The sequence below is a fragment of the Seriola lalandi genome, unplaced genomic scaffold (assembly GCF_002814215.2).
Source record: "Seriola lalandi dorsalis isolate HSWRI2012SDOR001 ecotype SW California unplaced genomic scaffold, Sedor1 jcf7180002054942, whole genome shotgun sequence".
NCBI classification, from domain to species: domain Eukaryota; kingdom Metazoa; phylum Chordata; class Actinopteri; order Carangiformes; family Carangidae; genus Seriola; species Seriola lalandi.
Genome location: NW_019525493.1, coordinates 295,832 through 416,703, shown reverse-complemented (window position 1 = coordinate 416,703; position 120,872 = coordinate 295,832). Strand labels below are relative to the sequence as shown.

Sequence of the window (120,872 nt, the reverse complement as noted above, 5' to 3'; positions counted from 1 at the left end):
CCCTATGTTATATTGACACTGGTTTTAATCCCTCATTGTTAGGGGTCTCACAGATATTTTGTGTTTTTTTTTTATACTGTATTTATGCTTTTATACTTTCTACAAAAAATTATTCACAGACAAAGAAATGTGTCACATTCATAGTGACATTACCTATGAGCAGTATGGGGTCAATTAGAAACCAAAGAGGTGTAACTATCTTATGAATGAACTGTTATAAAGTATTTAACCAGAAAGTGAGACTAATATTTCACTTTCTGTTCTGGACTTCTGAAACATTTCATGAGTTCATTTTAATGAGCAATTCCCATAAAATTAGGATTTCTACGACCCTAAACAATAAGTTTGGGTAGAATTTTATAAATTAAATTTTCATTCAGATTTTTTTCTTTTTTCTTTTCTTTTTTATATATATTATTATTAGGATTATTTGTTATTGCTGATTTTGCATTTTTCTGACAGTTGGGATAGACAAGACAGAAGACGGGGAGATAAAGAGGTATGACATTCAACAAAGCATGTCGCGCTTACATGATGTGTTTCTTAAAGAGGTACTCAAAATTTAGTTATGCACTTCCATTAAAACTAGGGGAACATGTGATTGACAGTTTAATAAAGAACAGCCAAAATCGAAGCAGCTGTGGCCAAGATGTCCTGATTATTAGTTTCTTGTGTCATATCTTCTACGTCCATAATTAAACTCAAAGGCATCTTTCATTAGCCTCCTAAACGCTCAATGTTTTCAAACTCCACTCCTCCAGTTTGTAATGCAGCCTTATTGTATAATATTTAAAGTCTCAACTTTACATTTAGAATTGGTGGAGTGCCCCTTTAACCACAAGAGCGGCCAGTGCCCCTAATCAAAGAGAATGTATAACTCATATGTTGGTTGTGACTCTGTAACTTACAGCGCTGAGAACTGATAGCCTGTATATTTCATACTGTAGGCTACTGTAACAATACACTATGAGCGCATACAGTCAACCATCAACACTGCATGTACCGGCAATCAGCCATCACTTATTTCTTTTTTCAAGGCTCCAAATCTTCCTTTTTACTGCTAGAAGAAGAGGGATGATCGAACCATCAATCCTGGGCTCTGGGGTCATTTTCAATACATAATTTGTGTTTAACAGCCATTTATGTAGTGAGAAATAAACAGAAGCATCAGTGGCAAATACTGGCAAACACACACTCCAGGGAACACATAATGTAGACACCACAGGACTAACAAAGGAAGTGTAATAAAAAAAAAATGAAAACAAGCCAAAGAGAAATATTACTTTAAGTGCTACATGTGAATTTACATGAAACTTGCAGCAAGTAATAATGATAATACAGAAGCACACATTACCTCTGTTCACTTTTTTTGAAATATAAGACCACTTGTCTGGAGATAAGACTTTCTGTAGGTGAGTGAATCATGGCACCATTCCTGTGATACAGAGACTAGATGGCTCCGTATTACATCTGTGCTATTTCTCTGCCTCTCTGTGAGATAGCTCTACAATTCAGGGACTGTGAGATAAAAAAAAAAACAAATGTAGAAAAAGTGCCACAATAGTCTGAAAGCAGTGTCCATTTAGTTCTGCTCAGGGTGGACACAAAAGCTTGAGCCAGCAGTGAATATTGGAAAAGCTAAGAGCAGGGCTTGTATAATCATTGGGAACGGTCGGGGGGGCGAACAGAAGCATCAAGCTCCTGTAAAGCACTCCAGACAGACACACATCACACCAGGCCTTCTGAGATGGGAGTCCTGGGTAGGGCCTATTGCTTGATACCACAGGGGAAATAAACTGCCTAAAATAGGCATGAGGGCAGGAAATGGATTTTATTGGAGAACTAATCAAGGGGGCCGTTTTAGTGGGGCACAATTTAGATTTTGATTGGATTCCTACTGACATCGGGGTTATCAATGCGTCTCATACTGGGAGGTGTAATTTGATCTTTGATGTCCACACAGTGTTCTTGATGTATGTCCTGCTGCATGGGCAATGACTGCTGTGCATGTGTTTGTTGCAGCAGTATACATGTGTGTTTGTGTGTGTGTGTGTGTGTGTGTGTGTGTGTGTGTGTGTGTGGGTGTGTTTGTGTGTGTGTGTGTGTGTGTGTGTGTGTGGATGGGTGGATGCCAGTGTGTATGGAGTTTGTCTGTGGGTGGATTTCAAGCAGGGCGGTGCAGATTACTGTGGTTATTGTGACTCAGGCCACTGTCTGAAGTGCCCCTCAAGACCAGTGTGAGTAAATAGTAATAACATTTCTAATTATTATTAAAAGTATTGAAAGAGAACCCAGCGAGCATAAGGCTCCAAAAAATAAAAAAATAAAGTAGGTGAGTGTGTCAGGAAGCCACAAGCGAAGTGCAATTACTTCCTAAACTTTAAATGTAACTTTAAAATGTATCCAAAGTAGAGAGTTAACCATAATGTGACTGATACTGTAAAGTTACCTGGAGCAGGTACGAAAGATTACTGATTAGCCGGCTAACTTAACTCAGGCTTTCACAAAGCTTGTAAACTTTTACACTGTTTAATTACCACGGTGACCTATATGCAACTCAGCTACTCTGTTTTGGACTTCTGAATTAAACAACCATTGTCTATGGCATCTCTAGTGACACATAAGGTGATTTTCAATGCACCTGTGCACATTTTCAATTACACACACAGAAAGGAAAAATCTAAAAACAACCCTCTGGAAAAATTAATTTATGCCTCTACTGCATGATGTGGATAATGGTATAAGAAAAAGTCAAGTATTAGCAGACTCAGGATGACATGTTTACAGATCAGAAGAATCCCTTTGCTTTCCGTGACAATCATATCAGAAAAATCTGAAATATTTGCACCTATTTATCCACTTTATCTTTAAAACAGAACAAAAACACTCTGACTTTAAAACAGAACAAAAACAGCAGGAAGCTACTTGATCTAGGTATCAATAATGAATCACATTAATTGTTGCATACATACATAAACTATGTGTCGCGTACTAATTAGGATTTAATCATTTCAGTCTTCACTGGTTCACTGTAGCCTATTTGCACCATCTCTCGATGCTGATTGTAAATAAACAGCATGAGCATTTTAGCCTTTTATGAAAAAAAAAACACATTGAAAATGTTTTCCTAATAAATTATACAAGAGACATTTGAGTCAAGAAGTATTTCTTGAAGGCTTTTTTTTCATGCAGTTACAGTATCTGTCAATTTCTTCCTCGCTGTTCTGCATTTCTTTTATTTATTCATTATAACAGTTTGTTCCTCAACAGAAATACTGTATGTCAAGCATATCAACAAAAAAGTGACAATACAGTTACTAATAATGGCATTATCGCCTAGAAAATGGCAGCTATAGATGCAGGTATTTTACTGGACCATTTCAGAACTAAATGGAGAGTGAATATTAAACTTATATTTTTAGCTGCTTCAATGGGATGCTCATGTTGCTCTGTTTGGCCTGGATGTGCAGCTGGACAGTTGTTGTGTGCTCACACCTTAGTCCTCTTTCTCCCCGCTAGTGGTCATAAATTACCAAAGGCTGCTTTAAAAGAGTTGTTCTTGCTGCAGCAATAGTGCTGATCCATTCTCATAATGCATCAATATTTAGCAACAAGTCAATGAGCCATTGCTTCATCAAACTGTGTCCCTAAAACTTTGTTTTGGACTTTATATGCCCTCTAGTGGTCAAAAATCACCCAATGCAGCTTTAAAACTTCCTTTTTAGTCAACCATGTAGCTAGAATAATTCCTGCTACATCAGTAGTGCTGGTTCAGCCTTATCATGGATCAATAATACAGCCAAAAACGAGACCAGCTTGGCAGTTACAGACAATAATTAAGAACAGAATAAGCAATGAACTGGCAGTTAGCAAACAATGTAAATGCACATCTGTGAACAGTGTGTACTGAATTTACTTTTATTTGAATACTGGCTTCTACCATTCACTTGTCTGTTCTGCCCAAACCATCAGGTGTCATGAAAAGAGTTTTTATTGAATTCGACATCTGGCGTGCTGACTAGCAATATCTGAACCCAATTTAGCTTGTAATAATGTTGGCAAGCAAACAACATTCAGTTAAGGTTCGGCCCAGAGGTGCACTTGACTGCACTGTTAGTGGACTGGTCTGTTAAAACGGGTGTGCTAAAATCTAGTCTGCGGCATATCTCTATAATATCAATGGAGCGCAATCGCTAATGTCGAAGGAATCGCTGGAATACTTCTAAATGATAATACACTGCATATTTAGAGACCTCTCCCGTTTTGCAATTTCCTTTACTGTTGCTATTTTTCTTATAAGTTTTGACATTGAAAAGTACTTGTAATATCCTGTTATGCTGAGATGAAGAGCAGAGGCCTTTTTTAACATGCAACACTCTAATCCCATTTAAGTTGCAGCCAACACAGACCAGTGCCAAAATATCATCAAAACCAGACGGCTTTGATGCCCTGGCCAAGGCTTTAAAGACAGAGGAATGTGGTAGTGGGGGCTAGTGCCAGGTGTATACCAGAGTGTAATTAGGCCTGAATCGAATTATAAAGCAGCACATAAAATATAATGTCACTTATTAGCAACATATTTTAAGTGTGTTAGTTTTACAAAGATTGGAGGCTCTCAAGGAATGATACAGAGAAACCACATCAACTAACACAAATAAAGTACAAAGGGTCAAACGGCTCGTCTGAACATAAAAAGCACTTGAGCAATCCACATGAGCAACAAAACACGTGTTCCAAGAAAGGTGTCAACAATTCAGACCAAGCTCTACTGGATAATGACGAGGAGATTTCAAAAGGAGGAGACCGGCGAAACAGGCATCAAGTCTTCAAAAGCACAGACTGACCCAAACTGCTTTTCATGGCTTGACAAGCCCATTCAGTGTCCACACATTTCAATGCAACTTTTTTCATGTGTGGGGTATTTGTGAGATTAAAAGCACTTCAACGCAACATGCGATGTTTGCATGTGAATGGAAGCCATACAGGGAATGTCACATCACTTATCTTTTGTACGAAACTGTGGTGTTCTCCTTGTCAGCCGCAAATAAGCCCATTGTATCCTGCTGATAAAAGGCAATCAAACAAAGTATATAATCGTGAAGTCAAGCATTAATTGCCTGTATAAGTACCGCCTAATGTTGAAATAATTAAGAATGTCTCTTACTGGGAACTGGCAATGCAATTATCACCTTGATGACTGTGCCATACAAAGACATTCAGAGGAGGGAGACAGAAAACGAGAGAAGCAAATAACTAAAATGATGGGGATAATACAATTAGAACATGGCTGAGAGGGGAAGGAAACAAAGGGGAGACAGCCTCAAGGCTTTTTCCAACAGGGTTGCCATGTCTACACACTTCATTTGCATCCTTATAATGTCGCACAATTATACTAGATAAGCAAAGCTGTGCAGAGAGTTTGCGCAGCCCTTACATAACCATTCTAGTATTTACAGTGTCTTTACTATCTCCAAAGAAATCTGCTGCTTGACTCGTGTGTTCCGCTTCCTGTCTCCTGCCACCTCGCCAATTCAAAGTTAACTCCACTAAACATGCAGAGTGAGCAGGTGTCGAGCAATGCCTCACTTCATCACATCATTCTGATTCACTACATATCAATGGCAGCCAATGTGCCCTAAGCCGTTACGTCTTAGCCATTGCAGTAGGTGTCATTTTTAACTACACATACAGCTTATTACAGGTTGTAATGCAGTCTGTGATATATACAATAGTGGACAAAGCCATCATCTATAGGAAAAGGGGCGAATGTTCAATTCCTCATTTTGCATTATTAAAGGTGCAGATCAAATGAAATATTCAACAGATGATATGCTGCTTTAATATTCATAGAAATGAACTTTATATTAGAGAACACATTTTTATGGGAAGTAGACTGGAGGCCACTGATTAAATTTCATTGTTTGATCACTATGCAGGGACATTATGGGGTATTCCAAGGACCAGCCAGTGGCCCTCTTTAGCAAACATTTAGGGGCAGTCTCTAAGGCCGTGCCACTTTGGCAGGGCACATCACAAGTTTACAATACTTGGATGTTTCAGAAATGGAAAACGCCGGCTTTTTAATGGGGCGCCAGAAACGTTTTTGCATGAATAAAAAAGGGGAGGTGTGTGGGAAATACGTAAGTCATAGCATGTCTCAAAAAGCAGGCATACATATTCATGTATTTACTGGCACAGATATCACCTAAGGCAATCATGATTCAGTAAATATGAATAAATCAGATAGGTCCCTGTAGTGCAGTTTCTGTACTTTTATATGCTACGGTGGCTCTTGCGTTGTTTTGTTTTATTTTGTTTTGTTTACATAAGAGTATTAAAGAGTTAATTAAGTTTAAACTAAAAACAAACACAAGCTCCATTACAGAACTATCAGGAGAGACCCTTCAGATACTGATCTAATTTAGACTTGGATGAGATGTAGACTGGCTGCTATATGAGTAACGATCATTTATCCCTCTCCATCTCTTGCTTGAACAAACACACACACTCACACACTTACCCTCTGGTCAGAGAGATCAAGAGAGGGGGATCGGGGTCCCTGCTGCGACTCTTAACAAGATGGCATTCTCTAAGGTCACAGAGTTCGTGTCTACTTTTAAGGGACGTGAAACTCTACTCATGGTTTTCTAACAGTTATGTAATTGGATTAGGCCTCAAAGAGAGGCACCTTTTTCATCCTGAGCTTTTGTCCATTCGCCACAGCGCTGAATGGAGCTTAGAGGGCTCCAGACACTGAGGAGGACAGGCGATGGATTAGGTGAGGTATCCTGACCAATTAAGACGAGGCCAGGTGTCGCACTGATAGCGGGAAAATTGAGACCTCGACTGACATGTGTCTAATTCCCCACTCACTGCCCTGCAACTACTCATTTGCCTGTCCACCACACACTGCTTTCCTCTTTCCCCTCCCCTTATTTCTCTTCCTCTCCTCCTGTGCGAAGGTAACCCGAGCTGCCTTCCCTTGACCCTTCTCTTCCGTGGAGAGCTAATCAGACCCACCTGGAGCTCCCCAGCGCTCTGTTAGCTGCTGGCTCAGCTAGCAACAGCTGATCCGCGAGGGAATCCCTGGGGCAAGCGCTGCGGGCCTGGCACCCAACACACACTGACACAGGATCAGCCGGGGAGATTTTCCAACTGATGGTTCATTAAACCTCGAGCAGAATCACCACACAGCCACGATAGGGAGTGAGAGTGCGCAGGTGTGTACATATGCACCTGGAAAAATAATCTCTACTTAACTGGGTTCATTTTCCTCAGTTTCCCTCATATGATTTTAGGACACTGCTTTATGTTAAGCATGTTTTGGTACATATACTTTGTACATATACATTTAGGTTATTCATTTTTATGTACAAACATGTAAAATAAATTATATACTGAATAATATGAGAGGAAACAATTTAGCTGCTTTTGATACAACCCTAATTTTTCCCCACATTTTCTGTGTATTCTGTATTCAATATTTTTATATTAAGACAAAACCCACCATACTCTGCAGATCCCCTCAGCTTCATGTAGCATTTTTCGCTTCTTTCAGCTCACTGTTTGGGTTTGTCCGTCCAGAAACTTTTTCATTCACTTTCACATTCATTTTCATTCAGTCTCTCCTCTCTAGCAGCTGTCTCAGTAAAGATTTGATAAAGGAATTGTATGCTACCTGCCCACCAGCAAACAAGTCCATTTTTATTTATAAATCACAACAAAAGTTATCTCAAGGCACACACAAACAGCAAATATACAAAGTTAGCGAATAGCTAGTGAACTTACTGAAGCATTTAGCAGAACTGAACTTAATAGAGAGTGAATACTGGACTTTTATTGGACATACATTTGCCATGGTGACCAGTAATACAACTCCACATGAATGATAACATTTCTCCATAACTGGTGGATGTGCACATAGGCACCTGCTTGCTACCAAGTTTGCCATGTCAATTTAAAAAGTGATAACATGGTGTATTGTGTGTTCAGTATCCAGTGTTTACAGCTTGTTTCCAGAGCCGCCAAGTGACCACAAAAATCAGTTATTGCGGTTTTAAATCTTTCATACTGTATCTGTGCAATTTTTGATATAGAATAATAACATTCGGTGAAGCATGTGCCAGAATGTCCTGAATATGACATTAGCAAAAAACACAATCCTAGATATGGTCTCCATAGGACAAACAGTAAAAATCACTCACACCTTATTGTTTCATTATAAATATGATAAACTGTTCAGAGGTGTAAATAAATCAAATAGAATGATTCACATATAGTTTATATATGTGCTTCTGCTTTACACAGTTTTTGTTACTCCACTGCTTTTACAAAGGCAAAGGCACCGACTCACTAACATCATAGTCAAATGACTGTCACATGCAAACAACCTCATATTCCATAATACATGTAACACTGATTCCCTTAACTATTTATCAAAAAAGCAATAATAACACCAGCTTTTTTTCATATTATTTGGAGCATTAAATTATTCTAATATAGCCGAAGGCCAACTGAAATGGAAGCGTGAACATGCAGATCCAGTCCATTATGCATTGTTAAACATTGATCTATGGTTTAATATTTGCTTCCCAACAGCAATGACAATGTGTTATTACCTTGACAGAGGACCATAATGTGCATTGACATGCCGGTGATTATTTAAATAAGCTGTGACAATAAATACGGTTCCACATGATCTGGAATATGAGCCTCGCAGAGAAAATGTGCAGACAGAGGAGTAAAAATTTAAGTTTGGAGCTGAGGCTGTCAAGGGTCGAATATAACAAATATAAGTGAGGTGTAATCAGAAAACCAACGCATTGTTGCTCCAGAACAAAGCTTGAGTATAATATGACAGGAAGTGACTGATATGATGATTTAAGATCTTAACATGTTACAGCAAGCAAAAATTTGATTATCTTTGTTGTCAACATGGAAATAACTAGCCCTATATGCCTAAGGCCTAAGGAGTTGTTGAAACCAGTAAGACTGCTCATACATTGTTTAATCCCCACAGCTGTCCTGCAGTGCCTCTGTTTCTTTCTCTGTGTGCAGAAGTTTCTTGTAAATAGTTACAGAAAAATACTAAATCAACATCAGATTGTTGCTGGAAGTTTCAAAAGTGGCTTGTTTCACTGTAGTGTGTCTTGGAGCAGTTGGCATCCACATCCACAAGGGACGCGCACATTTCAGTTCAACTAAGGATGCAAAATTATTCTTTTGACAGAGACACAATAAGTAGCAAAGCGTCAGCTAAAATCAACATAAAAGCCTCTTGCCAAACACCAACTGTTATGAAAGGCAGCGGAGAGCGAGCATACTGGCATCCACAGCAATTAGAGGAGAAGGGTTAGCGAGGACTCCGCCTGTCCCAGACTCGCACGCCCGCTCCCACACCTGTTTCTGCTCCTGGTCCAAACCAAAGGCAGAGAGAGAGCGAGAGCGAGAGAGAGAGAGAGAGAGAGAGAGAAAAAGAGAGAGTGAGAACGGTTACTTTGTCGCGGTGCCATCTTAGCCCAGCATCGTCTAATGAGATTAGATGGTTCACTAATGAGCTCTACAGTGAGGAGAGTCAACTGTGAAGTGAAGGTCAGAAATTTCATCGCTCAAATGTGCTGTTGGACTTCAGGAGTCATTAACTAATAACAAACAAATGATTTAAAGGAACCAGCTACGGTATTTTTGTTGGTCCCTTGAGACTTTCTTTCTCCTCTCTCTGTTTTAATGAGCATTTTAAGTAAAAGAAAAAGTCTGAGTAGTTCCACTTCATGAATGGAATTGACTTGTGTCCGGTTTAATTTCACACATTTAGTGGTTTTCCATAGCTGCAGATGCACAAAACAATCCAGCTGAAGTTAAATGGTGTTTGAAAATTAACAATGCACAAGTAATTCATATAAGTTCTGCAAATTCAGATCAAATCATAAATGTAGGCACACTGTATTCATTATTTGAAAGAGTACTCAATCTGCTGAGAAAGACTGCAAACTCTTCCAATAACTTTTTTTTTTTTTCCATGTGCACTTTCTACCAGATGCCCCGGTGGTGAGGTAAGCATCAGGGCAGCAAAGGAGCATTTTCGCTGGCACCTTTAATAATGTGCTAACATAAAGTCATACATGTTTAACCAGGTAACAGAGGGCTGTAAAATAATGATCCATATTGGCTTTTAAGACAAGGTATTAATCTCCGGCATCCTTTTGCCCCTTTTCTCTGGCATTTCATTCAGCGAGGGTTAAAACAGATTGACCTCCCTTCAAATAAAATTAATTGTTTTTTAGTATTATATGCCACAGAGAAAAGCTGCAATGCTGGTGAAATGTTTACCCATATGTCAGCATTTCCTGTTATTGGCACACAACTGGATGTTTGCATTTTCTTATTCCGGAAGGATTTCTTATTACAAGTAATACCCTGTTAATCAGTGATAAAATGAATTTCATTTTAGCATTATCAGGAAGATGTAATCAACGTGCAATTTGCTTAAGTGCACAAAACTATCATTTTTGTTAGCACTGCATATTTGCTGAAGAAATATTGCATGCCAGAGTGTATTAACGCACGGAGGAGGCCATGCATCTTCGCATCAGACCTGAGAGATCCTTGTCACCACTATCTCCTGTAATCTGTTTAATACTGTTTATGTCCGTCCAAATTGAACATGTGGTATGGAATGACTAATGTCAGTCTCATAATTTAGTCATAACACTATAGGGGCCATCTATGGATGTTCAGTCCATGAGTGCACTGCATGAATAGTGATCCATTCACCCCTCACCTTTAAAAGCCCTGATGGAAAGCCCCATACAGATGCAACTGCTCCGTCAGGCCCAAACCATCCTTCAGATAAAACAATAAAGATCCTATGTGAACACCTACGTGTGTGTGTGTGTGTGTGTGTGTGTGTGTGTGTGTGTATGTGTGTATGTTCAGAGCCAGTCCCTGTGTGAAGATGATCTCACTGACCCACGTGCTGAAGGAGAAAGAAAAAGAGAGCGCTCGAGGTGATGACTTCTCCACTCACTTAGGGAACTTTGACTTATGAGGTGCACTGCATTTAGCCAAGCTAATGCAAGTGACGGCTGTGCCATTAACCTCGGAAAGAGAGGCAGGCCTAGGCAGTATGATGCATTCAGATTGGCAGAGGACAATATTTCACCATGACAGGCATTACCAATGAATAATTAAGTGTTTAATATAATGATCTTGAGAGAGAAAGTGAGATAGAGAGAGAGAGAAAAGAAAGAAAGAGAGAGACAGAGACAGAGAGAGGAGAAAATGGTAATTCCACAATTCATTGCCCTTAAAACCTATCTGGCATTATTACCCAGCAGCATTGCATGGGGGAGAGGGCTTTTGTTGAAACAAATAGGTTTTTGATGGCTCCGCCAGAGTAGTAACGGTTATTAGGTTTGAGAACTCTTTCATGATGGAAGTGGTATCCTGCCGAGCGGAGATCATGAAATTTTAAGTGGGGAATTTACAGCAGAAAGCCTGCGGGACAGTGAGGCCGTCTGGGCCATGCCTCGGGACACATGTGTTTTGGTGAAGCATAATGCTGGTCTAATGTCACTGCAAATAAATAGTTAACAAGCTAGAGATAGTTGTGCTTGTTAGACCTGCAGCCTGACTCACAAAACTATCTTCTTTCTGTGGAGTTGGGGTTTAGAAATGAAGTGACAAGTCAGTTGGGAAAGATGAAACATATCTACACTTTACACTAAGGCCAAATCTTACTCTAACAAAACCATGTCAAGTAGCAGAGCCTGCGGTAGAAGTTGTGCAATCAAATGCCAACAATAGAAAGCCAAAAAAAAAAACATGCTTATATGACTGGCAACATGTCAATACAGCGCAGATATTGTGCTCATTTGTACAAAAAGAAAAGCTATGAAAGTTATGTAGTTTTACTAAAAGTATGAGAGTATGAGATCAGAGACCATGAACCTTCAATCATGTTTTCATGAAGAATTACATAACTTCAAAGCTCAGCCTGAACAATACTGGATTTTTGAGTCCGTTATTGATATTATATATGGACTAATATTTGCTTTCTAACATAACAAAAAATCCCTCAAATTTGGCCATCAAAAGAAGCTATTTGTAAGTTTTGCTATTGCTACGTAGCCAATGTTAGCATTAACAGCCATTTACTTACCAGACTTTCCAAGAGCTGCAGCCATAAAGACAAGAGGGTATAAAATGCCCTCTGAGCAGTGCTACCTCTTCAGGGCAGACCGGATGCCACAGCGACTCGCTATCGGAAAGTGACAACACAGGCTGCTCCGACCAGAGCTAGCATGCAAACTTCCGTAGAAGAAAAGAAGTGATAGAAAAAGAAGCAAAAAAAAAGAGTTAACACTAGCGTTTCTATTCCTCGCTGGAGACAATGCTTGGCAAATAAAGGAATGAAATTTGATGCTGAACTCCAAATGTTTCCTCCAGACAGGAAAGTAAACAGCTGTTAATGCCGATGTTGGCTATGTAGCGTTAGCAAAACTTACAATTAGCTCCTCTAAAGAATTTTGACTGAGACATGGACTGAGCAGCACATTTAACAGCTTTACCCTATTCAGAAAACTGAATACTGTCTTCTCATGGATGCATATGCTGAAAACTGTGGCCACTATATCAAAACCGACTCACATCCCTGTCCTGTTGATGGTGGCTTGCTTTACAGTTGAAAAATAAATACCTGGCAGCACTCTCCAAGAGACAAGCTATGTAATAGTGACACTTCTGCTACATAACCTAAAAAATATTTTTATTTTTAAATTTGTAAACTGCAATTTCTTGTTATTTATTGGTCACTGTACACACCGATATTAATATCAGTGCCAAGCTAAAATCAGATATATAATACATACATTTTATGTTTTCATCACATGAACAACTGTTGGATAGTCCTATTACTTTCTACATACAGTATCCCCTTGGCTTTTAAAAAAAAAAAAAAACTTTACTTACAGTTGTAGCTGGGACACAAAAATATACATACACACTAATGAGCCATTGCATTTCTAGTACGGACTTGGTTTGCAACATGCACCCATTGACTTCACCATTTTTCCTCTGCCTCTAATGAAAACAGATAATACTGAGTGGCCAACTTCTCAATCAATGCTGTCCTCTAAAAGTGAGCCAATGACTGCATTCACACATTAGCATGATTCAAAATCCACCCACGCCTTCCAAACACAGTCTTACATGTCTCAAAATGCCCAACAGAGAGCTAATTTCACTCCTCACACTGGTGACCTTTGGCATCATATATATGTAGCGCTTGTTGCCTGTATGACAGATTCCCATGCATATTCATACCTACATATGGCCCGTCAGAATGAAGCCTGTCTACTTGCTGGAGACTCTGTAGAGCACATGAGGCAGTTCATTACTAGGTGTTCTCAACTGGGTCCATTCGAACCCCAAGGATTTGCCAGTGTGCGTGTGTGTGCGTGTGTGTGTGTGTGTGTGTGTGTTTGTGGGTGCGTGTGTGTGTGTAGGGCTGATGGTGATGGGATCATTTTTGGTTGTATTGCATGTGTGTGGGAGGGGGACGTATCCATGTGTGTTTTGTTGTGCAGGATGGTGTTGAAAAAGGGGGGATAAGTGTGTGTGTCTGTGGTGGAAGTGATGGCGGCAGTGGGAAGCATGCGTCTAAATGGTGGGGGTGGTACATGTCTGCGTTTGTGCATGTGCTCGTGTCTTTGAGTGGTGTGTGGGAGTGTGTTTGTGTGTGTTGTGGCACACGCTCACAGGCTTCTCTTGTTTGTGAGGTGAGAAGAGAGAAAAGTGGAGTCCCTCAGCATGCCTCCACCTCCTCTTGCTCCATCTGCCCATTTCACTCAGTTCTCCATAAATTAAAAACGCTCTACATCTGCTTTGGGGTACATTGTTAGTTGTGTGCATTCAGTGGTTCCTCTGTTTATGAAAAATTAAACACTTTTCTGCATTTGATTATTCCCCCACTCCCGAAAGCCCCTCTGCAGCAAACAAAACAGAGGCCCGTGCTTCACCCCAACATGCTGAGAAGAAGACCAGGGCTTCCACCTACGGGAGTAAGGAACATCTCAAGTAAAGTGAAAAAAAGAAGAAGTAATTAACATCTGTTCATGGTAATAGTAAGCACATGTGTGAAGCCTGGAATCTGCTTTCACAGCAGTAATATACCACAGCAAAAAACAGTTTCATAAACAGTGGCAACAAAATCAAGTGGGCTACATGTATTGATATCTTTTACTAAGCTGTAAGCAAAAGAATGTTCACAATAAGTCAATACAGAAAGAATAGAGGGGTCTGCAAACCAGCATCCACTATTAAAATGAAAGAACTTGCACCACTTTTTCACTTCAGCTGTCAATTACACAGTCCCCATGTGCTGCAAAATTCCCAAATGTGCACTTGTTTCCTCCCCTAAATGGATTCACTGACGAAAGGAATGGCCTGATAAAATATGCTTTCCAGTAAGTCAGAGCATCTGTATGCAGGAAGATGTGTAGCAGCAGATGAATAGACATTTTAAGGGACAGTGTAGCTAATTGGGACAAAAGGGCCCGCAGAATGCCCCCTTGGAGCAGCCAGCCTTGAGTGGAATAATGAGTGTAATCAGAGGTTGTGGTCACAATGTTGCCCTATACAGAACACCCAGGCCACTGGGGAGGACCTGTGTTTGTCTTTGACATTAACATGCAGGGCTCCAGGGCAGTCATATTTGGCCATGGTTTGGTAACTGTGAGCCTTGTAGCAGAACAGGTGTTGCAGGCCGACGAGGCCATCAATCTCTCACTGGCCTGTCTCTGTAGGATTCAGGGTTAATTATCGTCAAATAAGCCATTAAGGAGAAGGATGGAAGCACAGAGGATGAGGGGATGCTAACCTTGGCAAGAGGGGGACAGCTGGGTGGCGGAGGTAGGTTAAGTTGGCTTTGATTGTGTTGCTAAGGTACTGACTCTAACTTGGTCATGTTTGTGTAAAAATCAAATTTCTGGAAGGACTACCTTTTGTAAAATTGCCAAAAAACCAAGTACCATTTTTAAAGGAAAGAACAGAGGAATAATTTTCATCTCCCATGATACAGTATTATTGGACAGGGTGTATGCAGTGGCTGTCCCAGCTGTTAAGTGAGTTTACTCATAAACATTTATGTGTAAACTCCTTCTTAAGTTCTTAGCAACTACAAGGTAGTTTAAAGCTAGTTGTTTACTAAATTTAGCCAGTAGTCAAAAAAGTCAATCAGCTACATAAAGAGGTAGTCACTGTAGCATCACATCACACTTCCAAAAATGAGCTTTAGGAAGCCAAACTATATATCAAACTTCAAATCCTTTGTAAATGTATGTATGACTTTTAATTATGTATACATAGAGAAATATGTGTTTCAGAGATCATTCGGAGGTTCAGTGATTATGCTAATCTCACCAGACCATAACGCTAGTCATTAGCATAATATTTTGTAATGTAAGGCATAGGCTGTGTTATTTTTCTGAAATGTAATTTAAAATATGACCAGTTTATATCATTAAATCACAGCATTTCAATCAAATTTCAGGTCAGAAATGTCGAACATATTCCACATTACATCTTTAATATTAGCAAGCTAACATTAGTTTTGTCAGTTACTTCAGTTAGCTACAAAACTGTTACACGTGACAGTTACTGGGTCTAAGTTTACAGCTAATCTTTATGTAAGAAGTAGTTTGTGTGGTGCAACTGGTTTCAATCTAGTGATGCATAAATCTGCACTTAATAAACATATGAATTATGGCTAAGTTTGAACTTATAATGAGCTGGCGCAACTGGTTCCGGGCAGCCTGCAGTACAGATGCTTTTTTGTCCAAGAGTATAATGATAAACTGCAAAATAATTTGACCGCTATGCTCAGGTTATCAAGAGGGAACACATGTTCAGGTAAAAAGTAATGACTGGAAGCATCAAAGGTGAGAGTCTATGTTAGAATTATATAGATTCATACCTATGTAAAACACCCTCATAAAGTGCACCATTTTATTGCAGTACACCTTTAGTCTTAACGGTATCCATCTCATTGTGCATTACTTCATAATGCATAAATGGAAAATGCCATTAGGGTTTCTTTTCATGCTCTTAACATATTAATTGGCATTACAGCGAATGTCGGATCATACAGTAAATTGTATCCGGTGAAGTCAGTGACACCTGACCTATTGAAAATTTTACAGTGTGCTTATACCTTCATTTATCTACTCAATGTGCCCATGAATATTTAAGGCTGACAATTAAACCCCAGCTGACCTGCAAGATGGAGCCAGACCAGCGCTGTCAAAGTGAGGCAGCATAAATGCGCCCACGCAATCACACTCATCACAAACCCAAAAATGCAAAACCCCCCACGCACACATGTACACAGATCGCACATAGGCACACAAGCCCTGTCACAATGTCACACGGTCACAGTGACACGGCTTGTGTATGACAGGCACGTCACCTATGTGTCATGTTTATGGGGGCATCAACAGACGTGGTTTGTGTTTTGTGTATGTAAATGTTTGGGTAGGGTCAAAGTTAATGCATGTCAGTATCCTGCTTCACCTTGGTTTGGTGATGCAAAGCAGAGCGTGTATGGGGGTGGCAACACTAACACAGAATAGTGAACACTTTAATAGTATGTTGCATAAAAACATCACCATACTGTGTGTTACAGCTAAATTGGTTTGCAGTAATAAGCGAAACATTTGTACATTTGTTATGCTATGAAAAATAGGTATGCAAGTATAAATGCTTTAAAAAAATGCTATAATCAGTCACTTTAGGTTCCTTCAGCTCTGGAGAACAATTTAGCATCTTTTAGCTCATTGTTTGGGTTTTCCATCCAGCAGCTTTATTGTCTTGGTTCATTTTAACTGCTCTCCTCAGTGTTATTTTTGGCACAACAGCCAGTTGTTTTTAGTGAACTCTTAAGTGAACTAAAAACCAACTGTACACTACCTCCCAGCTCCTTACAGCAGACAAAAAATAGCTTCTAGCTGGTGACATACATAGACATACAACATAGTGGAGCATTTAGCAGCTAAAGAGCCAGATATTTCTAACAGGAGTTGGTGGAGACCAACAACAGAGCTAAAAGGAGAGGGAATATTCGCCAGATGGCCAGAAACACGACCTCATGTGAATAGTAATGCTCTATATCTGCTGGTAAGCAACTGTTTGAGTATTACATGTCCGCCATATCAACTTAAACAGTGATAATATACCATCATTGTGTTTGTGCTGCTCACAAGTTTCCAAAGAAAAATCGGTTATTGCAGGATTAAAAATTAAACATCAAATTGTGAAATCTTTGATGACATAATATTGACTCTCACAATCGACTGGAAAAACTGCTTGTAAAACATCCATCAACCACAAGAGCAGTGTAGCGAAAACTGAAACTGACACATCCCAACACTAATAATGTATGGGGTTCAACGAATGTCTTTCTGATGTCAAACTCTCTGACCTACAGTCTAGACTATATTTAATGTGATCCCACACTAACAGCATGCCGTATTCTGTGACAGATATCCATATATACAGCCTAAATGTAATAACCATCACATTATGCTAGACTGATCAGACTGATTTAAGATGTCTCTTTGCGAAGTACTCACGTGGCTGTCACCTTATTTTCATCTCCAACCTTGTATTAATGCATTTGTCCCCTGAATATGGGTTATACAGTGGTCCTGGTTTTTAATGATGTAAATAATGCAGTAATTCCATTGAAATTAAGCAGTCTTATACAGATGTAGGCTTCCTTACTTCCATATCCAGTATGAGCCACAGTGTCTATAGGTCAGATTACTTTTTCATATGGTATAAAATATAAATGAACCAAAGCTTTTTCTACCTCCCTAATCACTTTCTAATATTTTTATCACAGTGGCCATCAGGAAGGAGGGGGAATGACTTCCCATTATAATCATATTGTACATATACCCTCAGGTTAGACCTTCCATTCTGCATACCAGAAGAAAAAGGCATGGAAAGAGAGCCTTGATATACCGAAAGTGTTAAATATATATGTAAAACGCGTTCCATCTATTCATGCTTCAGCAGTGCATTATGTCAAATGGTAACCCATCAATCAAAAAACTCATTTACGACAAGCCAGATGAAACTTGCTCAAACTTTTTCTAGTCTGTCAACAAGACCCTTTTCAAACTTCCATGGATACACTGATTCTACCCAGACATGAAGTCCATTACCTTAAAGCATCCCCAGCATCCATGATGCGGCAATTTAGCAGAAAAACATTTTCTCTAAATTGTCGTGCGCGTCGCTATACCCATTCTTGATTCTTTTCAGGCCTAAATCCAAGTTTCCATTTATGAAAATGTCTGGTTAGGGATCTATCATTATGGCAATCACTCCCTCACTGTTGTATCATTTCTTCTCAAACGCGCATCTCTTCTGCAGGCCCATACACTGTCCCTGGACCAGTATTTCTACATACACTATTATTTTGCACAAACAGTGATCTCCGCAGGCAATCTGCATCTAGCTGTGGTGCGTGTTTGAAATCAGACACCTGTCGTGCGACTGGAGTTTTTTTTTTTTGTCATTTTTCTTTTCTACAAAAGCTACCAAGCAGCTGGGCATATCAAAGCAGCAAAGTGAAAGTATCTCCTTGTGGAGTAAGAGAAAGTTGTGTTGTAAAATAGGAAAGGTATTATGGTTGTCAGGCACTGGGGACTAATATAACACTCCTCCTTTTTGCCTCCATCATCACTGACATCTAGGATAGTAATCATACCTTAAAAGGAGTCACTGTGATGACAGCTTTTTGGATTTATTATTTTCACTAAATAATTAAAAAGGAATATGCATCTCTCAATGACAAAAAAAGCAGATTTACAGCTTTTCTGACGACCAAAGCTTCTTGAATAGACACGCATTGTTGTATACATACATACATATATCTATATATCTATCTATATATAGATATATAGATAGATATGTATTTCTATATATATTTTTTACATGTTTTTCGTGCAACCAAATGAAGTCACGGATTGTGGCAACTGATAATATCTCAGCATCTACCTAAAAATTTTTCTGTCTTTATCTTTCTCTTTTTAAAGGCAGCTAAAAGCAGCAGCGTGACAGTGGGGTTTGAGTTACCGGCAGTTTGGATTGGTCCGTTGTCTAAATATGTCCCCAGAGGATCGTTTCAAATGTGTGATTCCAGGTCCTGTGGGAAATAACAGCAGTTGTGAATACCATATTGACGATGTTCTTTGCTCTCGTGTTTTCACTGACAGATCGGGATCCGCCGTAAAGCACAACGAAGGAATGATGTCGTAGGGTCACAGAATTGAATCTATGGAAACTGCAAACATGGATCATGTGAAGACCATGTGAAGAAAAACTGCTTTATGCCTTAAACAGTAGGAAAAGACCAGAAAAGCCTTGTGTGACTCGACCGACTTCACCAAAGTGTAATGTGAATTTTTTGTTCATTTAGTGTATATTGCTGTAGACAGTCTACTGGTAGGACTTTTTTTCTGCTGCATTTACACTGACTATATTACATATATAGTACCATTCATTCTAGTTGAGTGTCTTATGCAAATTCAATACGCTCTCATCTCTACAACTTCATTAATCTGCAGGTGCATCCATCCTGGCCTACTTCTTGATCAGGCTCTAGCTCAATACTCTTCATTAACTGAACCTTTTTCCAGGGAATATTCAATCTTAACATGAGCCAGGTCAAGCAGGACCACACAGCCGGGAATTGTGATTCTAATCGTGTAGAGGAGGACAACATACACCCATACTTGTTTAATTGGCTCATATAGCCATGTTGAGCAGGTGCTGATAACATCCCACATGCGCTGTTTTTCATATGTGCGTGGCTCCTCCACCATCGCCCCCCTCGTGCCCAAGAGAAGCAACGAGGGCAAGTAAATGGAGAGTCTGTTTGAGATATCCTCTGAGTAATTTCACCCTTGTATGTTTGAGGCTTTTTAGGGGTTTCATTTGGAGAACCCTCACCCCCTCCCCTCCCCACTCCACGCATACACTATTATATAAAAAACATTATTAATATTCACCAGAAATTACTAAGGAGAGCAGGAGAGAGCATTGCCATATCCAGATGGATGCCCCTTAAATCTGTCTTCAATTAGTCTCCACTAACTTACATCTTCCAGTTGAATTCTGATTAGCTGATCTGGCAATTTACTCAGCCTGGCTGGAGAGCACTTGGTCCCCCTCCTGAGTGCAACCTAGCTGCTTTTGAGTATTGTGAACCTTTGATCAGTGCCCTCTTATTACCTATAAAAGCCAATACTATTAAATTTGCATTGCCTCATCTCCTTGTCCGCAGTACTTTCTCCCTCTTCTATATCAAAGATCATAGGCTCATGTAATGAAAAAAAAAAAATCCACTGATCTATAAAAGTAAAGCCAAGGACAATAACTTTTAGTTAATATATCTCACATCTCTCCAGTGTGACGATGAACCTGTGGCCTGTCTTCTTCCTCTGTAGCTAGCTACTTCCCTCTTGTGGACAACCAGGACACCGAGATCCCTGAGACACTTACTGAGGTCAACATGTTCACTTTCCTCCTTCTTGCACTTTTTTTTTTTTTTTAAAGCACGGGAAGGAGATTAGAAATGTGTATAACACAACAACAACTCTACTGACATTCATCGTCAGGGTCGGCTTCACGCTCCCCCACCTCTTCTCCCCTGTCTCTGTAGAAAGTGGATCACCAGGGGACCTAAACCCTGCCCATTAACATATAGAGTCTTTATTTAAATCCCATTCACTTTTCCATCCATTTAGAAGACTAATGCCAGCAGGTTACAGCGATGGCATTGCGTGAGGCCCTGATTGAGCTTCAATTTGATCATTTTATCTGACTGTGAGGTAAACAGTATCATGATGGATAAGATCTCATTACAATAGGAAAGTGAGAGTTTAATTTCCTGTACATGTTCCATCTTTATTAATGTCAGAGGCAGCAGGTCGTCAATTGCATTACAGGCCGTGGTACTCGGGCTAGGCATCCTGCTTGACACAAACGAGGCCAGCGAGCCAGCTGAAGGGATTACATTTGGCACAATCCTCGAGCCAATTTCGATCCGGTTTTGGCATTAATGCTGCATCTCACAGTGTAAAATTCTTTACAACTTCTACTATAAAAATAGACTCCAAAACATTAAGTGTTTTGCCGTTTAATTCATCTACATTGTTGTCATCTCAATAAGTCTCCTCCGGAAGTCTTGAAAGAGTGGCAAGAGCCCAGCTGGTGTAGAAACAGCAGACTTGTCTGTCAAGAAGGAAACTACAGAAGAAGACAGTGACTATCACACCCTGACACTATCCGTCCAGTGAAAGAAAGAATAGGGGAAAAAAAAAAAAAACAAACTTCAATAATAAACCTGTCAACACTCCAATCTGAATACCCAGGAGCCACGACTGTCTCAACTCTCCTCCCCCTGGCGATAGTCATCATCACAGACACTCTCCTGAGAGACAGCATCTCATCTATCAGTCAGTCACACACACACAGAGACGCACACAAACACACACACACACTCCTCATGACATCATCTCTATTTGTCCCATTATACCCTTAACACAGTCTAAAATACCTCCGCTGCTCCAGGAAGGGAAATGTGGAAGGTTGAGGGCTGTTGAGGTGTGTGTGTGTGTGTGTGTGGCGTCAGTGGCTTCATTACTAGCGCGAGCTATTGCCTATGCCTGTCGCTAAGACTCTGAGACAGCCTTGTTTGTTTGTTTCCCCGCTCTAATCCTCAGTTAAGGTTTGACGTGCGGAGCAGAGCCTTAGCTGTGTTACCCACAGGCCTCTGGGAGCTGGTGCGCCATGGCATGTACCAGGAAAAGAGAGAGAGAGAGGCACAGGAGACCTACACCCCCTGCACCTGATCATTACCATGCTAAATTTATATTGATTGCTGTAGCTTAAGAGCTAAATGTGAGTTATTCCCCTGACGCGGCCCCTGAGTATGATCTGTGGTGGTGGGCTGCTGGTAATCCAGAGAAACCACAACATGTGCGCTGTGTTTGGCCACAGATATGGCAGTGCACATTATACAGTACCAGGGAGCCTTTATGTATATAAACCTGATCGCCCCTTCCAGCAGTGATTTTTAATGATGAGTTGCACTGCTCTTGGATTTCACATGACATCCAACCTTTTCGTGCAGACACTTACACGGGGAAGGGGTGGCCGTATAGGAGCGGACAGTGGGTGGGTAGCTATGGTCCTTCAAGACATTCCCAGCTTTTTTCTGCCCTTGCTCTGCTGGAGAAAAGTTGTGTGTTTGTGGTGTCTCTTCCTCCTGCAGGCAGCTTTCATCACACATATGCATATGTGCTTGCCCTTGACATTATCATCAGCAGATTTGTCCTAGAGGCCCAGAGGTAAGGTTGAAATACTGCTGAGGCTTCTGAGAGAGCGGTCCGCTTTAGAGAGTGTCCGAGGGCTAAATACGCACCCAGAGACGGAGGCAGAGGAAGAGGAACGGCTCAGTAACTGAACCTAGCAGAGCACCCCTCAGGGGACAGCAGTAATTAAACAGTGATTAAATTAAGGGGCAATGCGGGCAAAACGCTCACTGATTGACACTCTGCTGGCTCCTCTCTCTCTCTCCCTTTCGCTCTCTGTCTCTCTATCTCGCTCGCTCGCTCTCTCTGCGGGTTCAGCTCTGTCGTGGAGCATTGCTTTCTATTGACCTCCAATTACTCACCCACTCTGAATTCTTCAAGGTCCAATTTTCAAAAACTATTTTCTTAACTGTGTTAAGAGCATGGATCACTGCACACTTGTTTCTGAGAAGGCTGAGCTGCAGGGCTGGAAGGCAGAAGTTGAGTAAAGGGGGCAAAAAAAACACTTAAATGCATAGTGTCTTTGTTCCTCCAATACTATCAATGTTTACTTCAGATAAACTCACAAACTACAATCGCTCTAGCGTTGCACCCAGAGTACTATCAGTCTTTACCACAGATAGACTCACAAAAGTACAATCTCAAGAAGCTGCCGGTGATTTAAAAAGCGTACTCGTGCGGAATCCAAAGTCTCCCCCTTTTTGAGCCTGTAGTCAGGCAGCTTTAGAAGTGCCTTATCAAATACTCTCCTGGGGTGGGGTGGGGTGGGGTGGAGGGATACTATAAATTACCTTTGGCGACTCCTTAAACCCAAAGCAAATAGACAGACAGAAGAGCTGAGCAACAGCAATAAAACCAGCTTTAACAAAACAATCTGAGAAACCGAGACACTGAAATTGCCTGCCACCGAATCTAAAATTCCCCACACGTTCCTGGCTTACCCTGCTTGCCACAATGCCCCAGGTCCTCAGCCCCCTCGTATAGATTTTTATAAACAAGGTCTTGTGCTTATGAAAATACATACTGAGGGTCCTTCAACAATCTGTTAAGTCTTCTGATAATGAAGAAAGTCCTCTTAGTGTGTAATACAAATTCAAATAGCTGTATAGAAATGGATTATGGGGCAGACAAAGAACAGGGGCCCACTTTAGAGGATGAGTTCAAGATGACAGGTATTGATTAAGTGTTCAATGAGAGCACGCCTATGAAAGGCCAGCCACCACACAGCTCATGAAAGAATCATATAGCTCATACACAAGGCACTCAGTAAACATGCAGGCGTGGAGTGTAGGCGTGAGCACATTCAAACTTGTCATATCTCTGAACAAATAGTTGACAACCTGCTTCGTTTTCTGTGGTTAAAAGTCATTAAAAAATAATATCAAACTTTTCTTATGTATTCTTAATGCCTGTTAGTACCTATACATCTGGTTAAGCATTGAAGGAAGCAGACATCAACAAGAGCAAGAGGATGAGAGTACCTTTGTGGATGTGGTTTTGCCCAGAAAGACTGAAATGATTCCTTATGCCGGGATCCATTATTCTTTGGTTTGAACAGCGCAGTTTGACACCACACATTCCTTTACTCTCGGGGACTGGTATTGGAGGGAAAAGAGGAAGGATGTTCTCAAAGATAACATGTGAATTTAATTTCTTGGTGAAACAGCGGAACTGGGAGACTTAGCCCTCTCGAGCATAAATTGTGCAGCCGATTTGCAGTTGTCAGAGTTTGTGATGATGCCGTGCGAAGACAGCCATAATCGCAACAGCACTGCCAGCCCTGACCCACCTCATCATCCTTGACATTTAGCACGGTGCTGTTTCTCTCTCTCTCTCTCTCTCTTCCCTTCCTCATGGTAAACAAATGTTTTAACCCCAATTTGTATCAGTGTAACCGGCAGACATGCAGCGACACGAAGTGTGGAAAACTTCTGAAAAAAGTTGGCGGAAGAGACGGAGATAATACAAGGAGGGAGGGGGAGAAAATAGCAAGTAAATCGAGAGAAAGGCATGAGGGGTATATGAAGAGAGATAAAGACAGGGGAAATAAAAACAGAGAATAAGAGGGAGAGAGCAGACCAGCGGGGAGGGCGATCTGGCCAGACTACCACCTAACAGGGGGTATCTGAGACTAATCTCTGAGGAAAGCTGTCAGGCCCCTGCAGACAATGTTCTGATGGAAAAGAGGCAATAAATGCTTCTTAAAGCTATCATAAATATGCAGCTTCTCGCGTAACAGTCGCTGCTCAGACCCGGGTCGGACCTCATTATCCTTCGTCTGTACTAGCAGGTTTGCATGCCAAGTTACAGGCAAGATCACTAAAAAAAAAAAAAAAACCCTTAACGTAAGCCTCAGTGGGATATGTGGCTTACTTCCGGGACTAGAAAACTGCTAATCAAACCAGAGGGTTTTTTCTTTTTTTTTCCTTTTTAAAAATCATACAGTGAGCGGTGCTGGAGCGGAAAAAAAAAAAATCTATACTTCACTTGTGAGGTTTGGTTAAATTTCAAATGCACTCAGACAGTAATTGTTAGAGTGGAAACCCAAACATTAAGTATGTATGGTTTCTATTTTTTCCATTATGTGTGGAACTATGTGTGGCTCAAAGGTGAATCATATGAATAATCAAACAGTATGGAAACATCTCCAGTTAAATCAAATATATCAGAAAGGAGGATTTTACAGACCCATCACCCAAATGTTTTCAATATACAATTTGAGATCCATGAATAGAACTGACAAAAGACACATTTGACTTGATTAGCTCTTGACATTTCCCTCCATGAATGAAGGCAGGAGTAGATAAGGCAATCACAGCACTGACATAGTGTAAATATATAAATATGCTCATTTATCCTGGTCTCCAGATAAAGACATAAGGGCACATAAACGCTTGAATGGACAACGTCTCTCAGCAGCCAGCAGGTCCATGCCTGCTTCCCTTGCCTGTCTGTCTGTAGAGGCTGACAGTACAGCAGCGTGCCCTTCATTATCACCGGGTAATGCTCATCACAACGGCCGTGGCTTTTCTCCATAAAAACCCCCAAGTCTCACTCACAATGAGAAATAGGGGAGATAAGGTGCAGGAGACCATTTCTCTTGAAATTCACGACGGCAAACTCATCAGTCATGCTGTCAAAGGCACTGGTCTTGGCTAGTTTGGGATTTATGAGAAATAATGATGGGTTGAAAATAGCCGGTAAGGGCTTTGCTTTTACCTTTGGTTTGGGAGTGTTGTGTATTGAGGCACGTTCTGCATAAAACCCAATTTCTTTTGTCAGTGACCCTTGCACTGATTTCACATCCAATCTCGCCATGTCTGGGTGGTTTGGTTGAGCCTTTTTGAGTTGGCGCTGACATTTCTGCCTCACGTGATAAAAGAGTGCGGCAGTAATAACTTTATTCAAAAGAGCGTACCATCACCATGAGCATTAAGAATGGGCGCCACTCCCTTTGATTCCCAGAGTATTATTCAATTGAGGGTCAAGGCTTCTGCGCTGTTAATCACACTTTAATTCATTTTAAGAATACTAAATCTGACTGAAGAACATTAACATGGACCTGTCCTCTCCCAAACCGTATCTGAAAATGGGACAACAAAACAGTAATAGCATGTGTCAAACACTCACATTTTCTCTTCAAACTAGTGACAGCCGGTGACAGATGCTCCCAGTGCAATTCTCTTTGTAAACATTCTGGGACGCACCATCATTCATGTAGGAGCACTTATTGTGATGTACCACAAGGTCTATAAACTTAATGTAAATTATTAATTCCAAAGTCATTTGAAAGTGGATTTCAATATTGTTGCAAGGGCATCATGGTTGAGTCATACCACCGCGCAACTATAGATTATAGTCAGGGGGACTTTTAATGGGATCCCTATGGGACCATACCGCGAGGATGTCCTCAAGCACCAAATTATTAGTCAATTTCAGATTATCAAGTTTATTAATTACTAGTCTTAATATATCTTATGAGAGTGCCAGGAGATATAGCCTAACTACCTAAAAGCTGCAAATGAAATGCTCGGCATACATTTATATTAAACATATTAATGAAATGCAAGATTGGCTGGGTGTGTAGCTCGCCTTTTACCTGAAAGTTCATGAACCAAAACGAAGGCACACCTGCTAAAATTGTTCAAAGTGCAACATTGCTTATAACCAAAGTGTTGAGTTTGGGGCAATTTCGATTCAAGTGTGTGAATGAGACCTCTTGAAGCTTGAGGGTACTTGGATCTGTGTGGAAATTAAGCCATGAGATTGTAGCTGAGGGGACGGCGGATTGACAGCGACATTAGCCCCTCAGCACCTCTGCTGTATCACAGTATGGCTCTGTAAAGTAGACGGACAGGAATAGCAAATTAAATCGTCTTAATAGTAGCAAGGGATGTACAGTCAGGTTGGTTTGAACTGCGGGACGGTACAAGTGCAGAATATCAAGGGTGGTGTTTTTAGTGGAATAAAATGAAGTGGCTTTAAAGTGTTTTGGTTAATGGGCCTACTCAAACCAACTTCATACAGAAGGCACTGTCATATTTATACCAATTTGAAATGAGCTCCTTCACAATGCCTCCTGCCCTATTCTTGAAACAAGTTTATAGGTCATGCTCAATTTTTTTCTGTTGATTTGGATAAATGTATTAAATTCATTACATTACGAACCTAAACAGACAGCGAAGAGTTACTCAGTGGCAACGGAGTGAGAAAACACTCGTAGCTCCTGCTTTGAGAGCCCTCTGAGCAGGTGGCTTTTGTTGTGGCTTTGTTGATGGTTTTTTCACTTGCTGTTTTTCCCCTTTCCAGGTTCAGTGACATCACATTGCTTTGCCACAAAGTCTAACCTTAATGTAGACAAAGCCAAGTCGGCAAGTCTTTGCACAAGCAACATGCATGCATGCACACACTTTTAACAGTAGGAGGTACACAGAGGGAGCAAGGCGTTTTTCAATGCATTTAGATGAGACCTTTAACAAAGGTCCCTAATGTAGATATCAATGAACCAAGGGACTGGGCTATCGGAGCGAAATTGGCTGACGGAGGGATGTCACCCCTGTGCATGAAAAATGATGGATCCCATTTGTAAACTTCTCTTCTACCGTCCTGCCCCTCCTCTCCTCCTCTACCCTCTGCTCACGGACACATGCACATACCACCCCCCCCTCATCACCTTCTCCGCCATTGGTTATTAAACAAGGAAGCAAACCTATGACTTTTCTGGCAAATAACAAGTGGTCTGGTAAAATTGGCACTTTACTGGTCATTTCATCTGACTGTCAGAGAGCCCACAGAGGACCTGTGAGATTTCCTGTGATGACAGGATAGATTAACATCATGGACTTCGTTTTTCATCTTCCTTTCATTTTCCATACTGCTCTCCAAGGACGTCAACAAAATGAAACCAATATCTATGAACCCACAAACAAACAACCAGAGCTTTCCAAATATTAGATCTTGTATGTTGGATTGGACAATCTACTGTTTCTTTCCACTCACTCCATGGTTGGGCTTGATTTGAAAGGCAAAGGCAACACCTAAATCTACCTAATTCACTGAAGATGAGGAGACTGCCAACATGTGCTTGTTGTACCCTGAAATAAAATAGATTGATATCTCAAATATAAAACTTCTCACTTTTCCAAAGTGTGTGGCTGAGATCTAAATGCATACATCAAACCAAACGATATACAACACAGGCCATGCATAATACAACAATTTACAGAGCTTGCAGAAATCATGCCAAGCATATAAAGCATGATAAGCAACATAATATGCATACTGAGCATTTCTAAGGAAACAATGATATATTGCTAATCATCCTAGAATGAATTACTGCATTTTTAAAAAGCGGTGTGTTGAGTCAAAGGTGTAGAGGTTAATATAGGCAAACAGGCATCTCCGCAGGAAAATGAATACTTCCCAGTGGAATGTGATGGCCAGCCTAAATGCTGACATTGTGGTTTCAGTGATGGAGTGACTTTGGGAAGGCTTGTGGTCTGCCAGTGTTCAAAGCTGTGCCTTGAGGGTAAGAGGTAAATTTGCTAAGTTAATCACATAATGAGGCCAATTAAACATGGGAGAACCCAGGTGAAATGGGAATTGCCACAGAGCCTCCAACAAATGAGACTCTGTAGCTCGGCTGATTCCCTCTCCGGACAAGAGCTGGACGACCGAGGTTCAGCTCCAGTAATCCTCTACTAAGTATTCACTTCCACATTTATATGGTGTATCTTATTAATGTATGTACAGTATACTGGATTAAGTGTCTATTGGGTGAATTAACTTTAGCGGGAATGTGTACATTAACATACAGAGTAGACTGGATCAAGGCTGCAAGAGACGATTATTTTCATTATCCATTAATGTGTGTGTGTGTGTGTGTGTGTGTGTGTGTGTGTGTGTGTGTGGATTTTTCAAGTAATGATCACTCGTTTAGTCTATAAAATGTCAAAACTGTGAATAATGACCACTGTGATTTCCAAGAGTCCAAGGTGATTTCTTCAAATTGCTCCTTGTCCAACCAACAGTCAAAAAAGACAAAAGATATTCCAATTATATTGTATAAAACAGAAATTCTCATTTCGAGAGGTAAAAAAAAAACAAGCGTTTTTGCATGATAAATGACTTAAAGCCTCTGGAAACCTTTGTTCGAATGTTCGAACACTTTTGCTTATATCACAGAAGAGATTTCTGTATTTGCATTTTTGTGTGTGCTCTTAAAAGTGGGCAGGACCTGGTTGGGAAAAAGTGATTTACATCCGTCCACCAATCAGCATCACTGTGTCTGAATCAAAACCAGACTCCTATTGTTTGCTTATGTTTCCAACTGGCAGTCAGTCTGATCAAACCACACCCACATACTCCTGATAAAGATAATGAGATGAGTTCTTGACTGTTGGATAACACATAAGGATGTTTCTCCAAAAGTTTAACTTTGATTGTTGCTTATTTAGTCATACATACTATTTGTAATGTCATTAAGGACAATTTAAGATTCTTAAGTTTTTTTTTTTTGTGTTTGTTTGTTTGTTTGTTAAATCATTTTTGTCATCCAATTAAATGACTAACTTTCAGAAATAGTCTGAATTCATGCTGACAATATTCAGAAGGAGTGTTGCTGGAACCTTGAATGACACCAGACCTGCTTCACCCAAATTACTGCTGAAATTTATCAAATATTCCCTGACATTTCACCTCTCCAATCACAAACAAGCATTTGGGTGCCTGAGCCCGCAGTGGGTCCCCCTTGATTATAACTGCTGGGGTGCGTTGTTGACCGGAGTACCTGAGTGTTTGAGTGCTCTTGGAGGATCTACAGGAGGATAAATCACTCCAGCAGCAATTAGACCTCCCTGAGTGCTTCCTACATACCTGTAATTCCACAGGCACAGCATGCCTGAGGTCTAATATTGTGAGGGTTATACACTGAACAAGATGAATGACAGTAAAACAGTACATTCATGTGCCAACCTCTTACACATAAGAGTGCTAAGAGCTCAATAATCTTGGAGTATCGTCCTCTTCTAAATCATTTCAAGTTCACGTACAGTTTTAAGGGTTGGAGTATTATGTCTCTTTGCTTCACAATACGGAAATTCCTTCATTGTAACTGTTCATCGACTGAGCGCTGAGGCCTGTGTGTGTGTGTGTGTGTGTGTGTGTGTGTGTGTGTGTGTGGGTTCAATGTGAATGCAGAAGAGAACTAGCCAATCCTGGTTGCAAGCTGCAGGGTTACCATAAATGAAAAGCTGCATCACTGTCACGGACACAACACAAAGCAATAAGGAACTGCAGAGAGAGCAGTGCATTAAAACATGAATACATGGGGAGATATATTGACTCTAATGAAAGAATATTTCATCACCATCAAGGGTTTATAAAAGGCCCCACCACTCTGCCCACCAGGATCCATTAATCTGGCTGTAGAGGATTTGCGTAGGGAAAAATGGACAAGGGAAATTAAGGCAGGCACATTTTTACCAGATCATGTTGCGATGATTTGTTAATAAAATGCAAAGCGAAGGGCTAGATGTGAGACAGCGACTAAAGCGCAGCCATGATTTAGACTTAATCCGTCATTATCCCGCCTTTGAAGTGACCTCACTGTGCATGTTCCCACTGTGACCCAGAAGCACACTCACAGCTTCTTCATTAGCCAGGATGAAACAGAGCCACAGCACATGTGACTTTGATGTCCTGTCCTGTCCACACAGACCCGCAGACATACAGATACATACACACACGCACACACATACACACACACACACACACACAAACATACAGGACACCTACATCCATACACACTCACACATCACAGATATCCTTATCAGACTAAACTGAGGCATGGAAAAACATTATGGTTTTTAATCAATTATGGCTCTCACCTTTGGGGCAGCACATTCATTACATATGATAGGAGCAGCTAGGGACAATATTCCAATTGCGTGCTGAGATTGAAATGAAAGAAATTGTATGGTTAGAGGGTAGACAAAGACTGCAATTTCACACAGCTGAACATCCCTGGCTGGATTTACATATGTGCCCACAAAAGGCCCATACTGCATGTGATTTCACTGATGTAATTTATGTGTACCCAATGATTTATCATCCTTAGATCACTGTGTAAAAATCAAGCACAGATCTCCTAAAGAGGCCTTCACATGCTGCCAGTAAATGATAGCTGTTATAAAAGTTTATCATGACAATGAAATGGAATGAATCAATCAAAAAGGCACAGGTTGCCATCATGCAAAACGGTGCCCAATCAGAGGTGGTTATTAGGTAGGAGGTCAAAAAGATTGAATACATGCAGCATTTGCATGCAGCAACAACGACAATACTCATACACTGAGTGAAAAAGGCAAGTGTTATTAAACCACAAGCTTCAGACAGTTAGTATCACTGTTCAAAGAAGCATCCCAGATGTGCTGATAATTAATTTTGATACACACATCAAAAGATGCCATCAATAGTAACAAAATGGTGCCCATACACAGCTGTCCAGTGAGCTAAACAGCAGACTAAACAAAAACAGAGACCAGCTGTTGAACTTACTTTAACATACTGAAATGTGAAACTATACATACAACTCAAAGAGAAACAGTTATGGAACTACTGTAGGTAGGCAGTAAGTAATACTAGTCTGTACATTCAGGGGCGGCACAGGTCAAAGTTTAAAAGATTCCTTCAACAGCTACCAAAGTGTGAAAACCAGGTGGGAACCCGGGGCAAGTTTCATGATAGCTGAATCTAGGAATTATGACTATACACTGCAAAACAAGAGGGAAAACTGACAGATAATGTACAAGGTCAACAGTAAATATAACCATTTAACTTCCATTTCCCTGTAACACCTTTTATTTAACTCAGAATAAAAACAAATTTATTTACCACTGATTGATGGCCACAGGAACCCGAATACCTGACAGTGATATTTGCTGAAAAGGATTTCTTTTTTATTTTTTATTTTTTTAGACAAAACTGGAGGAATTTGAAATTGGACAAGCCTTGGTTGGTTTGTTACAGTTCATTCAGTCAAAAACTCCACTCCACAGACTTGAGAGGATCAAACCCCTGAACTTGAACTTGGCAATTGCAAACACAGCATTAGGATGCTGTTCTCTGGGCTGAAATATCTCACTTGGGGAGGGGGGGTATAGATTATTATGTTGAACTAAGTATGTCACCTTGGAAAAAATAGATAAAAAATATCTCGATGTAGCACACTATATAGTATATTAATGTATATTTAAGCTTTCCTATAACAAAACGTGTGATCCTTAAAGAAAGACCCCATCTGTGTATCTGGCACACAGCCCGCTACAGTCTACTCTCTTACACAAAAAGGGATGTGAGCGTCCATGCGGTTAGCTGCACAACCCACGTTTGCTGCATGGTGTAGAAGTAGAGTCCTTTCCCCAGGCAATGGCCCGTCAGGCCAGACAAGCAGGCCGGGTGTTAAAGTGTGAGCTGGGTACACAGAGTAACAACAGGGCCATCTGCCCTGGGAACGCACACATCCATCTTACTAAGGACAACCAGTCTGGGAACAGATAAAGGAAAACAACAGGGGGAGAGAGAAAGCGAGGGAGAGAGGAAGTACGAGAGGGACAGAAAAGGAAGCAGTAGGGAAGAAACAGAGGAAAAATAGACATGGAAAAGCAAATGTGTACATGCTTTTGTGTGTGTGTGTGTGTGTGTGTGTGTTTGTGTGTGTGTGTGTGTGTGTATGTGTGTGTGTGTGTGTGTGTGTGCAATGTTAGTGGTGGAGGGGAGCTGCAAAGGAGCAAATGAGTGAAGACAAGTTTAACAAAAAAATATCTAGATGGTTTGAGCTGAACAAATGACACAAGCACATAATGCAGGTTTTTCTGTCATATTGCTGTGATCATTTACAGACTTAGAAAAGCCTGAAGTGGATATCACCTGTGGCACAGAATGATAACAGGTAGTCAGAGAAAGGCTGAACTGTTGTAAATGAATGAGCCAGCTTTACTTTTAAAGCTTAAATTTAAATTCTACTACAGATAAAAGCACAATGTAATTTCTTCAGTGCAACGCTAGGAACCACCTGAAAATAACATAGCTGAATTATGCAGTGTTTTTAATTCAATATTCATAATCCATTCGTGTATCTGCAAAACAGAATATTATTCTCTTTTATTTTATTACACATGACATCAGGAAGGTCAGTTGAGAGGACAGCAGTAAGTCTCGGCTCCCACCGTCATCCCTGCTTCATAACCATCTGGATATGACTCTAAACAGTGCAGTCAGCAATCTGGGTGCAGTGATATCATCTAGCATTCTCCATTTGTTTTTATTTTTAGACCATTTCCTCATCACTGTATAATCAGTATATATGGTGCCACTGATATGGCACTCTTTTCCTCTCCCTGTCTCTCACACTCACTCTCTCTCTCTCCCCCCTCTCTGACTCCACATTACCTTATCACACTGAGAGCTTTTAGCTGTGCTTCCAGCCATTAGCTTCAGACAGTGGGTAGCTACCAGGCTGGAACGGAGAGAGAGGGAAAGTGGCCTCCTGGTGGCTCTGGATGATGTCAGTGGCGAAGGTCTTTTTATAACACCACCTGTCCATCTTGTCTGTGAGGAGGCTTGACGCAAGTCTCAAGGCACAAGGCAGCATCTGCATGAAATGACTTTCGACAATTTTCATTTCACTTACACAAGATACAGAAGTTCATAGACACTTTTGTCCAATTGAGCCTGGTATAAAACTTCCATTACAACCACAATGTGCCCTTGACCACGGGGCTTGAAACTGAAACTGCACAACAGCACAAAACCTGTTTGATAGCTTGTGATACAAGATTGTTGTGGGACAGCTCCCACATTGTACACGATTTTTACTAGAATGCTGTAAAGACGTGTTTATTGTTAATTTACCTAGGAAAAGATTAAAAAGGACAGCGTGTACTATCTAAATAGTGGCTAACTGTTATTTTGTCCAATCCATCATTTACAATCACTGCAATTACATTACAGCAAGTGATCAGATTTAGTTTGTGCCCATTATTTCCAGACAACTTTGTGTGAACCGTAACCAACACAGACCTTTAACACTTTAGCTTGAAGCCTCCATTCAGAGCAGAATAGCTGATTTAACATCACATTGAGAACAACTGTTCAGCTGCTTGCTAAAGCATTGGAGCTGGTCAGAGTGCCCGCCATGTGAGACGACTGACATGTTATTGACAGATGGCCAGGCTCCTGCCCTCCACAGGAGACTTCTAAACCAAACAACCACTGGATACACCGAGGTGATCCTCACATCAATATCAATCAATTATTCACATATTTGTGCTGGCTCGCGAAAAGCAGCTTGACTGCATTTCATAAGTGCTAGACCGACATGCATTTTGTAGGAGGGGAATGGAGGGAGTCCAGCTATTACCCATGTGTTTGATCCTACTGTTGTGGTGAACTAACTTTCGCACCGTCACAGTGGGACACAGAACTGCGATTAAGTGGGTCAATGATTCTTATTGTCTGCATTACAGCCATTAGCTTTTATGGAAGAATACATCATGTGCACCAGTTCTGTATTTGAAGTTACACGCAGAGATGCCTGTTTTATTCATTTTCAAATTTCTTTCGACACAAAACCGAGGTCAAGCCTTAAACTTTTCCGCATACTAAGTGCACTTGAACTGAATACATAACTAGGGAGGAATATTTTTGTGTGGGTGCCTCAGTTATAGTACATGCTGAAGAGGAAGAAGTGGCAGTAGCAATAGTACTGTTGTTATGCAAGCAGCTGTGTTTAGTGGCTTTGGCAGTACTTGAGGGAGATCTAGTTTATTATTCCTTGTTTAGTCAGCCTCTCTGGACTTTTTCCTTGAAGTGCGTCATATGAAGTACAAAGCAAAGCAATACTACACTGCGTTTAATAAGAGGTTTGCTTTAGTACATATCATCACACACTCTCTGTTTCCCTCCATCATGCTACACAGAGATATTAAAGCTGTGCCCCGAGGTCAGCGGCAGCAGCCCTCATTCTACCCATCACTATGCCCTTGTGTTGTTCATAGCCACCGCTGTGAGAGGCAATGATTCTTTTTTTTTTGATCCACTCCAATATCATTAAGTTATTAGTTGATTTCAGTGGATTTAATCAGCATAGTAATTCCTCTCCATGGGAAGATAAGTCTCTCTCAAGAGCAGTTACGCCGTCCACTATGCCTGCTGATTAGACACAAGCCCCCAAAATAATTCATCAGAAAACTGCAAAAAATAATTTATCAAAAGTGCTTCTCACAAAATCCGCTCAGGACCTTTGCTTCTTAATAATTAAACTCTGCAATTAGGCATCTTACCATGCGCTCAGTGTGAGGCTCCATGTAATATTCATAACCATACATAATTATGCAATATATTCACTGAAATAAGAGGCTATATATTCACGGTGGGGCTGTCAAGAGGCAAGACATTTTTATTTGGTTTATAACACTGTTTCATCTTATACATGAGCAGCTGGCTTCTGGAGACAGAAGTGAACGAGGACGTCTGGTCCTTAGCAGTCTGACACTGTGTTCTATGGCTTTGGCTGTTAAAGGAAAAAGAAAGAAAGAAAGAAAGAGAAAGGGGGGGCAGGAGAGAGAGTGAGCACTGAATGGTGATGCTCTCACAATGGGAGCCACTAATATCAAAGTCTATCTGCTGGACACAACAAAGAGATACCTTAGTGGTATCATACATTGACCATAGTCAACACAAGATGCAGAAAGAAAGAAGAGGCATTAAATTAAATGGAGCTGAGATGGGGTGCTGTCTCGGGATGCATTGTATGATAAATTATACATAATGCTCATCCCAGCATGGTAAAGAACTATAGAAAAAACAGTCCTGAAGCCCTTGATGGTGCCTGAAGCAAATAAGCAACAGCAGCGGTCTACAGTGGACACACTGTGGACAAGGTTGGCTTTCATCTCAAGATGCAGTTCAAAGCTACAGGCTACGCACAGAACAAACTGGCAATCAAAGCTAATGTGTAACTGGGCAGTGGTGCACTTCAGAGAGCCTGTCGTCTCGAGTGCAGCTGAGATCACACGCAGACGCTTCTCTCACATCACAATGACTGATTTTTCAACACACGGTCTTTGGAACTTATTATTTTTCACCATGTAAATGTAAAAAAAAAAAAAGAAAAAAAAAGAAGAGACTTATTGCTGTTGGGAGCTGCTGCCTTTTGAAGGCCTTTCATGACATGTATATGATGAATGAGAAGAAAAGTATACATTTCCCTCCAACTAAAGGCTCAAATTCTCCCTCAGCGAAGCCATCCCCAAGGATACCATTTGCTCTTTGCCTGAATAAAAACTTTACAAGGATGGGTGAATGAAGCAGAGGAATAATAAAATAAAATGTACTCTAGTGGACTAACATCCAAAGAGCACTTAATGTCATACATATCATGAAAGTGAAGCTCTTTGTAAAGGATTTCATAAGCATTTAATATCCATACCAAGCATATGTAATGTTCACAAGTTCTTATAATGTGTTACAATAACATGGAACAAGCTGTATCGTCATATGGTTGATGAGCGGTGCTATGTATGGAGCTTCACTACATTTTATGTAATTGCGATCAATCAATGAGATACTTAATTATATCATTTGTATATTACATACCTTTTGAATGAATGCCATGCAGATCAGAACAAGGGATGTTAATGTTTCATCTTTCCTGGAAAAATTTGAGAATAAAAAATACATTGGTTATATATAAATATTCCAGAGTCAAACCATAATGTCAAGACTTCTTACACTTAATAATAAACAAAACTAGTGTGTTTTTCTGTCCCTTACATATACTGTGCTGCAAAACAATGACCTTTCAGAATATGACAGAATTTTACTGTCGGTATAATACAGATGTGATTAACATAAATAAGAGTTAAAGTCAAATAGGCGTAAAGGTCGTCACTCAGGACTGGTCTCGGGCCCGCAAGGTGATTTACAACAACTTAATTTGACTGTGTGGAGTAATTTATCTGTGACAGAGCAAGCCATGCAACTCTCTGCATGTCGTGCGCACATACAGGCGACAATATGCCATGACTGCACACATCTCACATCTACCCAATCAGTCAAGATGCTTTACAACTTCTGTCAGAGGCCCTAACAGTTCTCATAAATAACAAGGCCATTGTACATGGTGCCAATAACTTTTGAAGGAGAATCTAAGCCAAACTGAACCCAGTACTATCTCCTATTTTTATACATGGAAGTCAAGATGGAATACCCCTGGTAAAGTATGTGAAGTAGGCAGGGGAGAGTAAGTACTTTGATGGTAAATCTGCTTTTTAGAAAAATCCCTGATATTTTCACTCAGATGAAAAATTCCTTTCCAGTATAAAAACTGGCACAGATTATTGACATTTTGATGCAAAGCGAGTGGCAAGCAGGTTTGATTCTGTTAGAGATCACTTGAATTTCCTTTCACATCCCACTTCCTGCCTCTATGGCTCTGAGTCTCCAGTCATGCTTTGCAGATCTGTGTCATCTGCAGATCCGCTGTGACAGTGAAGGAATATGAGGTGTGAATGATGCAGAACCATTCATAAACACCAACAACAATATAATGTGATAGGGACAGAAAAATGAGTACGTCGGTCTGGAGCCGGCAAGCAAAAATGTGCTGTGATTTATTTCAAATGCCCCCCGCAGTGCCCATTGACATTCTGCAGGGAAATCATAGCCAGTACTACAGTGTACAAGGCTGCATCTCGACCTCTAGTACTATCAATATCGGGATAATTGAAAGAGAATACATGTATACACGTAAAAATCATACGCACGTGTATGAGAGGAACATTTGATGAGAACTGCAGTCTGCTTGATAACTGCACATATGTGCATGCATATGGATGCGTATTTGTGTGTTTTTATGATTGCATGGATGGCACGTGCATGAGTTAGGGAGCCTGCTGTTAGCGCAGGATGCAGTGATTTTCCTGGTGTCGCACTGACAGAGCGAACCTCAGATTGAAGGGCAGACAGTGATAACCACCTGCAGAGATTCACATCCTGTTCCATTAGTCACCTTTGGAATTTTCACAAGGGACTATAGAGGATACGGGGAAACCACTGAATGGGCCTCACAAGCAAAGCCTGTGTTTTTTAAGCAATTAGAATGAAATTGCCTGAACCAAGTGAAAGGCACATTCCCCAAACAAAGGAGAATGTCAAGTTTACATCATTGCCTTGGTTTGTGTTTTAACACTATGTTATCTTCTTTTCCCCAATAATCAAATGTGTATAGCACTTATTTTGTATTTTTTCAGATGTGTTCTGTTCTAGATCAATCAAATAAAAGCCAGACCATGCAACTACTTAGAATACAAATTCATGGATAAAAACCATGGCTGTCATGGTAACAAGGTACATATCCTTCTCATTCTGTCTGAGTGGTTCCAAATTACAAATGACATCGGAAATATAAAGACCGGTGAATAATCCCAGGCTCTCAGCATGGCACACCTTAATGTGCAGGTGCCTTTAATACTAGAATAAGTCATCTGAGATTGGGGAGGCAAAAAAACCCAACTAAAGCAGATGGTCTCCATAAAGCATGGCGTAAAGCTCTCCCAGATGTTGAGAGGTGGTTGCGGATCTAGTGACATGCAATGTGAGGGTGGAACTGGTAATGCAGAGTGTATTAGTGGTCTCTTTATGGGTGCATTAGGTGCTGTGGAGGGTAATGTGGGGGCTGCCGCTGCTGCTGCCTGTGAGCTACTACCAGGCTTTATGCTTTGATGAACCTACCCTTGAAAAACCAGGACATCCGTGCCTGTATTCTGCAGAGCCTGGAAGACACCTCCTTCTCTTTAGCCTCCTGGAAAACATAAATCAGTTTCTCATATCATCATCTAGTCATATTCAATGCATATGAAGCTCTAATCAGTAAATCTGTCAGCTTTCTCCCCTTTTAGTGATATATCAGATTCATAATACTCTCCCACATAAGCAGTAAATCTCTGACGAAGCCTATGTTTCTTAAAACTCAAAGACAGAGTTGCATGAAGCGGAGAACTTGACTTGAAAACAGACACAGAGAGTGGAGTAACAGTTCAGTTTAGTTCAGTTTTGTCTCTGTACTGAAAGCTTCAGTGCATTCTAAAGTGTCATCTCTCTCCTTACCACTAAACAGCGGCCCAGACAGGAAGCCAGAATAAATTTCCCCAGTTCATTGTCCCCGCTGAGGACTTGCAGAACATCTCAGTCTGATTAATGGCTGTACACTGTCTAATGAACAGTAATTGAATGGTATAATGCAGCAGGTCCTTAAAAGCCCAAAGGAATCGTCTTCCTCTGCCTAGCTCACTGGAAAAGCAAGGCGGTGACATTGTCTACAGTTGATTATAGTTGACCTTGCATGGGGCGAATAAGGCCTTTGAAATGGCTAACCTAAGCTTCGGGGAATAGGAGCACGGAAAACCAGCTGAAAGACAAATGAAATGGACTTGGATTGGAAAAGGAAAGGAATGGATCAATGCAGTGGTCAATAATGATTCGATTTTTTATCACAAAATTCTTAAGAAGAGGAAGACGATTGATCAAACATCCCTAGCTGTATTGGCATTTCTAACAATATTAATTAAGAAAAAATGCTTAGCTGACTGGTTGATAAATCAGCCAATATTGTTAAATCAAAACAAATGATAGTTGTAAACACGATACCACGCCAGCGAGTGCAAATCTACCCTTGTCCACATTTCCTCAATGTGTATGACATCCACAACATAGACCGAGTCCCCCCTCATGAAATCAATCAGCTCCTTAACAGAGTGCACTCTAAAGGAAAACCCAACCTTCAGAAAGCCCAACAAAAGTCAGTCAAGTGATTATAAGAAAAGCTTTGATAAATGTGCATCTGACTCGAGCTCGCCATCCTTCGCTCTCTTCCACTGAGATAGCCTGACTTCACTCCCAGCGGACATCTCCACTTGGCAGAGATGCTGAATCTCGTTATTCTTTATTTGGCCTGGACCACACAGGTCAATATCGCACGCACACCACTGCCTCGCCCGTGTACTGTCTGTAAATGTATTCACTATTTAAATTCAATGCAATAAATCATTTAAAGCTTCGGCTGAAAATGTAATCATGTAATTGAATTTGGTCATCAATATCTACTATATACATGCACATATACGGGAGTACACGGGGCATTTCACAAGCACATATGAGCACCGTAGTGGGAGGAAATCTGTCCGAACTCAGCTCAAAGTATGAGTCATAGCAGTGCAGTTATCCCTCATTATTATTCACAGCCCTCTAAATGATGAGGTTGCTGACAGCGAGACAGCGACAGTCTGTTTGGCCTCAAAGGGAAAAGAGGAGAGTATGCATGAATGATGGTTAGACTTTAAGTGAGGTAAGTCTCACCTGCAGCATCATTATTTCTAGTCTGACAACGACTTTTATAAATATAATGTAATCCTTGATAAAACATGGGTGAAGATAAAACAGAATTGCTGCAAAGAACGGTTTTGGTAAGGTAAGAGGTGCTCTGTTTAAAAAAAAAAGGTCCCTTTATGATGTCCACTATAACTTTCTACATTTTCTAGCTTAAATGATGTTCTTAGCACTGACACAGTTTTGACAACTGTACTGTAAACTTTACTTTATTAGAATCAAGATGTGTTCTTGCATGTTTTCAACTGGAGAGCTTGCAACAGAAATCCTCCCTTCTCCTTACGTCAGTCTTTCTTAGCTGAACAATCAAAAACTGCTTGACAAGATAATTATTGCAAAAAGTAGCTGAGTCTGTATAGGGATTATTATTATTATTATTATTTTCCATTATCTAATGGTCATTCCCTGCAATCCATAGCCAATCTGAATCAGCAACATTCGTGTATGACTAAAAGCGATAAGTAATGAATTAAACTATTGATGAGGTCTTTAGCCGGGGTCATAACTGGCCCCCAGAAGTCAATAATTATCCCGATAAGAATATCTTTATTGCAAAAGTGCACACGGCAGCAAAATCATCACCACACCAAAACATCCCCCTATGGTGTAATTGCCACTGCTTGAAATTATAGTTTTCATTAAAACAAAATGTTCAAGGTTATTGATTGCTTAAATAAGACTCAATATCTTCTCATTTCAAAGCTGAATGAAATTGCTTGGAATAGTAATATAACCCAACTACAGTGTGCATTCATCACGGTTACACTGCTTCATATTGCTGTCCCTTGGGGATTATTAGAGCAAAATAAGTGTATTTAAATGAGTGTAATTTCTAGGAACCAAAGATCCATGCAAAAACATCTGTATGCACAGCTCAGCCGTACTTCATCACTGTGAACGTACACAACAACCATAGGAAAAGACAGACATCAAATACAACCACATACTGTTATGGAGCTAAACTCTAATAACCAACACAAACTTCTGTGTATTTTTTTATGCTTGAGGCTGTGATACATACAGTATCTTTGGCTGCAGCTGAGCTTTCAAAACTCATACTATATAAAGTTGTACCTGGGGCTCAGGTGTCTTTAATCCTGTGTCTTCAGTGCCAGTATTGTGCCCTGTGACTTCTACTGACTCTCCTTGCCCTGAAGAAGGGTTGCACTGGTAAATACACAGAACACAAATAAACAGACAGAACCATGGAGACAGAAAAACATGTTATACACACATAAGATTAAAGTATAGTTGCTGGAAGCAGGTCTATGTGATGCTCTTGCAATTATGGAAATGGTGATTACCATAATTGCTGGTTAGAGCACTTTTATGTGACCTAATCCAAAAGCAAATGAAAAAATTGGACGTAATAATAAAGTAAAAATGAACTAAACGTGAAATGCTAACTACATAAAACTTATAATAAGGGTACTTACATCCTTCCTGGAACCTTGAGACAAAGACCTCTGCAGACACAAGACGTCTGAATCATGGAGGGGGGCCTTGCAGGGACTCGCAGAACAACTCCTGTCTTCATACTCCTCTTCAACTGTCTTGGCCTCAACCTGCAGGAAGGGAAAAAAATAAGATCCCCCTTGGCTTACACTGTACTGTACTGCTGTATTGATTTTGCTAAATATTTATATATTTATGTAACTTGTTCTATTGAGCATTCATTAGCCTTATACTGAGCCGAACATGATACTGCACTGTGCTAGAAGTATATTCTTAATTCTGTTTGAAGCTGAAAAACACACAGAAAGGTAAAGCTTAATGGGAGGAAAATAGAGAGAGGATGGTTAATTGTAAGCCATGTATTTTACAGCAAAACAGCTACAGCAGCTGTAAACAGCTTTATATTTGGCTTCAATGACAGCAAGTTGTAAAATTATCAGAACTGATGAGTTCAGTTGGTAGCATAGGCTACTGTTAATTTAACTGGAGTCAACACATGGGCCTGTGTTTATCTTTGGTGATGTTGATGATAGCGTTTTTGGACTGGATTCAATTCTTACTTCCTGTCAGATAAACAGAAGCTGTTCAAAGATCGCATGCTAAAGACCTCATCAGGCTGCAGTACTGTATTGGGTTGTGTTTTACCTGATCAATTGGCAGGTCCACTTTCACCTGGCGGTCCTCCTGCACCTCTGCTGCTCCTGCCATCTCACTTCTTTTGTTTTGCGCACTGAACACGCTGCCCTCTGAGAAAAGTGATTAATCACAATTACCTCATCTGCTGGCAGTCGCCGTCTCATTCTTCTGCACTCTCATTCTCTCTCTCCCTCTCTATCCCTACATCCCTCACTGCCCTCCTGTCCTCTCCCTTTTCCTCTACTGTTCAACTTCACAAGAGATCAATGTTGCTGTCAAGCCATTTATTTATTTAGAATGGTCCCGCAGACGAAAGGGCCACAGAAAGCCACAGCTGCCATGCCACAAATATGGCCAGCCAGCGTGAACTTTCAGTCCAGGGTTAGTCCCTGACAGTGACAGGTTGCTCTTGATGCATGTGGGGAATAGCTTATATGGCAACGTTACAGTTTTTCTGTCCTTGTAAACAAACTCCTTTTTGTGTGCAGCTGCTGGATCTGATACCGAGTGGAATGTGAATAATGAAAAACACTATAGAGCTTGAATCTACTTCAATAGCCTCAAGTAATTTCATTTAAATAGTAAATAACAAAGCATGGTAGATTAATCAGTGATAAAATGAGCAATGTATAGAAAAATTGATTTGGTTCATATGTTTAGCTCAAAGAGGAAATTACACAGCTGCAGAACATGTAGACTTTATTTTTCTGTTTCTGTTTTCCAGTCAGGGATTACTTTTGGATCTCCTTCTAGACTAACTTTTGTTAGAAAAAGGCAAGATGATGAAATAAATCAGCTGCCATAGGCTCTGATCCTGTACCTGCTGATGGTTGTGAACACTACTTGTCTTTTGAAGGGTTCTAAGAGTCGATTTAGTTGCAGGGAAAACTCATGACTTTTATCTTTTTAACTGCTGGGCCTTTGGTGATGACTTTTATGAGAGGAAACCATACTATAGGCATGATCAGGTGTCCAAAACATGGCCAAAAAACTTCACTCTGGCCTAGCTACCGACAACAGCATTATATTGACATGAGCCCCAACAGGAGAAAGACATTATTTTTCTAGCACTATGAAAGTAGGCAGGTTTCAAACGATGGCAGTTATCCAATTTATTCTACCACATAATATCATGTTATTCGTGGCCCAGGATGAGTCTTTCAAGTTGAGTCACTGTGTTACCGAGCACAGATGGTAAAACAAACAGCCATGAAACAGTGCCTACTGAATAACTAAATAGAAGAAGACAGTTACTCTCTATTAATGATACACAGAGTATCAGCCCAACTGCTGAAATGTTCAAACCCATCAATCTAAAGGAGTATTTTGTCACTTTTATTATCTTCTGTCAGCATTATTTGGTATTAATAACATATTACCATTTTGAGTACCACATCAGGAGAAAATTACAGCATTTTGTTTTCCCCCCACATAGTTAGCAGGGATTTCTGGATTCATATTCAACAAAATGGCCTGATTGAATTCATCTATGATTTAAGCCCCCTTGACGGTGTTTGAAGTCTTGTTCTGTTTAATATTCACAGAAAAGAGTCATGTTTCTTTCAAAGAGCAGGGAGCTGTGTTCTGTTTGGACTTTAAAGAACAGGTTGAGAATTCAAAGAAAGCTCCTCCACCTGCCAAACGGTGGATTTTCTCTCTGTTTGCAAAACACACACCAGACTCCTATCTCCACATTCACACACAGAGGAACAAGTAATGGTGCACACTCCTACATGTGCACAAATGCGGTGCCCAAACACATGCATATACATATAGGGTTGTCTTCAAAAGCCAACAGGTTTTGACATGTTGTCATAGAAAGAGAGGATGGGCTGGAGGGAAAAAAAAACACACTATGAGGACAGAGGGGCAGAAGAGAGAGACAGAGAGAGAGACAGAGATATGTCTATAGAATTACTTTGCCTACCCCCTGTCGAGAAGAGTACTGGGTTTCTGGACAGCTGCCTCTGTTGTTTGGTTCTCTCTGGCTTGGCTGTGTGTTTCTTCATCTGGCCTCTGGCTGTGTGCTCAAGGTCCTTTCTAAAGCCTGTGTGAGCAAACTACATGGAGAGACAAAAGAGAGGAGAATACAGGCGCACAGATTAAGGCATATTTTCTCAGACTTCTCTGTGATTCATCATCGACTTTTTGCTGTTGTTCTGTAAAGAGGAAGAAGAAAAAAAAGACAAAACACAACGGGGTGAAACTTGTTTCTGTTCTCTTTTCAACGCCTTTTTACATTTTCCATTGACCTCAATTTTTCATGAGTTGATATGCTTTGTAGCTCCCCCGTGACTCCTACTGTATTGAATTCATCTGGTTCCAATACATCCCGTGCACAACCTATCAATCACTAGGGAGTGTGGCAAACTAATCATTTATTGATGAAATGGGGCAGCCATGAATTTCTAACTGCATTTGTCTTATTTATCAAGCCAGATCAAACAATGAAAATCCAAACAAGCTTAAAGGGAAAGGGAGGGAGTCGTAGGGAATAACTTATTCTTCAGCAGTAGACAACAGAAGGTTATTGATGGAGAGGGGATGGAAAAAAAAACAGGCTTGGGAACAGGGTTGCATTGTGGGAGAGTGAAGGAGCAAGAGAGGAAAAGAGAGAAAAAAGAGAGAGAGCAGTGGGGAGAGTTCAGAGTGATGTTCAGACAGCAGGGTACACATCTGAATTAATGCTTCCACAAAAGGCAATTTTCTCCTCACGGGCTCCTCATCCCCTCTGTAGGTAGCAAGGTGAGGTATGTCTCCCTTACAGAGAATGAGAGACACAGACACAGAGAGCAGGAGAGAGCAGACTTAATGTTTCTTTTCAGCTACAGTGCTCTTTACTGCAGCTGCCTGGCTGGATCCCTGGGCTGGCTCGGGGGATAATGTAGTGATCTCAGGCTTCCACCAGAATACACTTCTGGCAATGGTGTTTGCAAGCTCACTAACATGGAGTCTGGGGAATAACCACGTTGTTTCTTCACTTGCTTGCTTTCTTTAATGCAGAGGCAAAGTCTGTTGATATTCTTTTGAATTTCTACAGCCGTTGGTGGGCCGAGGGAGAGAAATAAAACAACAAAAGAAGAGTGAAGTTTGCCTAGTATATTCAGTGATGGGGAGTTGAAACAGAGTTCACATTCTAGTGCTGTAGTGTCCACAACCACACAAGATCAAAGACAGAAGAGCAGTGGCACTGTCGCAGTGGTAAGCTGTTAATTCAGTTTCATAACCTCAATTCATCTGTGAGTGATGTGAAACAACTTCATGCTGAAGTTCAGAATCAACATAAATCTGGGCAGTCAAAAACTGAACAGCTTGTTTTCCACATTTACAGGCTGGTGGTGAGATGCAAATACATGCTTATTTAAATCAACAAAGTTAAATCAAGACCGTCTCACTCTGGGAGGAGAAAGCAGAGGACGAGGGGTGCTGCAGAGCCAGGAGAGTACAGTACAAGAAGCAGCACAACTGGAAACACAGCAATGGAAAAGCTGAGGTCATCTCCCCTCTCATTCTGCATTACATATCTACAGTACCGTGTCCTGTGGGAGCAGACAACTGTGTGTATCAGGAGGCCCCAGAGAGAGAGAGACAGGGAGAGAAAGAGAGTGCTAGAGTCAGTGTGAGAGGGGCTCAGGGGGACCGAGCAGCAAGTAATCTGTAGCCCTCTCAAGTGGCAGAGAACAGGAGTCAACAAGAGGACACTGTGATATGATAGCCAGGGGAAAACAGGGGTCCCAACCAATTGGACCGACCAGCCTCCAGCCATACTGGCTGTGGTATCAGTAGGAGCCACTCCCAAGGCCAGGTCTTCAGTTGAGCAGACATGCTGGCAGCAGCGAGGGGGTATAGTTTTCCACGGGGCATTGCTACTTCCCCTAACCAATGAGATCATCCAAGAAAAGCAGAGAAATGGGGAACAGCAGCAAGTCATTGCTGATGTCAGAGAGTGCTGCTCTTGAAGGTTTAGTCAGACTTTCTGGGCTATTTTCACAGGATGCTTCGTGTAAAGAACAATTGCACTCATTATGATTACTGTACTTTGCTTTGATGCACACCATTATTCTTTCTCTTTGTCTCTTTGCATTCCTCTCTCCCCTATTAATCTTCTCTTTCTGCTATGTCTACCCCAAAACGTTCTACCTCATCATGTCTGTGAACACCTAACTCAGCATATATGCTTGCCTCCGATGGGAACATGGTATGCTGGAGAGTTTCAAAATTACACTCTGCAGAGCCGTCAGTTTAGACTTCAGTAGTTGCTCCAGACCAGCTGTCCCATTCAGCAGTGCAGAAACGCTCTGCCGCCGGTGCAGACAGGACAGGACAGGACAGACACCATTACTGTACAGTGAGGTGGCAAGAGCAAGGTTACATTTTACACAGCCTCACTGGGCATGTTTAAATTATCTTTTTAAAGGCATTTCTAACCAGACTGCTGTTGTTTTGTGAGGTCAAACTGAAATTAATGGCAGACATGACCCTATAAATGTATGTATAATAAGTAAGCTAAACAACTGACAGATCAAGACAGAGTGGGCAATATTTGTCACATGTATCTTTCCCCTCTGAAAGGTCCTTATTAACTGGTCAGATCATGTTTACAAATTCATGAGGGATGAGACGAAGAGGCAAGGGGAGTAAAATGCGGCAGCATCATGTCTTGTGAATGACTAATACTACAATGAGCTGGTGGATGCAAAATGCACCCATAGCTCTGTCTCTGTCTCCACCTCATGGTACTGTGTGAAATGGCAAATGCTATGGTCTTCTTGTTTCACATTTTCTTACCTAATGTGTTCGGACTGAACCTTAGCTAAGCAAAGTTTGATAACAGTGTGGTTTTCCAGCTTTTGTTTTATGCCTGGATATGTTTAATGGGCTCAAGAAATTCTACAAATAAGCCATGGCAGTTAAACTGATATAAATTACTAATAAATATTCATGTTTTTTCTAAATGTAATATAAGTCAAACACATATACAGCTAGAGATAAGGTTATGGTTATTTTTCTCCATCTGTAAAAATTGGCATCTGCCACAGCATTGTCATCTTTCATGGTTAGAAAAATCAGATGTCAGACACATCTCTCACAGGGGGCCCCATCTCTACCTCAACCTGCTGAGTGGGCATATTCTCATCTTCACTGTGTGATCTGGTGTTCATCTCGGGCCCACAGCAGCGCAATCCTCACATGGATTCAAAGCATTTCACTGTCTACTTAATCACAATACAAATTGTCCCGGTTCTGGTTTGAATAAGAGATTTTTTTTTGTTTTCAGTCAGTGAAGTCCCCCTGGTGCATATGATCTGTCTATGAAGCTCACTGCACTTGATCAAGTGGGCCAGACTGTCTCTGTGGGGATTACCCATCAAAGTGGAAAGCAACGGTAACTCAATGCCTCCTGCAGACAGTGATTGATGATAGCACTGTTTCATAACGAATTACACCCCCACAACAAGTCTCACATGTGGGAAATGTTAATTGAAATGCTGTGTGTGCAAAGATACGCTTTTCCACTGTGATACTACCAAGGTGTTACAACAATAAACTAGGGCGAAATTAGGAAAAAATGTAACAGTTTGGCATGCTGCAAGAACATGAACAACCAGATGGCAAACTGCACCCAATTCTAAAGCAGCTGTACTCACCGCATCCTTTGCATGTCTTGTCTTTCTAATAGGAGGCAGGATGTCTTGGCTGCAGGGAAGACAAAGGGAAACCAAACCTGACAAACAAATTTTCTCTTTCCTTTTTACATCAATACCAGGAACCCAGTGCTTATTTGATTTGGGTAAATCAAAACTTATGTCACTGACTAAAAGTCATAGGTCTCATACTTTTCGACTGTGTTGTTCTCCAAGATTAAATCCCTATGGACCCACTGGTCATATGGGAGAGCTTTAAACTTTTCTGCACCAACTGCAACATAGTGCTGGTTCTTCTCCAGTTCAGTGGAACCGCAGACAGGATCTCCCTCTAATGTGCAAAGCCTGGGAAGTCAAGTAAAGAAATAGCACAAATTTGAGCAATGTATTGTGGCTGTTTCATCTAAATTTATAAATATATAAGCACGTTTTCAAATATCCATCAAAGCAGATATTGCCTAACAAGCACTTTTGGATGAATTCCAGTGAGCACACCACAACCTAATATGGCCCCAATCACTAATTAATTCGAAAAGTCGTTCCACTCTGCTAAATGCATTTAAACTGACGGGAAAACCTCCACTAATCTTGCTTCTTTCATCTGTGTTAGAGAAGCTGACTCTTTGGAATCATGTACACCATTTTTTTTAAAAACTACATTTATTTGAAAACATAATGAAGGACAGTATATTACAGTATATTTGGAAAAAAGACGTACAAACCTTAAAATATGTATATTTAAAGTCAGGGTCTATCTTTCTAATGCAGAGGAAGTACAGGTAATATCTTTGCTTGCCAATCATTGGGACATGACTAACTTAATACAATGTACTGATGTCAGACATTACCTGTACACAGCACCTGTACGAAGATGCACTTTATCTGTCACCATGGCTAAAACATTTTCCCAGTTTCTGAGAGTGTACTTTGGGATCCGTATTCGAGTTGGAGGCACCAAAACATCTCCGTTGGTAAAGACACTGTGAAACACAACAATATATAGGACACAGAAAAAACAATGGTTTCTGTCATTGCATGGCACAACAAAGAACATTACCCTTTTAAATTGTGGATAACTTTATATCCAGCTTTAAATCATCACTCACTTTATTGTGCAAGACTCATCAGTAGTTCTCCTCCAGCGAGCAGAAGCTACTATTCTGCTGTGAACAACAGGCCGGATCTGGAAATTTTATAAATAAGGAATAAGGCATTTTTAAGTGTTTGGCTCAAACTCTGACTTTTGTGTTATCGTCTCTGTTTGGTCCCAATTACCTCTTTCTAAAAAACACCCTAATCATATGGTCACACATAATGATACAGCACCTGAAAATAAATGTTAAACTTAATTTAATTATTTTCAATATAAATGATCAAACACAAAAAGCAGTCTTACCTGTTCTTTCTTCTTATTCTCTGGTTTCTTGGTTGTTATCTCACAATAGCTGGAGGACATTAAAAAATCATGTAAATGACTCAAACCAAGGCTTCAGTTGCTAACATATACAGTTACTGATGGTCTAAAAAGATAGACAAAACCATCCCTAGACTAAATAATGCAAGTTCAAATAAAAAACTTACCTGTAAGAAACTGTTTTTACAGCTGAAGGTTGACTAAATAGTGATTTAGAATTTATGCTAATTGGACAACGAATATTGGTCGAGAAGACAGCACAGTAAATCGAAATGCATACTTTATTTAATGGTACCTTACAGCACGATACCTACTCCAGCTTTTTGAACTGCTCATTTCCGGCTGCAACGTATACACTCCCGTGATTCAAGTCGTCCAAACGCTTAACTTTGTGGCCCTGTGCAGGTGTGTACAGCCTCCTCACGGCGCCAAACGGAGCTTCAATACCTCTGGTCAAAGAGGTCAAAAAACTCTCAAAGGTTGACACCTGCCGCGGATTCACAACTATTTTCCTTCCGGGGAAGAAAGCGTCTCCGTTCCTGTAGACAGTTATTGTTTTTGTTGCTGGCAAATCACTTCTCCCTGACATACTTAGCTAGCTAACACGAAGCAGTTTTTAAAAAAAACAAAGAATAATGGCGCTTGGTGTCAATAGTAAATGTGTCAGTGGCAGGTGTGTTGAGTCTCCGGAGACGTAACTGGAGATAGAATCTGATAACGGAATCCAATTCTTCCACATGAGAGGTGCACTATCCAGAAACCTATCCTCCGTGTTGTTTGCTAGCTTCTTGCTTTGGTGCGTAGCCAAAGCTTACTTGGTGTTTGATTCCAAAACGTAAGTGTTTCCAAGGCAACCAGCCTCCAGAAAAACAATATTTATTTATCATTAGTAGTAACGTTAACATCAGCAGCTTAAAGATGACCACAAATGTAGGCCCATATCAGATATAGGCAATATTAAGTTGAGATCTGTTATGTAAACAGCTCATTCAAAATAATACTGTATAGTGACTGACGTACCTATGTTAAAATTTCCCATTTCCTTGGTATCTTTGTGATTTTTTTTTCTTTGCTTTCTTTCTTATAACAGGATTTTGGGACGACTTTGTCAGTGGCCTACAGTCCATTTTTCTGTATCTTCTGGGCTACTGGATTTGCATTTAATGAAGCAGATTCATCAGTCCTACATGATCTGCATTTTGAAGAATGACTTAAGACTCATGTGCTGGAACATGGGGTGAGTTTTGCATTGCAACATAAACAAGCCGAAGGCCTATTGTAAAGTTGCAATCATTCATTTTGACCATTTGGGAACATAAAGACTTAATCACTCTTTGCATTCATCACAAACTAGCATGCCTTTCCAAATTTTTTTTAACAAGTTAAATTTGAGTTATATCTTATGAGCACAAGTTAAAACATTACTACTGCAAGACAAATTTGATGTTTCCATGGTAGATATAGAAGTGGCTAGAACATCCAATGCAGTGTTTTTTTCCCCTTATTTTCATGCACTGTCGCCATATCTCCCATTCACAGACCTTTTCTTCAGCACAGATTATCTGCCAGTCCACTGTTAGACAGAGCTGTCCAAATTGTTTACCACAAAGGTAACCAGAGATTGCACCAACAATGGCACCTAATTGGTTTAGGCCAGACAAGTCCTGGTCAATTAAATGCATAATTCATCTCAGCATTAATTATTCATTTCTTAAGGGACCGGTGCTGTGCTTTATTAGGAGAACTGCATCATGCATATTCAAATTCTTCTTCTTAGTGGTGCAATATTATCTCAGCTGGGATGCCCATCCCAAAAAACAATAACAGCAGGGGCTGTAAGACAACTTCTATTAATCACACAACTAAACCATTGAGGATTTTCAAAGAAGAAAATGTCATACTAACCCACAGTGTGTAATGTCTTGTTTTTGTCATTCACCAAACATTACACTGTCAAACAATTAACAAGTGTAATTAATTTATTATTATTGTCAACCCTCTTGTGTTTAGATGATACATTATTTTTTAATTATAGTCATGTCACAGAAAAACTGCCCGTGTTAATTTATCTTAGTACACCAATCAAGACTGCAGTGTGTTAAGTCCCCACCATCAGATTCAATTCACTGCCTAAGATAGATTTCAACATTTTTTCTTAGCAATATTAATATAGAAAAATCTCCAACAATTGAGTCCAAATAAATATCCCATTTAAAGCATCACAGTTAAATCTGATGTGTAGATTAAAATCTATATGTGCTGTTTCTTTTAGTGATATTCCTCCAGCGCATCTGACATGCAATGTGTGGTTTCCCAAAGAGATGACTCCTGTGTCTTGTCAAGTGGAGGATCAGGGAGCTGCAGTGGGAGAGTTTCCGTTGACACTCTTAAAGGTCAGTCCCACCCATTTTTAAAAAATCTAATTTTTTACAGTCTGTAATCACTGCTTCCCACCGTTGGTAAGACAGAAATTGTGAACATGCACTATTTAAAGCGAGAAACTGGAATGTGGATGTTTTAAGATGTGAGGTCACTCGAGTTATTGCATCCAAAGAATGTTTGCATACTACAGAGGGTGGTCTTATCTGTTGACAGAGGGTTAGGGTTTGGGAATACAGTATAAACATGTTTTCATGGTTTAACATTTACACAGTATAACTTGGTTAAGCAGAAATAACATCACATACACAGTATTTTTTCAATACCACATAACAGTTTTAAGAACTCCACTCCACCAGAGGTCCAAGCTCAACATTCACTTTTACATCATGGTTTTTTATCCTAGATAGCAACAGTTTGTGTAGATACTTTTTTAAAAAGCACAATAGGCCTTTTCACAGAAGAAATTTTACCATGTCACATGTCACCATGGAGCAGCCAAAACTACAAAACATACATCCCATTTGAAGAGACCATTACAGTGCAGTTCAGTTTTTATGCACTGGGTGGAGGCTGTGTTACACTAGCTCAGGATTCGGTTCAAAGCACAGTTCCACCCATAAGTTTAGTCAGCTCAGTGGCAGAAAATAATTATTAGACACCGTCTCTTTTTTAAATTACTAGTGAATGTTTATTGTACAACAACCTCCACATAATTTATTATATGAATACGAATATGAACATACAATGCATGGTATATTCAATTTCTCTGATTAAAAGCACTCAACTGGAACCAAAATCGTTCTTTTAATTTCATATTTCCCACAAAATCTACAGCCCCTCTGCATTTGCTCATTTGCCTTGTTTGTTGATGGCACTGTAGCAAATATTGCTCAGTGGATACTTTGCATAACAAAAACTCAGTATATTACCTTGCATACTGTCAGGAACATTAATGAGTCACAGAGTATGAGATTAAGGGTGCACTTAAAATGAGTAAGATTCTAACACAAAGAACAAACTTGTTGGTTGTTGTGTGAATTAAGAAAATAAATAGCTTGTAATGCTTGTAAGGGAAGAAAAGAAAATATGAGTTTGCACAACTTAGATGTCATTTTTTCCTCATATTTACAGATAGAAGGTATCGCACAAACACAGTGAACGCGTCTAACTTTTGTTCCATTATATTTATCAAATCTTTTAGCAGCTGTTCGCTAAGGACTCCACTCAGATACTGTCCTTGTCAAATTCACAGACAAAATACATGGTAGGGTGGCACGCCACATCAGTCCACTCCCCAGAGGCCACCATCTCAACACAGTCCTCATCATCATAGGCGTTGTTTGGCTCTCCTTTCCTCCATTTGCTGAAAGTGGTCATTGGAGAGCGATCCACGTAGGTGAAAACACCCTCCCGGTCCAGGTCATGAATGCCAATGTAGACTCTGCTCAGGCCTGTTTCGGTAATGTACCCCGCAATGGCAGTGTTGGCTCCCTCATCCTTGGGCATGGCCAGGTGCCCTCCCCTCATCTGACAGTAGACCTCAGCGTCGGAGTAGCGTTTCTCCTCCTTCACCAACAGATAGACTTTACTGTCTGTCTCTTTTATGCCAGCAACAGCTGCAGGGGAGGGCAGTGCTGAAAAATGAGCACTTGTATTTCTATAAATTTCACATTGACATGCCCAGCATTTGCAGTACTTTGAGGAGAAGAAGTGAAGCAATAGCAAGGATACAGGAAGTCAAACAAGAAGAACGCAAGTGCTTCTTTTTTTTTTTCTTTCTTTTTTTTTAAAGAATGCAAAGATCATACCATTTTTAATGAACTTCAGTTCTGAGGAAAGTTGGGCCACGAGAATGTCCATTTCTCCAATCATCTTTCTCATCGGTGTGCACTCACACGGGATACCTGATAAGGCAAAAATATGGAGGATTACGACATCATCGACACAATTCATTCTAAAATTTCACCAAATATTCGTGTTTAAACCTTAAACAGTCTGTTTGACAAACTAAATAAGATGATAAAATATCTCACCTGGCTCTCCATCAGGGCCCCTTGGACCTGGATCCCCACTGTCTCCTTTTACCCCTGAGATATAAAATGTAATTATTCATAAAACACAAAATATACTATACTTAATTCTCAAACAACTGAACTATATTTGTACATTCTATATTAACCTTTCATTCCACTTGGGCCCACTTTTCCATAACGTCCCATAATTCCTTTCTGTCCTTTAAGCCCAGGTTGCCCTGAAAAAAAGTAATTGTAACCGAAATATTTAAAAAGAAAAACATGCATTTCTTGTGCACCTTAAAAGACCACAAATTAAAGTTAATGAAAAAATAACTGAAATTCTCAAACGACAATTTACTTCCACTATGGTAGGTTAATTAAAACGATGAGTCTGTGTAATCTCCTATAAAAGCATGAGAACACCCTCCACTCCTCATTAAGGTCTTCAGTAAACACTTGTCCGCAGCAGTGGATTGTGCAGATCATTTCTCCTCCAACCTCTCACCCACATGTAAACACTTGGCCATCTCTGGATGGCCTGTTAGTGATGTAACAGCACATTATCAGCCTGAGCAATGTGATCTTTACCCTAGTTCTTTTTTTTCAGCTTATTGCATATTGTTAAAAACAAAAAAAACAAAAAAATTATACGCATAAGCATGTGTGTATGGTAAATGTTTTCGCATCTTCCCTTATTGCGAGTGCAAAAACTATACCAATCTCTCCAGGAGGGCCAACTCTTCCCGGTCTCCCTGGTGCTCCTTTTTGTCCTTTCTCTCCTGGTTCTCCTTTTGCAGAAAAAGATCGAAAAAAAATAATCATAAAATATGGAAATAGATTCTATTTTTGTTCAGTTTGTTGTGTGTGTGTTTGTGTGTGTGTGTGTGTGTGTGTGTGTGTGTGTGTGTATGTGTGTGTGTGTGGCATGCCTTTGAGTCCAGGGACAAGGATCTGAACAGTGCAGGGCTCCTCTGCCAAGTCCTGCCCATAAGATGTCTGTATTGTTAAAAAACTCAACATCACAGACATTAGTACCATTGGTAGTAACAGCTTCCCTCCTCTCATTCTTCTACATGGGTTGGTTAGTAGGCTCTACTGGAGAGACGAGGGAGATTAAGAAAATATGAATGATTAAGAGTCATTCACAACCAAGAATTTCACCGCTGATGTAGTGGAATCCGGAGTAAACATTTGTTTCAGAAGCGAAGCAGTAATGCAACCTAAACCCATAACATATTAGCATACACCTGTTGTCCATTACTTTCAGCATTTATTTTGTAAATACCCCCCAAAAAATGTATTAACATTCACCACACATATGAAGCCACAGAGAGTAGCTTAATAATGAGGAAAAACATTGCTTTAAACTAATTCATACTCATCTACTAGATCAATTAATGGTAGAAACAGCTGTTCACAAAGCACATGGAAGTCGCACCCAGAGTCATATTTGCCAAGACCAAAGACATATTCCGCTTCATTTAGATAATCTTTGTAATATCAATAACTCTTGAGTGAAAACGATAGTTAGAAAGGAGTAAACAGTATACTGAATTTAAGAATATGGATGGCCTACCTGTAGATGAACTTTCCAGACAGAGGGGAAAAGAACTGCCAGCTTGCAAAGACTTGCAGGAGCTTTGAACGATGGTGGTACTACAGAAACATTTCATATCCTTGCACAGGCACCACAGAATGTGTGTGATAGGACATTCGTAAACAGTTCACAGATAAAGTCCAAAGCAGCTGGGGCTCCACAGATAATTGGCTGGGAAAGTGGTCAAGTGATTGACAGTGGAGGGGCCGGATGAATCCACTGACTTAACTTCTCTGTCAGATGTTTAGAAAAGCAAAAGAAACTTATCAGGTATTTTAAGTTTCAGTTTGTATGGGTTGCCTGAACTTTCTCCACTTTTTCATAAAACTATATCTTATCAGGGCTTGTGTGGCAATGGATAATGCACTACACTGTATTAATGATATGAGTTCTGGTCCTAATGTATTCTTATGGTTTGTGTGATTAAAAACAGCTTTTTTTTCTGTGTGCACCCTAATGCACTATATTTTGTTCAGTGCCACACAGCATATCTGCCATCTTATGTAATTTCTTTTTAATTAAAAATGAATGTAGCCTGAATGGATACACACACATAAAGAAGATTATAATGGTACAAAAGATCTAAACATACTCACGAAAGCACTGATTTTTGCTTTGCAGAGCTTTACAGTGGAAAATGAGAAGTTGTTGCCCAGGCCTCTACAAAAAACTCAAAGGATTTATTCAGGGAGTCAATTTAACATCATGGTTAGTTCTCAATGAGTTGCACTTTGGTGGGTGCTTCAAAGTTTTTGTAATACCATGCCCAAGACTCATTCCATGTCAAGAAATTAGAAATTATGATTTTATATGAATATAAATATATAATAATATATTGGGCTTTTGTCACTGTCATTTCTCTGATGATCAATTCTCCGGTGCATCCCTTCCCTGCTCTTTACTCTTTACTGCCTCCCTGATTCATAATTGGTTTGGGATTTGGCCGTAGACATGCAGATCTGTTTCTCCCCAATATGGCCACTTGGTGGAGCCATTGTCCATGCAAGTACAGTATAGGATTTAAAAACACAAGCGGTCTGTATCAATTTTTTTTATCCCATTTTATTTGCAATTTATCAGTCAGTAGTACACTGATCCATATATCATGTTATCAAAATAACAAGAAAGATGATATGCTTTAAAAAGAATTCAGTCCCAGTAGCCTATTTGGTAAATAAATAATGCTGCAGTGGTTGTCTGTCTTAGTCTTTACCAGAGTGAAAAATATATGATCAAATTAACAAAATAATGAGATGCACAATTCGTTGTTGTATTGTAGTTGCTGTTAGACTAGGAAAATAAAATGTGTCTGTTACTGACATGTCGCTTATCTTTGTTTTGCATTATTTAGGAAGTCATGCAATTACTAACTTGGACTTAAACTTGTGCACAAAAAATGTCATGTTAATGTTTACATGCTGTCATCTAGTGTCTGTAATGAGATATGGTCCAATAGAGGAGTATCAGATGTCCTAATTAGATTTACAAACCCAGTGGCTGCTCTCAGTGCTGGATTGGGTGTCTCCTTCAAAAATCCCCCCAAAAGTTTTAGATTACCTGCCTTTCAAATATTCATGACTCAAGGCAGCATTTGCTGTCATTTCATTGCAGCCAGTGAAGCATTATGGTGTGGACTGAATTTACTCCATAACTCCAGTTTTACGACGATTAAGCAAAAAGTAATCGACATAAACTGTAAAATAAAAAACCCCTATATTCACACTTTTTTTTAATGATAACAATTTATTGATTTATACTGAATCCTGGAAAGGTGCCAGCAAATGTACCAGCGACTTGTTGCTTTAGATATAATTTCTGCTGCTATATTTCCCCAGATTTTACTCTAAGCATGTTTTTTTTTTTTTTTAATGGATGTTAGATCAACATTATCTTTTTTAATGTTGCTGTGAGGAAAGAATTTGGAAATATGTCTGGATTATAAAATATGTAGATAACCGAAATATAGGCTACCACTGTCCTGATGCTTATTTTTCCTCTGCACTACAGAAAATCTGCTTGACACAGGATCTTACGAGCAGCACTTTAACGGACCGTCAGTAAATGTACAGTCAGGGTGACGTCACCTGTGCTCACCGTAGCGCGAGCGCAGCCTGTCATCCAGACACCCTGCTGCCGCTCTGTCCGGTCCTGTCCTGTCCTGCTCCGGGGTGAAAGAAAGACCAAGAAAGCTGGACTACAGCGACAGCCACACATCCGCATGAGGGACTTAAAATCTGTCACTGTCTCCTCGCACGTACATTTTGCTGTCTGACGGATACGAGTTGTAAGTGTCCCCTCTTTTGTCCAACTTTTACACTTTTCAGCGAACAGCTAGGGTCAGCAACAGCTTCGCGTACTTCGTATTGTCTTTACAGTACCTGACAATTATGGAATGAGTGCATTACTTTAGTTTTCTCTGTATACTAACCAGCAATAATCTTATTTGTTGAATAATTAGCCTTACCCGCATTTGGTGGTGTTTGTTTGCTGTCAGACTCTTCCAGTAGCTACTCCTTATGGCTTATTTATAAGGGGCTTAGTACCGTTAGTCCCTTGTACAGAGGGTGGATATTTGTAAAAATTGAAATAATTATGAGATTATGTTGAACTGACTCTAAAAGCTTCAGGGAGAACTTCTTCTGAACTAGTATATCACAGAAGTATGACTGTTTTGTTCTATAGTAATTAAGTTTAACTGTGCTATGTCTGAAGTGTCCTTATACAAGACTATTAACATGGTTTAATTTGTTTTATTTCACATTTTTCACATTATTTCCCTTGTTTTCATTCAACTGCCTTGTATCTTTTGTATGCCTACATTTACCATCTCTAACATGCTGCCACTGCTTAGCAAAGTCTTCCTACCCTCTTTGAAACTATAAATCTGACTGAATTTTAAAGATGCACCACTGAAAGTGTGACCTGTGTGTACATCTGTCTTGATCCCGTTGCCCTGTAGTCAATGATTTCAATGTCCCTTTTGCCTGGTAGAGAACAGGAAACAAGAGGCAGGAAGCTAGAGGCGTGTTTTTGTGTCCTGCTATGCCTCAGAGCCCCAGTGTCCGTTCTTGTGTGTGTGTGTGTGTGTGTGTGTGTGTGTGTGTATGTTTATGTTTCCTCCTCTTCTGCACTGTAGTTTTCTTTGTGTTTCATGCAGAATGTGACACTTTTCTGATATGCATTGTCCTGCTAACTGATCACTGACTTTTATTTGCTAGGCTTAGCTCTCACTTGAATCGTCTCACCTCTCTGTCTCGATTAGGGTCAAATAGTAAGAGGATTTAAAGCTGCAGAGTCAAAGTTACTCATGAGGTACTGGTCTCAGTTGAGCAGTGAGTGATGCCATCAATTTGTGGTGTAGACTTTTAGGTACAAGGTCATCTCCCTAAGTGATATCCCAGATTGTTCTGAGGTTAGCTTTGAAAAAATGCATGTGGATCCCTTTGCTCTTGGTTCAGTGAGCACTGCTGTATATGATGAGGACAGATCTGTTGTGTATGGAGCCATGTCTGCAGCAGACTGGCACAGATGGGATGCTCTTGATATATGTTAAACAAGCATTAATTTTGTGTTAAGTGTATTCTGATTATTTCTGTTATTATAGCCAGATGTGTGCAGTCATGTAGGCTTGTGTTGTTCATGTGGATTTGAGCTTAGCGTATTTCCTGTGTGGACATAGTGTAACTATACTACAAGTAGGAAATTGTGAGAAAACTGTGTGATTATCAGTCGCCAGTCAAAGGCAGTCTTGAGGATCCCGCTAGCCTTGATCTTATGCTTGAAGGTTGAAGATAAAGGACTGGGAAAGTCTTCTTATCCTCCCTCTTTCTGGTGCATTTATTTATTTTTTAACTCTGCTTACATGTTATGTTTGAATGTGTTTTGAATACGAGAGTGTGCTATGTAAATTCAACATTAATTGCCCTGCAGTTGTAATGTTTGACCATCAAATGAGTACAACTGCAATTTACAACTAGGAATGTGTACAAAGTCGTCTAGGTCTCTGAAAGTTACAGACAGAACCTTTTCACTTGTTACAGCCAACCTTAATCTGTGTTGTTGTCTCCAGCAATAGTGCATTGCACCCTATCAGTGTGAAGACAATTCTTTGGCTCTGCTTTTTACAACCAACAGAGAGGTTCAAGGATCTTCTAGTACAAATTTTGCTGTTATAAAACTAAAAGATTTCATGTACAACCATCTATGAAATGTGCTTCTCAATCAACTGTTTGTGTTCTTTTTGCTCTAGTTTTGGCCTTGACGGTGGGTTGGTGCTTTGATGTGAGGTATCTTCCTCTTGCTCCGCTGTTGGCCTACATAGGGCAAAGGCATCTAGTGTAAACAGGGTATTATTGCTCTAATAATAGATGAGCCATATAATAATAAAGTGAGATAACAACACTCCATTTTTCTCCGGCTGTGGAAGCAGTTTTAACATTCAGCCTGTATTCTCATTTCATAATTATTCCATTAAAGATGTTTCATTTAGATGCAAACCAGGTTTTCATCCGTTTACACGAATATAAATAAGTTGTGATAAATTCTTAGCCTATATTTTGTATATTTGTTTTTTGTATTTTTGTATATGTTTTTCATTAACACAGAATCAAATCATCCCTTTCTTGTTGAAAATTGTAACATACCTATATTATCCTGCACAGAAATAAAGAATTTGTTTATTGGCCGTACAGTAGCTTTCCAACTATTCTAACTTGTGTTTTTATTTTTAATGGGTTTTCCATCTGAGCCTTGTGTTACAAAACCCCTCAAGTGAGTGACAGATGGGAAATTGTAGTTGTGCAGAGAGAAGTCCACAGTGAGCACTTGCCAGATGTAGGTGTATTGACCAGACCTGACATGAGCTTTATAATGTAGCAGTAAAAGTCCAACTGATATTCCTTATTACTGTAACAATCTTTTGTTCAGGAAGAAGGAAATGGTTGACTCATTATACTAAGAATATATCATGCAGCACAAACAAATAAAATATTCATGAATACTATTGAACATAAAATGATGAACAATGCAAGATCATTGTTATCTTTGATTATCTTATCTTGTTATCTAGATTCCAAAGAAAGTAAACAGTCATGGTCACTACAGGTTACCATCTCCAGTCCAACACTGTGCTGCTTTGATGTACCTGTTGGATGTACTTTGAGTGCTCGTTGAAGGCTGCATCAGCAGTTTCTAGCGACTATCCTGTCGGACATTTGACCTCAATCCCTGAAGCTAATTGGATTCTTGAGCAAAACGTCAGCACTTTTGCTTTGAAGAACTGTGGTTGTAGGATTAACTGTCAAGAACCGTTAATGAGACACACATGAAGACCCGGCTTTCATATTTGGCTGATGATGTTTTGAGATTGTCAACACAAGATTCAGGCAGAATATTGCAACAGGGACAAACTGCTGTTGTCAAGTGCAGAATCAAGTCTTGCAGTTTTGTTACATGGCTGAGCTGTGAGTTTTAGCAAAAACAGCAATTCTTAAAATACCCAACCTGCAGTACGTTTTGCCTCAGACATTTAAATTATGCCAACAACTAAATTGAACAGATTTACCTACTTTCCTTCTAGTGAGTGAAGTTGTCTGTGTTTGCTGTGACTTAAAATAACGACACTCAGCTCTACGCTTTAAAAATGGGCTGTCTGTGTATAAGTGCATAAGTCAGTATGCAGAAACTACTTTACTAATCCCCATAATTGTTCTTACTTAACCAAACAGTGACCAGTATGGGCACAAAGTAGATTCATATTTTGGTAGCATAGCCTCTGGTTTTGCTGCTTTAGCTCAGACACTTCAGAGTTCAAATACAGACTGACAGACCTGAGAGGCTCAGGTCTGTCAGTCTGGGCAGTTTATGTGAGGTCACTTGAGGTAGCATTGTCCTCACTCGGGATTGCATCCCTCAGGAGAAGCCTTCAGTCATGTTCCAGTGGGAAATCCTCCCTTAAAAGATCAGTAGGAGGAATAACAGGTTAATGGAAAGCAAAACAGACAGGTCCCAATCACATCATGCAAATAACTGAAAAAAGCCTTTGTAGATCAATTTGATCATGAATTTTATTCTCATCTTTGGCTTTGTGGGATTTCACTTAAGGTTCTATAAGTCATATCTAGCTGCTTTGATATTAGTCTCCTTGTCAAGTAAAAGATTTAGTTCATAGCTAAATATTATTGTTTTAAAACATGTTTTAATGACTTATCGGGTTCAGCAAAGACTGTGAATGGAAAGACTTTGAAATTACAATTTGAAGGGATACAGGAAATTGCTGCCATGCAAATAAGAAGTAGGTGGTCAACAGAAAAAAACAAAGAATGTCAACAAAAACAGTGACACTGAAAAAATTATCTTCTCAGTCTTTAAATTAGCAATTCTGATTTCATTTTTCTTTTTCACCTACGTAGCTGTGAAGAAAAAGTGAAATACATATTGTGTAGCCACACAAGCCTTGGGGAACAGGCAATAGAAGCAACTCTAAAGCAAATTCAGTTTGTTTGAAACTTCAGTAAAAAATGCAAAACTGTGCACTGTACTTTGCATAATTATTTTAAGCCACATATGTGCTTTCCTTTACGTATGTTGCCTCTTTTCCATTTTCTGTCTCCTTCCTGCTCCTGGTTGTGTAGCCGTGCTGACTGGAGGTAAGCCATGGAGGATGGGAAGCCAGTATGGGCGCCCCACCCTACCGACGGGTTCCAGCTAGGCATGATCGTTGACATAGGAGCCAACACGCTCACCATAGAGCCACTGAACCAGAAGGGCAAGGTGGGTCTTCACATACAAACGCACAGGCACATACACACACGCCAGCTTTCCATTTACAGGCAGCTGAGAAATGGGTGAGGGGCTGAGGTAATAGTAGTGTTGGTGCTTGTTTTCCTTTTACGTGGCTCTGCAAGTTGATGTGAGAATTGCACATAAACTGCTTGTTGTTTGCCTTAATCCCAAGAGGGTCATCACCACATATAGAAATGCATTTATTCAAAAGTTCATGAAAAAATTTCAAAACCATGTGTATGAAATGAAAACTTATATTTTCTGTAATTTCATTGCTGTCTGTTGTAAGTGTGATCTCAGTTAGAAAGGCGTTAGCACAACAATATGTAAAATGTGAGAAACATGAGAGACCACAGGTACAGTGGCATGAATAAATAAAGAGAGCAGCAGCAGGTGTGCTGATAGTGTTGCCTGGAGGGAGAGCGGCTCATTAGGAGGTAAAGGCCACCTGTTACACCTGAGCCGTCACGTGTCCCGAGCAAGCAGGCCTCTGATGTTTACAACGGACATGCACTGTAGCATTTACCTCTGCATTTGTTATGTTTGAAGTGTTCTCATCACAGCTAGTGCAAAGACCTTTCTGACATCCGACATTTTGGCTTGTTAGAGTAGCCAAAGCACAGGTGCATCTGATAGCATTTCATTTTAGTGTCCCATAAGTCATGACGGTGTGACATTGAGCCTGCATGCACAACACCAGGGCCCTGAAACTGAAGCAGCTAAGCGCAATTCAGCCATAATTTAACAACAAAGTTTATTATTTACACCTCTGCTTTTCCCTCGTCTGTCATGTCGATATGTTGCATGCTCAACACCAGGGCCTTGGTACTGGTACAGCTAAATGGAATATATTCATCTTTTTGTATTCATGTCATGAGTTATATCTGTGTTTGAACAAAACTAAGTTTTATAGCTTATACAAATGCAGTCAGAAAACCTCATGTTTGCATTGGGGTGCAGTCTCACCTTTTTTGAGAATTATTTTTAAATTTTTCTGAAGGTTTAAAACCGATACTCTATTTCATTCAAATGTCAAGAAAAACCAAAACACCTGTGGAATCAGAGATGAATTGCACACAAGGTATTATCTAACCCCACTGACAGATAACTGCATAATATTAAGACTCTGTGCTCCACTGAATGACTCACAAATAAGATGAATATTACACTCAGCTTGATAAGATTTTAACTAGTTTCAAGTGAACCTCACTTGGAAAAGCTTTGAATGATTATTATCAGTTTATGCCCTATTGCAAGGCAGAAACTCTGTTTCATTCACTGAGGGAATGAAAGGCCCATTGAGCGTGTTTTTTACTGCGGTGTTGAACTCATTAGTGCCTCAGTTCTGTGCATGGCCCTCAGCCTGGCTGCCTCTTCTTCTTTGTCAATTTTATTGGTTAGACATTTCTCACATGGTTGCTATTGTGGACGGGCATATCCAGATTGAGCCAAGGTACTGTAGCAGACACACAAAGCAGATTCTGTTTATGCTAACAAGCTGTTGGTGGTAATAAACCATGCATCGTAGCTCAGACTGGGTCAGAATTACACACACACACACACACACACACACACACACACACACACACACACACACACACACACACTCCAGCAGTGGTATTGATATAGGGAGTGCAATGAATATGTAAATGGAAGAAAATAGTGTTTATCACATTGATATATGCTGCAGGGAATAACCAGACAAAGTCACTGTTCTGCTTTAATCAAGTCATTCATGACTGATTGTTTAAATGTTGGGGTTTGGTCGTTTTTAATAACACAACTTGATTGGTTCCCACAAGATCAGTACAAAGCACCAGCATCATCTCTCCTGCACCGCACACACACCACACTCACTCACTCGCTCAGGTGTTCAGATCCTGTTGCTCTCCCACCAAATTATTCATTATCCTGCCATGTCTCCCCTTGTTTCTCGCACAGCCGGCTTGTTCCATTGAGTTTATTTCCATTAACTCAGACTCTTAAACAATAGAGCAAGAATATCAGTAACTAATTTAGCCTGGGAACATGTCGCACCAAACATCATTACTGTGATCTTTAAGCATGATGAATGATTCATGTTTATGCATGCTTGCTTAGCTTTTTATGATGTTTAATATGTCTCTCTTTTATAGGATGCTGGGAAAATTAGTTATGTGTCATAAGCTTTTCAAATGACAATAAATAAACAATAAATAATCTTGTATTTAAAGTTGGCAGGGTTTCGTAGAGACAGTGCGACTTGAACCATGTCTGTTTCAACATCAAAACTGTTTATGTTATAGACCTTTCTTGCTCCAATGAGCCAAGTCTTCCCGGCAGAGGATGATGTCAACAAACACGTAGATGACAATTGTAAGTTACTGCTCAGACGCTCAGTTGCTTGTTAAGTCATTTTTTTACAATTTCATAATTTCATTTCACCCGTTTGTTTTCTTCCTGTTTTCAGGTTCCCTTATGTACTTGAACGAAGCCACACTCCTGAACAATGTTAGAGTGCGGTACAGTAAAGACCACATTTATGTACGTTCTCTTCTTCTCCTATTCTTGTCTCCATTAGTGCTAGTATAAATCAATTATATTTGTGCCCTTACACTGGCTCAAAACCATTACTATCCAGTTGCATCATAAGGAAATACAGTAACAAGTTAGAGGACAGAAGGAGACAGGATCCGTATCCTTGTTTCCCTAGGGGGGAAAGTAGCAGGTGGTAAAGAGGGGAGGGAAGTTAGCACAGGGTCACAAAGTCAGACCGGCAAACCCAATCCTGATCCCAGTTACTCACTTAGGAAATGAGGGACAGCTGGTAGATGAGAAGAGAAAGACAGGGAAACAAGTTAAGGTGTATCTCAGGAGCCTTCACTGGGCTCATTTTCACCTCTGTAGTTGCTCATTGTTCAATAATTTATTTGTATTTTTTGCTATTTATTAACTCTCTAAATGCAGAGACCTTAACCATTCCTGTATATGTATATAAATAAATATTTATATATATCTCTTACAGACTTATGTGGCCAATATCTTGATAGCTGTGAATCCTTACTATGACATCCCCAAACTGTACGGCCCTGATGCCATCAAGTCGTACCAGGGGAAATCACTTGGCACTCTGCCGCCTCACGTTTATGCTATAGGTGAGACAACTGTTAAGACAACTCAACAGCTACACTTTGAAAAATTGCATCATTGTATTATGCGTTATTTGATCATTGATTTACACTGATTATGCAGGAAAGTTAAGTTATCAGTGATATTTTTCCTTTTCAGCCGACAAAGCCTACAGGGACATGAAGGTTCTGAAGATCAGCCAGTCCATCATAGTTTCTGGTGAATCCGGTGCTGGAAAGACTGAAAACACCAAGTTTGTTCTCAGGTGTGAACTCAGCATGAATTATGCTGCATCCTTCCCCCTTCTTCCCTTCACCCTCATCCTCGGTCCTCTCCTTTCTGGTTGTGTGTTCCACCTCATTGAGAGCCACTGATAGTGCCTTGCAAATCTCCCACAAAAAACAACAATGAACAATACAACATTAACCTGGATGCAATTTGCTATGAAACAAGCAGAAACGATGACACCTCCACATTTATCGTCTTTTTTTTACAAATGATTTCCTTTTTGGGGGAGAAATTAAAATAAGGCAGGGAGTACTCCATAATGGGAAGATATTGTAGTAAACTTTCTTAGTGTGAGTGTCTTTTTGTTTTCTTCACACTGGTTTTATTTCATCCCCATCCTATAGATATCTGACCACAACATATGGAAGTGGTCAAGATATTGATGAGAGAATTGTAGAAGGTAATATATTAACTAACTAATAACTCACGTATGTATGTTGTGTTTTGGGGTAGTGTGATCCTGATAGTATTTTTTTTTTGTATTTTGAACCTCAGCAAATCCCCTACTTGAGGCTTTTGGAAATGCAAAAACAGTCCGGAATAATAACAGTAGTCGCTTTGGGAAGTTTGTGGAAATCCACTTCAATGACAAGGTAATGGATGATCACTGATGCTCTAGGTGGATTTATAATGTGCTGTGTGTGGACCATGGACTTTAGAATCTGCTTTTGAAGCTTATTTTTCTTTTGTTTTCCCAGAACGCAGTCGTGGGTGGATTTGTCTCCCATTACTTGTTAGAGAAATCGAGGATTTGCATGCAGAGTAACGACGAGAGGAACTACCACATCTTCTACAGGCTGTGTGCTGGGGCATCTGAGGACATCAAGAAGAAGCTGCACCTAGACTCTCCAGACAGTTTCAGGGTCAGTCAGCTTAAATGGACCCTAGAGTCAGGAGTGTTAATGTTTCTCAGAATAAGAACATATATAATACCGTACTGTGAGCCAGCATAAAATTAATATTGTTTCAATTGTGCCATACCAAAGTGAAATGAAACTTAGGGGTTATGGTCTTGTCTTTGAAAGAGAGTCTAAATCAGCATTTTGAAAGCTGTTTTTTAATGTAATTTAACTTTTTTTCTTTGTATTTTTTATTAGGCATGGGTGGGTAGTTACTTTACAAGACCACTAGATGTCGCTTGAGGTTATTTTTAGTGACATCTTGACACAAATTGAAACTCCCTTCAGTAACAAAATATTTTGCAATTGAATTCTGTCCTGTTCAAATGTAATTATCAGTTCAGCGGGGGCAAAGTCAGAGAGCATAAAGGTGTTTATCCCAGCCATTATTTTCTTCTACGTGCACTACAAAACAGAACAACAAGCAGTTCAAGCTGTTCCTTCAGATGTTTATCATAGTGTCATTATATCAGGTCCCTGAGGTGACACCCACATCAACAGAGGCAATTACTTCATGCAATTCACCTCTAGTCAGCTGTGGAGCAATATTGGAAGACAGCAGAGTAAATCTTTTAGATGTTGAAAATCAATACAAATATCCCCAGTATGCATTTATACTGTGCCTGAATTTAATTTATCAAAAACCTAATTATGTTTAAGTGTTTTCTAAGATGATTTTTCTCTCTTGCAGTATCTGAACCGAGGATGCACCAGATACTTTGCCAGTAAGGACTCTGATAAACAAATCATGCAGAATCGCAAGAGTCCTGAGGTAAAGTCACGTCCTGTTCCGGTTTAATCACTTCAACCCAATGAAAGATTATTGTTGACATAATTTTTTTCGGGGGTTAGATTTGACTTTAGTAGTATTACTGTACTAAGTATTTAATGCCAAGAAACAAGGACAGAAAATGTCTTGCAATGTCACACAATTAAATTCTTTCCTGCACAATAAATCATGTAGATATACAGTATTGTTTTGAGTACGTAGTGGACAGAAAGCAAATCCCAGACCATATTTAAGAAAACGTGCTGCAAAGGTGATAATTTATATGCAGAAACTGATCAATCACAATATTTAATGCCAAGAAATTAGTTCAGGTCTGTGCATTTGATGAATTATGTACAGCATGAAACAGAACCAGTGCCTCGTTGAGTTGCGCTGCAAAGCCTGTAGGAGATGTGTAATTAATATCATGAAACAATTAGAAAAATAAGTATGACAGGTTGCTCTCTCAGGGACTAATTATACATGTTGATTTCACTTCTTGTTTTCTAAGATAGAATAATATCTTTTTTGTGCTAATCAAAGTTTCAGGTGAAATAGTGGTAAACAAAGGAGGTGCTTTCAGTTCTTCGTTAATGGATTTACCCATAATGGGTTTATTTAGCTGAGTACATTAAAAAGAAGTGCAATGATTCAATCATATTTTACCTTAAAGGCCAAACATAACCTCTATTCTTTGATTTCTTGTACTGTAATTAACTCTTACTTACTGCTTTAGCACTGAAATATTGTAATCCTACTGATGTTGTTTCTAGAAGCTCAGAGGCAGTTATGTGCTATTGGATTAGCTGTGCTCTGATGTCATCTTTCAAAACAACATGTAATTTAAAATATTGGAAAATATTTGAAATTATAATTGTAAGGAGCTTTATTTTAAAACGTCAGTTACTTAAAGTGCTTTTCTAATAGATATCAATGATAAATGAAATATGAAGGGGTCTTTATTTGTGCTTACAAAATCTGTAACAATGCCTTGTACCTTTGTGAATGGAAGCCCTGTAAGCTATGTGGTTGTAAATACACTGTGTTATTCACATGTTGCTAATCACGTCATTATGCATCTGTCTATCCCACCACGTGTCTCTGTTACTGTATATAGGACAATAAGGTGATGTTCCTTTTCTTATCAGGGTTTTGTGCTCCCTACTCTTTATCCTGTATTCTTCCTAAAGTATACACTGAGACGTTCAGGTTTTACATGCTGCTGTTTGTGTAGTGCATGCTTCCTCTTTGTCTGCTTGTGTCTGCCTGGTTTGGGTGGGATTGGGGCTGTGTGGTTCTATGATAGAAAATAAGGATAAGGATGTTTGCATACTCACCTTTTTCTCAGTCATACTGTACAACGCAGGGCTGCACAATTATTGTTTATTTCCCATAGTCACAATCAATGTTTGTTTAAGATTGACATTTTATTTTGCAGGCTTGCTGTCTTTTGTTCCCATCAGTACAATAACTGAATGGTCTCTTTATATTACAGTATAATCAGGGGTATACATTTACTCATAATTGTGCAGCCTTTGTTAAGATTAATCTACAATCTTGAAGTGGTCTGGTCCAGCGACGTTTTTACTCTGCATGCCTGTGCTTTCTGCTTTCATCACTCCTGAGATGTTGCACAATTTTAGATTGGTTCTGTCTTTCCTTTAAAAGCATAAATACATTAGTTGTCAAGACATTTGGGCCAGGGCACTGTGGCGGAGCAGCCTTGGTTTATAGGATGGTGTGTTTGCTTTGTGCTGCTGGTGGAGGCTCTTTTAACATGTTACTGTAAAATAGTTTGTTGATCTCTAACATGTGGTTTTTATAGTTAAGTGTGGCCTGGTGGTTCACCCCCAATTCAGTTTAGAATCAGATTTACCTTTAGTTTACATAGAATACAGATTAATATTCATGGACTTAATCTCTTTTGAGTAAATCATGAACTCTTACACATTGCCTGTTTCTCCGCTGTTTCCAACTTTCAATTTCTTTTGCAGCATCAAAAGGTCGGTGCTCTGAAGGACCCTCTTCTTGACGACCAGGGCGACTTCAACAGGATGTGTGTGGCCATGAAGAAGATTGGTCTGGATGACACTGAGAAGCTGGACCTGTTCAGAGTGGTTGCTGGTGTTCTGCATCTGGGCAACATTGACTTTGAAGAAACAGGGAGCTCCTCGGGTGAGGCAGATGGTGTATTGATGTATTTCTTGAGAACTTGCATCATAGTGCTATTTTTCAGTGCACTTTTTGTCTCTTTAGCCACAGGATTCATATTCATCATACAGACAAACAAGGTCATCTATCTTTTTTTTTTTTTCCACCTATTCTGCTGCCACAAATTGTGAGCACTTAAATTTCTACAGTTGTGTTATTAAATCAGTGTACATTTTTGAAGACTAGACCTATGTCCTCGGTTGTCGCTACAATTCCATCTCAAGTGATGATAAATAAGACCTCTGTTACCCTGGCAACAATTATCTCTCCCTCTCCTTCCTTTTTCATTCTTTTTCTGTCTGTCAGTCAGTCTGTCTGTCTGTCTGTCTGTCTGTCTGTCTACGCATTAGACCTCTGAGTGTGGAAGGTGCCACTACTTACCACTTCTTTACTTGCTCACTTTGTAAATAAAAGGTATATGCAACTTGTGCAATAGTGTGATGTGGTTACAAAGATATTAATTTAATCATGGTTTTTAAAGTATAGATTCACTATTCTTTAATATGTCAAATCAGCACAAAGCTGGTTGGAGATGAAATAAAATGTGTTCGTAATGATTTCCCAAAAAACCCAGCAGAAGAAAAATACAAACAATGGCATATATAAAAGAAGAGAAAATGTAAAAAAAAAAAAAAAAAGCTATAGGTGGTGATTTTTAATGGTAGTTTGTCTTATTGTATGTTTCAGGTGGTTGTGTCCTAAAAAATCAGTCAGGCCAGACTCTGGAGTACTGCGCTGATCTGCTTGGGCTGGACCAGGACGATCTGCGTGTCAGCCTCACCACAAGGGTCATGCTCACTACAGCAGGGGGCGCCAAAGGAACAGTTATCAAGTAAGAACTGTGGTATTCGGCTTTTAAGATCTGAGACCCTTGCAACTTCTTTTGGCAATGTTTTTATGGGGAAAAATGATCTAGATTTTCTTTGAATTTTTTCCAGAAGCCAATCCCATTGTTCTCTGACAAATAAATCTATCAACTGAACTGAGTGAAGGCAGTGAGTCCACGATGGATCTAAGAATAGCTAATAATCCTTAGACAGAGATTAACCAACTGTAATTTAATCGGCACAGGCAGTGGATAGGCAGTTGTTGCTGTACTAAGCTGTACTAGTCTGCAAAGTATTAAGATGTCGTTATTGTACAAAATGGTGAGATTAAATCCTGACACTGAACTAAGCCTTTTATTTTATCGTCTTAGTATAAGAGAGTATATGATAGATCAGCTTATTTTATACAACAAAGTGCTCCGTGAGAATGTGTCTCAAACACTGCTGCTCATCTTCATTGTCTAAGTGACACAGTAAAAAAAAATGTTTGCTTAGGTAACCTGTACTTCTGCATGAGTGCTTGGTGTTCTTGCAGGTCAAAAAGAACATTCTCTGAGGAAAATATGGTGCAGTACTGCCACTGCTACTGTGTAGTTTGGTGACGATGTGGTGTTTGAGTGATGGGGCCAGGTTTGGTAGATTAATATTTCAAGAGGGCCAGATGCTGGCCTGGCCTGGAAGTGTTTTCTCCACATAAATAATGCAGCCCGTATCTGAGGAGGCAGGCGAGCATGGCAGCAGTACAGTAAAGACCTGGTGTCTGGGGAGCAGGTGGAGCTAAGGGGTCCTGGCTTTGTCATTAAGCCCCAGACAGATCCACCCTACCCCTGGGAGGTTGAGGGTAACAGAGGGGTCGGTGGACATGATGGTATCAGGGATGACTGAGTCTCTAACTAGTGTGCATATGAAACATTGTAACTGATAACAATGCCTGTCAGTGAGAATAATTATAAGGATTTCATGTGTTTTCTAAGACTTCCTCCATTTAAGTCATGGCATAGTGAAACAGAGAAAATCTAGCCTGTTCTCATGAGAGAAGACTTGGTGGGTGGAATATCAAAAGAAAGACAGTGGGTAAAGCAAAAAAAAAAAAAAACAGACCTTTCTATTTTAAATTCACATTCTTCCCTGGTGGGACAGCTGAGGTGAACTCTGGGCCACTATGGAACTGAACTTTGTCCATACAGTCAACCCCTCTAAATAATTTAAAATAAATGGTGTTCAAGTGTCAGTAGACAGCGCAGTAGAGTTCAAGGTTCATATTTTAGTTTTAATACCTTCTCTTTGGCTTAGAAACCCTTATTTTAAACGATCACGTAGCTTGACATTAAGATCAGACGGGGGGGACACTGTGCAGCAAAATGTGTCACATTAATATAGCTAAGCTTTTGCTCCCACACAAAAATTGGGTTTTTAAAATAAAAATAAAATAGAGTTACTTAATAGGAGCCTTGCATGTCCCAGTTTCGGACTGTCCCTCACTGCCCCACTTTGTGTGTCCCTCCAGGGTGCCTCTAAAGGTGGAACAAGCAAACAATGCCCGCGATGCCCTGGCCAAGGCAGTGTACAGCCGCCTCTTCGATCATGTGGTCAAACGAGTAAACCAGTGTTTCCCCTTCCAGACTTCCTCCAACTTTATCGGGGTGCTGGACATCGCTGGGTTTGGTAATAAAATGCAGATAGTCTTCTACAAAATGTGGAAGTTTCAGTTAAACTTAACACGTGTAGATTTAGGCCATCATCATTAATGACATAATGGACAAACTGAAAATCTGCAGCTTTCCAGACGCACTGTGTTTTGTTGCTGTCTTGATGGCAATTTTTTTTCCATTGGTTTGTTTATTCAGTCTAAAGAGACACTTGTCCGTACAACATGTTTCCTAATAGAAGTACCCTAATGCATACACACTCATCATTACCAGGGCTTCTGCTTGAGAATTAATTTCCTTCGCTGCCATAATTAATACAGGCTTTACAAAAATTTTTCATTTTCGAATTAATTGAAATATATGTTTTTTTCTGCTTCCTCTGTTTATTCCTCTTCTTAGAGTATTTTGAGCACAACAGCTTTGAGCAGTTCTGTATCAATTACTGCAACGAGAAGCTGCAGCAGTTCTTCAACGAGCGTATTCTAAAAGAGGTGGGTGAGCGGCGTGTGGATTAAGGTGATTCGGTGTGGTTTACTTCTGTTATCCTGGGAAACCTGCCATGTCATGTCACTCACAAGCCAAACTTACTTACTCTCTCACAAGCCAGGAGGCAGTGGCTGGCACACTAAGCTCCTCTGTCTTTCTCTCCCTGTATATTTTTCCTACATCTCTCATGTGTGCTCTCTCATTAGAATGCTAATTTCTCAAGGGACATGATGAGGCTTGTTTCTCTCCTGTGATCTCTTAGCGTTATTCTCTACCAAGGTTTCCAATTAATGCGCCGCAATTCTGGTTTAAGCCTCCGTCTCATTATCTGAATCGTGTGTTGTGGGTTTGATGTTTTGTGTTTGTTTTTTGAGGTGGGTGATGTTCTGAAGCCGCTGAGAAAAATCTAAACAAAAAATTTCATATCAGATTGTTTTCTAAATGATATTTTATAGTGTTGATTTTTGGCTTTTTCTGGACATGTCTGTACAGGAGCAAGAACTGTATCAAAGGGAAGGGCTGGGAGTGAATGAGGTGCATTATGTTGACAATCAGGACTGCATAGGTAAGTTCCCATGTGACATCTTTCTTCCCACATCCCTGTTGACCCTCGAACTGTGTGCAAACATTTTGTTTTTCATCACTTCCTTGTGTGGACACTCACTTTTCAAAAGTTCATGATTTTCCTGAGCTTCAAAATAAAATGCAATGCAGCACTTTGAACTTATCTCCTTCTAAAGGTGATAAGATGGCTGACTTGAGCTGGTTTCAATTGATCAAAATCAAAGGTATATGTGTGTAGGTGTCTGTGTATTGATATCTTCATGTAGCTTGTACCTTGGGAGATCTTTGGAAGTGGATAGAGGTCCATCAAGTGACACTCGGGGACATCATTAAGATGAAGTGTTGCCTTTGAGAGCCTGTGCTGCAACACAAAAAATGTACTGACAGAGATGTGGCTCTCTGTAGAACCCACACACCACAAATGTACTGAGGTTGGTTCAAGTGTAACATCAGCTCACCCACGTGGCGTCAGAGCAGCGAAAATACAACTGTCGGGGGACAAAAATACCGACTTCTCATTATCGCAGAAGCTGGCATATCCATGGGTCTGAGGGGAGCAAGCGTAATGAGTATTTGTGGGTTTTATGGCTTCTTTTGTGATACGTGAAGCTGGAGAAATGATATCCCCTTGTCATTGTTGTCTCTGTCCTCGAATAAATCCTCAAATCAATGGGATGAAGTAGTCAGTCTATCAAGGTGAAGCAGTTTGATTTGTATTTCAAAGGCTGTGATTATTCAGGTGCGAGGTTAACTGACAGCCGTGAATAACATTTACGACTTGCAAATGACCGTTTGGGTTGGCCATTAATTCACTCATCAGTCTTCAGGATTTATGCACAGGTGCTTGTTCATGCAAATTTTTCTGAGGTCCTTGGCTATTAGATTAATTTCCAAACACAGCATGCCACATGAATAATTCAGATATGTGGCTAAATGAGCATCCTGATGAGCATGTTTTGTGTTTGGAATATTCACATCCAGAAACAGTAAAAAGTGGAAATTTCCAATAAATTTAATTTTCAGAACCCGAATGTTAAGTGATTTTGTAACTTCTGTATCATAATGGCTGTCGGGCCACCTCACACCTTCCTTTGGTACTTTATTACAGATTCTTGAGTTTTGTTTTCGTCCTGAAAAGTGTTTGTAAGCATTAAATGACACGTATGGATTGTAAATGTTAAGAAGAAGTTCTCAACATGACAGTATCGTACATATCTCAACATACATTCTAGAGCTGTACATCAACACAAATCTTAATACCATGGTTGATTGATAAACATTTGTTGTTTCCAGACCTCGTGGAAGCAAAGCTGGTGGGAGTCCTGGACATTTTGGATGAAGAGAACCGGCTTCCTCAGCCCAGCGACCAACACTTTGCACTGGCTGTTCACAGCAAACATAAAGACCACTTCAGACTGACGGTCAGACCTCTTAGCTGTGCTCCCTCCCTTTCTCCCCTTTCTCTGTGTTTCTCTTCCCTGCCTTCTTTTGTCTTTCCCTTCACCCAAGTATTGTGCTATTATTCTCTTCCTTTGTGTATTAAGCTCTTTTGTGACACCAGGGAGCAGTGTAACTGCACAGTGGTTCTGCCGTTGTGGTAATTTTCACTCTGCCTGTTTGTTACAGCAGTTTTATGAATAACCCACAGTCCCACTCCCTCCCTCTGTCTCTGTCTTTGTCGCTTTTGTTTGCCGCTGCCTGTATCTCTGCAAGCATGAAATCCTTTTATAAATGTAGCCTTGACACCAGTTCAAGCTTAAGATTAGAGGTGGCTGGCTGCAACCACACTCTACTGCAGGGAGAGTTATGACTCAAATAAATACTGTTCTATACACTAAATAAGTTGAAAGACATTAATCTTAATCTAAAGTGCTTGACTATGCCGCAAGCTAACATTTCTGCAATTCAGTTTTCACACTTTAAGGATAATTTATTATGGTTTTCTTCGCTAATGAAGCCAATGGAGCTTCAAAATGCTGGTTGCTACATTTTATTTTTCATTTTAAGAATAATGTTGGTGTCCACTATAATATTTGAGACAGATAAGATGAATGTGGCATTTATAAAAATATATCTGGACTGTGTGCAGTTGTTTTTTCCTTGCATATTCATGCAAGTAAATATATTGAATAAGTATAAATTGACCTGTAAAGAGAATATGCCTTTTTTGGCTGCATTTCGCTGCACTTCATTGATCTGAATGTTTCATTCTCAAAACCAGCCCTCCTCATTCAACAGTGGTGTGGATAAATAAGATTCGTCTGTAGAGATGGTGATGGATAGGATCAGAGTGAAATCAATATATATGTGTTTTAGCGCTGTCATTAAATATGATTTGCTTTCCTTCTCTCCCTTTTAGGTTCCCCGGAAGTCAAAGTTAACCATTCACAGGAATCTCCGAGATGATGAGGGCTTTATCATCCGGCACTTTGCTGGAGCTGTCTGCTATGAAACGGTCCGTCTTGACACAAATCCTATTATATAGGGCTATTTAGGCTGAGTGGTATTCACAAAATCCAGTACCACTGTAGAATATTTTTCCAAATACGTCTGTTTATAATGGGTCTTACATAGATACAAGTTACATAAGACAGTGGAGTTACTAGCAGTTTAAGCCAATTAAAATTGAAGCAAGCAAATCACATGATAAACACATTTTAAGCATCTAAATCATTATTATTTTCATTCGTTGATAGAGTGATTTCTGATGTTTGGAATTTTTGCTTAAGAAATACCTTAAATGATTAACTAGTTATCAGAATAGCTGCTGATGATCTTCTGTCAGTCAGATAACTGATTCATCGACATATGGATTTAGTTGTAACACATTTGTTGTCCTGGTACAAATGTCACAACCGTACATCTTATACTGGGAAAAGTTGCTTGTGTGATGTCTGTTGTTCGCTGCAGGGATTGAAGCATTCTTTATTTGTGTTTACATGATGTACATCTGTATAAAAGTCTCCTATTACATAAATGCATGCATTTGCATGTGTTCACAGACTCGGTTTGTGGAGAAGAATAACGATGCCCTCCATATGTCCCTGGAGAGCTTAGTGTGTGAATCAAAAGACAAATTTGTTCGAGAGCTGTTTGAGAACTCCAACACCACCAAGGACTCCAAACAGAAGGCAGGCAAACTCAGCTTCATCAGCGTTGGCAACAAGTTCAAGGTCAGTGTGGCTATTAAAGTTTGTCACTTTTGATTGTTAAGACGAAGTCCCTGAAAGTGAGCAAAACCTGCTCATTTTTAGTGTATCATCACTTTTTAATTTCACTATAATGAATAATGAACAGAATAGAAGAATAAAAGTGTGCTCCTTCACACTGATGGATCCACTGACTCTTAACACTTCTATGTGTGATTTTGAATTTAATGTATTTTATTGCCAAAGATCTGTAAATTATAATTATAAAGACTTTATTTTATGTTTATTTTTTCAGAATTTTATCTTACTGGACTAGTTTGAGACTTACAGTCTGTTGCTCAAACAATTGAGTCATGAAAAACTGGGAAAAAGGGAATTTGTTTTCAAGGAATTGAAAATGCGAAAAGACAGTGATGAAGTTGTGCAATGTGAAAAACTGCTGTGAATTAGTCAACAATGCTGTATTATCTGTCTTAGCTTCTTTTCTAACTCTAGTCTCCAGACCTGTTCTGTAAATTCTCTCCTTTCCACTCCTCTTCCCAACCCTCTTTCTACTCCTAATTCAGGGTTTCCCTCTTAGGTTTCCTCCAGTCTCCCTTCTCTTTCCTCTGAGAAAACTTTTCTTGGTGGATAAAGCTGGATAAAGTCAGCTTGAGGTATAATAGAGAGGAATTAGAAAAAAAAATAAGAGAGAGCCTGCATGTCTCATTCTTTCTTTCTCACAAAAGTGTTTAGAGTGAGTCAGAAGTACTCAACCTTCAACAGCATTCTCCAACAACAATCAAAACACAGACTTATTTATGTGTTTTATTTTATCTAGCCCTTACATTTATGTGTTGCAGCATCTTTTTCAACAGATTTGAGGTTTCATTATTACAAATGTAGCTTCCTTGCTTTCATTGCTAATGCACCAGGCATGGACTTAATAATGCACCAATAGCCAGTGGGACTAGATGTGTTCATTTAAAGATGTTCTTTAAAATTTTCTCAAAGTTGCATTTGGTTTATAGTTCATTAATAAGTCATAAATCCATGTACAGTGTGTCCTATAAGCATGTTAAGTTTTCCTTCCTGTGTTGGCTACCTGCATCAAACATTTTAAAACAAATTATCATCAAACACTTCTTTTTGTCTGCTTGTACCCACAGACCCAACTGAACCTGCTGCTGGAGAAGCTGCGCAGCACTGTGAGTAAAATTTAAGTCATTGTGTATGTTTTGCTTTCCTGCTTTGAATCAATAGCAAATAAATCACCCTTTAACAATGAAAAGTGTGTGCTGGAATGTGTTAACACATTACAATACTATATTTTTATTCAGATTCCAATTATAAAGGCGGCAGACACAGAATGAGAAGTATTGTGCCGAGACAGATCAATTTTCCCTGATAAATTTTTGTGTGCAGGGCTCCAGTTTCATCCGCTGTGTGAAACCCAACCTGAAGATGGTCAGCCACCAGTTTGAAGGAGCTCTGATTCTCTCACAGCTTCAGTGCTCAGGTAGGTTCTGAAAACAGTATGCATGATAACATGTACTGCATAACTTTTAAAAAGTTGTCAAATTCACAATTTACGGTCTTTCAGATGAGTGAATCTAAGAATACCTTCACCCAATAAAGTTCTACTGTCAGTAGTGCAATTTAAGTAGGTTGATTCCACGTGCTTTAGATGGACAACAACACTGAAACACATTTTGCTATACTATATTTATAATATATGAATATCATATACCTAAGATCCTAAACGAAAAAATATATTTTGAATACAGTGTGATGTGTTAATATGAGTCTTTAAGGAATGCAGGATATGTGCATTTACATTTCCTCCCACTGGTCCCCACCAAGGTTAAATTATGTTAAACTATAGTGACTAGAAAAGCCTTGGAAGGCATTTGACTTGATTTATTATACTATATGTATTGCATTTTGTCCATGTTTGGCATACTGCACTGTACACTGTCATGACTTTTGAAGTTCGTCACAATAAGTTATTTTGAAATTTTTTGTAAATGGTGAATCCACACTTGGGCCACTGATTATAATACCTATATTGGAGTCCGTCATTTCATGTTGCTTTAAATAAAAATGCTAAATTAAAACAGAATAGTGAATGCTGTATGTAAAATCATCATAATGTTCCCGTCAGTGACTGTAGTAGTAGTCGCACTGCACATTTAGCAATGGACTGTAATTCCCCAGGCAATCCTGTTTCTCTTTGGTAACCCTTTATACGTCAAAACCATTCTTTCTGTCTTTGTGTGTTTGTTTTGATTAGGCATGGTGTCAGTGTTGGACTTGATGCAGGGAGGGTTCCCCTCCCGAGCCCCCTTCCATGAACTCTACAACATGTATAAACAGTACATGCCGGATAAACTTACACGACTGAATCCACGACTCTTCTGCAAGGTGGGATTACATAGATTCAATTCATTGGAGAAATACAAAGTGTGCAGTTGGGTTTAAATAACAAGCTAATGTGTTTAAAATATAGCCTAATTAGTTGTGTAATTTGTTCAAAGCAAAAAAAAAAAAAAAAGCCAATAGCCACATTGACTGACCCATCTGGGAAATGCTTAAGTAACATAAAAAGTTTAGTGCCCTAAATTCTTCACATATACAATCTTTCTATGTCACTGAATGTGTATTTGTTCCTCTGTAGGCATTGTTCAAAGCTCTGGGACTTAATGACAATGACTTTAAGTTTGGACTGACCAAAGTGTTCTTCCGTCCTGGAAAGGTACAGTTAAGTCAACAAAATTAATTACACCTTGATTTTTGCAGGTCATATGTACAATATCTGCTGCAGCGCTTGAGAACATAAATATCCCCTGATTAAGATGGATTGTTGCTTCAATTGCGTGTGTATGTGTGTTTGTGTGTGTGTGTGTGTGTGTGTGTGTGTGTGTGTGTGTGTGTGTGTGTGTGTGTGTGTGTATGTGGGTGTGTTTGCATCAGTTTGCTGAGTTTGACCAGATCATGAAGTCTGATCCAGACCACCTCGCTGAGCTGCTGGAGAAAGTCAACAAGTGGTTGGTGTGCAGCTGCTGGAAGAAAGTCCAGTGGTGCGCCCTGTCCGTCATCAAACGTATGTTAAATTGTTAGATTGTCTTTTTGTTTCCTCATTCCTCTAATGGGCATTATTTGTCAAACCTGGGTGAATTTTAATTGAGATCATTTACCACATGTGGTCTGGACATGGTCCAGAGTTGGTCTGAAAAAAAATATGAAATCCTTATCAAATGTTGCTTTGCTATGGGTTATGTCTGTTTCAGGTGGCAACCCTACCTTTAAGCCATAATTTCACTTCCATTTTATAAATCATAGTGCTTCAGTTATAGTACTTGATGCTTTTTTTCTATCTATCATATGCTATATGCCACATGGCCTGAATCACATCCTTTTTAAAAGAGAGGTGGCACTAGTGATAAAACCATTTATGAAAAAAGTCCCACATTAGAAAATCACCCACACCTCACAGATTGCTTCTTAGCAACTGTATCGACTGTAGAAAGACAATAATACACAAAAACTTGCATCAGCACAACAGATCTTTGTTAGTTAAACTACTTCACTTTCCAGGGGATGACTATAGGATCTTTTGCCATTTCCTCACAGTTTATTATGCAGCTCTGATAGCTATACTAAATCATATTTCACACTTTTGCATTCATTCATATTGAAAGCGGCAGCCTCTAGCAAAATGGAATAGTACTTTAAAAGCAGTTGCTTGAACCATTACACTCTGTGCCAAGTTATTGATTTCCACCATTTAACAAAGTGCAGGCTGGTTTCTGCTTATTTGTGTAAAAGCATAGAGTGAAATTGCATTACAGTTATAGCAGAATATTGCCTCTGCTTGACCACACATTTCTTGCATAACCTGAGACCTGAGGAAATGTATGTTCCTGGTTATTTATTTCGTTCCACACTTCACCTTATTATTGCAATTCCATTTGCGCATGTGTGTTTATGTGTGTGTGAGTGAGACAGAGAGTGTGTGTGTAAAGTGTATAGACAACATTCTGCACAACTTGTTTTTGTGCATGCCTGATCAGTCAGTACCCATTGTAGCAGTTTGTAATAATGTATATTATAATCTTTCAGGTTGCTTATTCTCATGGCTTTACAATATTTATCTTTCAAAATAAAGTTTTTACTATTGAATTTTATATTTTATTTGAATTGAAGTGAGCATTTGACATGGTATTCGCAGAGCAGGATTCTCGTACCCTTAAGAACAAGTATGCAAATTACATAAGAATCGAGAATGCAATCATTTCAAGTTGTGCTCGTGTGTGTGTCCATTATAAATAAATGTCTTTTCTTTCCTCATCTTCAACAGTTAGGAACAAGATGAGTTACAGAGCTTTGGCCTGTATTAAGATTCAGAAGAGTGTCCGCATGTGGTTGTGTAAGAAAAAGCATAAACCACGGTGAGTCTCCCCTTGCTCCTTTAAACCAACCGACACACACACACACACACACACACACACACACACACACACACACTCAAACACACATGCATCATTTTTACCATCTTTCTGTTTGTCTGTGCCCTTTGCTCTCTTATTTTTTTCTTTTACCTTGTACTCTGTGTGTGCTTTTTATTTTAACGGATTCACGCTTGGTGGGTTTTGATGGCTATCCCACATTGTGCATTTAGGAGTTCAAATCAATCCAGAAAGTCATCTGTGGAGAAATGATGTCTCACTGTACTGCTTTGGGAAACACCCCGTCTTGCTGTATTGGATTGCATTTGGAAACGTGGCTCTTGTGAAAGCGGCCATCCAGATGATGGGTTTTCAGATACATGTGGAATTTTTTTATACATTTCTAAAAGGAAGAAACTGATTGATCTATTTTTTGTTTATAACTAAGACTGGTAGGAAGGTACCTAAAGGTATCCCTGAAATGCATAAAACATTTACAAGGGCCAAAGGGGTTTTTTAAATGAATCCACAGCACGATGCAATGTATTTCCAAGTGAAACTGAATATGTGTGCAGAATTTAGTTACAAAAGAAGCTTTAATTGCTCATATTTATCTTTCAAAATAAAGCATGGCTTGGTGAATACGTTGCCAGAAATATGTTGCCATACAGAGCTGTAGAGGAGGAGTTGTAGAGGACTGTTGGCCTACACGCAAACCCACACCCAGTGAATAATAAGACAACCATGCATCCATGGAAATATCAGGTTTTGTCAACTGACATTCAGACACACCTCTGACCCTTGATATTGTTCTGCTAGCTACTACAACATAAGCTGTTGGCCAAGCCATTTTTACAGTACATGGTGGGCAGGGTTAGCTTGTCATCCAAAATCACATTTGATTGGAATTATTTATGTTTCTGAATAATGTATGTTTTCGATATAAATCATCAAAAATATTTTTATCTTTTACAGGCAAAGAAAGCATCAAAGTGACATCAATAAGAGGGATTTAGATGTAAAAATGCTCAAAAAAGATTTTTGGACATATATTTGGCATTCAGTAACACACAACTCAACAGTCAACACAATTTCTATTTGGAAATGTGAAAAATGGAAAAATTTGTATTTTATTTCACTTTAATTAACTAATGCCTCAGTTGCGCTTAATCTAACTTATTTTAATTAGTGTCCATTTGAATTAAACTCTTCACATGCTCCAAGTAGTTAATGACATGTTCATATCTAAGTTTGTGTTTTTCTCTTCTCTCATAGCATCGATGGTATGGTAAAGGTTCGAAACCTGAAGAAACGCATGGAGCGGTTCAATGAGGTGGTAAACGTGCTGAAGGAGGGCAAACAGGAGATGGCCAAGCAGGTCCAAGAGTTGGCCGCCTCTATAGACGCTCTGCTAGCCAAGATAAAGGTGAGTCATTGATAGGTGTTCGAGCAGGCCTGACTGTGTTCACATCTTTCATAATAACCAAGGATTATTGCTCTGCTGATTTTTAAGCTGCTCATGTCAACAGTTTTTCAAGTGCTTTGGGCAAGATCTGCAATCTGAGCAATAGGGCGTACATGAAACATTTTGCTTTTGTTTATGCAGGGAAGACTTTTCAGAGCACATACCTGGCCTTAAGCATGGCTGCTTCAGATTTGTGTGCTCCCCTGCATTCACACCTGTAGCTCCCTGACACAAAGAGTCTTCTCCTATTGTACATTATACCTTTTCTTAAGTGTCCTTTTCTCATTTCTTTCCCTCAGAATCAATATTTTCAATCACCTCAGATTAAAAACAAGAGCTATGTGAAGAAGACACCCTCTCCTCTCCAATAATTTAATTTACTGCGGCTCTTTTGCTAAATTCTCAAACTTGGTTAGTGAAATCCCAGCTCTCCCTGTGCAATAAGCACCATCCTTATTGGACCTTCAAGGTACATCAAAACATCACAAACACATCCACAAGCTATCCAGACAATAGTGTTGATTACCCTGATATTTTGTATTGTGTAGTCAGCTGCATGCAATCAACAGGTATGATTGGAGTGCTCATAGGTTCCTCAAGGTATCCTGATTGACACTGATGGCACCAGTGACTCCTGACCCTTTCTATCCCCTCTGTCGCAATCACCATCTCCACCTCCCCTGCGTTCCTCTGTTAGCCTATTAGCAGCTCCACTGTGGACACGCATGGCGCCGTGAGTGCTTAGAAATCGCTCATGGCATGGCATCTCTGAGTGAATAATACATGAGATGCCACTGGCTGTCATTCAGGCCTCTTTACATTGGGGACAAGACCTTGTCATCTTCCCCTGTGCAACTCTTAGAGACTCAGTGTAATGAAGCTTCACAATACAGTGACCTCTTCTAACCCCGCTGATTGTCTGACAAGTATAGTTGGGAATTGAGCATTGTGGCTGCAGTTTGCAAGTGACAGGCTCAGTGTCAGTCAGTGTCGTCCTTTCTTTCGCCACATGGGAAAGTTGTGCCGTGGTTACAGTGGAGGGTGTGCCAAGTCAGGGCGACTGCACTCGGTGTCACCTCCTGAAATTTTCCCTGAAAAAATGTAATTCAAACAAACTCAGAAGAGCTTGTTAAGCATCCTGTGGGAGTTTCAGCAGATAAATACTTTGTAGTAATAAAGCAACCCGTGGCTTTGAACTCCACTGAGGTTTGAGGCTGATAACTGAATCAACAGTTTGATGAAGAAATGAAAAGTAGGTCCTTATTTTGTAACCATGATTTTATTTGTGCCGTTCTGATCCTTCTTTTGACACCTAGGCCACAGTGATGACCTGGAAAGAGATTGACACAGAGTACCAGGGGCTGGTGAAACGCTCAGAGCAGCTGCTCTCTTCCATGCAAAAGAAGAAGCAAGAGGAGGAAGAGAGTGAGAGGCTGAAGCACATCGAGGAGGAGATGGAGAAAGAGAGGAAGAGGAGGGAGAAGGAAGAGCAAAAGCGCAAACAGGAGGAAGCGGACAGAAGGATGTAAGTGATGGCAAGGGGAAGATAATTAGGAGGTGTTTTAGTAAATGTAATGCTAGATTGTTTGAGACTATAAGATGTATAAGATTCTTTTTCTTTTCTACAAATATTTTAGGAAAGCAGAGATGGAGCTGAAGAGGAAGCAGGAAGAAGAGGATAGAAAAAAGAGAGAGGAAGAAGAGAAAGTTACACAGGTGTGGAGCGCCTTCAATGTGATTTTTCATTGGTGTACCATTGTACTTTTGGTTGCAATCCTTGGGACAGAAGTATGGGAAGATGAACCAGCACATGTTTTTAGACTCAAGACTTGCAGTCTCTTCTAAGCGTTATGTGCACCCCACAGTGAGGTAACTTGCCTAACCCTAACCCCAACCCTACTCCCCTGCAGGGACTCAACACTCAACCCCTGCCATTATAATCATTTAAGAAAGATGGTTTCCTAGACCTAATCCTAGACTGAGCAAGACCTTCATTGGGTCAGTTTCCACAATAAAATGTGTAGTATTGTTTCTGATAAACTGAACCATGTCACTGAATTCTAATGGTTTCTCCCTGTTTCAAGAAAATAAAATACATAAGAAATAAATACATAAAATAAACATTTAATAAGTTTACCACAGAAACATGTTTTACAGAAAGAGAGATTACGATTGAAAAACATGTCAGCAGAGTTCAATCAATTAATGAAATATGTATTTCAATATGTTTTTAGAATGTGTGAGTGTGTACATAATGGCAATAGAGCTAAAAACAACCAGTCAATTGATGGAATAGTAAATAAACAGAAAATGAATTTGCAACTATTTTGATAATCGATGAATAGTTTGGATTAATTTTGGAGTAAAAATTACAAAAATTCATTGGTTCCAGCTTCTTCTGGTGTTCTCTGAATGTCTTTATGATTTTGGACAAAACTTTCAATGAGCACCTTCACTGCCTTCTGACCTTTTTGTAGATCAAAAGTTTGATTGATTAATCAAGAAAAATAATATTAACTGACAATGAAAATAAATTATAGTCATTAGTTGCAACCAAAATGACAACAACCAAAGCAAATGGAGTGGGGCGTTCAAGGAATCTCCAACATCAGAGACTTCAGAATAAGCATTGCGTTTAGGAGCTACAGTACAGGACATATTCACCTCTCAAGTGACATGATTATAATGGATTACAACTAAACTGTAACTGAAACAATATGGACTGTGAGTTGTTGTTTAAGACAGTCTCTGCTTGCAGCAGCATAACAACTTAACTCAAAGGAAATTTCATGTCTCTTGAAACTGATTTTCATACATCATCATACTGAGCTTACAAATGAATCCCATGGCTTCCAAGGATGAAGTATAAAGTAGGCGTGTTTTGTAGTTAATAGACGGAAAAAATATCACCAACCACCAGTACAGTTCTCGTGTTTCCTCTCTGACTGATCTCCACTCCGAGTGAAACATTCATTTATTCTTTGGTCTCCCATGGAAACAGCGGGGTCATGACATTGGTCAGACTCCCAGAGGGCTTTCCGCAGGGTCTTGATTGATGATTCCTCTTCCTGCCGAGTTTCCCCTCACTGAACTACTTTCTCCCTCCATACGCTATCCTGTGTTGCATTATCGTGCCTTTTATTCTCATCTACACTGTGTCGCCTTAATCCCTCTCCAACTGTTATACATGCTGTCCTTTTTTCTTTTTAGCTGTGTGATTGTTGACACCAGGCTGTCATAAGCCATGTTACTCAGGAGACTCTTTGTAAAGTTTGTTTATCCCCAGCTGTAAGGCTCAAAGCTGCAGCAGTAAACTTTCCAAAGGTGTCTGCTGTGACTTCAGTGGCATTTTACTCTGTGTTCTCTGCTATTTTCTGCTGTGTCAGAAAAGGTTATTCTAGCACTGTATTTTCACCTCTCGAAACTTTGTATCATGGTGTCTTTCAACCTAACCTTATTTATGTTATACCATCTAGTCTTTGAGCCTATGCTATCAATTGTAGGCTTCCCATGTGTTATCCTTATCGTTTTCAGGAGTATAATGACTACTGCTGGAACATTTTTTATGCCTTTTTTTCCAGGATCCACTTGTGAGTGAATCAATGCATCTCACAGGCCTTGCACTGCAAACAATGAATATGATTTGACTTATTTAGGAAATGTGGTCAAAGAGAGAGAGAGTGCTGGGGATCAATCAGGGATTTAGGGTAAAATGTTGGCATCAGAGTTTTTAAAAATTGCAGAACATTCATATTGAAACAATCACAGTTATTAGTTTTGGTTTCTAATGCTGCACTCTGGTCATGTATCACAGCTGCTGGTTGGACCGTTCTACAGTATGAATAATATACTCTTAACTGGAAAGGTCTTCATATTTAAAGCTCCTCAAATAAAAGGATCCATTGTAGACTTCATTAGTGGCCTGCTATAAGGAGATAGATGGATATACAGACTATAGATAGAAACATATATTAATTGATTCATTCATTTTTATATATATATTCCCTCTCGATGCCCATTGCCCAGGTGCTAGCGTTATTAACAGATGTTTCTGTTCTATAAAGTGTAAAATAAAAACCTGTCGTTTGAATCTGGGTTAAACCTATCAAAAATGTTCCTACTGATTGTTGTTGTTGTGTCTAGACAAAGACTAAGTCTTTATCAGCAGCCATACAACCTGGATAAATATGCCTAATCAGGCTCGGGCAGCAGAGCAGAGCTCTAATTGTTATGAAGGGTCTAGCACATGACAGCATTGGTATTAAGACAGGATCTAGATTTTTGTAGATTTCCTGAAGTCACATTAAGCACGGAAGTGTTGTGGTGTGTGTATTTGTGTGTGTTTACAGGCGGAGCTGGAATTCCAGCTGGCTCTGGAGCGTGAGGAGCAGGTCCAGCGTGCCACTATAGTGGAACAGGAGAGAAGAGACAGGGAGTTAGCCATGAGAATCGCCCAGAGTGAGGCGGAGCTGATCACTGAGGAGGGGCAGATGGATGCTAGCCTGCGCAGGTATTGTATATGTGAACACAATGCTCACCTTTGCATGATACATACTGCCCTTGTGCACAGTGAACAAGCAGTGTTAAACTCAGCATGCGTGTGTGTGTAACTGCGTTTCTCCTGTTGTCTCCTGCTGTGTTTTCTCCCAGAGATGAGACTTTTTCAGATCTTCCTATCTCCTCATCCTCAGCCAGAGCCGTGTAAGATATCAGTACAGCTTTCTGTGACCGCCCATATCCATGCGTACCTAACACCAACAGTAATCACTCCCTCCCTCACTGTCTGTCTTAATCTCTATCATAGTCCTAAATCTCTCAGCTGCTTAATATAGATGCAAGATTATACCAGCAATGCAAAGCCAACAGAAACAAATCTTCGACTTTAAGAAATCAGCAGTCAAATTTAGATGAATGGTAGGTGTTATTTTACATTTGCATGAATCATGAGATGTGCCATTTAGAGGATAATTATGTGTGATCATTGGATGCTTAAAAATCAGCACAGCAAATCATAAATGAGAGTTGGATCAGAAAGTGCAGTATGTGATCTTTTTATATTTCTGATCTTAATTGGCTCTGCACGAGTCTGCAGTGTTGAAAGCTTGTCTGTGTCCTTTGCAGCACTAGTGAACAGCACAAGCTCATGAGCGTGAAGATGTATGTGATTCCCTTTTTTCATACGTTCATTGTTTACGGATTTTTACATATGCATAACTTTAAGTCTGAGTAAAATTTAAATGGATGAGTTATACTAAAATTCACCCCCTGTACAGTTTTCATGAAGGGGAAAATTACCTTTAGATACCAAAATCATTTTTTGTACCAGGCTGTTAACATGTTTTATTCTGCTATAAAGTTGGGCATTTTATCATGAGACTCTTTGGGGATAGACTTGCTTCTGGAGCCATCCTCAAGAGGCTTTTTGAGGAAAGTTTTTTGGCATTTCCATGTTGGCTCCATTTTTCAGCCCTGCAGGTATCCGCATGAGTTTAATGTACCATACTCAGTAGCTGTGTTCAAAATCACTCCTTATTCACTCATTCGCTACTCCCTATATAATAGAGATTCTGTCGTTTACTCCACTCTGAGCAGGCATTAACTAATCATTGCCAGTTTGCATCATCACTGGCACACAACAATAATTTTTGCACCTATAGATATATACAGTAGATAGTGCTATATGTAGTGAATAGGAAGTGATTTTAGACACAAGTTTGTGCCTGACGATTCTCATCCAAATACACTATATAGTATAGTATACAGTATATAAACTACCTTAATCTTCATTTGAACTCGGATACATTCTCATAATCTGTGGCACTGAAACAACTCAGCTCTGTATTGAAGCCAAAAGAAGTTCTCTCAAAGCCTGCGTGGTCCTCATCTGCGGGTCCACTGAGCACAGAATTACATTTGATCAAATAGCTTGTAATCTTGTCAGTGTTGGTTCAGGAATCCAGGGGCCACTTTGCATGTGTCTCCTGCTACCCCTGTGAGTCAGCTGACCCCTGGCAACCAAAAAGAGATCTGTGGCAAAAGAGCAGCTCCAAAGCCACGTGTGTTGCATGTGCGCCCCACAGAGCTTAAGCACATGGAAGCATGCATGCACTGGAAGTAGACACACTGGCTGTCATTGCTGGAATAGTAGCCAAGACCCCGGGCTCCCTCCACCTTCTTCTTCCCTCCAACTATCTATTTCCTGTTCACTTACTGCCAAAAGCCATCACTACACTTCCACTTCTTTTTTTCCTGCCTGCAGCAGAAGTAAAGCCTCAGCCCTGGTTTGTCACCGTCACACACTGGCACATGTCTCAGCCAGAATCAGTTTCCTCTCTCTAGTCAGTATGAATAATAAATGGCAATGGTAATCTGGCTAATGTTTCGTAGATCAGTAATCCTCTACAGTGAGACATTAGCAGCTATGCCGACTGTAAATAGAGGAGGTAAGTCCTTTGTATGATTGAATTAGCAGCTTCAGCTCAGCAGGGAAGCTGGAGACATGAGCCCAGACCTGCCACAGCAGCCGTTTAAGTAGCTGAAAAACTGTGACATCAGTTTGATTTATATATTAATGTGCTTACTCCTTGTTTTTCAGTAATCTTACATTCCGTTAACATAAGCCCAGAAAAAACACCCAAAGTGCCAGCAGGTGTAAGCTGGCATCTGGCAAATTGTAACATTGGAATGAAGGAGTAGGCTGTTAGGATATGGACAAACTCTGCTCCTCAGTTTCCCTGCTGATTGGCCTCTAATGTGAATTTAATCAGCTGAGACAATGAGGAAGGTTTGAAAGAAATGCGGACTCTGTTTCACCTTGTAACAATCTGTCACACTGTACCTATCTGCACGCTCACCTTTTCTTTTCTTTTTCTTTTTTTTTCTCCCTCTCACCCATGTTCATCTGTTCCGTACTGTAGGGGTCCTCAGGTACAGGCAACCAAAGCTGCTGCTGGTGTGAAAAAGTATGACCTCAGCAAGTGGAAGTATGCTGAGCTGCGAGATGTCATCAACACTTCCTGTGGTGAGAAATCCCAAACACACCCAAGTTCAGTATGATGCTGACGTTATCAACAAAACAAACAGTGTGTGACATCTGTTTCAGATGTCACACACTGCTGCTGGTTCAGCAGCACTGAACCAGCTGCTACAAACATGTCAAGGTGGTAGAGCTCTTAGTGACATGCATGACACATCTTCCTTTGCCCTCCTTCATTCCAAAAATGTTCAGCACACACATTAAATAATTCAGTAGCAGCTAATGTTTTAGCGCTTTTGTTCCCAAAAAATGTGCGGCACCATCTCCGTACACGCAAGTTTTTCATCTGCATCTTGCCTGAAAAAATCAAAAGACCAATGTGAGGACGTTCCCACAGCTGCTACGGCTCATCAGCGTGCGTTTTAGGGATGGAGAAGGGGAAATTATCACCATTATGGGGGATGGCAGACTTCTGCTCTCCCTAGTCATTCCCAGCCAACCCTCTCCTCAGTCAGCATGAAAAGCAGATGCCTTTCTGCTGGCTCCCTCGCCGACGCCTTTAAAATTGCACTGTATACAGTACTCTGATCAGTGTTAGGGACTTTGATATCCCCTGTGGGATTTCAAGGACATCTGGCTAATTTTTTTGAACCCATTTGCTTTGGTGATGCTGGTGGTGATACGAAAAGCTGAAGTCTGACTGGATATAGTCTTATGTGCTCTAAAGTATTGTATGTTGTGAGCGTTTTCTTTATATTTCATTATAGGGAAGAAAATACACACTGTAAGCCCCCAAAGCTCCTTATTACACTGTGTTATATTGTTAATTGTATTTTTATATTTTAATTAATTGAAATTAAAAGCGTCATACAACTTTTATCCAATATACCACGCTTTATTCCCTGAATGTTCTCAGCTAGTTTGTCTTCATGTGGGTTGTGTTTTAGGTTCTTTCTGGTTTCTTTATACACACACCACCAATTAGTCATGTGACTTCCAAATAACCAAATATTGTAAACAGTATTCCATGTCCATTTCTGACAGAAAACAATATGTCCTCATAAAAGAGCAAATATATACAAAAAAATATAATAAAGATGTCAGTGAATATACAGAAGTACTGCCAGCTTTTAAAAATATCTTTATAAAGGAGTAGTGTGCCGTTTTGGGAAATACACTTATTTATTATACAGTAATTTACTTTCTTACCAGGAATTTATCAAGAAGATTGATACCACTCTTATGTACATTAAATAAGTCAATGTAATTACAGCAAGCAACCAGTTAGCTTAGCTTAGCTAGCATAAATACTGTAAGCAAAATCCACCTTCCAGCACAATTAGTTTAATCCATCAATGAGCAAGCATGTGGTTAGGAGACAGGAAGGGTTTAATTAAAGATGCAGTCCAGCAGTATGGGAAATTTAGGATCCAGTGTATTTTTTGAGTTTTAGCCATACCGGGCACTAAAAGTCAGGTCAGGAGATCTCGTCCTCTAATACTTCAGTTTTGACAACTCTTTTGTCTCTTGTAAACACTCCCAACTTTATAGAAATTGAACACTTAGTCATTGAACTACTCCTCTAATTTTTTTAAGAGATGCGATTACAATTGCTCTCGATGCAAATTTCTTCATTTCAAGGTCTTGATATCATATTTTACTTGTTCAGAATTAGACTTTGTGTTGAAAAACAAATGATAAATGTAAAGAAAATATCTTGACACCAGTCTACATAGGACGAACGTGCTTAGTCATACTTGTGTGTTTCACATCTCTCTTAGTATTTCACCCTGTTGCCATCAGTTTTTGCTTGTTGTCTCACCGGTGTCATGTTGTGTGGACAGACATTGAGCTGCTGGCGGCCTGCAGAGAGGAGTTCCACCGTCGTCTGAAAGTGTATCACGCATGGAAGTCCAAGAATAAGAAACGCAATGATGACGGAAGTGATCAGAGGGCTCCTAAATCTGTCACTGACTATGGTTAGTATAAAACTGCTCCCAGTATTTCTCATTGCTCTAAATTAATCTCATTGTATTGCTTCACCTCTGGATATGAGCACAAATCTGTATACTCTCATATTCAGCATATAAACGTGCTGCACATTTACAGATGCGCGCCTCACCCGAGCCACATTAGGTTACAGGTGACAGATGTTTATTTTCTCCACTTTCACCTCTCGCTTTCAATGGCAGGAATAAGTGACTTGCACAAATAGCCTGCCTGCGTTTTCTAACCTTCAATTAGCCGATGAAACGCAACGGCCTAAAAATGCAGCCGCCTTCTGTTTGGCTCTGTCAGAAATATTTGTTCTAATTAGCAAGTAACTGCCAGCCATGCCATGTCAGGTTGTATGACAGCTCGCTGCTCTGCTCAATTCGTTCTCAGCTCAACCAAGCATGGTTTGTGCTGCACTCACACACATGCACAAATGCTGTTTAGCTGCTCAAAAGCTTGCTGGTGCTCTGCGTTTCCCTTCTATTTCATCTTTAAAAACATATATTAAGTTTGATGGAGAATGGGAACATTAGATTCACTGTTGCTTCTACTTTTACTATATTTACTTGCCTTTCTCCTTTGATATGATAGCTCCTGAAAGCCGTACTGGCTGCGCTTTGTTCGCCTTATATTTGGATCCTGTTCTTGGCCTCTGCTGATACAGCAGGGGTTTTATCGGGGCCATTTCATAAGAGGCTAAAAGCTTCTTTACCTGGCTTTTCCATGTGGTATTTACTTGGGCATTTCCTGGGTCCTTTTTGATCTTGTATGTTTTGAAAGTTTTAGACTTTGTTTTCTGCACAGCTCAGTGTGTTTTCGCTGTTATTAAAATACATAAAAACATGAGTTTCATTTATTTGAAACCAAATGACAGATGTTTTGTTGTGAATACTCCTTCCTGTAAAGCTACTCTGGAGATCTCCAATTTCAGATCGAATTCTTGAATGTATTTGACACACACTGTCTCTCTGTCCCTCTGCAGCTGAACAGAACCCAGCTCCTCCGATGACGGCCCAGCATCAGGAAGTGGCCATGAACCGCCAGCAGCGATATTTCCGCATTCCTTTCATCAGGCCCGCTGACCAGTACAAGGACCCCCAGAATAAAAAGAAGGGCTGGTGGTACGCCCACTTTGATGGGCCCTGGATAGCCAGACAGATGGAGCTTCACCCAGACAAACGGCCCATTGTGTTGGTCGCAGGTGAGTCAGCAGCTTTTGCTTTTGGTCTAATTCTAGCAACATCATCTCTAGAAAATCAGATTATTTTTGCTTTATTTCAGGGTTGCAGAGAAGCCTTATTTTCACTGTAAAATCTTCTGCCGGTAAACCTCTGTCCTCATTCCTCCACCACTCAGGCAAAGACGACATGGAGATGTGTGAGCTGAGTCTGGAGGAGACGGGCCTGACCAGGAAGAGGGGGGCAGAGATCCTGCCCAGGCAGTTTGAAGAAATCTGGGAACGCTGTGATGGAATTCAGTACCTCAAGAAAGCCATTGAGAACAAGCAGGCCCGCCCCACATACGCTACCGCCATGCTCCAGAGTCTCCTCAAATGAACCAGAGCAGCACACAACCACCAGCTTAGTCCAGAAACATGACACTAATACACACAGTCAAACACAAACAGGGCAGGGCAGCACAGTGTACCTGGGATGAAAAGAAGTTTCCACAGAGGAAGATGCTGAATCATCTTCCTTTTAACTACCTGTATGTTGTTAAGTTTCACTTTTTATATCTTTATTTTGCAGTGGAACACCTTATTGGTGTAGGGTTAGCATTTGTGTTCAGTCTTCTTCTCAGTCTATGCTTGAATGCAATATCCCACTGTGAGGCCTTAAAATGCAATATCACTGCACAACACCAATAAGTCTTAATTGGTGCATAGCCTGTCTACAGTAACTGTCAACCTGAAACCTTAATGGTCTGCAATAAAAAACTTGACTTTTAGAGAAAATGTGTAGAGACATTTAATGGTGTCTTCTCTTTCAAGTCATACATGATAGTCGTATGAATATTAAGACCATAATTAGCATTCAGTGTCTATAAATACATCTGATTTGATTAGAAAGAATTGAATTTTTCACACACATGCAGTTTTTCTTTCTGTACTTAAATGTGACAATCATGTATAGAAGGTCATACAACTAAGAGAGAGAAAAAACGTTATATTTATAAAACTTATATAATCTTATACTTTATTTTATAATGAGTAAAATATAAAGGATTCAAATATTATTTCATCCTCTATGTACTACAAATGTGACTACATCAAATGGAACAAAATTCATGTGGCTAATTCTTGAATCTTTTTCTTTCGTGTAGTTGAAGAATGTATTTTTCTTCCAGAATAACCTTTTAAAAAATATTTATTCATTGGAAGAAGTGCTTATACCACCTTAGAAGTCTTGTCTTTTTATCCATCCATCATTTTCTCAGCTTACACTCACACTTTTGTTGACTGCTGAAATCCTTGAAAAGTGACACTCTTTTGTATTGTTGTTTATTTGATATTCAAGAAGGGAAGTGTAGAAGTTTGTTTGCAGTTTTGTGGCTTTGGGGTTGTTTTACAGACAATAATGTAATTTGCGTGTGTGCTTGTGTTACGTGTGTTTGTTCAAGTAATATTTTATGAAGCTGATTATTTGACTCCTCTGTTGGTCGGGTTGTGAACATTCCAGTCATCTCATTGGACAATCAAACACTACATTTGTTTAGACTCACAACTATTTAGTGAAAAGATACAGTCAACTGTAACTAATGATTCATATGTTCCCTTTTTGATTGTCTGTTGTACTTTGGCCTTTGCACTGGACTAATTTAGAAAATAAATGATTGCCCCCATGTTTTTTTCTTGCCAAGTTACTGTCGATAATTCACATAAGCACATGAGATAAGTTAGTAACATAGCTGTAAGTGGCCAGTGCTCTGTAAATGGATCCGACATCCTAATGCTAATAGCAGCTAACGAGATTAGTGTGTAGATTAATTAAACAACAAAGCCTAATGTACTGCTGGTGTCGTCACTGAGCTGAGGCTTGCTCCAGTTAAGTCAACTGGATAAAAACAGACTTAAGGGCCCCTTCAGTGAATATTTTAAGTCACAGATATTTTTGGTAACCAACACTAATAAACAGTAAGTGGACATGTCCTTAACCCACATATATGGTTGATGTCAGCTTCAGTCTCACCAGTAAATATTTTTAATTTTTCACACCTCGCTCAAATAGACATGCCCAACAAGCTTTGAGTTTTCAAAAAACAAATGAAACATCAACATTTTTAATGCAAAAAATATTTTATTTTTTGCTTTTAAATGTAAAATGTGTAAAAAATCCCAAAGACAAATGATTAGTGGTAAAACTTGTTTTGAACAGGACAAACTGACGGACATACAGTACAGCAGCCAGTATTTCTATACACAATATGTCATGACCAAAGTCAACAGCTTATACATTCATTCTCTTTTTGGGACACAATGTTAAAGAATAGCATTAAAACAAACAACGTTGTACAGTCTAAAGTTAAGATACCACCATGTGTATCAGTTTGTAAATAATAAATACCTCATTGTGAGGAAAGAACAACCTTTGCCAAGGGTATACAGGAAATGTTCCTACCATTCAATATTTAAAATAAATATTAAGTTCCACTTTTAAACAACCTAAGTCCACCTTAACATCCATAGCTCTCTGTCTAACAAGACACTTTCATCACTATGAACAAATAATCTCAACCACTGGTCTACTGTACTTGCATCTGTGCATGCATCCCATATACAGTTTTAACAGCAACTTCAGTCCTCTACTCCTCATGTTCGGCTCTGTGTGGCCATGTTGGCTTCTCCTCAGGTGTCATCAAAGAACTGTTACTTCAAAACATTCGTTATCTGATGCCCTTAAGAGACAACATGTTCTGTATTCATTTGGCAGTCGCCACGTCTACAGGAGAGAGAGGGGACAGTGATTCATCTTTTAAGGAGCCATTTTCCAAAAAGGGCAACAACAGAATACCCTTGTAAGTATCTACAAGTTACTGTCATTGTATAAATCAATCAAGAGGAAGTAGTTTTTATTACTCTAAGTACACTGCAGAGGCATTGATCAACACAAGTCGTGCACTGGTCTTATTTGGAAATCATCTGAAGGTTAGAATTTCATACTTTTTTCTATAATTTATTTTGCATTATAATATAGTAGTTCTTTACATGCACAAAACTCAACAATGATTTGGTTTGTGAGCGAAAAAAAAAATCAGCAAGGGAAGCATGCAAGGAGGTTTTACCTTTGTATGCATCATAGAGCTGTAAAATATTTGATGTGAAGGTTACTAACCACACTGTCTTAGAGCATAAGATAAAATCCTGTTTATGGACCACATTCAGTATCTAAAGTGTGAACAGGATATCACTTCAAAAGTATTGTATGTCTTACAAAACCTTAGTTTTACATAGCACATTTCCTCAATGAGTTCACTATAGCACTCAAAATACCTAAGCTTCCTTCAAGGTTACACTTTTAGGTTAGACTTTCAATGCATGACATCAAGGTTCAGTCTCCGGCACTCACCTCATTGTGCGGTATGCAGTGATGAAAGTCCACCATCTCTGAGACTAACTTTTCTGATCTTGTTGTGTAGAGTTGTCTGGGGATCTACGGAGACAGACAGTAGACAGGCTCAGTGTTCGCTGTGTGCTTCATTAATATATTATAGCTCCAGAGACACCTCAAGTAGAAAAATCAGATGCAATGCAAATGAAAGCAAGCAGTATACTCTACTACATGAGACTATACCTACAACTACTTCTGCGCAGTCTGTTGTTTGACTTGGCACAAAGAATCGTCAGTGTTGTGGGTGCTGTGTACCTTAAACTGTCTAAACTGTGTTTGATTCTGCGGATCAAAGCTGCTGAGGAACTACTGAAGGTACATGGGGACCCTGATCCACATTTAATTACCATTAAAGCCACAGTGAACAGTTTCAAAGACACTTCCTCAACAGACACTTTGTCAACTTTGATGGTGAATTTCAAATTCTGAACACAAAAAACAAAGATAATTGTGATAAGAGCAATGTGAACTTTTCTGATAATTTGCAGATTTTGTTAGAGCGTATTAGTTTATATTAGTTGACAGTTTTTGGTTAGTTATTTAGTAGGTTTAGTCGTTTGTGCTGCACAGCACAGTATACCTCAATACTCAGATGTATATTTTCAATTGAGGCAAAATGTTCTTGCTCAGACTGTTGGGATTGGGAAGAAGCCGAACTTGAAGAACATGGCAATGTGGACACCTGAGTTAAGACACCATCATCATTCTCAAATACTGGGTTCACCCTCAAAGTATTCTCAAAGGCATAGGGAGCAAGGGTGTGCCTACAATGTAAAGGAGATGAGGCGGTGAATGAAAATGCTTTTAAAACAAAAAGGAAACATCCTTTGAATGACAGAAACACTTAAAAACGTGTGCAAAAAAAGGGCTCATACTTACACCAAAGTTACAGCTTTTCTGGTCTTTATACATTTCTTGTTAATGAAAATCAAAATGCCAATGATGGCACAAACAAAGCAGAGACTTCCCACAAGGCAGGTTATAATTAGCGGAGGGTCTACCGGCATCGACACCAGCTCATTGCAGTGCTCTCCATGGTAGTGCCAGTATTTACCTACAGGGCATCTGAAAGAGATGAGGAAATATATATAGGTTAGAGCAATGCATCCTATATACTGTAAACCAAAATAAAATGAGTTTCACTTTGTCTGCTGTTTGCACATATTTCATAAGAAATGCTGAAGTATCTTAAATAAATACCTCAATAAATATGTCAATGGTGTAGCCATAAATAGACCCAGTGAAAAATAAATAACTATATAGTATAGTATATATAATAATAACTTTTCTAATGAAATAACTGAATGACCACCAATTTCAACTGTAAACCGGGAATGAAATTAAAAACACACTGAAGCAGCATATGAAAGTCCACTTTGATGAGTTAGTTTCAGATATGTCATTAATCAGTACATTAGCTAGACTAGCTCGCTGATCTCACTGTTTTCTTCTTTTTGGTACATTTGAGAAAAGTCTGACAACTAAGATTTAAGCGTTGGCTGCTAAACAGGAACAATAATAGAAAGAAACTATTAGATGCACATTATCTTCTCCACAGCATCAATACAGTATTTGCTTCATCTTGAACTTCTGGGTGAGATAACATAGCTCAAGTATGCACGTTTCTCAGCAAATCTTGGATGTACCAAAAAAAAGGATTTGAAAAAGTGCCTGCTTGCGCTCGCATCTGCATTACAACACAATAAAGAAAGAGATGAGATGTTGTCATGTTGTTTGTGTTCTCTTTCATTTGTCAGCTGCTGTGTACCTGCAGGTGGCTCCATGCCCAGGGATTATTTCGCACAGGCCTCCGTTGAGACAATAGTTTGGCTGCAAAGTGCAGGTGCTCTGACACGGCAGGCCGTTCTCGGTGCTGTAGCCTGGATCACACAGACACTCTGCCTCCTCGGTCCAACTGTTTACCACGCAGCGTGAAAACTCATTGCAGGCCAGGAACTTACAGGGGTCTGCTTGGTCAGCTGAAACCAACAGAGAGGAGAGAGGAAAGGGAAGAGAAGAAGCAGATGAGAAGAGAGAGGTAGAAGAAATACACCAGAGAGGTGATAGCTCATTAACATTAATGCACGTCTCTCTCGGTCTACAGATTCAGAGGGGAAATAAAAGGCCATTTTGATTGATGTGAATGTAGGTATCTGTTTTCAGTAAGGTCCACTAAATGAGGTCACAAACAGTCATGAACTCGTCCAAGCAAAAAGATTTATACAGCACCTCACCCACACTGCAAGAGACAGCAGAGTGAGGAGGCATGTTGTGTCTGATCTTGTAGCATGAATGAGCATAAGAGCAGATTATATTTTTTTTTCTGGATGAGGTGTCCACATCCTGTCATCACATCTTCCACGATTGCCATATTTCATTCACACAAAATGAGCAAGGACATTTCACCTGGTTCCACTTCCAAGGAGCGACTGTCAATCTCGATGTCAAGCCGTTTAGATGCTGCATTACAGAAGTCTTCGAGCACACAGTGCACAGCTTCTGTGACATTATATGGTACAGGCTTGTCCAGTTTCATCCTGCTGTTTACCACGACACTGCCGTTCCTGAAGTTTAGAATTTCCAGCTGCTTAAATCCAGTCAAATTGGACTGAAGATATGGCAGAAGCTGTGGGGAATGAGAGGGAGAGCAAATTAATTTCTTAGGGAAATTAAAAAGTCCTGTTTCACCAATTTACTCAACTACTCCTTTTCAAGTTTTTCTAGATGTTCTGAAGTATCTCATTTAAAAAGCATAGTTTTCTGTGCAGTTAGTAATCAGTGAGAAAAAGGTCTTGACTTGCAGCAGGAACGTGGAATATAGTGTTCCTGGGAACCAAGATTGATTTCATTTTATGGGATGAAAGATGAGTCATTCTTGATCCTAGGAGGACTAAGATTTTAAGACTCTTGGATATTTAAAGTAGGTGAATGAAATTATGTCCGATTCATGTCCATGTCAAGAGTCGGTGAAGATCTGTGTCCTCCTCCTCAGAAGACCAGGGGAGCAAGGATCACATTGACAGGACTGAGTTTGTCATAGTACAGCTTATTTTAAATTATTCAGGTCACATTTTAAAGTGTGAATGCTATGAATAGTTCACAATTAAATTTTGATGCAAGCATGAAATTTCTGCCATTACTGTGTTGACTGTGTAATTAGATCCAGAACAATATTAGGGTTAGGTTTATAAACATTAGTATAAGAACACAGAACATGTTAATTCTAGTCACGGAAGAGTCAGAGAACACATGATGAAGAGATCAGACACTTGCAAAGACTTGCAAGACAACAAAGCTATCTCAAGTCAAAGACATCTATAATATATGCTGTTTGGTGGAGGCTTTATCTCAATATATATGCAATATTGCTATGTCAAGTGTCTCTGCATAACCCCACCAACACTGCCCTACGAAGTCAAAACAGTAATGATATAGTTGCTCAAAAATAAGTGCATATTAGAATCTTTGACATTTTAACATCTGTTTTCCCATAGAAAAATTATTATACCAAAGAAATTTGCAAGTTTGGGGGGCGGGGGGGCGGGCGGGGGGTAAAGGTAAAAACCGAACTGCAGTGATAATCTGGCTATAGACTAGCTGATCAGATAACATTAGCTAATGCCAATTTACCCCCTATTTCCTTCCCGTTTCCTGTAATTCAAAAATCTGTTTTGATACGTTAACATCTTAGTAATTGAGTTTGCTTTACCACATATATAAGGCAACAGCAAAATCTAATCATTATGGAGGACAAAAGTTCACCAGATAAGCTAGTCTGGCTAAAAGTTAACTAGCCTAGCTTAGCAGAGTAGCATTTACTGCCCCTGGAATTGGCATGGTTTGAGCTAACTCCACCTTTTAATCACAATAATGTAATGTATCTAAAGACTGAGATAAAGATAAAGACTCCTAATAACCATATTAATCAAATTAAGGTTTTCCAATTTATATAGGCTATATGTTTAGCTGAGAAACTTCAAACCCTATTTTCTCAACATTGCTCTTTGTGCGGTTACTGCTCTCTGTCACAGCATCACCAACACCTACAAAAACATCTGTTCCGTAAAAACACATCTAACCACTCACATAACTCACTTAGAACATTGTTGCATTTAAAAATTTTCCCTCAGACTCAGACTTGCAGCTCGGATAATTGAGGAGCCAATCTATTAGGTCTATGGACTTGGACTGATGACAGTGGTGATATTTAGACGGGGAGGAAGTCAACCAGCTCAAGTAATGGACCTGCATCAATGTTCATCGATCTGAACCACTCTCCTCCCAACCAATTCATGTTCACTCCAGACGAGGCAAACATCAAACCACTGCAGTGTGAGAGGGGGAGATTACGATGCTTTAGCTGGCCTGGCTGTCGAGCGGGAGATAAGAGGCCTTAAAGAGCTCTGCTCTGATCGGGTTACTTATCACTGGCAGACACTTTACTGAGGGGTAGGTCCCTATAGCTAATAGTCTCTGAAAGAAGAGTACGAGATTGTCCAACATCCAGAACAAATGGGCAACAGGGTGCTGTACAACTGGACACACAGCTAGCTTTTTGGTCATCCATTTGTCTCAATGCAGAATGTCATTTTATACATGTACACTGTAGATTAGATACCAATCTGTGGCTCTATTGCCTTCCACACAAGGTCAAAGCCGAGTCCTTTCACAACAAACCTCAGTACAGTCTGTACTATCGACTAAGGAACCGTAAACATTCTGTTCCTTTGCCGCCTATATACACTAGACTTTTGTAAAGAAATACATTCAGCATAGAACAAATACAGCCATAACTTCATACTTTGACACAATCACATTTGCCTCTCAGAGGTTACACTTGTATCTACTGGTTCTTGTTTTGGAAAACCCAGCGAAACATCCCTTCTCCGATGCCAAAAAATTAAAAAAGTCACAAGGAATATTACACTGCCATGAAAATGTTTCTGATTTACTGGAGCAAATAAAGTCATTCCAACCTCCATGTCCAAATTTATTGGTTGCTTCACAAACCAGTAGGTACAGGAGTAATGGTGGAGTGTGGCAGAGGAGAACAGGAAGGCTGAAAGCTACAGTATCATAAAGTGTCCAATATCCAGAGAAACATTACATGTTTCATTATGTCCATTTAAATGGGCTGCGTAATGTATATTTGGCATCTCTTACTCATAGTTCCTGCTATTTTTTAGTGGTTTATAAACCATCTAGGACCAGTTTGAAATATTTGTTTCAAAAAGTGTCCCATCTCTACTAAATAGCCCATTTAAAGGAAGATATCTTAATGGGAAACTGACTAAAGACAATATATGGTAAAATACTTACCAGTTCAATCAGCTGACCACATTAGTTTTGCCAGGAACTTAAATAGATTGATTAATGAGGAGAACTGCAGAAACCACGGTTTGGGCAACCATTAAAGATTGGAGATGGAGTGTTATTTGTTATTGCTTTGTATTATTGTATGTCATAAATATCTGTGTATGCTATGTAATTTCTGTCTGTGCATCCCTACCTCTTTATATCTCCTGCGCCAGTGAACACAAAGATTTTGTCTATATCTGGTATAAAGAAATTGTCTAATAATTAATTATGACCCATTCTGTTCAAGAATACAAAATTAAAACAGATCCAATTCATGGCACGAATCATCAAACCTACATCTTTTCACATTCTTGTCTAATACTATAATAAATACGTGAACATCTTCTGAGAGAGTATTAAGATATAATACATTATTAGCCATTTATCTTAACCCTGAAGGCTTATCACTAAGAAAACTGTAAGCCCACCTTCCCTAGTAGCTCACATTCCCTCTGCTCCTTGGCATTGCAGCAAACAGACAATACAATTTTTATCTATGAACCTCCTCAATTTAAGGCTCAGGCATTCACATAACACAGAGTGGAGGGCACCTCTTAACAAGCCTAAAAATGCATCCTCTCTAACCTCGGGGTAAACCTTGAGACTAAATAAACATGTCAAGAGATGCTTCTTTGTTTGATGTAAGCTAATAGGTGCAGGTTTAAAGAGAATATGTACATTGCATTTACACATAACTGTTCTAAAACAAAATGACCTAAACCAATCAGTGATCTATTTTGTTTAATTGCCTTAGTTGCCTGTAGCAGTACATAAATACAGTATGTTTTTAATACCAGGTAACCCACACGTTAACACTGCTGCAACACGCATACAGATGTCCGCACAAACCTGACTGATGTCGCACTAAGCAGATTGGAACCATTAATAGCACAATGTGTGTGGTGCTGGAACTGACCAGAATTACTTAAAGCTTCTTACCATCAGTCACAAACCAATGACTAAGGCAGACCCATGTCCCATGATTCAGACTACCCAGGGCTAGTTTGCTGTCTACCACGTGTAAAGCAATATAGTTCTAGGAAGATAAAATGCATAAACCTGCATTAATTAATGCACTCATTCACTGAAAGTTTATCTTTAAGGCTTACAACATGCACAAACACACTGGTCAGATCTGTAACACACACATATGGGCAACATGTAGCCTGCAAAAATAAATTCTCGATTTTGTCGGTGAGAAACTAACTGGCCTAACTTGACTTCACTTTTCCCCTACATACTTCATTTCTCATTTTCAAAGAGAAAACTGTAAGAAGCATACACTGTACACATATACACACAGATTTAGCCAAAACAACAGACAGACAGATAATAATCAGTGCAAGTTATATAATTATACAAAGCAGCTTTGACACGCAGAAACTCTTTAGTATATCACACCAGAGAGCTTGTCTGTACAAAGAAATGACAAGTTGTTTTGCTCAAAATGTTAATCTTTAAAAAGGAATAATTCAATGTTTTTGGGAATCCGCTTATTAGTTAAATGAGAAAACTGACACACCTCTTATATCCTTTAGCTAAATATGAGGCTGCTAGCAAGTGACTAGTTAGCCTAGCTGGGTAAAGAGACTGGAAACAAGGAGAAACAGCTATATATTGTTTAATTCATACAAAACCAAAGTTAACTTTTGGGTAGAGCGAGGATAGTTGTGTTTTACCCTGTTTTCAGTCCTTATGCTAAACTGAGCTAACTGACTGCTGGCCACCTAAACAGGCACATATATAGTACACACCCACAGCACACACTGCTGGTTGATAGCTATCATACAGGCAACGTTTGTGTGTGGTACATACTGTCTGGGGTGAATAAATACATTCTGCAAAAACAATCCAGCTGTCAAATTTGTGCATAATGCAAGCCAAAGATTCACATAACTTTCTGTTTGAACACACCATAACCAGAATAAAAAGATTTTACACAATGCTGAACTATTCATTTAGATGGTTTTAAATGTTTAGTTTTGTTGGTTCTATTAATACATTTCACTCAGAACTCACAGAAGTCTCTTTTGTGTTAATATTCAACAACAAAAATCCCTTGCAGACAAATCTTACAAAATGACACTCTTAGAAATCAATCAAACAGAATCTAAACAGTGCCTGAAAAAAGCCAAAACTTTAGCACAATTCAAAGAGTTAAGGCAAAACACACAAAAACAATCTTAACAATATTGGAACCCAATTCACACACAAAACCACAAAAAGCAACGGCATGAAGCAAACCTAATATCTAAAGCGAAGCCGAAAACTAAAGCTGAGTATTTTAGAAAGGTTAGAAATGTTAGGTGCTTTCAGATTGTTCGATACTGCATTTCAGAAAGGTTAGTTAAGAAATAGAAAGGTCACGCTCTCTCTGAGGCATTGGAGATGTAGTTCCAATATGGAAAAAAAAAATACCGGTATGGAGGCTAAAGTCGTCTGTCTCCTAAGCCCAGATTTACTGGAAGCTCCAGGGTTTGGCGAGTTTCTGGACCCAGAGTGCTGTGTCTAAGTGAAACAGAATAATTTGACCAGTTTTTTCGTTATACTGTTGACACAATGGCTCCTCTGATATTAAAACATTTGCAGAATTGATCAAGAATTTGGCGATTGGTTAAAGCCTTGTCACACTTTACAACACTTACACACGTAAAAATATAAATTTGTCATAATTTACTGTTACTGTCAGAATTAACAAACAGCTGTGAGGATAAGGCACATCCTCATTTGTGCAGGACAGCAATATTTAGATTAAGCACCAACTGGGGGCTACTCTAAAATGTCCTTGCATTTGCTAAAATATCACGTAAAACGTAAATATAGAACAAATGTACTTTTATCACATATTTCAGCTTGGGCTACAAAAGCAAGTATGAGAATGAAACATGGAGAAGCATGATATCCAGCACAAAAGCATGTGTACCTACCAGCTCGAGAAAGGTATTCTCCAGTGATTTATACTCCGGGGAGCTCTTGTTGAACAGGTCATCAGAAAACATCATGTTAGTGACCCTCAAGCTAAAGAAAACCACTAACTCTTTGCTCTTGTCCACTGCGGCCATCAGAGGGGTGCTGGCTTGTCTCATGGCTGGTGCAGCTGTGGATTCGTACGGGCGTTCATCAGACTCTGAAGGGAATCCACCACCGCTCTCTTCCTCCAGAGGCTCGGTCACCTCTGCCTCCGTCCCGTTCTGACTTGGTCCTACCTCCTCTTGAATGTTGGAGTTCTCAGCAGTAAGGTCCGTTGAGACCAAGGTAATTCCGCTGTGCCCTCCAGGAGACTCATCTCTGTCTTCAGGGGCTTCGCCGCTCTCTACAGGAGATGGCAAAGGCTGCACATCTGTTTCTGGTTCAATGCCTTGGACTGTATCCTCATGAGGTGATGGTGTGGAGACTGGGACTGAAGCTTCTGTGAGAGTTATCTGCATAACTGTAGGATCTGTTGACTCCGGTACATCAAGGTTAACCTCACCAGGTTTATCACTCCTCACTTCCTCAGGTTGGGAATCTGAAGTTGCCAGGGGAATGTCCTCGTTCTGTGGCTCTGGATGTTCTTCATTGACCCCATCAGCTGGATCAGGTTCTTGTAAAATAAAACATATCATGAAAGAGGTTTTATAAGCAGAGGGAGTTACTTTGTGTATGAAACAAATACACCGGTACACTAACTGTTATGTACAGGTATGACTGCAACATAGACACTACACTCATGCATCATGTTCTACTGCAATTTTATGGCTTAGGTTTAGGTTTTTCACATAGACTCTGTACAGTGTTGTTGCTGTTGTTGACCTAATTCACCTCTGCTGCCATTATTCTATGACTTCATGTTAAAAACACACTACAGTTACCGGTTTTCTTTCCATGAGCTAGATGGGAGGATCAATGCTACTTTCATGTCGGTTCATCAAGTATGGAGTTAGAGACAGGAAGCAATTAGCCTAGCTTAACAAACAAGCTGGGAACAGGGAATGATTCCCGGTTTCCTCGTCCCAAAGTCTATGGGGTTTTTTAAATGGATTTTTGGTTAGATGACACAGGCTCAAGGCATTTTCACTATTTATTCTTTGACATAAAATACGTCAGTAAATACCCTTAATAAACGTCTTAATAAAGGTGGTCACTAACAAGTGGCTAAATAAGACTACAGAGATTAAACATCACCGCGATGAACACAAAACATTGCCAGTTTTCGAACTATTACTAACTTCCTTTCACTTTGTGAAAAATATTTTTTTCCACCACCCAGTAAGTGTGGATCATTTGTAATCAAATAAAAAGCTATGGCAAGAAATAAATAAACAAATAAATGGCAATATAGTTCAGTTTAAGGTAAATTAGTAACCTTATCCTTACCTTATCCCTCCCACCTCTTTCCCATCATCAGCAGAATCAAAACTCAGAAACCAAACAATGAGTGTAAAGCTGGAAAACTTTACACCATAATCTAATTTTTGGTTGATCGATAAAGATTCTTTGAATTGCCTCTCCTGAATGAACTTCAAGATCCTGCTTAAAGACAAGATTTCACCTGAAGTAGCCTTATCGTCTGTCACCTGTTCTTCAGGTTCAGCCTCACCTCCATCATCTTGTTCGGTTGGTGTAATTTCCTTCAACTCCGGCTCTGCCTCCTTCTCTTCCTGCTGTGTGGCTGCTTCCAGTATTGTGTCTGGAGTTATAATATCATCTGCCCCTTCAGCAGAATCTTCTGTGGACTCTTCTTCTACTGCTGCCATCAAAGCAGTCTCATCAGAGACGGCAGAAGTGGCTTCTTGGAGGATGGTTGGGATAAAAGGCACAAAGGTGTGTGTTTCTGGTTTGATTGTAGAAGCTTCCAGAGAGTTTTCTATCACTGCCACTGTGGGGAAGAAACTTTGAATGGGAGTTCTGTCCTCTTTTGGATCCTTTGTGGTGTCTTCCTCAGATACTACGCTATCAACAGGGTTCAGGCCGAGCTCAGCAACTGGATAAATTGTGGTTACTGAAATGGAAAAGTTAAAACATTTATACAGCTTTAAAATCCTACTCTGAACACTCCCCTATTATTTTATATTGTTAGATACGAGTATGATAATATTCTTACCAGCCTCAAAGCTGAGTGTCTGTATGTCCAGCGGTAGTGACGGCTCCTGTTTTAAGGCCTTTGTAATAATGTATTTCAGTTTAGGAGCATTTACATCCTCGCCTGTCTCCGTCTCAGGCTCCTCAAGACCCTCAGGATCATCACTGAGCTCTGTTTCTCCATTAAAGACCACGGCGTAGCGCACAGACACATCCTCCGAGCTGATTAACACAACAAATCATGTCAGAATCCCTCAAAGCAGACAGACTTCACTGGCAATAGATGTCTACTAAGGCAGAAATGTATGAGTCATTTCCCATAAGAGAATATTTTGGGAAATGTCAGAGTTTCTCTAGAGCAATAAAACACCTCAGTAAAAGCCACTACAGTGGAAAAATATGAAAATTTTATGTTCTGGGTCTTATTTACTTGTGTTGTTTTGTCAAAATTAATCATAAATACATAACAAAATCATAGCGCCAAACCTTTAATAAAAAACTTAATGAAACTCACCGAAATCCCAGAATACGAATCTCTTTGAATCCTGGAACTTTTTCAAACACAAGAAGCATCTATACAAAGAAAAAAAAAGAGAGAGAGAAATGGGTATGAAAGAAACATGCCTATGCATGCAATACTGGGCTTTTGTCATGTCTATCTCTATATTTGGTGATTTTATGAGCTGAAGGAGTAATGTTCCCTTAAAGGATTTCAAAAGCATTCTGCACATTTGGTCAACTTAAAAATCTTCTAAAAACCAATTACACTAAAAGAAAAAAAGAAATGCATTGTTACAAAAATTGAGGTCCATAATTCAAACAGGAAAATAAAGCAAAAGGGGCAAAGCATGCGGGTAAGTCTTACAAGGAAAGCAATTGATCATAAGAAGCCAAAGGCCAGAACACAATAAAGGAAGCATGGATAATAAACCTATGAGAGGAAGGCTTGGGATTTGATGAGGGGATTAAGAACAGGTGTGCATGTGGGCAAAACTGCAGGGTAGGGGAGGAATTGCAAATGTTCCTAAAACTATATGTTTTATTAAAAATAAAGATTATTTCTGCTCGCAAGTTATTTAATTTGGTTACCTTAGATACGAAGTACGGCTTGCTGGGAAATCCTAACTGGACCAAGGAGCATGCTCCCTGTCATTTCTGATACATTGCGTGAGTGGACGTCAATTTTTTCCCCCTCAACGTTTGAGCAAGAAGCAAATGTTCTTCAGCAAACAGACGCAGAAGTTAAGTCGCATAATGTTTAGCAGGTCCAAACAAAAAAAAAGCGCTTAGAAGAGGAAGGACAAAAGAGAAGAGGATTGGTGTACAGCTAAAATGACGAAATTAGATGAGTCTTTTTTTTTTTTAAACTCATCATGCTTCAACTTAAGTTAATGCTAGCAATGTTGACGTGCAGCCGGAAGCTAACGTTAGCTGCAATGGCTAAACTCGCAATAGAAAACAGCAGAGACCTGGGATTTGGACTTGAGCAGTGTTGTTGATGACTTAGTTTAGCGACGGCGGATGAACTTCTAATGGGTGAGTACTGGTTTCTCTTTTTATGGAGTGGGACTAGGGATTTAGATCTATTGCAGTCTGCACCTGTCATATGTTAGAAAAAATACGCAGCTACTGTGGTCTGTGTGTATTATAACATTTGGCTGCTGTGTCGTTGATGATGAAGGATGAATTCTGGAAAGGCAACTGCTTGTGTGATCAGGTGTCTTTCATGTTTGATAGTTGGAGAAAGGCTGTGGTGGTTTGAGTCCAGGGCAGGCTGGTAGAGTAGAGTTGATCAATTTGACAGGAAGGCTGCTGTTGCCCAATATGCTGATCAAAGGCTAGTTTGCAGGATGAGAGTTGCCTGATGAGTATCTCCATGGTGACATAGCCTTTGTCTGCAGTGGCTGTGTGTGTCCTTGCATGTGAGCTTGTGTTTGCACTGGGGCCAATCACGATTATGTTATGCTACAGATTGGTAGTAGCCATATCAGGCACATGCAGATGCAGCTACTCTTGTTTCTTAATCTGACATCAGCAAAAGCAGCTGCTGTTGCATAGGACAAGCATTTCAATTGTGTTGTGCAAGTTTGATGCAGAGTTTCAGGAATGAACATAATCAACATTTGTGCATAGTTTGAATTTCTGTGTATTTCTGCTATGTACACTTATGGCCTCTCTGACAGCCTGCACTAACTAACTGAAGGCCAAAAAAACATTTCTCTCAATTGAAATGATATGCCAGTAGCTTTTCACTGTCAGAAGTCATTCTTAAGAGCTGTGGTCAGAGTCTCAGTCGATGCCTTCTTACTCTGAGATTATCTACATGATTAGATCTTACTATTCCAGGCTTGTGGTCATTTAGAAGTCTTATCTTAAGTCCTGTGGTTGCAACTTTAAAGCTGTTAAATCAATCAGGGTAGGTTTTACACCTGAGAATATATTTTATCATAAAAACTTTTAGCCACATTGAACTCACTGTAAGACAACTTGCATAATGAAAGTGAAAGAATGGGTTTTGTTTTGAAAGGGAAAAATAAGGTGAGAGAAATGTAGAACAAGCAAAGGCAAAGAGGTAATAAGTGGCCAATCAGCTGTTGTGTGAAATGAAGTTTAATAGAAGACACATCAGCTCAGAGAAGCATTAACATTAACATACTGTGGCACCGTAAAATCAACACTTGACTCTCACCTTATTTGTGAGCTCTCGTGTGATGTCGTTGTAATGTGGAGCCTCAGGATCACGGAGGAGCTCGCTGTATGTCGGGTCCACGATGGTGACGCTGAACTCAACAATGTACTCCTCATAGTTCTCTTTTATCATGTTGGGATTGTCTTTGGTCTGGAAAACAGAAACATTGCAGTAACGATAATGATATGTTGTGGTCCAGGTAGTAGAGTTTTAGCACATAAGAATGTGATTCTGAAAAAGGAGGTCAAAGGTGTGGACTATCTCACCACATCGGCCTCAGTTGGAAGCAGAATCAGAGGGGGTGTCCAGGTGCCTGTGATAAAAACACCAACTCACCAGTTAATTTATGAGGCTATTATATAAATTTATTGACAACAGTTAAGTTCAAAAAGTAGTGCAATTGCTTTAATTGAATAACATTGATGCATTCATGTCCAACTCACAGTCCCTTCCTGGCTCTGGGGTTCTAGTGACAAATCTGGAAAAGAAAAACAACATGGTGGAGGTGTTAATAGCTTCTCTCATGCTTCCATTGCCTCAGAAAATGAAAATACTGATAATAATTTTATATTCCTAAAGAAATGACTGTAAACACAAACGGGAAACTCACAATTAACGCAAATAGTAAGAGGGAAGTTTACACCTACCCTTCATTCTCAGTCTGCTCGGCCACTATCTGGAAATAAGAAACAGGATATCGGCTTTCACAGATTTACACTGGAGATTAACAAGAAAACAGACCTGCAGTAAAAAAAATATTGTTATAAATGTGTTTGTGCTGCACTCACTCTGGCCACCATATCCAGATGCTCCTGAGAGCTGCTAAAGTTTTGAGCCAGGTCGTCCATGCAGAGGTTTTCATGCTGACAGGTGTAAACCCACGCTCGGTACTCCTCTGAATTTGGGACCCTGTCCAAGAAGATCCGAAACGCTTCCCAGATGGCTTCCTGACAAACTGAACATAAATCACAGAACTTTTTGGATGTCTTGTTGACTTTTGTGAGAAAATATCAGATGAAATACATCACACTAACAAATAAGTATTAACATATAGAACGAGGATGGCTAGACAATGGCAACAAGGACAAAAACGACGGAAAATAGAGCATAGAAAAAAATAAATAATTGATCATAAAGACTGTTGTTGGTATTGATCTTGGCACCTCTGCCTGTGGGGAGTTTACTACAATTTAGAAATGTATAAGCTTTTAATTTCCTGCAGAGAAACCTTTCAGTGCAGCTTTAGTATGAATGTGCTGCACAAATAAGTCCACACTGCCACAATGTTGTAATATATAACAAAATGTATGTATATAATGTGATATAACTGGGACAGCACAAAACGGTAGTAAGGCCTGGCTCAGTAAATGTCAAAATGTATGTTAAAGAAACATTGACTGTTTATGGCATTCTAGTGAATATTCAAGTCATGAGCACAGAGACCCCCTCAAGCTACAGTATGTTTTGTCTGCCTATGTAGTGGAAACAAGCTCCACATTGTCCAATATCTTGATGCCTGTGGGAAATTTAATCTCTGACAAACTAATTTCTGGAGCAAATCCATTACGTCCAATACACCAAATTAATCAGCCTCATTTTAAGATCATACGCCACAGCAGCTGTCATGGAACAATTTGCATTACCAACCAATTGTAACAGTCAAGGTGTCAATCTTAGCCTCTTAAAATCATCCACAATCCATCCGTCTTGATCAAAAGATATTTGCACATAACTTCATTATATATAAGTGTTTCTCTGTGTGGCTTCCTAAACTCGGCAGTGAACAGCTTTGGTGCATCATCCAGTGGCATCACGACAATGTCACCAGGCTCAACACAAAGAAAACAAATGCTAAAAATCTTCATACAATTTAGAGAATCATATATATTTGTGAGGACTGAAATATATTTTCTTTTCCTTTCAAATTAAAACATGAAAAACATCCAAGCAGCAGCTTTTTGTTCAACTGCCAAGACGTCTCTGTCAGATTAAGTGCTTTACTCTCATTGACAGATTCCATGTTTTAGAAAAGGGGATATTGATTGCATTGCAAGATGTTCAGTCATGATTATGCATAAAGTTTAAAAAGTTCATTCACAGTATACCTTCACATCAAAGAGTAACAGTGCATCTCCTTTTTACCTCTGAGCTTGTAATAGGCGCGATGGCTGCCGATGACAGCTTTCATCGTCTCCTGGGGACACACTTTGACCCCTGTGGTGAACACCGCTGACCTCTTTGTCCGATGTCCGTCCTGCTCTGCTCTGACATTTGTAGTGTGTCTGATTGGTCTAGAAGCTTCCAGAAAGTGTCTGTATTTCACATCCCTGAGTCCAGAGAAACCGTGGTCATGAAGGTCTGCAAGAGCATTCAATGAAGTTAGAAGTTTAGGAAGAATTATTATAATGTGGCCTATTTTAATGTTTTTTTTTTTTTTTTATATACAGTATTCAGAAAATGAAATTTGACTAAACATGAAACATCTGAGCACTGTGGGAAGTAGCTGAAATTTTGTGGACTATCATGTAAGTGTGAGATTTCTCGCTCATTAGTACAGAGCGTTTGTGTGGACGACTGTTATAATTAACAGCTGATGGGTGATAATACAAAACCAAAACTGCACTCTTTGTAGTAACTGCACTGTAGTTAGTGACATAATGCACTTAAATTAAGATAAATGGTGGGGTTTGTTTCTTTGGCAGTTGCAATATAAACAGCTTCACAATTTCAATGAATATTTCAAACACAAAAATCTTGGATGTTGCCAAAGCAAAATTCTGTTTATGTAACCTAAAATTAAGTTTTTAAACATAGCAAGTGTCAAAGTGCATCTTTGTAAGCCTTACAGTGTGTATCCAGGAATCACATGCTTATAACCAGCTCACTCAGGAGTATTTGATGTGACAGATACTTAATCCAACAAGTTACATCATTGCATCTGTCTAGCCCTCTTACTGTAAATTAACTGCTGCTCTCCTTGTCATTGCTTTATAAAAAGCACCTGGCTTTGCAGTGAAAAGTGTATTTGCATGGAAGGTGACTGTCCCTATTCTGGGACCATATAACACAAAGAAATCCTCTGTGTATCCTGTTAAGTTGCAATGAGTTATTTGAGCTTTCAGTTCACTGTAGTGTAAAAACGTCTGGGCCTGAAGCTTGAATGTGCTGGTTTTCAACTTGGAAGTCATTTTGAATGCAGGGAAAGTGCACAGATGTGTAAAGAAAGTGAACGAGTGACACTCTCTTCTCCCTAAGGAACGGTTGCTGAGACGCCCTTGGGCGACTCAACTTGACCTTGCCTCACTGAAGCTGCTCAGTGACCAGCAGTGTAAGGATGAGTTTGTACTGGGCAACGTCCTTGTGCGAATGTGCAGAAATGCACGCTTGTGGATTACAGATGAAAATGGATGTGCGTGCACAAGCAAACCTTAAAGAGATTAAAATAAGAGGTGGTAGAGGTGATAACCCAGCTTTTTTTTTTAGCTGTTACTGAAAACTAATGCTGTGATATGGGTACGTTCGAGCAATAACACACACACACACGCCTGTTTCCAAAAATTATTTCACTGCACACATGATGAGAACTGCCCCAATTTTCGGATCCCCTTAGTAAAGAAAACAAGCTCAGTCACCCTGCTGAGGTATTACAGGAAGATAATTCTGCACCATTACACAAGCCGGTGTGCCAGTCAACTCTCTAACACAGTCACCCCATTGAGTAAAGCTATTTTAGAAGAAAGGCACTCATTGTGATGCCAGGTGGCAAACCTCAGAGGGCTTCTTAAGACAATAAGCCAGGATTTATGAGCCCCAAAACACAGACTGGAGGTCCAATAAGAAACTGTGCCTCCTCTGGATTAGGGAACAGAATGAAGGTTATGAAAAAATAAAAAGCAAGTGATTGTAAATAATATAATCACTGTTGTATTGGCATCAGACACGGAGCGTTTAGCTGGAGCCATCTTTTACATAAATCCTTAGCTGTGCTATCTGATCTTCAGCATGTAGCAGCAACACTGTGTGGACCAAAAACTGAACCACAAGTGACCACATAACACAGCAACAGTCCAGAGGGCGTCAAGTGAGAGGATGCTGCCAGCTTTAAGTATGTGTATTAGTATCTGCAGTGGGTGGACATAATATCACAAACACCTGTAGAAACAAGCGCAATGCAACACAAGGACGTGCAAACAAAGCCTGCAACATATTATACAAAATTGCATTTGGCTTTAAAACATTACTGAAATTTCACTATTGAATTTACTTGGCATAGAAGTTAAATTGAAAATGATCTTTGTTTTTATTTATGTTCTGATTACACAGATGACGATAAGATAGTAATGATCAATTAATTGGTTGAATGGCCGGAAGAAGGCCGGATCTCGCAAATATGATGATTTGTTTTCTCTTGTTTTTGTTCTTTACTCTGTCTTAGTAGGGGCTTTGCACTGTTGATCAAATAAAACAAGCAATTTGAAAAAGTTGCCTTGGCCTCTGCTAGTTAGTTAATTTTATATTAGAAAATAATAATCATTGTACAAGGGTTTTAATGATATGATTTAACACTGATTCGTTCTCTCTGAGCTTGTGTGTTTGTCTTGTTTAAAATGTGATGTTACAGGTAATTGTACAGTTAGTGTTGGAATGGAAACACCATGTAGCTCTGGCGCATTGTTTTCATATCGCAATTGCAAATTATGATGATTTGTGTTGTCACAGGGTTACATTTCTATGTTAACCTCATGTAGAATTTGCATTGTAATATTCTTTTCTGTTTAGACATGTTTATTCAACCCAACAACAATATGTACTAGTAGTACGAGTAGCCTTTAATAAGGAATTAGAGCTTGTTCAAAACACAGGCATTCATTGATGTTTTGCTCGAGAAAAAAAAAGAAGAAAAAAACTGTGTTAATCTCTGTATTACGCATAAATAATAACCTCTACAATGAACAATATTGTTTTCCTCGGATCCAAATTTGGCCTAACACCAAGAACATGCAAAGAATGTTTGGCTATTGATGTTGTAGCCTGTAGCATTTTGGGCAAGTATGCCCCCTGTTTAGTGTCTGCCAGGCAGACCCATTCACCAACAAACCTTCCTTTTCCAAACCTTCCAGCAGGTCAGACGGTGGCCTGACATTTAGCCAAGTCATGTGTGTTTTCACTAAAAATCACGCCACCAACACAACATTTGAATGGGTTTTGGGGAAGCTTGAAGACTGACTTGCACATGCTCAGACACGGGGGCCTGAGTGAGAGGAGGGAGTGTTAGAGCAGGCCTTAATGCCCAGAGCAGCCACAGAAAGGCCTCACAGCAGAATTACAAGCCAGAAAAGATTAGCGTCCTGCGACACTGCAAACAGAATGGCTTTTGTTTCCTTCAGGATAATGAGCTCACCCGGGCACATCACGCTGAACAAGACAACCAATGCGGACGCAAATGTTATCACTGGTGAAACGATGCTATCTTTCTCAGTGAACATCTATTATATGTCAACGCCTGTTAAATTCACAGTGAATATTCATGACCTTAAAAGTGGCTCGTTGGCTGCTTGACATTTTCTAAAAATCAATGTTTGAGAATGAGCTAGCATTTTGTAGTCTGCAGAGTTATTTCAACTGCAAAGTCACAGACACACACACACACACACACACACGCACACACTTCTAACTGGAAAACCCAGTTGTCCTTGAAGTGACTCATCAGCCCTTTAAGTCTCCTGTCATGCAGTAGAGCCTCACTGATAGAAACCTGGAGGTAGATCTTTACATCAAAAGATTTCTCATCAACTTAAACTGAAAGGAATGTAGACAGTGTCCTTTTTTCTTACTTTCAATTCTTCATGATCCATTTGTGTAAAAGAGGCGTGCAGAGATACATTATTGGCTTACTATTTTATTGACAGAAAAATGCTGTCTCAGAGTTAGATTGTTGTAATACTGAAATCTGCTGTGTTCTGCATGTACAATAGAAAAGCAATAACTAGAATCCCAGCCTGGATTCTTACCTTTGATTTGACTTGCTTGGAGGGTAAACAGACACAAAGTGAAGAATAGTCCTGACTTCAAAAGCATGATGGGCTTATTTATGTGGTTTTCAAGCCCGAAGTTGTCATTTGTAAAGAGACTCTTGCACACAACAATAAGATCCAGAACCTCTTTATCTCGAGTCCATTAGCAGAGTGCACCAGAGGAGGGAGTCCAGTCCACTCCTGTCTGTGCTCCAGCTCAGTTCCTCAGCAGCAGCTAGTTCCTGGATGCTGTTGGATCCCTGTAGACAACAGCGGTGGCTGCATGGATGGATGAGCAGAGGGAAGCAAGGGAGGGAGGAGAGGTAGAGGAAGGAGAGACAGGGAACGGATGGAATTTTGGCTCAGGAGTTTCCTTGTATGTTGTCAGTGTGACAACAGTGATGAGGTTAAAAAAGCAGGCTCCGCTTTGAGTCTAATCTCTTTACCTTCTTCTTGCTGCTTGTAATCCCTGCGGGGCCACGTGGCCACCCGGCCTCATCCTGTTAGCCACCTTCTGGACCCTCATCTGTCAGCTGAACAAACCTGGGGATCTGCCAACCAGCGCAGACCAGATAACTACTCTCCTCAGTCGCCCCAAGTTTATCACTGACGGCCAGACTCTTTGTGAGTTCCTGTCTGCCTCTACGTGTCACTGTCCGGCTGCCTAACTCTTCCTCTTATTTCTCTCGGTTAAGACTCCTTCTTCCTGGGTGCCCTGGTGGTTTTGGGTGTCAATTGAGGTCAGGATTGCAGTTTTGTTCTGTACAGTACACCCAGCTACCAGTCAAACAATGGGCCCCTTTCTTACTCTAGCTTCACAGCTATGTTCAGCCTTTAAGGCCTCTCTTTTGACTGTAAAGAGCAGTGTCCACTTTTAACCCTGCCCTTTCCTTTCGTCTGTATGTTGGCTGCTGCAGAGGCACCTGTTTGATCTACCTCCTCTGTTATTTGTGAGATGAGGGACAAATGGACCCAACAGTACTTCCTGAAGTGTTGCAGTAATTCCAGTTGCACTGTGAATAAGCCTCTTCTTCTCTGGTCGCATCCAAAATTATTTTGACTTGATAGGCACTGCTTCACAGAAAGAGGAAAAAAAACAGGATCAGGATTGTCTCCACCAATGATTCTACTCCTCTACACGTCCTCTCTTCTCTCTGCAGGTTTGGGTGTTGAGGGTGACGACTGTGTAGAAAGAAGTGGAGACAGCGGAGGCTTGTGTGGCCTTTCATATTATGGTGTATAAAGGTGGGAAGGCTCCATGTTGTTAGTCTCCACCCTCGCCTCTTCCTGTGAGGAGGATTAGCTGCCCTTGTTGGTTGTTAACAATTTGCTGCAGTAAATAAGCCTACTCAAGAGCAACATAATCCATCCTGGCAGTAATCTGAACCTTGAACTAATGATTGTTGTTGCAACTTTATAGTGACACATTTTGAAGCGGCATTAATTAGTGTTTTGCCCACTAGGGTGCACAAGTTGTCCTGGCTAACATGTTGGAAGACAATTTCCTACGTATTTCATTGAGTCACTAACTTTGGTTGTGTGCCGTTTGGTGCTGAGCAGTAGAGTACAGTGGGTTTTTTTTTTTTGTTGTTGAAAACAGCTGCCTGCTTCAGATGGGAACAATGCGAATGGGAGTGAATAAAAACAGTACAGTTGTGTGCTATAAAAACAAATAATGAGCTGAAACACACTTAAAAAAAGGTTGGTAGAGCCCAGGGCAACTGCAGAGTCAGATCATAATTATCTTTGGGTTCATCACTGCAGAGCATCTTTCACATCACACATATTAGTGCAGCTCTAACCCTTGATTATCAAAAATTAACTGAAATGGAAAGAGAGAGGTTGCTCAGTACTCCTTTCTGCTTTTCAAGCCTTTGCTGTGTGTTCATTTCTCTTTATATTGAAGAATTATTCTGCGAACTAACAGAGTAAATTCGCACAATTGCACTAAACAGCTTCCCTTATTTTTCACTGTGTTCCTGTTGACCTGTTTTGGAAACTCATTTGATTGTTAATTTCATCTTATAAAACAATCTCATTTAAGTTGTGTTACATTTAAGTTGAAACTACATTACACCCACACTGCGACTTTGTGAGGACTGCTTTTACATTTGTTGACTTTTTTACATACAAGACTTCGTAACCAAAAGGTAAATTAAATTTAAGATTAACATGAAACTATACATGTATCAACAGAGTTTAGACTGATAGTCTTTTGTACACTTTACATATGTTATATAATCAAACCTGACCATTCCAGTTTATGACCCTGACCCAAATCCATCGGGATTACGGTCAGGGTCCGAGATCAGGTAGCGGTCAAGCTTAAGTTAAAGATTTTAAAATTAACTCTGAGGATTAGGAGAAAATTTGACATTGAGCCCCAAGTGTTACTATTAAGTTAAAGTCTGAAATTAGTTGACACTAATGCAAATTCATTGTTGAATTTTAGCATCATTTATGCATAAAAGCAGCCTAATTTTGTAGCTGACTACAAAATGTACATTAATAATGTATTTTTAGTTTCACTGCATATTTATGACTCACTTTGATATTTTTCCCAAGATAAACAAATCCTTGTCAGTCTCAACCAGGATTTTATTCAGACAAGTTTGACCTTCTCCCAGTGGCTGATGACTTGAATCATTGTCCAATTACAGAGGTCAGTTTAAATTATGCAACAGAGGGAAAGTGGTACTTGCCATCTGTCAGAAAGGGTTATTTCATTAGGGACAGAGCCAGGGTGTCTCTGGCTTGCAGAGTGTGCCACAGTAAAAGACACCTCTGCTGTTAACATCCATTACCTGCAGCTCTTACAGTAAGATATGTATGTGTGCATGTGCATGCATTGTTTTATGTAATGTTTTAATCCAGAACATGTTTACATAAATAATTGGCCATTTTGATACTAAATTCAGATCATGCAACATTTGCATTTTCATTGTGTCTGAATGTCAGTGACCATCACTATTAAAGTGTCCCAGAAGTAGAACCACATATTTTTCAGCTGCTCTTCGAAGACGCAACACAGTAGGCTAACAACATTTTAATACATACGCATATAAAAACTTCTCATGCCAAAGAGATAGATAGAAAGTATACATTTTGATGATTACCATCTTGGTAATTCAGTTTGCCATAACCAAATAAGGCAGTAGTTAAATCCAAGCACAATGACTCTTGTGGAATTCATACAATTTAGTTTGATTAAGCTATGTCACATATTTATTTGTATCAAATTAGAGATTCATTTATTATTGATTCCCTTTAAGCATTCATTATAGACAGGCAGGCACTAGCAAAATAGAGCTACATTTAATCATTATGAACTGATATCAGAATTTTGTTTTTTTCCATTTTTTTATTATTATTATTATTATTATTATTATTATTATTATTATTATTATTATTATTATTATTGGCCAAGGGCACTATCTGCATATTTTAGGTCTTGGTTCTTAACCATTCTAAACAGATATAAAAATAAAGTCATTACATCTTTTGTATCTGTTACACAGTTTACACTGTCAGAAAACTTAAAAAAAAATATCTGTTTCACTGCTTCTGTAGTTACTTCTTCTCTGCCTTTTGTAGAGCAGCGAGGCACGAGATACAACATACAAAAACCTGTGTGATTCATTTCCCGTGAGGTCCCTGCTTTTAACCTTCCCTTGGAGAGCAGAGAAAGACGAGGGCCTGCGGGCTAACAGTCTAATATTAGTCATGTTTGTCGTAACACTCCTCTTTGGGAAAATCCACTCTGGGCTGATTATCAGTGTGATCCACTCCACTAGACCTGCAGCAGTGAAAGTACCATTGCCAGTGTGGAGTCTAAATGCTTGTGCCAACATCAACTCTGTGACCTGGCACTGAAGTTCATACGTGAGGATGTTCTTAGTCGTCCATAATCTGTGAAGAAGATGTGCTCATAAGTGTAGTAGCCTTTAGAATGTGTAAAGCCCTTGAACCTGTTAACACTCATTTAGACACATTTAAACAGCTGTGTGGAGAGTGACTGTTAAAGGTCAGTCCTGGCAGCATGTATTCATGGATAACCGTCAGGATGGTCAGTATGTGCACTGGCAGTAACATATCTGAGGCTGTTGTTGTTGTTGTTTTGTTTCGGCTGCTCCCATGAGGGGTCGCCACAGCAGATCACCATCCACATATTTGATTTGGCATATGGTTTAGACCAGATGCCCTTCGTTATGCAACCAGGGTTTCAGGGGAGCCAGGGATTGAGCCACCAAACCAGGAATCAGACGCCAATGTGCACAAACTAAAATACATATATATAAAAAAAACATCAAAAACAATAAAGGGGGTGTACACCCCTTCACATATTAAAATATTACCTGTCAAATCTGTACAAACATCATGTGTTTCCCATTCATGATGTTGTGCTCCAGTGATGTGTCCCAATTAGCAAAACCACCAACAGAGGGCAGCATATTTAACTGTCCCCTCAGGAGGCAAAATAACAACAGTTTGAAGTCAGTGAGAAGGAAAAGTATGTTCAGCCTCTGCAGATACACAAATAATTCAGTCATAGATATGATACATGTTTTTTCCCAAGTTACATTTTCCTATTACTCATGTCAATTATGTCTGTAGAAGTAATGAATTCTCAGTGGATGGATTATGTGAAGTTAGTAAAAGAAAATCAGACCAGAATCTAAAGGAATTTATTTCAGTATTTCGTTCTCACTATACAGTAGATATCTTATGGAGTTCATAGCGTTAAGGTGATTGATGATGCACATACATACAGGGAGTGTGTGAAACATGAAATGTTTTTTCCTTTCCTTTCAGAAAGGTAACGGAGAGCTCAGGATGTTGTGATTACATAAATGCATCACTTCTGATGGTCTAATGATGGTCACAGACGATAGTCACGGACCATTATTCAAGACATTACCATCATAGCATTTAAAACATAAAAAGGTTAGTATGCAGAATCTGATGATGATGATAGCATGACTATGGAAAAAAAACATGCTGACAAGATTGGGATTGTGATGGATTGCAACTTTTGAAGTCTATAATAGCTGATTCTTATGATATACATAAATTGATGGAAACTATGATGGAAATGTTCTTTTGAATATGTAAAACAAACCATGCTTTGATTTGGAAAATGATCAACAGTAAGATTTAATCTGTAGTAAAAAGGCTAAACCCTGCAGGAGCGCTGGTATGAGCCTTAAAAGTCCTATCTGGTTTAGTAAATAACAACTTCTGAAATGCTCAATACAAATGTCAAGTAATGACTTTGGATAGCTGTTGTCTGAGTGCATATTATAAGCACTATATACAGTCAGTGATAAGTATGAGAGTCCTGCAATTTTCTACTCTCCCTAACACAATAAAATAGAGCTCAGCTGAATGTGTGCACCACACAATCAAACTTACTGACCTGAAATCAACATCTGAAAGATGTAAAACAATATACAGGTTGAACCAGTTTCAGAGACACAGATTACTATAAACCTCCCTTTGGTGCATTACAATGAACTAAAATAGTGTTGAATAGTTTTGCTTATTTGAAACACACAAAAATCACATGCTAGTGAACTGATGCTATGCCAAGCTGTTTAGAAATTTTCCGTCCGCATGATAATCCTAAACTTCTTAAAGCAAACCACGGTTTATTACAATTTTGGGCTTTATTTTTGTAGGTCAGGTCCTATTGGTTTAGGAAGTGAGATTGTAACTAAGGCCCTAAAAATAAAACAACAAAACATGAATCACAAGCAATCACACAATCATTGTAAATAAGCCAAGAAAATAAAGGCGAATAGTAACATTTTAACCAAACTGTTGTGCGCATCAATCACAGACCAAAGGACAGTAAAACTTAGTAATTAACTGTATCAGACTGGCCAAACGCTGTTTTTATTTTTCTGTCAGTCTGTTTGGATTTTTCTTAACACAAATTTCATGAAATTTTTACATAACATACTGTATGACCAGCTGACACTTAACTTCAAGATATTTGTCATTAAGATGAAAAATGTACCACATTAGTGTTACAAAGCCTGGTTTTAAAAAAAAAAAAAAAAAACAACAGAGAAG

The 120,872-nt window shown here is 39.6% G+C and overlaps 4 protein-coding genes across 12 annotated transcripts; 1 reads left to right on the top strand and 3 right to left on the bottom strand.

The window, feature by feature from the left end:
- Nucleotides 1–7,934: 7,934 nt before the first annotated feature.
- dcdc2c (doublecortin domain containing 2C) lies at nucleotides 7,935–50,067 on the bottom strand. Its single transcript, XM_087170281.1, has 11 exons — nucleotides 49,793–50,067; nucleotides 49,461–49,509; nucleotides 49,171–49,247; nucleotides 48,913–49,044; nucleotides 48,257–48,409; nucleotides 48,068–48,116; nucleotides 44,347–44,479; nucleotides 42,429–42,529; nucleotides 41,765–41,893; nucleotides 41,403–41,495; nucleotides 7,935–9,411 (listed from the first exon to the last, which is right to left on the bottom strand). The coding sequence occupies exons 1-11, from the start codon at nucleotides 50,065–50,067 to the stop codon at nucleotides 9,295–9,297; spliced, it is 1,308 nt and encodes a 435-aa protein (XP_087026407.1). The 3' UTR covers nucleotides 7,935–9,294.
- A 1,376-nt stretch (nucleotides 50,068–51,443) lies between these two features.
- Nucleotides 51,444–55,610, bottom strand: colec11 (collectin sub-family member 11). Of its 3 annotated transcripts, none has more exons than XM_023393726.2 (7): nucleotides 55,452–55,610; nucleotides 54,805–54,970; nucleotides 54,592–54,663; nucleotides 54,040–54,111; nucleotides 53,894–53,947; nucleotides 53,669–53,764; nucleotides 51,444–53,494 (listed from the first exon to the last, which is right to left on the bottom strand). In XM_023393726.2, the coding sequence occupies exons 2-7, from the start codon at nucleotides 54,938–54,940 to the stop codon at nucleotides 53,085–53,087; spliced, it is 840 nt and encodes a 279-aa protein (XP_023249494.1). In that variant the 5' UTR covers nucleotides 54,941–54,970; nucleotides 55,452–55,610; the 3' UTR covers nucleotides 51,444–53,084. The 3 variants fall into 3 exon arrangements, with proteins under 3 accessions (XP_023249494.1, XP_023249496.1, XP_023249495.1); XM_023393728.2 differs by having other exon boundaries at nucleotides 51,444–53,476; XM_023393727.2 differs by having other exon boundaries at nucleotides 54,805–54,967; nucleotides 55,452–55,609.
- A 1,985-nt stretch (nucleotides 55,611–57,595) lies between these two features.
- Nucleotides 57,596–93,909, top strand: myo6b (myosin VIb). 2 transcript variants are annotated; one of them, XM_023393790.2, is made up of 33 exons: nucleotides 57,596–57,756; nucleotides 62,105–62,243; nucleotides 64,541–64,610; nucleotides 64,705–64,778; nucleotides 65,260–65,389; nucleotides 65,523–65,628; nucleotides 65,996–66,051; nucleotides 66,147–66,244; nucleotides 66,350–66,514; nucleotides 67,242–67,322; nucleotides 69,314–69,494; nucleotides 70,218–70,362; nucleotides 71,865–72,022; nucleotides 72,406–72,497; nucleotides 72,985–73,057; nucleotides 74,350–74,477; nucleotides 75,416–75,511; nucleotides 76,059–76,229; nucleotides 77,354–77,392; nucleotides 77,610–77,703; nucleotides 78,478–78,608; nucleotides 78,862–78,939; nucleotides 79,158–79,287; nucleotides 80,545–80,635; nucleotides 81,908–82,058; nucleotides 83,414–83,622; nucleotides 83,735–83,813; nucleotides 86,447–86,607; nucleotides 86,748–86,798; nucleotides 89,015–89,118; nucleotides 90,918–91,052; nucleotides 92,051–92,269; nucleotides 92,425–93,909. In XM_023393790.2, exons 2-33 carry the CDS (start codon nucleotides 62,127–62,129, stop codon nucleotides 92,622–92,624), a joined length of 3,813 nt encoding a protein of 1,270 aa, XP_023249558.1. In that variant the 5' UTR covers nucleotides 57,596–57,756; nucleotides 62,105–62,126; the 3' UTR covers nucleotides 92,625–93,909. The 2 variants fall into 2 exon arrangements, with proteins under 2 accessions (XP_023249558.1, XP_023249559.1); XM_023393791.2 differs by lacking the exon at nucleotides 86,748–86,798.
- Nucleotides 93,910–94,351: 442 nt separating this feature from the next.
- impg1b (interphotoreceptor matrix proteoglycan 1b) lies at nucleotides 94,352–115,465 on the bottom strand. 6 transcript variants are annotated; one of them, XM_023393797.2, is made up of 18 exons: nucleotides 114,795–115,465; nucleotides 110,926–111,141; nucleotides 109,572–109,738; nucleotides 109,431–109,459; nucleotides 109,227–109,261; nucleotides 109,050–109,096; nucleotides 108,784–108,933; nucleotides 106,609–106,667; nucleotides 106,117–106,316; nucleotides 105,613–106,014; nucleotides 103,961–104,616; nucleotides 103,452–103,541; nucleotides 98,082–98,301; nucleotides 97,444–97,654; nucleotides 96,555–96,740; nucleotides 96,256–96,439; nucleotides 95,634–95,717; nucleotides 94,352–95,006 (listed from the first exon to the last, which is right to left on the bottom strand). In XM_023393797.2, the coding sequence occupies exons 1-18, from the start codon at nucleotides 114,859–114,861 to the stop codon at nucleotides 94,923–94,925; spliced, it is 3,087 nt and encodes a 1,028-aa protein (XP_023249565.1). In that variant the 5' UTR covers nucleotides 114,862–115,465; the 3' UTR covers nucleotides 94,352–94,922. The 6 variants fall into 6 exon arrangements, 5 of the variants coding, with proteins under 5 accessions (XP_023249565.1, XP_023249568.1, XP_023249570.1 ...); XR_015436268.1 differs by lacking the exon at nucleotides 96,256–96,439 and adding an exon at nucleotides 95,350–95,368 and having other exon boundaries at nucleotides 94,953–95,006; XM_023393800.2 differs by lacking the exon at nucleotides 103,452–103,541.
- Between the last annotated feature and the right edge of the window lie 5,407 nt (nucleotides 115,466–120,872).

Bases quoted from the DNA above. Each gene is read 5' to 3' on its own strand.
- dcdc2c (XM_087170281.1), bottom strand. From the start codon at position 50,067: ATGTCAGGGAGAAGTGATTTGCCAGCAACAAAAACAATAACTGTCTAC. The intron at 49,045-49,170 runs GTGAGTGATGAT...TGTGTTTCACAG, and splicing joins GATGAGTCTTGCACAATAAA to TGTCTTTACCAACGGAGATG. The intron at 41,496-41,764 runs GTAAGTACCCTT...TGTATTTACCAG, and splicing joins CTCAAGGTTCCAGGAAGGAT to TGCAACCCTTCTTCAGGGCA.
- colec11 (XM_023393726.2), bottom strand. From the start codon at position 54,940: ATGAGAGGAGGGAAGCTGTTACTACCAATGGTACTAATGTCTGTGATG. The intron at 54,664-54,804 runs GCATGCCACACA...TTTCTGCAAAAG, and splicing joins CCTTGTCCCTGGACTCAAAG to GAGAACCAGGAGAGAAAGGA. The intron at 54,112-54,591 runs GTATAGTTTTTG...ACTTTTTTTCAG, and splicing joins TGGCCCTCCTGGAGAGATTG to GGCAACCTGGGCTTAAAGGA.
- myo6b (XM_023393790.2), top strand. From the start codon at position 62,127: ATGGAGGATGGGAAGCCAGTATGGGCGCCCCACCCTACCGACGGGTTC. The intron at 66,515-67,241 runs GTCAGTCAGCTT...TCTCTCTTGCAG, and splicing joins ACTCTCCAGACAGTTTCAGG to TATCTGAACCGAGGATGCAC. The intron at 83,814-86,446 runs GTGTGGAGCGCC...GTGTGTTTACAG, and splicing joins AAGAAGAGAAAGTTACACAG to GCGGAGCTGGAATTCCAGCT.
- impg1b (XM_023393797.2), bottom strand. From the start codon at position 114,861: ATGCTTTTGAAGTCAGGACTATTCTTCACTTTGTGTCTGTTTACCCTC. The intron at 109,262-109,430 runs GTAGGTGTAAAC...TTTCTTTTCCAG, and splicing joins GAGCAGACTGAGAATGAAGG to ATTTGTCACTAGAACCCCAG. The intron at 103,542-103,960 runs GTAGGTACACAT...TGTTTCACTTAG, and splicing joins AGAATACCTTTCTCGAGCTG to ACACAGCACTCTGGGTCCAG.